Below are 105,401 nucleotides of genomic sequence, written 5' to 3'. Positions count from 1 at the left end.
TGCAAACAAAAATGCAACAAGATAAAATATTTATCATATCTTATTTTTGTCACTAAACAAACCCTAAAAGAAAGGAAAGCATATCAAAGACTGCAAAAGAGTTATCCTTCAACAAAATCCTATTTTGGAATTATTTATGATCTGTTTTAAGCACATTTAGACGAGTAAATGACTATTTTAATCCCTCAATAGAAAAAAAAATAAAAAGTTTTTCTTATGTCGAAGATCATAGATGTCTTTTAATCTATTAGGTTAGAAAGTAATTTTTCTCGCGGTGCATGATTATTACTTATTGAAGAGAATTTTATACATAGTGTGAGAATCGAATATGAATTTTTTCATTAAATGGTTATTTTCACTAATGTGAATGCAACGAGACCTACACCATTGCGGGTTGTTTTTAAAAATATAAATCCACAATTAAATTAGTCAAAATTTTAAAAAAAATTATATGAATTAAGTGATAATATTAACATATATTTAGAGATTGTAAATATTTATTATTCTGCAAGAATTGGGAGATCGTCATAAGTTTACTTATTTTTTCATTTTCTATTTTCACTTTTTAATTATAAAATTGTTACATCGTTTTTAATTTGTTTCATGTAAAAATCTTCGAAAACTGGCCGGAAACAAATTGAAAATAAAGTGGTAATTATGTAATTGAAAAGTAAACAGGTCATAAAAATTATTTGACACAAGTAAACACACGTCATAAAAATTATTTGACATAAATACTTTAAAGACCTTTGTAAAAGTAGTTGTTGTTGCTGAATAAATATTTTTAAAACAAAACAACTATTTATTTCCCAAACTAAATATAGAATCATTAAAATCTTAAGAAGAGGCATTCAAATTGTTAAAGTGCCATTCAAAATTCAAATTTAATTTACTCAAGTTTAAGGACGGAAAATAAAGATTTTTTTAATATTGACTTGGAAAAGAAAAAGATGGAAATTTTTATTTTTGGGTGGTAGCTAGCCTTTTGCATAGTTGATATTGACTGTGTGTTCTTCTTGAATATTTGCCAAGTTTTTCATGTACTACACATGTCAAGATACACGCCATGCTAGGGTGTACACATTCATGTTCGTTAGTTGGTGTGTCAATCCTGTTAATTATTCATTTAAAAAAAGTCAATTCATTGCCTAGAATCTATAGCAAATTCCACGTTAACCTTTAATGCCTATGGATTTATATTTATTTTTATCTTCTAGAATTATAAAGTTTGTTAGGAACAAAACAAAATTCAGATCTGTCTCGTTTCCCCGAAACCTGTGATTTGTTGCCACTTCCAAAAACCATCACATTTTGCTTGTCAAATGAATTTCCAAGTTTCTTTATTTTCTTATTCAATGCATATTTATCAAAGCTTCAAGCTTTCACCTTCATTGGTTGACAAAAACCAATTTTCTCAAAGACCCTTTTGAATATTTCCAGACTCAGGTATGTTATTTCAATCATTCACAACCCCATTAATTGGATATGATATGTTTGATTTATCCATTTGGTTTAAACATCATTTTGGTTTGTTGCAGTGCAGAAAAAGAATTCATTTTTGGCTTCTTCTTAATTCACAAAATTTAAGAGGAAAAAGATATATTCTAATATGTAAGAATTTCTGTTCAAAAGTTGTTTCTTTTTATATCTTCAATGGATATGCCATTGCAATTTGCAACCTCTTGGCCACCATTGACGTTTATTCATTTTGGTTTGCATATCCCATGTGCAAGCTGTAAATTTAATACGTGCAATGCATTGTATTTGCATGCAGAGAAGCAACTGACATATGGCTGGTCACAGATTGTAGCACCATATTTTCCTTTGGGTTTCAGATATTGGAGGCCCGTTGGGTTCCAAATATTAGAGGCCAGATATGTCTATACAACATGAAAATCCTGAGACAAAAGATGTAATATGTAAGAGTTTATAATCTTTTTTTAAACATCTTCTCCCCCTTCAAAAAATAAATATATAAATAAATAGAATGATAGATTTTGTGCACATGAAGATAATCATCGCTATCATAGAATTATTTCATTCAATTTCTCACCCCCGACCCCTAGCATGCTCCTTTTGTGAAAAATCTTCGATGATAGACCACTTGATGGGTGAGAAGGGATAATGCAAATGCCTTTCCTCTAAGGAATTGGAGAATGAATTTTAAGTAACTAGGGAACAATTGTCCTACTTCCTAGGAATTTCTGGCTAAATCTTTTGGTTTCTTATTATGATTTCTGAGGATATAGTAGATACTTAAGATGTTGTGCTTTGTACCATGTCATGATATCAAAGGTGAAATATTGATGATAGTTAAATGATCCTTGGTTTTAGTTAAGCATCACACAAAAAATTCTCCTAGAACACGAACTAGTATATGCAAAACATGGAGTAAGATTATAGTTCAGGTTTAAGACTCCATAATAGAAATGAGTCATCAACAATTCAAAATTATTTTTGTTTTTTATGCTCTCACAGAAGGTTGTGTGTGATGTATCATCTATTTTATATCTTTCGTTTTTTAATGAGTCCCAAAGCATCTTGAGAGTGGTCATTATCTTTACAATCAAATGTGCTCATCTTCATTTGGAGAGCAATTAGCAATTTAGCGAGGAAGTTAAAAAAGAATGGCATTATAAAATTTCAAAAATGTATTCAAAGAACTTCATCAGAGTCATAATGCATGTCGAAATTTTTTAGTACTTTTCAGAAATCAATTTAGGACATAGCTACTCTATAGAAGAGGCAATAAATGTTGAGTGTAATTTTTACCTAAAGGCAACTGATAATTCAATGTCTTCCATATTACTATCAATATGCACTCTCCTCTATGATAATTATTTTTAGACATGATAAATAATAATATTAATCTATGAATCAAAGATTCCTCATAATTCTTTATTTCTTCTTAGAAAATTCATGTCAACCATATTGTGCTAGCTACTGTATTTGGCATTAGGGATTGAATAAATTTGTATTCCTTATAGAATGTAATACCATAAATTACATTATATATTAATAAAGGATTAATGTTCCTGGAATATATATGTGACTATGTTGTATAATACTGAAAGAAAATTATTTATAAGTGCAACATGTATAGATAGTTTGTCTACATGTAGGATTCAACTTTAGTTATTAACCTCATATGCCTCGTTACTTGATTAATTTTAGCTTATATCTTATTCCTTTTCATCATTTTTACCAATTACTAGGTCCACAGAAAAGGATAGCAGATCTTATGCATCACGCTGGAAACAAGTTTTGCGCTGATTGTGGAACACCAGAGCCAAGATGGGTGTATGTATTTGCCTGAATTTTTACAGGAATTTAGTTTGTTTGGCTTGTTTATCTTTCATGATTATATACATCATCATCAATTCAATCATGAACTAAATGTTATTTTAATGTCTTACCAAAAGAATTTTTTCTTGCATTTTCTAAGATAAACATGCTTTAAGGTTATTTAAACTTGACTAAACTAGCAACAACAATTTTAACTTGTTTTGTCTTTACATGTGATTCTTATCTCGGTGACTTAAGTTTTCAAATTCAAGCTAAGGGATAAGATTTTATTGGGTAAATATACAAACCATAGGTTTTGTAGACCATGGCTATCATTGGTACTAATGAGTGTATATAACAAATTAATCAAGTCTAAAATCACATTTATATATTCTTTAAAATCTCCAGATTCTAGTGGAGAAAGGCATAAATTTAATGTTAATAATTATTAAGGCAACATATTTTCAAATTAAAATCATGTTGAAAGAATTATATATGGTGGATTTACAAACTAGGAACAATGATTAATACAAAAATTAGAATATATATAAAAAGAACAATTTGTGCAAAATTGCTCAAATTTTTTTAAGATATGGAATGTTGTATTCAGAGTTCATTGAGAAGTTAGTCATATCTTAAAATTAATAGCTGATATTACTCGCACTTGTTTAGATGTGATAAATTTGTTCAACATCAGGTCTTCAAGTCTTGGAGTATTTATTTGCATCAAGTGTTCTGGCATACATAGAAGTCTAGGAGTCCACATATCAAAGGTATATTTCTAGCAAATTTTTTCTGATAATTTGTTAGTGAAATTATCATTTGATTAGATTCATTTATTATGCTTCTGGGAAAAATAAGAAGGTTGTTGGATTTCACAACGAACCGATATACACACACAAACATACATATTTGCAGAAAATAACTATATGCTTGCATTAAAAGAATTATGTTAAAATTACATATGCACTATTTCCACTCTCTCAGAAACATGTGTGTGTTCAGAGGACAGATTACTGTACTCTCTTATTTTATAATGTGCTCTAGTATATCTTGTGTATCAAACCTTCTTAAATTACAACTAGTGGCATACCTTTTTATATGTGCTCATCAATAATCATTAGCAAATAGAAAAATATTAATCTTACATCACATGACATAATATTAAGAAAAATACTTGCTAGATTGAAAAAGGTCACAAATTAAGATTGCTAATACTCAAAGCGAGTTCCATGTAAAACTACAACTTTATCTAATTAATAAATCAATGTCATCTTAAACTACTGTCAACAAGAAATAGACAAAATGAAATAAACTTTGGTAGCTTAGAATTAAATTAAACAGAAAGTCAGTGTGAATATATATTGCATATTCTTAAGAATCTTTAATCAAAATCAGTTATTAGAGTCAGTTTTAGTAAACTTCTCAACAAATACGTAAAAAGAAAACAAAAAGAATTAAAGTGGTAAAATAAATCAATTTTCTCTCATAAATTAAAAATAACTTATGCATCTCAACTTAAAAAAATTAGACCAGAAAGCTCTAGAAAGACTTGAGATACATAAGTTAGTTTTAACTTATGAGAGAAATTTAATTTATTTCTTTATTAATTTATCTTCTTTTATAAATATTTATTGAAAAGTTTATCCAAACTTGATCTTAATCACTCATATGGAAGCACTCCATGTTTGACTTTATCTTATTTTAATGTGATGGGAGGGGAATATTGAACCCCTTGTCCCCATTTCATGAGCCACCATTCACCAAGTTATTTGTGCATTAATAACTGGCACACTGAACAAAGAAATTCTAACACAATTTGAAGCTATTGTAGGTTCTATCACTGAAGCTAGATGAATGGACAGATGAACAAGTTGATGCATTAGCAAAGTTGGGTGGCAATACATTATTAAATAAGAAGTACGAAGCTTGCCTTCCAAGTAACATAAGAAAACCAAAACCACATTCATCCATTGAGGAGCGCTCTGAATTTATTCGGTAACTATAAGGAAACAAAATGTCTTTTTTTGTGTGGAGGAATTTACATTATTCTGATTTGGAAATATACTATTTGATTTCTCAGGAGAAAATATGAGATGCAGCAATTTGTCGACTGTGATGACAATTTGTCATGCCCCATTATCCCATCTCAAGGAAGAAGCATATCACTTGCTCTTGCTCAGAGTAGCACTTCATACTACAATTCTTTTATGGACAAGAAACCATCTGAAAAACAACAAAGCAAACATCGTATTGGGAACGCATTCCGAAACAGCTGGGGAAGAAAAGATTCTGAGCACAAGGCTGCAAAGAAGAGTACCTCTTTGGTAATTTTTTCTTTGATTGATGTCAGTTCTATTAGTCATCTGTTAAATGAACAGAAACATTACTTTTGGAGTCAGTTAATGCAACAAAGTGGGCTACATACTAAATTCTTTTGTTGTTCCTTGATCCCTTTTTCTCTATTTTTAGCCAAAAAGGGTGAGAGAATGAGTTTTAGTAATGACTTGCACGAAACTCTTATTGAATGAGTTTCATGCTCTATATTCTGGACAATATTTGTAAGTATAGTAGGGCCTTTGCCTTTTAATGTTATATTTTAGTCAGATGATTACTAAAACAATATTTAGAAAGGAGCATAAGCAGACAATTCATATCTAGCTTTAGTATAACTTTGTAGCTTTCCCTTATTCTTAATACAGGTTTCTATGTGATTATAAAATTTTGTATGTTTATTGAGGCAAATGAATAGAAAAATTGTTAGAGATAAGGATAATTCACCATCTATCATGTTCAACTAGGTGAGCACGGATGAAAAAGAAAGGAGAAAGATAAATTGAATAGCAACATGCTTTGTTGAAAAGAAGAACCTAAATTTGTTTGCTATTATTAAAATTTCTAAGAACAAAACATTATGTATATGATACATTTTATGATAAAACACTTTTTATCCCCGAATTATGTTTGTTAGTCTGTCGTGTGATAAAATGCACAACCTATACAAGATTCAGTTTTCATGAATTGCAACATTCAGCTTTTTATCACCTATTTTACTTATGCGCTTCTGACTTTAGAGTCATATTAAGAAGCAGATGAGAATCAAAGCATAACTATAATGTCAAACATATTTTTCTGTACCTTATTCTGAATATAGAAAGGGAAATAATAGTTATTAAATGTTGAATTTTTTATTTTCTGTACACTAAATCTTGTTGCTTCCATTTACTGTTATAGGCAGGTATGGTTGAATTTGTTGGGCTGATTAAGGTTAATGTGGTTAAAGGCACTCACCTAGCCATTCGAGATGTAATGACTAGTGACCCTTATGTCATCCTTTCTTTGGGTCACCAAGTGAGCATCTTCATCTATGACCTACTTTAAAATATAGATGGAATGAGAAAAAAATGCGACACTTAATATGAAACACTTTTTGTATTTGTTGTTGCAGTCAGTAAAAACACGTGTCATAAAGAGCAATTTGAATCCGGTTTGGAATGAGAGCCTAATGCTATCAATTCCAGAGAACATTCCTCCTCTAAAAGTGGTAAGTTCAACTTTTTTCTTCATTTTTTGTTAATCATTAATGGTTGGTATTGGTCTTATGGTATCATAGTAATACTTGTACTTAGTGAGAAAGTGACAATTTCATGAATGCAGAATAATATATTTTGAGACTTCAAATACAGTTATTTTGTAATTGATCATTTCAGTTGTTGCAACACTAATGTTCATTCATTGTCATTTCCCCTCGAACTAGGCATAAGGCTTTAGATTTATAAGATTAACTTGTTAAACTATAATGTTATGTAGAAAAGAGGTTCTTCATCTTTCCTTTGTTTGCAATTTATATTAAAGAAAAATTAGCTAAATATTTCTTCATGATAATTTTCATCCCTTCTTTAACATTCTTAAAGCTGGGTAAATAACATGCATATCATGACACCATTATTACCTGTTTTATCTTTGGGAATTCTATATGCCTTCCTTTTCTCCTCAGAAAATGCTGCTAATGTCTAGTAGCATTGTACTTATCTTGTCATTATTTATGCATTACATTTACATGAAAATCACTTCTATTTTATTTATATTGTTGGTAATATTGCATTAAACCATTTTCTGTGTCAGCCAAGTTTGATTGATTAGGTTTGTTGGGATGTTTATGTGCAGCTTGTGTATGACAAGGATACATTTTCAACTGATGATTTTATGGGGGAGGCTGAAATAGACATTCAACCTCTAGTTATTGCCGCAAAGGCCTACGAGAAATCGAATATTAATGAGTCCATGCAACTTGGGAAATTTGTAGCAAGCAACGACAACACCCTTGTTAGAGATGGTATCATATCTCTTGATGAAGGGAAAATCAAACAGGAAATCTCAGTTAGGCTACAAAATATTGAGAGGGGTGAGTTGGAGCTTGAGCTTGAGTGTGTTCCCCTTACTCAATAGCTGGATAAATGTTAAGAATCAGAACTCAATTGAAATCACATTTTGGAGAAATCACATTTTGGAGCACAAATCATAGGAATTTGTATGTGTAGATAGTCCTGTCTCATTCTCTCTTGTACATTATTCCATGACTTTGATGGGATTACTTCACTATCCAAGTTTCTAACTTTTTTTCCTGAGTACTGGTATCTTAAGAACCTCATGAAGAATAATATCTTAAGAATTTGGTCTTTAAGTCTAATGAAGTCATGTGATCCATCTCCTAGTGAGATAAAGTTTTTGTTGTTGTACTTGTATCTTAAGGAGTTACCTTAATTTGTTAATAATGTTTTATTCTGACAACATTGACAACTCATTAAAACTTTTGCTATCAAATGATGTCTTTTGATCCATGTAGTCTACCTTTTTAAGGTAAATAATATCTCTGAAAAATGTGTTCTTTAACCAAATTGAATAAGGATTTTCATGGAAAGGTGGAGGAGGTCTTTAAACGACCTTGGTCAATTTTGGAAAACTGAAATCTATCCAGCAATTTCTCAGTATTTCCTTCTAAGACTTCATAAGGTTATAGACAGATAATTGAATACATAAATTATTCAAAGCCTTGTTTGTTTAGACTCCAAAACTTCAATTCAAATGGTTAGGATTGAAATAGACCTTCAATTCAAGTGCATAGTCTTCCATACTTTTATCAAACAAGGATTGAACACGAATAATAATGACTTTTGACCATAAAACTTTATCACCTAATAATTAATGGGTTTGTCCAACTTGACGGGATTTCGGAGTTATTTCAAATATTCTTTTTATAAATACAAAGATTTTTTTTTATTTAGTTATTTCAAAATACTACTTTCATTCCTTTCTTAGTGTCGTTGTGACACATGAATTAAAAAATATAATTACCATTTTGTTTTAGTTAAAATTGTTATCTGATTTCTTATTATACTCTTTATTTAACTTATTGAATAATTTCTGTCCTTTAGTATTTTTTTTCATTTCCTTTCCTCTGATTTCAAAATAAAAAAGTAAAATAATTAAAATTCAAGTGAAGGTTAAAGTACAATTGATAAAAAATAATAACTAATAATCAAGGGAAAAATTGTTATCAATGCGAATGTTTGACAGCAAAATACAGCTTTCATGAGATGAGAGGGGAACTACGAAATATGTTCCATCTCCATTAATGAAACGTTCTAGGGTGGTCAAATTCATTAGGTTGTCCACCCATGGACCCCAAATTTTACAATGAAAAGTGTCACTTGTTACACTTTTGAAAGAACAGATTAGATGTAAGATGATTATAATACCTCCATCAATATAAGGGATTTTTGTGTTGTGTTTGGTGTACTTTCCCTACTGTCACACATTTCCCTTTTATTATGTCACACGGTGAAGTTGCAACCCAACTAGATGGTTCAACATCTACTCTCCCCCTTTAGGATCCAACAATTCCGATTATTTTCCGTTTTTTAATATAGAATAATATTTTTAATACTTTAATAAATACTATTATCGATATAATAATAAATAAATAACAAATTTGAAAATAATATATTTGATTTAAAATATTAGTTAATTCAATAGTATATTTGCATTATTTATTCTTTATTTTTTAAAATTTATCTTATTTCAATTAAAATGGCATTAACAAGTTAATTCATGGGTTTCACACCCATTTTTCGGTGTACAATAAAACCTTATACTTTGTGTCTAAACTTTTATCCCACTACTTGAATTTATAGATCATATATGTGCAAACATGTTCTAAACCAAGTTTGTAGTTTTATGTCTGACTAATGAAATCGACATGTAAACACAATGAAGTGAATATTGAGGTATTTAAAGGGTAAAACAATGTGATATTCAGAGATACTTTTGCAAATTATTACCTTATTCCGGTTGAATCCAGTATAGATAACATGATTTTAATTATGATAAATCATTAGCAATAGAGACAAATTCAGAACTTTGTTAAAGGGGGCTAAAAAAATCTTTTGATGATGCATATTATACAATAATTAAAAAAAAATCTAAATTTTTAGCAGAAAACATACTCAAAAGTAGTAGAAAATAGGTATGGAGTAAAAGGTGTATTGTTTACTAATTTGTATAATGATGTCATTTTGGTTATATATATAAAAAGAGAGAGAAAGACATTCATTTAATTGATATAATTGTCAAAAAATAAAATAAAAATATAATCTCATATAATTACGCAATTCTTATTATTACACTATGTAGAATCAATTAGAATTTTTTATAATTAAGTAATCACGTTAATATGAATATATGTGTAAACAAAAACTGTAAAATTAATCATCTGAGAGGTTTCAAGAAGTTATGGAGAGAAAATAACTCACAAAAAATCTACATGATTCCTTCTTATTCTTTAATAAGGGAAAAATCAAATTTATATAAAAGTGGGAAGGTAAGTTACTAATAGCTATCTGCCTATCATACTAAGAATAAAGAAAAACAACATACTTGAATTAGAATGAAGCTATGCAAAGCTTATTTAAGAATGATAAAGACCTTAACTCTGAGTATCTCAACAATCAGAATGATTCAGAAAGAGTCAGAATGCATCATTGGGATAATATCAGAAAACTAAAGTCTAAGGGTTATTCTCTTATAATATTAATAATAGATAACAAAATCTATAAATAAATTAATGATAATATAAAGTTAAATTTATAAAATCATCACTCTTTTTTATCTACTTATTGCATTTTTTTATATATAAAATAATTAGGACAACTATTATTTTAGGACAGAGACAAAAATCAATAACAAGTCGCAAATAATGAGCTTCAACACAATACATGGCTGGTGTAGAAGATTTACATATCATTGTAGCAACCCTTTGCTCCAATGCTGTACAAATTCGTTGCTACTTATAGGAACTACATGGATCGGCCTTTTTGCTCCCTTTGGGCCCAATATTTTTGGACCACTAAGGGTACCGAATCTGCTTCCTTTTGGTCCAACATTATGACACCAACAACGAATTGTCATCCAAATGAGATCTTCTTCTATGATAGGGCAAAAAGGTCATTTCCACAAAAAGCAAAATCATGGCACACTATTCACACATTCATAGCAAATTTCGTATGAGCCTTATCTTTTTTCACATCTAGACTGTCAGTGTTTCTCTAATTCACAACAATTCATATCGAACGATTGTAAAATTTTGGTGCACCGGTGGACGACCTGAATCAAATGTCCATGCTAGAATTTGCCTCCATACATTGAGTATTCACGGTTGCAAATTGAAAGTGTTTGACTTATGACACTTGTTTTGAGAGAGTTGCGGCAAATTTGACTGTTTTAAAAACTTAAATATATTTTAAAATGTTTCACGAAAATAATAAGATAAAGCACACTTTTAATCTTTTATATTTCAATTATATTCTTTTATAATTTGTAAAGTTTAATTTAGTGTATTTTTAAACTGAGTTCAAATGATTTTTTTTTTATTTTGGGGCATGATTCTTCTAACTTTTTTTACTAATCTAACACGTGAAATTTGTCCATTATATTTATTTAAATGAATACTTTGAAACATAACTAATATTCAAACAAAAAAGAATCATAAATATGATGAAAATCATGTGAATAACGAGTTTCAAAAATAATTAGAAAAGAATTTAATATTAGATTTTTTAATTTTCTAATTTTTCATTGGATTCATTTTTTATTTCTAATTGGATTTATTTTTCACAGAATTTTCATCATGTTTATGAACTTTTTAAGTTTAATATCAGCTGAATTATGTAATTGTGATTATGTGAATTTAATGAGACAAATTTTATATATTGAATTAATAAAAGAGTTCAAATCATGTTCCAAAATAAAAAAAATACCATGATTTCGAAATAACTACTTTGTCTCACTTAAAAAATATAAAGGATTAAATTAATTTTTTTAAAAGATAAGAAAACAAACTAAATATAAAAACATATAAACAACTAAAAATATATTTTAACCAAAATAATATAAAAAGTATAGTTATACACGAAATGCAAACACACACTACTATGCTCATTTACGAAAATTATTATCATTCTACTATAACATTTGCTAACTTAAGCGTTGAAATAAATTCACCGGGATCAACCTAGTGATGAGATTGGAGCATGTGAGTAAAAACTTAGATTCAATTTTTATCATCGCCATTGTAGATAAAAAAAAATCTTAAGCTTTTGAATTATTTAGTTAATTACACGTTAAAATATAATTTTCTTCGTCTAAATTGAAGTTACCTGCGGTAGCTTTTGCATTTTAGAAGTGATTCAGTGTGTGAAAAATATTTCCGAACACACTACCATAAAGCTTTGATCAAGACAACGTGAGCCATCTGTAATAAGCTTAGACTGGTCCAAGTCTAATGTATGATGAATTTAAAGTTTAGTGTAAATTTGACAAATTTTGAAGTAGTAAAAATATTTTGCTCAATAAAATAACAAAAGAAGTTGTAAATCTCATCAAGTGCACCACTGCACATTTATCGTGCAAAAAATAATATATATATTTATTGAATAATTGATTTATTATCTTTAATAAATTTTTCCTTTTCAATCATATTTTTATATTTATAAAACTTCAACTCAAGATCTTTTAGGAGATCAACTCTAATATTATTGAGTATCAACGACTTATTATTTGTTTGTAGTTCGTTGAATAACTAATGCATAGGGTTTTCCTTTTACCTTGTCTTTGTCTTAAAGAATGGATAGTTTCGCGTTCACTCCAACTTGCACGATATAGTACTACTTGTTTTCTCTTTGTTAAACATGCAAGTTTTGACCCCAAAAAAATGCAAGCAAACATGAGAATCCATTCCCATATATCTTTCTCTGACAGTTGCCGAAAGTTAAGGTCATATTCAATACGAGGGACTAATTGGATTTCTACGATAGGGGTGCCTTGAAAAAGAAGACAAAGCCATCAAATTTGTTAGGTGGGCAAGATCCCAATTCAATTGTTGCGTATGGAATATGAATTGATTGAATATTCAAATAAACCAGGTTAAATGCATTGTAGGTTATTAAACTCTTTAGAAATTTAGAAAAAAAGGGTTGGGATTTAACATAAGAGATTAAGAGATTAAATGCTCACAACAAAGTGAAGATTGAATCCTCTCACTAAAGCCATCTTCAATGGTGTATCTATCATGATATTTATCCATTGGAAGAAAATTCTAAATAGGATCAGGTGCCACACGTGCTAAAGACCATTTAGTTGGTTATCTTATCACATCAAAACAAACTTCTATAAAAAAAAATTTAAAAATTACAATCAAGTTTTTAATATCTTTATTTTTTTCAATTAGACATTTTTATCATTCTATCTTCTTTTAGATAATTTTCATGCATTGCTCCTAGCAACTAACTAAAGCATTTATCTCTCCATCGTCTTAAACAACACTCTTACGAGAATATTTAATCCTCTTAAACACTAATCACTTTTAATTCACATTCTTTTATGTTTATTTCTAAATTAAAGTTTCATATATTTTTTTTAAATTATCAATAGTTAAAAATAACTTTATATTACAAATTAAATTATTCATTATAAATTAAACTAATATATTTAACAATATTTATTTTATTCTAAATTTTTATATAAATTAAACTTTTATCTTATACAATACTAAGCTAATAGCAAATTATAAAAACTCATTTAAAAATCTCTAAATAGTTTAACGACCTACAATTTAATTTACCCAATAAATAAATATTTACCTCTAGGTTATAGAAGTAATTGAGACCAATTTTAAGTGTTTACACCTCTCTCCCCTTAAGAGCAAGTACGAGGTAAATAACATTCACACTGGAAACTCAAAATCCCATCTAACATAGTATATTACTAATTATTTTGGTCTTCAATCTACTGTATCAACTATGCAGTAGTTGCCACATCCAGCCTCTTCATATTAATAGTATTATCATGGATATAGGAAAACAACCTCGTACCAACTACCAACATCAAACATGAAAAGGAAAATAAAACCTATGAAACATCGAGAAACATCAAGAGGGTGCCAAAATGTTCCATCAGAATTTATAATTTGAGGGGAAGAAATCGATAAGGTGACAGTACCCACAATGCAGAATCTTCATTAGCATGTATCAAAGCCACGAATATTACATGGAATTACCTGTTCTCACTCTACTTCTTAAGGGTATGGGAAAGAATAATCAATAATGTTCTTTAATTTTCGGTTTTCCCTTCTTTCTTTGGCTCTGTCTTCAAAATTCCATGAAGTCTAATTACATCTACACATATGAAGATGATGATAACCATTTCAATCCAAAAGTTTATAAAGAAAATACCAACATTTTCTGAAACAAAGAGTAATGCACTCGACTTTAGTAACATTCTTTGTCGATATCCTATCAGTTTCATCACCAGTTAAAATTCTGCATTGGATTAGAGGTTAAGGTGTTGGAAAACAACAGCACATTCAACACAACATGGCATACTATGATGATGTTCTCAAAGCAGCACAGTCAATACCAAAACCCCATGAATGATATTTTTTATATTATTGGCACATTTGCACATGTCCTATGCCCATCCATACATGGAGATAATCAAGATTCAAGACACAAAGCCTGAGAACTAAAATAAGAATTACAATAACCAGGAATCATTATAAAATCAATGGCCATTGTTTGCTAATCCTTATGATTGATAACAGGAGTATATGTTTCAATTTCCCCGAAGAGAAACACAATTCTCACAGATACATGCCATTTTCACATTTTTGACATGCTGCATTCAAACAATTCAGAACTTATGTGCCATCAAAAATTTAGTAAACACAAGAAGAAATATGTGATGACAAATAGAAACTCTCAATATAAACTGTAATGGTCAATATTTGCAAATCCCTTTGATAATAATACTAAATATTTACATTGTTTCGAGAAGAAACACTCCTCGGTATTGTGAATGAACTTCAACAGCCATCATCATACTCAAATCCATCTGGTATTTTTTTTGTGTAGAAGATAATAATCACACTCTTGAACAAAATGCAGTTCAAGGAGCTGAAAAAACAAACCATCAGCTCATAACACAAAATAAAAGAAGAAAAAACACCCAATAAACAAAAAATTCAAAGAGTGTTTTGAATCACCACATAACCTTTAACCAAACTCATTCCATCCAAGCACCTTCACCTTCCTTCAAATCAAATAACCACACCTAAACTTGTGCATCCTATATATGTAAAAACAACTTCCAAAAAAACGTACACGCCGTTCTTCACATGCTTTCATGTCGTCCTCCAATCAAAATTGGAGTTTAATTCCGATAACCCACTTTGATCTTCAATGCAAACCTCTATTACACACAAGAAACCCCAATTCTGAGCTTCACTACGGTAATCCATGTTGATCTTCAATGCAAGCATTCACACCACACGTGAAAATCCGACTCTGATTGTCCAACAGTACCAAAAAAAAAGAAAGTAAAATTGGAGTGTTTCACATCAGTAATATAAACTATCCGCACTTGAAACTCCAACTCTGACCGGACAACAACACCAGAATCATGTAAGGAACCGCATATATGTTTCATGCAACAAAAAAAAACAACTACACACACCAAGGTTTCAAATTTTTCTTCTTTTTTTATTTTGTTTGCGAACTTCAAGAACAACAATTAGGACACCGAATCAAGCCATTCTCATTGCACTCCAAACACCTCTTCAACACCCCTTCATCCTCATCAAACACCTTCCTACTCCCACTGCAGTTCCCACACGGCACAAACCTCACATCACCACAACTCTCACAAACGAACCCACCCTTCGTTCTGGGCAACCCTTCCAGAACCTTCTCCAGCTCCCCCACCTCCCACATGTGCTTGATGACGTCAGCACCCCCCACGTGCCGCCCCCTTATAAAAACCTGCGGAAGCGCCACGTGTCCCTTCTTTTTGTTGTTGTTGTTGTTATTCTCTCCAAACAACACGCTCATCAACTCCTTACGGTAATTTGCGTCCATCGAAATGTCGCGCTCGTCAACCCAAACCCTAAATCCCCGAAATATCATCCGAACCGCGTAGCAATCTTCGTAGGTTCTTCGAATTCCACGCAAGCTAGTGAAATACAACACGATCCGATCCTCGGTTCCAGGTAATCGAATCGCCGGCGAGGAATCGATTGATTTCGCCGGCGAATCGAGCGATTTTACCGAGGGATCCGAGTTTTCGATCGATTTCGAGGGTTTGAGTTTTTGATGTTCAGAAGAGGAAGATTTTGCGGATTCGAAGAAGCTGCAAAGGCGCTTGACGACGCTGCCGCCGCTGCCGCCGCCGCCGCCGCCGCGCGAAGATTCGACGAGCTTCGTGACAGAACGGTCCAGCTGCAGCGGTTTTTCGTTGCGGAGCGTCGTGAGGGAACGGTTGAAGAAGGAGAACCTCGACGACGTCGTGTTGGCGCCGTTGTTGTTGTTGTTTCCGAATTCAGCCATCGACCCTGTTTTTTTCGTAACAAAAAGGTTTAAGTTTTCGTCTTTTCGAGCTTCATCATGGGAATTTAAAACAGGTAAATGATTATAATTAATAATTAATAACAAGAAACATTTTTTGATGATGAATGTTGTGATGGATATGATGATACCTAAAGAGAGAGAGAGAAGATGAAGGCGGTGAGGGGCGGTGGTTGTGTTGTTTTGTGGCGGTTGTCGTTTTGAGGAGAGTGTTTGCGTTTTGCTGTTGGCTAGTCGTTTGGGTTGTGCTGTGTTGTGTGTTTTTGTTTTGTTTTCTGCGTTTCGGTTTTGACAGAGAGAAAGAGAGAAAAGCTTGACAAATTTGTTTCTGGGGAGGAGAGAGAAAGAGAGATTTTGTTTTCGTTGCTTTTTTTTTTTGGTTTGAAATTTAGAGAGAGAGAATCCAAGTTAAGAAGGCAAGAATTTGTACTTTTGTATAAGGAAAATAAAAAAATTAGCTGAACAAAAGAAAAAGAAACTGTGTTTTTATTTATTCTATGTTTCTATTGTAGATATAGTGAGAGAATCAACGAGTGCTTTTTGAGTAATCGTGAGACAGGTGCCAAAAGTTGGTATGGTGCTTAATTTACCTGACGTGTTAGGTATGGTAAGAAAACTAACTAAAGAGACATTTAATATAGTAATATTAAATGTTCATTATTAATTAATTAAATTAATATAAATCCTCATTTTCATCATTAAAATATTATTTCTTCTTCTAAATGGATTCTAAAATAGGGAAGTTATATAAATAATTTCTAAGTATTAAAAACGATACTGGTAATAAGTAAACTTTCAAACTTCAAATATTGAAAAAAAAAATTCAAAAAAAATATTGAAAAAATTATTAAATTGATCTCTAAAAGTTAGTAAAAATACCAACTCTTTTTTTTAAGAAAGTAAAAATATCAACTTAGATATTAAATTAGTAATTAAATGATAATATAAAATAAATACATAAATTTTGATCAAGTTCATAAAAATCAAACTCTGATAAGGATTCAAGAATTTTATTGATGAATAATCTTAAATATTTTTATAAGCTTTAAGTAAGTCTTAAAGTATATATGATTCTATTTTTTAAGTTATAAATCCAACTTACTTGAATTTTATTTGTAAAAAAAGAAAAATAGTGAATTTTTTTTTAATGTAGTAAAAATTAAGAAAAGAAACGATAAGGCAACAATAAATAATTAAATATAGAGTATGGGCATAGGGATAACCATAATAGCATAGGCGATAATATTGGACTTTTTAGATTTCTTTGTGGGGGTGGCAAACAAGGCAACATTAGAACGTAACCGACTTTTCTAGTGTCCCGTTCGTATCATGGAATGGAATATGTATTGGGGAGTGTACCTCACACTCTTTTTGAATCAAAGCACGCGCTTAGGCTTTTTCTTTGTCACCACCACACAAGCCATATTCAGCCATATTCTTCATAAGGTTACAATGATTTAACTTTATGCAATTAATTAATTAATATTGCTAAAGGGGATTCGATTTTTTACATGACTAATACTCTAATACCATAATTTGTTTTATGACACAAATGATTATAAAAAATAATTTTATTTTTTTATTGATAAATATTAATGATCAATTTATCAATTTTTATTAGTTTCAAACTCACGCCTAGTGTTACTACCAGATCACTACTCCTAGCTATATCATCTATGTACTAAACTAACAGACAGGTAATGTTTCGAGATTAAGTCAGAGTATGCTTAAAAACTATTTTGGTGGTGTGCATCAGCTTGTGCAGAATATGATTGATTTAGAATTAGGCAGAACTCACGATCCTCTTTTTTTTTCCTCTCTTTATTGATAAGTCAATTTTATATCCCAAAAACTAATTATGTTAGAATCAAGAAAAAAATTATAAGAAAGTCGGGTAAAATTATTATAAATGATATAATTTTCTTTCAATATTGGGCATATGATTGATTGCACCAATAATATTGGGCATATTATTATTTGTGTAATTAAATATTTGAAAATACTTACAAAAATAGTTTTAAAATTATTTTCAACTTATTTTATTAAGTCTTTCATGATAATTTATGAAAACAATTTACAACTTGTATAAAATACTCCTAAAACTATATCTGTTTTTATTTTTTTGAGAGGAAAAACTATTTACTCAAATATACCTTCCATTCGTCTTAAAGCATACCTTTCGCGAAGGGATAATTGCGCTGATCATCCTTGCAAAATTAGGATTTGCTACTAATGAGACTTGCACGTGTATCCAGGATTGTCCTCAGCATCTGCTTCTTCCTTTACTTGCTGTTTCCTTTCCCCCATGATAAAAAAAAAAAAAAAGTTTAATTAAACTATTTAATCAAATATACCATCCATTATAATTAGGCAAATGTCCTTAGTTTATTAATTAAAGAATCAAAAGAAAATTTTTATTTATTTAAATATGTAAAATTATATCGTTGATGACTACTTTTTATGTTCTCTTATTATTTATATAATAAATATTTTTTCACTTTACAGCAGCTACTTAACCAATGCACATCAAGTCCCGCCCCATATAATTAAACATACATTTTAAACAGATTAAATTGTAATTTTAATTCTTTTAATTTGATAAATTCACGATTTTAATTTTCCTATGGAACATTTGATCCCCCAATTTAAAATTTGATAATTTTGATCCTTTCATTAAATTATTTCTGGTAACTATTAATTTGTAAACGTTGATCATGTAATCAGTAGTAATCATAACTAATAGAGTTATTAATTTAATTATAAATTTATTAAAAACAAAAAAAAAAAACATCATCTTCTTCTATAACATTTTTTATGCTTATGAAGCAAGAACAAACAAAAAGTTTAACGATTGCAAGATGAAAGAATATAGTTCCATCAGCAAGCGTGAACTCCATAACTGAAGAACATTCATCAAGAAGAATCCACAAACACAAACTCATTCTCTTCCCACATGCATGGTTTAATTAGTTAGCCATCTATTACCTTCTTACTTAGTTTAAAATATTTTAAAAAATGCTTAAGGTAACTTTGAAAGTGGAGTTCTACAATTTTCTTATAATTTTAACAAATATCTTGTAATTTAATAATTTTTAAAATAAAATTATATATATTAACATATATTTAATTTTCAGTTATTTATTTATTTTGTATGTTATATATAACTCTGTTTCCTTCCCTTCTAAAATTGTATTTTAGCCATAGGGTGCTTTTTGTGAGAGCATAAAGAAAAAGATTAGAAACATACTTTTTAATTAACACACTTATTATTGGTTGAAAAAAGAGAAATTAAGTATTTTTTTAAACTTCGAGCACATGTGAGTGTAATGTTCTTTTCTTTTTCAGTGCAAACAGAGCTGATGCATTTTGACTTAGAGATTTTTTTTTAATATAATTTTATACAACATAAATTATGGATTGGAAACAATAAAAGAAGAAGAGTCAAAACACTATCCCTCTTGGGAGTTAGATGTGATTAAGAAGACTAGACGAAACTCACTAGGTTGGTTAGAGGTTGTTTTAATTATAACATAATCATCAATTATCATATTTGTGACAAAATAAAATTTTAGCAATCTTCTCCTTGTAAACAATCATATAGTTGTATAAGTTTTAGACTTCAAGGATTTTATGGTGTTGAATTTTCAAACTTTATATCTACTTTTTTTTTAAATATTATTTTATGTTTTAGTACTTGATAAAATTAAGTTTCATTATTTAGAATAAAATCTACACGATGATATTTTTATATCTAAAAAGAGAGTTCAAATGCAGTTTATGTTGACATAAATTTTATAAAAACTAAAAAGTTTAGTTTTTTATATATTTTCATTATAAATATTTTTTATACGTTCAACTAATCACAAATTATTTTAAATATATTTTTAAAAATAATTATTATGAAAGTTAAAAATTTACTTTTATGATAGTTTATAATTAGATAAGAATGTGAATGTATATATTCTAATTAAATTAAAATCCTAATGTTTATTAACTATATAATATTATGACAAAAATGATTAGTTGAGAGGGGAACCATATGGCTATGATGGCTCAAGCACAACTAAATCTATTTCATAATAAACACATTATCTGAGCTTGTCACCAGCCACACCACACGTGTGAGTAAAGGACAGAAGAATTGAAGAAAAAGTTCAGATTTCTAAAAGCATGCTATGAACTGTCAGTGCCAGTGGTGCGATTTCATTTCATCTGGTGGGATTTCATTTCACTTGGTGGGGTTTAAACAATGAAAGTGCCTGTTAGAAAATCTAAAAAGAATCTTAATTAGGATGATCTAATAAGTGTAGTGCCCTATTTCTGAGAGAGGAGTATCACAATTTTATTTTATTTTTAAACAAAGGTGTATCACACATACTCATCACTATGTACCATGCAGTAGTTTCAGAAATTAATTTCCAAGGATTATATTTATATTTACATTTTATATATAAGTCAAGATATGGTGACGAATCTCAATATATTAAACATATATAGTACGTATTTTGATTAATAAACATAATATTGAAATACAAACATTTTCACATCAAAATAAACAAAACCTGCATGTGTGTGTTGAAAAAAGATTGGTTAATATCTAAATTAAAGAGTGTAAATACTTAAAGAGATAAAAAGAGAAGAAAGATGATTAATATGATTGATAATGGGTGTGACTATTGTTTCATTTGTTTGGATGGCAAGAGAATCGTTACTCTCTCTCTCTCCTAATGCATGTATATATGGTGTGTTGACTATATGCATGTGTTAAGCATTCTGTAGGCTAAAAGTAACACTCACATAATACACAAAGATTCATATTGCGAAAGAGGTTTCTCTCTTGACAACAAGAGATATGAGACATTTGTCACGATAACTTTTAAATGGAAAATCAATCATAGAAGGAATTTGCTTTAGAATCATTATTAGTTTCATTGGCTTCACCTTTATTTATTTGTGGTTATGTTGTATTAATTGCACAAACATTATGAGTTTGGCTAAAGTGTCATATATATTGTTATAAGTTGATGCCAGTTGTACGCTAGACATTATTGGATGAAATGGGCTTGGTTTAATGAAATTATGATGCCTCCCTTTCATCGCCAAAAGGAAAAGGGAAACCATAGCAGCAAATTTCAGACCATAAATGGTAACTTACCATGTGGTTGGATAGCATTTTGTAGGGTCTTTCTTGTATCAGAAGCTTTAGACTGGTCAAGATGCTCATCACATTTTTGCTTAAGTTGAAAGCAAAATCTCAATATATAGAGGAACAATTCTTTTGAATATTTGGAACAAGAGAGGGAAGACAAAAAGCAGGAAACATATTGAATACTTTCTAACCAACAATAATAAGCCAAATAGGTATTTTTGTATAGGGTGTGCAATTCTTGCACTTCAACTTTTCAGCAACGTTGAAACTTGCACAGGGTGTGCGAAGTTCCTAGGACTTACAACAAGCTTCTATTGCCTTCGCAAGACCTCCTAAGATATAGACTTCAACTCAAATGACCATGGCTCCAAACTTGAATAAAGTTTCTACAATCACAAGAAAATAATTCATAGATCAAACATAAAAGGATATAATCTAAAAATTCTAACTAAAAAAAGATTTTATTAAATACTCAACTAAAATTTACGCAGACAAAACTCAAAAGCATGAAAGATATAACATAAATTCCCTTAAACTACTATAAAATGTAGGTATACAAGATAATTAAGATGATTCCTATCTGAGTTTGAATCAGATTAATTAAGACAAATATACAAGGTATCTCTTTTGTAAAAAACTTGAAGAGAATTGAAAGGGCACTTTAAATATTCTAATAGAAAACAACGAGCATGTTTATAGTTGTTCAAAATCAATTTTATGTTTTCTAAAGTTTTTTTTGTCTCCTAAAGTACCTTTGAAATTCCTGTTTTGTAAAAATTCGCCCATTGAGCACTTGGACAAAACACTCGAGCAAAAAGAAAAAAAAATGGTAAAACATTCCCACCAAGTTTTTAACATACTTATTTTGGAAATAATATTAAGACCTTTATAGATTTTGGATGAGAAGATGATCAATTGGTACTACAAAATTATTTTAGAAAAAAATAAAGCATAAGTTTACAAGAACATATCATGATAATTTGATAAATCATTCATCTTATCATAGTTATAATGTTGAAAAATGAGTAGATAATAATTTTCAAGTACATGATAAAACAAGAACTAGAAGAAAATCAAAGTCATTTAAATTCACTTTTCATTGCCTATTAAACTAACATGCTATATCACTTTTCATTGTATAAGAGAATTAACCATAAAAGATCATTGTCAATTATTGCGTAGAAAAAACGAATCGATATACAATAATTTTACTTTTACGACAATTAAATTATGTAATAACCAAAAATTAATAAATTGTCTTTTTTGGTCTTTTGCTTATGAAAGTGTTTAGATTTGATTTAGTACGATAAAAAAAATCTTCATAAATAAATATTCATAAATGAGGTCCAAAACAGATGATTTATTTTGAAATGTTTAGGTTTGATTTAGTAGTGTTATTTATTTAGGGGGTTAGAATGGTAGATTTATTATGGCTTTGTCTTGCTAGGATTGTAGTGTGGAATATACTTCAAAGTGATAAAATTGAATTTAATGACATTAAATTCCATTCAAATAGTATAAAAGTTAATTTATACACCATAAATCTGTCACAATTTTAGTAAATATACAAGGTATCTCATTTGTAAAAAACTTGAAGAAAATTGAAGGCACTTTAAATATTTACAATAGAAAACAACGAACGTTAAAAAAGAAATACGTTATCATCACATTGGAAGGAATTTCAATGTTAAAATAGGTTGGCAATTAATCAATATTTGTAAATAAAAACATATTTATAATGTTACCAACTATCGTCTAGTGAGATATAAAATTTCTTTTTTTTTTAACTCTTCCAACTGTCTTGAGTACTTGTCAAGGTGTCAAAAAATACTCAACAAAAACTAATAAGAATCCTAACGTGCAAAATCTTAATTTCAAAGATTAATTGATTTATTTGGTACTTTGTTGCAATGAAAGCGTGATCACAAACCATTCAAGACAAATAATTATGATATATAAAGGTTCCTCGAGTAGCAGTAAATAAGAATCTATAGGAAATGAGGTATTAATTTTTTATAGTTGTCAAAATCAATTTTATGGTTTCTAAAATTTTTGTTTATCTCATAAAGTACCTTTGAAATTTCTGTCTCGTAAAAATATGTCTCTTGTGAACTTGAACGTAACACTTGAGGAAAAAGGAAAAAATTAAAATGGTAAAACATCCCCACCAATTTTTTTCTTAAGTTTTTAAAATACTTATTTTGAAAATAATATTATGACCTTATTAGATTTTGGATGAGAAGTTGATCAATTAGTGGTACAAAATTGTTTTAGAAAAAAAATAAGTGACGAGAGCATGCCATGAATTTGATAAATCATTCATTCTTGTCACGATTATAATGTCCAAAATGAGTAGATAATAATTTTCAAGTTAAGGATAAAACAAGAACTAGAAGAAATTCAAAGTCATTTAAATTCAGTTTTCATTGCCTATTAAATTGACATTATTTTAACAACCTTATTAAGTTAATATTCACACCATAAGTTATCGTATCATATAGGTAGTAAATAAGGATTTCTCCTATCCCACTTAAAAGATAATTCTCAATTACTGCATAGTAAAAACCAATCGACATACAATAATTGTATCTTTACGACAATTAAATTATGTAATAACCAAAAATAAATTTCTCTTTTTGTATTTGATTTATGAAAATGTATAAGATGTTGTCCTTGACCTTTATAGTAATATCGTATGCATAAGGTCTGTTATATATGGAAATGTAAATCTTCATAAATGAGGTATCAAAGCAAAAGATTTAGTTTTTTAGTGATTAAAACCAAATATTACGTTATCTATAGGAAAAAAGCATATTTGACCCTAAATATAAATAGAATACATGATCAAGCATTTATGTTAAACTATAAAAATAATAATATGGTAGTTAAAGTTCATAAAAACAGTAGAATACATGGAAAGCGGCAAGGCCGTGAATATCTTGACTTAAAAAACATTTTAAAATATAAAATTTCGAATTTTGTTAACATAATTTAAAAAATCAGTTTACAAAAAATATTTTAAAACAAAAAAATTAAAATGCAAGATAACACATATTAATTCAGTCAAATATATTAGGCTAAAAACCAACATTGGTCGCCCTATTTTATTCAATCTATAATTTTAGTCTTTTATTTTTAAAATAGAGATATTAAGTTCTCCAAATTTAAATAAATTAATAATTTTGCTTCAATATTTAATTTTTCAAATATTTTTGTTCAGTTGAGTCTTTATCTTAATATATTCATTTAAGGTATCATCAACAAATGATTTTGTTAATTACAATTAAATAAAAAAAATTAATGTGAGTAAAATTGAAGATTAAAAAAAACCAGGAGACAAAATATCTCTTTTATAATAGGATATCCAACACTGCATGTTGGAAAAAAATATGGGGACCAAAGTTTTATTTTAGTCAATATATATATTTCAAATAATAATTTAGACAAATATTTGATTAACTTGAACCACTAGGTTGATGCTATATATTAAGGTTATCTGATAGTGAGTTAAATTCTCATCAACACTATTACTAGATTGTCATTCACATTCTAGCAACTCCAATGACTTCAATGGGTGGAATACAAGAGAATGAAGATGAAAAACTAATTCTCTCCCTTCCCAAAGAGAAACCATGGGCACAACCTTATGATCTTTATCTATTCCAAAATTTTTGGTGCCCAGGAATTCATATTCAAGCAGTAAACCGTTTTCAAAAATACTTTGAAGCAGTAAAAGATAGCGATGTTGTGGTTGCTAGCTTTCCAAAATCAGGCACTATATGGATAAAAGCCCTTACTTTTTCCATTGCCAACCACCATCGTTTTTCCCCCTTAGAGAATCATCCATTACTCACTACAAATCCTCATGAACTTGTGCCTTTCCTTGAATTTTCATTTGGTGGTAATATTCAAGACCAAATTCTTCACCTATCCAACATGACTGAGCCAAGAATTTTTGGTACGCATACTCCATTCACTTCATTACCCAAATCAATCAAGGAGTCTAATTGCAAGCTAGTTTATATTTGTAGGGATCCCTTTGACAATTTTGTTTCTGCATGGAATTACTTTAATAAGGTTAAGCCAATGTCTCTTCCTGCATTGACAATGGAAGAAGCTTTTGAAAAGTATTGCAATGGGATAATGGATTATGGTCCATGGTGGAGTCATATGTTAGGTTATTGGAATGAGAGCATAGCCAACCCAAACAAAGTTTTGTTCTTGAAGTATGAGGATCTCAAAGAGGACACACACTTCCATGTCAAAAGAATTGCAAAGTTCTTGGGTTGTCCTTTCACTCAAGAAGAAGAGAGTAATGGAGTAATTCAAAGCATAATCAAGCTATGTAGTTTTGAGAATATGAAGAGTTTGGAAGTGAATAAGTCAGGAAAAATAGGCAGAGGAAACATTGAGAAAAAAGACTTTTTCCGCAAGGGAGAGAAAGGAGATTGGGTAAACTATTTTACCCCTTCTATGCAAGAAAAGTTATCAGCAATTGTGGAAGAAAAATTAAGTGGATCAGGTCTATCATTTAAAAAGTGTTTTTAGAATTTGCAAGTTGGTGATGAGCTCATGAGTGGTCTAGCATTCAGTTGTAATGTGTGCTACATATGTTATTTTTGCTTTTCCTTTTGTTAAATAAATCCAAGGTGCCATTCTAGAGACTTAGAGGCTACCTTTAGTGTAATAATCCACGTTCAATTGAATGGAAAATATGCATTAATGGTTCTATTCCTCCTTGGTCTCCAAGCCCATTTAAATGATTATTTACTTATTTAGTAGAATTTTATGATAATTTCATATTCATCATTTGCAAACTTGATTTTTATACGAGGTTTAGAATTGCAAAGCAATATGTTATAATTAATTTAGTAATAAAAAATTAATAACAATATCAGTTTCATGTTTAAACACTAGCATTAAAATGGATGGGGTCTGGTCATTTTAAATAAACATGTTGTGATATTTTATATGTTCAATTAAGTCCGGCATTCACCTGTGAAAAAGAAAAATTATGCTTCTAAAAAATTCTTCCAAATTTTATGCTCAATATGAATTGAGATTTTTTTATTTAATTTTCTTTTAATTTAAAAATCACTGTATTTTTTACTTTTCTATCTTTAAATTTTGTATACAAAATTATAAAATTAACTTATTATCAGTATATCTATATAAATCTTTTGAACATACAATAAAAAATTAAAATAAAAAGATTTTCAAAATATATTCCCGTATGTAACATATAGTGCTCGTGCGTTTTCTCTTTTTCCTTTTTTCTTGTATGTTTCTTTTTATTTGTTTTCACTAGTTTGACATCAAAATGTTTAAGAATATTGTTATCTCAATAACTATGCGCAATGCTTGGATATTTGAATTTCAGAAGGAATTCATGATTTTCAAAGCAAATATTACTGGTATAATTTTTTATGTTTTAATTCTCATTTTATTATTTATTTTAAATTTATTATTTTAAAATTTAGTTTATAAAAAAGAAAAAAATCAAATGTATGTTTACATAATAATAATAATAATAATAATAATATAGTAAAATATTTAAAATAAATTTATTTCAAATATTAATTTTGTCAATAAATAATTAAAACATTAATTTTGTAAAATACTAATTTCAAACATTTAATTTAGTCAAATATTGATTTAAAAATTTGAATTTAATCAATTTTTCATTTAACGATTAATTTAGTCAAACATTAATTTCAAATATTAATGTAGTTAAATATAAATAAAAATATTTTTTTGTAACCATCGTAATTAGGTCATGTATTGCTACAATTTCTATAACGCTTGATTAAGTGTTTTAATTAGATTGCAAGTGTAATTAAATTTAATTGAAGTATCGTAGTTAATTACTTAATTAATCATGAGGTGATGCTTTGTGAGGTTCCTATATCTGATTATGATTACATATGTGAAAACTTTGTTTTAGGTGTGAATAGTAAGTTTTAGAGTGGTTGGATCGAGACGAACGAGGCTTGGGTAATACAGATGGTGTGAGTGAGTTTAGGAAGTGAAAGGGGTATAATTAGAAGGAAGTGAGAGAATCATAAACCTTTCACAAACCTTTGTAAATTTGAACCATACTAAAAAAATGCCCTCATTTCACCCTTACCGTCTTCTCCAAGACCACCCTCTAGTGGAGAGTTTGAGACCCCGAATTCCTTTGCTCAAGGGACCTTGTAACGGTGTTTTATTTAAGTTTAAGGGCTAGCTCATTGGTAAGGAATCCTTCTTTTTTCCTTCTCATCTTTCATTTTTGTTTTCCCTTCATGAGCATTTTGGAAGTTCATAAAAATTTTCATTTCCATGGTTTTGATGTGGTTTCTGTAGATTTTGGGGTTTAGGTGGTATAGATGGTGTGGAGTTACTAGTGAAGTTGAAGAAAGCTTCCTTCTTGAACCCAAAGTTCCTTATTTTTCTTCTTCATCTTTACAAAGTCATCTTTTGGATTATGAATAGGTAAGGGAAGCTTTACCATTTTTCTATGCTTATGTTATTATGGTTTGATTTTAATGTTGCTTGAAAATGAATCATGTTTTTTAAATGAAAGTTTAAGCATTTGAGGTTTTGAGTTTTGAAATTGGGATTTTGGATTATTTGATGAATATTGGTGAAAGTTCCTACTGGTAAAAAAAGTTTTGACGTTGTTCATGTATTGTAATTGATAGAAAAGGATTTGGATTTTTTTTGGGATGATTTGGAAGCCATGAGAGACAATTCTTTAGAATTTCAAAATTCTACAAAATTCGCGTCCACTAACAAGTTTTGCGCCCACTAACTAGTTTCCCGTCTACTTGAAACCAACCATGAGTGAGATGTGTTGGGTTAGCTAGGAATCTAGAAGTGGGGTTTGAATAGATTCTTTTTAAATATATTACCACTTCATTTTTTAATTCAATTAAAACATCCCATCTTGATTAATCAATGTTTTCTCAAAATATTGTTTCCAAAATATTATCACAATCAAGAAAACAATGAAAATAAGATCATATGAAAAACTAAGTTCTATGACCTTTTTTTTTAACATTAATTTCATTACCAAGATGAATCATAAAACTAAGGGTTTTAGAGAAAGAGAATCACACAAGAGTTTATATTGGTTCAGTCCATACATGATCTACATCCAATTGTTCAAAGACCCCTCAGAACTTACACAATTATAGAATTAAGTACAAACACTATACACATACAATACCCTAGATTTTACTTTTTCTTTAAACCCTACAAGAGAGAGAACATGAGTTTAAACCCTATCATCTCAAAACTCTAGGTAACCCTAACAAAGAACTAGAAACTAAAAAAGAATTTTAGAATAAGAACGAATGCACCTGAATGTGTAGATCTTAATATCTTCAGGCTCTTGTCATAAAATTATCAAGTCATGATGGACAAATGAATGGATCTTTGGTTAGTTTCAATCTCCATAAGAAATACGGTCAACCTTTAGATGACTTTCTTGAAATATTTTCTCAAAGATAAATCATATCAAGAGTCTCTAATGAAAAGAAGACAAGATGGCATTTATAAATTTTGATAGTTAAAACATATCTAATAGATTATGAAAAATGATAATTTATTAATACATTAGAATTTTCTTTGTTATGCATTTCCAAAAAATGAGTAATTGATTATAAGAAAAGGTAATTGATCAATTCATTTTAGACAAAGAGCTTCTAATGCTTTTGTGCTTTCTAGAATATTGATTGTCTGTTAGGGTAATTGATTATTTCACCACACACAAAACTCCTTAAGTTTCTAGAAGCAAGGTAATTGATTATCTCATGCAGCAATTGATTATCCTAAGCTACAAAGTCTTCCTTCTTCTGAAACTAACTTTCATAATCGATTACTAAGTTAGGAAATTGATTAATTTGATAGTGTTGCCAATATTTCAAGTAGAAGTAAGATAGTATGCTTTTACTTTGAAAACTTAAAGATCAATCCATTAGTATCACATTTGATCCTTACTAAGCATGTAAAAAGACCTAAACCATACCACACCTACATGCCAGGTCTAAAACAATAAATACAAACACCACATCTATTAAACATGTTTGGCATTGTAAAATTATCCAACCAAAACTAAAAAGCTAAGGGCTTTTGGCTTTGATCCAACAAGATGGTGGGTATGGATGTGTCGTACTTAAAACTCTCAAGGAATCTAAGTGCGGTTGTTGATGTGAGTAGGCACATAAATTGAGGGTATTTGGTGGGCTCTCAACCTGGTGTTATAGGTTGGTAGTGGTGGCTAATAGAAATGGGCCTATAAAATGGATGGGTGGACGGATCCCTAGATAGGTTAAGGTCTTTGCAAGCCTTACCGAGGTAAGTCACTATGCATGCTCATCAATTTTCGATAAGACCATACTTCATTCGTAGGGTTGATTCAAGTTTTCCCGAATGATCAAGGTGTGACTATGTTAAGGAATGTACTTGAGTTAATTGGTCATGTAGTATATTTCTCTATGGAGTAGAGTCTCTTGTTGGGGTTTATGATTGGTGTACATGATGAAGATGATTGATGGACTTACGATGATGATGCTTGATGGTTGATGTGTGATGGTGATTCTTGAATTGTTTCATGATGATTGAGTATGAGACGACTTACTTATATGTGTTGAATGTTATTTGTTTTATTTACAATCTAATACCATGAATTAAAGATGATAGAGCTTATATAATGTTAATTATTGAGGTTTTGAATTGTGCTAAGTATGCTTGTTTTTGTAAGTTTACACTTGCATGTGACATATGTGTTTGTGATTGTGATGATCTTAAACTTTGTGTTCGTGAGAACAAATAATTAGAAGGTGGATCATTTCCTTGGATGCATCGTGGATGGGCATGCTTGGATGTGAAGATGTGATCCTTCTTGTGTTCTTCTTTGTTAGTTTTATGTATATTTTGGCTGGCTCAAAGTTTAGGTAATTTATCTTTACAAAGTTGTTTTGGCTTATATGTAGATTTTGAGGAGATTTGAGTTACTATGATGTTGTGTGTGTGTATGTATCTACGCGCACACACACACATATCATGTGATGTTTTATTCTGGAGTTGTGCATTTTACCCTTTGGGCCTCTAAAAGACGAAAAGTTTATAAGTACTTTCATAATCAAATTAATTGAAGAATTTTAAATGAATTAAAATAAAGTTTTTCGCAACGGGTCATTACAAGTGATCGGACTCCTTGTTTAGACTCTAATATATATTCAGAAGCTTTAATCTATTGGGTTAACTAAGAGATTAATGCTCGGACATAGTTATACTTCAATTTTTCATCCCTCTCTAAGGATGAGATGCATTAATTGGGAATTAGACTCAAATTCTCCCCCCATAAACTTAGTATGTGTTGTTAAATGAGTCACACCCATTGATCAAATATGAATTTAAATATATTTTAATACAGTATTAAATTTTATCCTTAATTATTAATTTAAATAAATTAATTAAAACTTATGCAAATATTATTTTACTAAATGAGGAGATATAAGGTTAGTCTAGTAGTAAAGGGAGAAGGGAAGGGGGGAGCCGTCACGGGTTCAAATCCCGTTACTAACAAAAACTAGCAATACTAACAACTAACATTTGTTAATTGAAAATATTTTTTTTACTAAATAGTCAAAGTCATTCTTCTTAAACATTTTGATAAAAAAAAATACATTATTAACAATTTATTCAAACTCAATTAATGTCTATTAATGCACACTATTGATATTTTATTTTTTATTCAAAAATGTATCATAGGCTGCAGAATGTATTTTCAAATATACCCCCACCTACATAGATAAATAGATAGATAGATAAAGATAAATTAAATTACATCTGTATAACTTTGACCAATTATTACACCTTTTAAAAACTTTTAATTGAATAATATTTTCTTAAAAACTTCCGTTGAATTGAAAGTTCATTTCACTTAGATTATATATACAAAATTTCATATTAATCCAAATTATTTGTTACCTCATGCATACAAATTAAAATTTTCGTAATATAAAAATTTCAAAAAATACTAAAATATAGATCATTTCATTGTTTGATTACCTTCTTATTATTGTTCAATCTTGACAAAATTTCTCACAAATAATTTTGACAATGTGTTGATATAATTCAATAGTTTTATCGATAAAAATCACATTCTATATTAAGTTATAAAATGATATAATAACTATTTAAGTTACACCGGTGTAATTTAATTCTTTACACACACGCACACACACTTATTGATATTCCATTCATTTAATTATTATTTTTCACTCAATCACACATATTAATATTTTTTTCCATTCAAAAATTCATCAAAGGCTACAAAATGTATTTTCAAATATACGACCACTAGCTTTCTTTTTATATATATATAAATATTAGTCACACCCATTCATCTTATATAAATTCAAATATATATTAAATTCTCTTTAATTATGACTTTAAATAAATAAGTAAAAATTAATGCAAATATTATTTTATTCAATGGGTCAAAGTTATTCTTCTTAAAGATCTTGATAAAAAGAAATATATTATTATTATTATTTAAACTCAATTAATGGTTATTAATGAAAATATTTTGATATTTTTTAATTCAATTACTTTTAACCACTCAATTAATATCTATTAATACACACAAATTGATATTTTTTTCATCGAAGGCTGCAAAATATATTTCCAAATAGATCCTCACTTACTTCTTTTTATACATTAAAAGAAGATAGAGATACGAGATCCAAACTTGCATATTGACTTCACCAATAAAAAAAAACTTGCATACTGGACCAAATACATCAAAGTTTTATTTTAGTCAATACATATTTCAAATATTAATTTAGTCAAATACTAATTTCAAATATTAATTTATGAGAATATTAATTGAGTCAATTATTAATTTAAACATTAAATGAGTCAAATATTTATTAAAAAGTAATAATTTCAACAAATATTTTATTAACTTGAACCACTGGGTTGATGTTATATATTAAGGTTATCTGGTGGTGAGCTAAATTCTCATCAACACTAATACTAGATTGTCATTCACATTCTAGCTACTCCAATGGCTTCAATGGGTGGGATACAAGAAAATGAAGATGAAAAACTAATTCTCTCCCTTCCCAAAGAGAAACCTTGGGCACAACCCTATGATCTTTATCTATTCCAAAATTTTTGGTGCCCGGGAATTCATATTCAAGCAGTAAATCGTTTTCAAAAATACTTTGAAGCAGTAAAAGATAGCGATGTTGTGGTTGCTAGCTTTCCAAAATCAGGCACTATATGGATAAAAGCCCTTACTTTTTCCATTGCCAACCACCATCGTTTCCCCTCTTTAGAGAACCATCCATTACTCACTACAAATCCTCATGAACTTGTGCCTTTCCTTGAATTTTCATTTGGTGGTAATATTCAAGACCAAATTCTTCACCTATCCAACATGACTGAGCCAAGAATTTTTGGTACGCATACTCCATTCACTTCATTACCCAAGTCAATCAAGGAGTCTAATTGCAAGCTAGTTTATATTTGTAGGGATCCCTTTGACAATTTTGTTTCTGCATGGAATTACTTTAATAAGGTTAAGCCAATGTCTCTTCCTGCATTGACAATGGAAGAAGCTTTTGAAAAGTATTGCAATGGGATAATGGATTATGGTCCATGGTGGAGTCATATGTTAGGTTATTGGAATGAGAGCATAGCCAACCCAAACAAAGTTTTGTTTTTGAAGTATGAGGATCTCAAAGAGGACACAAACTTCCATGTCAAAAGAATTGCAGAGTTCTTGGGTTGTCCTTTCACTCAAAAAGAGGAGAGTAGTGGAGTAATTCAAAGCATAATCAAGCTCTGTAGTTTTGAGAATATGAAGGATTTGGAAGTGAATAAGTCAGGAAAAATAGGGAGAGGAGGCATTGAGAAAAAAGACTTTTTCCGCAAGGGAGAGAAAGGAGATTGGGTAAACTACTTTACCCCTTCTATGCAAGAAAAGTTATCTGCAATCGTGGAAGAAAAATTAAGTGGATCAGGTCTATCATTTAAAAAGTGTTCTTAAAATTGCTTGCTAGTCGATGATCAACTCATCCCCAATGACCAAACATATAGCTGTGATTTGTGCTACCTATGTTATTGTTGTTTTTTTTTTCTTAAATAAATTCAAGGTGCCATTCTAGAGATATGGGGCTACCTTTAGTGTAATAATCCACATTCAATCGAATGAAAAATATGTGTTAATGGTTCTATTCATCCTGGTCTCCAAGTTAATTTAAATGATTATTACTTATTTAGTAGAATTTTATGATAATATATTCTTCTTTTGCAAACTTGATTCTTTATATGACATTTAAATTGCAAAGCAATATGTTATAATTATTTTTAGTAATAAAAAATTAATAACAATATCACTTTCATATTTAAACCTAGCATTAAAATGGACGGTGTCTGGTCTCATAAGTGAATATAATATAATTAGAGATTTGAAATAAACATATTTTTTTGGAACAATTTAAACACGCTGTGATATTGACTTAATATGGTCAATTAACTTTAAAAATATTTTGAAATCAATTTGGTCACTGGTAATCGATTACATGAAACTGGTAATCGATTACTAGAGAATAAATACTCTGCTAACTTAGAAAATTTTAAACAAACTCTTTTGTAAAATAAAATTGTGCTATGTTTGAATTTTTTGAAAAAAATACTTCCAAGTCTTGACTGTTGTTTTTCGATTTCTTCTATTGAATCTTGATCTTGTTTATTTTTTAATCTTAATTGTTCTAGACTTAATTCTTGAAGCCCGATTCTTTAAAACTTATTTAACTCTTGATTCTTTCGCATCAACAAAATAGTTTTGAAAGTCATTACTTCCACACAATAAATTAGCAGTTAAAATCATTTTTTTTTTTATTTTTCATTTTAAATTTCTTCTTATTTGAAACATCATATATATATATATATATATATATATATATATATATTTATTTATTTTGGAAACAATATTTTTTAAATGGTAAAACATTCCAACCATTTTTTTTCTAAAGTTTTTAAAATAATTATTTTGAAAACAATATTAAGACTTTAATAAGATTTTGGATGAGGAGTTGATTAATTAATACAAAATTGTTTTGAAAAAAAAATGTAAGTAACAAGAACATGCCATGAATTTGATAAATTATTCAATTTTTCCACGAATATAATGTCTAAGAATGAAGACATAATAATTTTTTGAGTAAATGATAAAACAAGAACTTAAAGAAATTCAAAAGTCATTTAAATTCACTTTTCGTTGCCCATTAAATTTACATTCTTTTATCAACCTTGTTAAACTAGTTCTCACTATAAGTTATCATATAAGTAGTAATTAGTAAATAAGAATATCCCCTATCAAACTTAAAAGAATCACATGGAATATGAATTTAAGATAAAAAGTTTTAAGAATGGACACAGGTCCAAGTCTCTTCTCACTTTCACCCTTCTTTTATTTCTTTAAACCGAATACAGGCTAAATGTTCAAGTTCTAAACAGATGATTTGAGTAAAACGCCGTCGTTCCTTGTTTCGTTCCCTCCTCTCTTTCCCGCTCCGCACACTCTTCTCTTTGTTCTTCCCCAATCCCCAACCACATTTTGGGGTTTAGGGTTTTCCTCTCTCCTCTGCAATATCCAATTTCTCCCTTTCTCCCCCACTCTCTCCGCAATCCAGTGACAATGATGTACAATGATCCTCAGCAGCAGCAGCAGCAGCACCAGTACCAGCAACAACAGCAGCAGCAGCATTTCCACCACCAGCCGCCGGGTCCGGAGTTCCACCGCGGACCGCTGCCGCCGTCGCTTCCTCCGCCGGTGATGCGGCAAGGCTCCGCCTCGTCGACGAACCTCGCCCCTGAATTTCATCATCCCGGCCCCGGAGGACCCCCGCCTCCCCATTACGACGGTTCGGTTTCGCTTCCTCTTCCTCCAATTGCTTCTCATTCTTGTCATTATGATTGTTGACGAATGAAGGGAATTTAAACGTGAACGCGTTCGCTGTGGTTTTGATTTCTTGTATTGGTGGTATTGGGTGTGTGTGTGTGTGTTTGGATGGGGAGAGAGTTTCTAGAGAAGTAGAGTTTTTTTTTTCGAGGGAGAGAGTTTTTAGAGAGAGGGAACTTTGAGAGTCTTTAGAGAGAGAAATAGTTTTGAGAGAGGGAGAGAGTTTTTAGAGAGATAGAGTTTCTAGAGGATAGAGTTTTTAGAGAGGGAGATATTTTTTTTAAAGTGTAAATAAATAAGTGTTAGATTGGTTAAATAATGCATGCCTTGGAGTGTCTCAATGCTCTTTTTCTATTGTTTGTTTTCTGGATGATATTGTCGTAGTTGGCGAGTGGAATGAAGGAGGAGTTGATTGTGAACTTGAGTTGTGGACAGGAACTTTGGGGTTAAAGGGTTTTGGGTTAACTAGATGTAAGATGGAGTGTGTGGATGTGAGTTTGGTATGACTCGAGTTAACATTGTTTTAGAGGTGGTGCTTATGAGTCCGGTGATTAAGGGAATGTATTGCATATGATTTGAGCTGGATGGGTGAAACTGAGAAATGCTTTAGGTGTAATATGTGATAATGTGTGTACAGAGCACAAAAGAGAGTTGTAACAGACAAATTATATGACTGTTATGCATGATGGCGGGAGGGAAATCTTTGGCAGTAAAGTAGTTACAAGACTAGAAGACAAGTGCAGCAGTGATGAGAAATTGAGCATGCTGAGGTGGTCGATTCACTGGAGAGAAAGATTAGAGGTGTGTTTGTATTCTGTTCGACCACGTTGTTGAACGTGAATCCAATGTGAGAGGAGGATTCATGTTCAATGTGCCTCGGGAAGTTCAATTTGCATAAAATGAACAATTAAATTGGGAACAAATGTGTTAGGGAGAAAGTTGGGTGGCACTTGCTGAGGAGGGACTGATATAAACTTGCCTAAGGTACATGTGAGGAGTTAAACAACTAAGGTTTTAGTTCCAACTTTTGAAAGCTCTGGAATCTTCTGAAGATGCTACTTGTGGAATGTTTGCCATAATTTGATTTACGTGGTTTCAATAAGAATCACTCTTTGTAACCATGTTTTCTTTTGATGGAATGAGTCATTTGTTTCTCTGAGGTTCCATATATGTATACTTCCGTTGAGTACTTGAGTGATTATGTTGTTCCTTCCCGATGAATAATTTTTCTTTTATTTTTTTCTTTAATGAAAACTGTGTTCTTTATTGCTTGTAGGAGATGATGATTGAGGTGTTAGAAAAATGTCTATCCTTGTTTTGTTTTAATTAGTTCAAGGCATTAAATTTATATATCTTGTGGAAATTTTGGGATTAGGTTTTTGGTGACCATTCTAATTTAACAGTGAATGGTTTTTGCAGCTCACAGTGATATTCATGGTGCAAAAAGAATACGGAAGCTTACTCAAAGGAAAGCGGTTGATTATACAAGCACAGTTGTGCGTTATATGCAGGTAATGATTTTTGCTTAGTAAAACACTTGTAGATTGTAAAACTTTTTGACTTGAAAATTTCCATTTATGGTTATTTCTATTGAAAATTTATGGGTAATCTGAATCTGCCATCAGATTCGTATGTCGCAGCGGGATTCAAGGGATAGGACAGTACTGCAACCCACGTCGGCAGCAGCAATTGATGTCAGTAAGCTTCGGTTGATTTTGTACACTTTTATTTGTTTTTAGTTTGTATACTCTTTCCCTTTATTCAAGTAAATTAACTTAATAAATTTTAAGGATTTTCTTATTGTAATTATCTATTTGTATCCTTAGATCATAACCTTATGCTACTTTTCATGCAGATGTTGCCAGCAGTTGGCTATCCAGACAATCCATCCACAAGCTTTGCTGCTAAATTTGTTCATACATCTCTAAATAAAAATCGTTGCCCAATTAATCGTGTTCTTGTAAGTTAGATTGAAATGTTGTGATTGGCATGATGTAATATATGTTTTGCAGATTATCAGTTACAGATGTATCAGCTCTATGTTTTTCTGCTGCATCCAGACATTTCGGAACAGAAGCTGCTTGCTTCTCATTTAAATTGATTTTGTCATTTTAGGGTTCTAGGGTAGTTTGATTTACAATGTTTTCAACTATGTATATCAATGATAAAATTTGCTGTCAATTATTTTCAAATGTTTATGTATGAGACAAAATAGGTATTCAGTTAACTTATACGCTAAATTGGATTGAATAGCAAAGAATTTTGTTTGGTTAATTTTGCTTAATTAGTAAAACAAGTCGATTACATATGTGGTTCCCGTTCAATTCAATAGTTGCCATTGACATATTGGATATTGCCTTTTGGTTCTCTGACTGTCTTGTTATATAAAAATGGTTTACCTTTACAATTGCATGATTTAGGCTGTTATTACAGATTGCTGCCTGCCTGCTTCTTTTAGCAAATTGTTTGATTGCTTTATTCACAACATAATCTGACATATCAGTTGTGTTATTTTATTGAATTTTTTTTGTTGTGAGATTTTTGCACACAATGCTTTATTATATTGGGTTGCAGCTAGACACATTTGTTTCTATAATATCTTTCAATTAGTTTAAAAAGATACTAATTATGCATTTTTAATTTTTTGAATGTGCCACTGGATTGGATTTGACTTGTGATGCTGCATCACTGTTTAATTTTCAAAAATAGTGGACTCCAACAGGCCGGCGACTTATTACCGGTTCACAGACTGGGGAATTCACTCTTTGGAATGGACAATCTTTTAATTTTGAAATGATTCTTCAGGTACACGACTTTAATTATTGTCTTAACATTATTATTGTAGTCATCAGTAGTTAAAAATACAAATCAAAGGTGGATTTTGAAACACATGCAGGCACATGATCAAGCAATCAGATCCATGGTCTGGAGTCATAATGACAACTGGATGGTCTCTGGTGATGATGGAGGCGCAATAAAGTAGATACATATTTTAATATATTTGTGTGGTTTCTTATAAACTTTATATTGCATATATTTATTTATGCAGATTTTGGTGGTTAAATGCACATATGTAATTAAAAGTATTTGTATGTGTTGCATTTTTTTAGGTATTGGCAGAACAACATGAACAATGTTAAAGCCAACAAATCTGCTCATAAAGAATCAGTCCGTGACTTAAGGTATATGTTTTATTTGTAAAAAATAAATTGTAACATGCTGAAGGGGAAAGGTTCTGTAACTCTTTTATAAACAGTTTCTGTAGGACAGATTTGAAGTTCTGCTCGTGCTCTGATGATACCACAGTTAAAGTTTGGGATTTTGCACGCTGTCAAGAAGAGTGTTCATTAACCGGTAATGTGCTTTGGATGGACCATATCTGAAAATTAGTCTTGTCCGTGTCCTGAAAACTGAATCTTAAATAGTATTGTGTTTAATATATTTATTGGGGTCTTAATACCAACAATATTTTGTTAACCTTTGCTTTATTTTAAGCTTCCTAATTGGTTATTACAGATTGCATTACTTATGGACTTGAAATTGGATTCTCTTTATATTAAATAACCTTTTGTGTTTCTAGATGTTGGGTTGTTGATGGTAGAGGAATTGAAAGTTTTAGAAATAGATAATCTATTTAATTTTGAGAGTTATTCATGGCATCGGTTGACTCTACCAGTTTGTTCTGGCATGCTGCTAAATTATTCTCATTCTCATTAATTTCAATCTCATCTTATTTGTTGTGCTGTGAATAAGTTCTTGTGGATGACTATTTTGATGGGAAGGCTTGTCTACTGCTGTGGGTTGAATGCCATCAAATTGACCATTTTCCTGTTTTAGGGTTGGTAGTAATGATTTAGTTGATTTATTTGGATCAACAGCTTGGTTCATGTGTGTGATTGACCTGTGGGGTTGATGTTTGTTTTCTCTCCCTTTTTTTCTTATAAGATTTGTTATTTGATTGGATTCATCTGATGACCTGTGGAGTCAAGCATTTTGATAGGCTCATAATACCAGTATATAGAAGGAGGGGGAGAAGAGGGGCTGTGGGAATAGAAGAGGGTATAAATGGACCTAAGAAAGAAGGCCCACTTGTGCATGAAAGAAGGAAAAACCAGGTGGGCCAGCTGAGGGGGGAAAGAAAGAGAGGGAGAGCTTAACAGAATGGACTGGTGGCAGCATTGGAATGGAGATGGGGATGAGAGAATCATGGAAAAGGAGGAGAGGGAGAATGGTTATTTGGAGGAGGGAGTAACTGAAGAGGGGTACTAGACAAATCATGAGTAAAAAACTATTTGGCTAGGCTGAATTGAGAATCTGATTCTTCCTCAGTCTCTAGTGTCTTATTTTCCATCTTGCTATTCCATTGTTGTAGTTTTCTTTATTCTTCTCCTATATTTTACATTTTACATTTTACATTGTAACAGAGGTTACCCCACTGATTTAGCTATAATTCAGTATCAATAATACTTCAGGTTTATCATTCCAATTATGGTTCCTATCACATTTTAGACCTGGTTACCTTGCTTGATGTTTCAGCATTAAGGCCCGTTTGTCATTTTTAACTGTGTTATCATAATGATTGAAGAATGCTGGTGCCTTTCTTTTTTGTGTCACGACTCACAAAGGGTCATTGATGAGGGATTGTTATTTTTAAATTTCAATTTCTAACAATTTTTTATATAACTGGAACATGATATATATTTAAATAAAGATAATGACTGAATTTTTATTTTAAATACTACACAATGGGTTGGATTACTGATTACTGAAAAAGAACACTTTGTTCTGTAATCTGTTAGAATTCTTTTTTTTTTAATCATATGTGAAATACCAGTATGGTCATTAATGTCCAACACTAACTGCATGGGTAAACTTTCAAAGTTCCTAATAAAATAGGGTCAACCTATCATTTGTACTTATTCTTGTGCCTGTTCTAAATACTTAGATTATCGTGCAAAGGTTGTTTTGCATCTTTGAATTTTCCTAGATTCAACGATTATTCCTCTAGAATTTTATTTTTCCATTACTTTTATTTTAAAACCAATCAAACTTATGTGATTACCCAATTAGTTCCTGGATTTAGGTTTTTGAAGTCTTAGAATCTATATTATGTGCATATACTTTATTTTTTGTCTGTTTATGAGACATTAACTTAGATTTATGATTGTGGCATTTGAACTCAGCCAGGCCATGGTTGGGATGTGAAGAGTGTTGACTGGCATCCTACAAAATCTCTATTAGTATCAGGTAGATGTTTTAAACATGCCTTTTATGAATTTTCTTGAGCTTGTGAAATTCAATAATGTGATTACATATCCTTATTTGATTTTCACAATGCAGGTGGGAAGGACAATCTAGTGAAGCTTTGGGATGCTAAAACAGGGAGAGAGCTTTGTTCATTGTGAGTGTAAATATCTGCTGATATCTACTGTTTCATGTGTTTGTTTGTGCTTATAGTTTTATACTTGTGTCATGCAGTCATGGCCACAAAAACACTGTGCTGTGTGTCAAATGGAATCAAAATGGCAACTGGGTGCTAACAGCTTCAAAGGATCAAATAATAAAGGTTGGTAAACAATCTTCATTATTCAAATTGGTGGATCCTTAATAGTGATTTGCCTGTTTTTACTATTTTGGATTATTATCTAAACCTTTGAGGATTGAGTTGTATTTTATCTGCTAATAAATCTTTCTGTGTCATTTTTCCATGTAGCACTTCCCTTTGATTTATTTCTTCTTTGACACTTTCTGTTTTTTGCTCATCATTCCCCATTTTTTTTTCTTTTACTTTATCCTGCTTTGTTATTTCTTTTTCCCTTTTGGCCTAATTATATACAGGTGAAGATAAAAATAACAAAAGAGTGATTTTGAGTGAATATTTTTGAGTGCACAATTCATACTCAGCTAAATGATAGAGTTATTTAATTAGTACAGAATACAGTTCACAAGAAGGGTAATTAAACAGTTAAACTGTCTCGATTCCTAAATTACAATGAACTAAAGCTAATTGCCAAGTGAGGTAGTAATTAAGTTGTTTATAAATTGTAAGTCCAACATATACGTTTCCCAATTCTGAGTACTAATATTCATATGTACCTTGTATTTTCAGCTTTATGACATAAGAGCAATGAAGGAACTTGAATCGTTCCGTGGGCATCGCAAGGATGTTACTAGTAAGTAACATGTCTTTCTCTTGGAATCAGAATGGAAGGATAGTTCATTGATATTAGTGTTGTAACATACCGTTGAGAATTCTCCACCTAGCGTCCACCCGTTACACATGGTTTAACCACACGTGTAAATATGATTAACTTTGTCTTGCAAGTAGTTTAGAGTAAATGAATGTGATTGTATACAATTATTGATTTGCACTTGTGATTCTAATGGTTAAATATACCTTACTAGTGGTTAACTGCGGTGGTTAGATTCTGGGTGGATGTTTTCAGTGGGATGTTTATAATTTTTCTTGAAATTAATATATCCTGCAACAAATTATATGATGGATGCTCAGAGGTATATGATGATAAAAACAGCATGCATCACCATAAACTTTTCAGCCAAAACAACATAACAGTGACTTTGAAACTTTGCTTTGAAAAGTCATTTTTACTTCTGGTATAGCATATAGGAAAAAGTTCATTGTTACATGTATGCATTTTCTTAAATTTTCGAAAATCTGTGTTTTGTAGCTGATATTAGATTAATAAATCTGGAATTTTGATATATTACTTGGCAATGAAATGGAATGCTATCAGGTTATAGTAAGACTGAAGTTGGGCCTGAATGAATTATTTGACATACAATTTACTTGATTCTGCTTTAAGTTATGAATCAAATTTCGATTGAAATGATGATTTTAATTGGTGGAAAATGACCTCCAATTCAATTCACATTGGTGTGGCCTGGATATTTAGTGTAGTTAATAATCTTATCAAAAGGCTGAGTTATTTAGTTAAAGCATTATGTGTTCGTTATTTTATTAAGATTATGACGTCATTCTCCTGAACTTAGTAACTGTTTCGTCGGCTACCATCTTTCCTTCATATATGGCTTGACTCTGCCTAACCTTGTTAGTGATAGACCGACAGTTACCATGGTAAAATTGCTGTCAACAAAAGCATCTTTTTGAGAACTTGAACTAAGAATTGGTTAACGATGAAGCACTTTAGTCTTGACTGCGGATTACATTTTTATCCATCGTAGGAGCACTTTGTGGTCACCTTTTCTGTGCTACTTTGTTTGCAGCAGCCCCTCGAATTTGAAATCAGTTCTCTGTCTGTATTATCCCTAAGCAAGAAACTCATACAGTTCCTTATTATGGTGTTTATAATATTCTCAGTGGCACTAGCACAAGGTCATGCTATGCATGCATGAACAAAGTTACTTAATTTGTTGCTTACATAGTTAAGTTTTGATTGTTTACTGGGTGGTGTAGTGTTACCATGACTGTAGGGTATGAGTATTTTCTTTAATGCTTCTGCAACTTTGATAAAATGGAAAATAATTTTTCTGACTTTTGACACTTTTGTTAGCTTTGGCATGGCATCCATTCCATGAAGAGTACTTTGTCAGTGGGAGTTACGATGGTTCCATCTTCCATTGGCTTGTTGGGTAAATTTGTTTTCTCATTTGCTTTCTTCCTTCTCTGTCTGCAGTTCATACTTAAGATTATTTTATACAACATTCCTGTTTTTATCAGTTTTCTTATGAAGTTTCTTATATTTGTTATTTATGAAGTCAATTGGACTCGGGGTTTGTTTTGGGGAACAACTTCGTTAAGCACTTATTAAATAAGTACTTATCATGTAAGCACTTTTGTGTTAGTTTTTATAATTGAAGAGAAAATAAGGTTAAATTATTTTTGTAAAAGTTTTAAGCTTTTTTCATAAGTTATTCTGGAGAGTTTATTGGAATAAGTGGAAAACAGGTTATGGATGTATGATAAGCTCCCTCAAACACTTATTTAAGTGCTTATATCATAAGAGAAATCCAAATAAGTTGTAAATATAATGGATCCTCAATCTTTGTCCAAATACAACTTTTCAAATTAAATTTAAATAGGTACAAACTATCAATGACTGTGTCATAGAATTAAAATATGTTGAGATTTGCACCATTAAAAATCTCTGCTGAATATGAGCTAATGCTTGACAGATTGGGATGAGGTAGAAAATATCAGCTAATTTTTATTTCTAGTTGTGGTACCAGTGAGTTGAATTTTCACTATTTTATTACAGTTTCTGAAATAGTTGGTTGTTTTCTGTTTTTTGTCTATGTTTGTATTTATCGAGAGAGATTGCTTAGGTAGGTAGGTCCATAACAGTTCCTCTAGGTAAAACAGGCGTTGTCTGTTCAATCCCCCCCAAAATTTGGATTGTAGGTTTCTGATTATTACATTTAATTTGTATACAGGCATGAAACTCCACAAATTGAAATTTCCAATGCTCATGATAATAATGTGTGGGACCTTGCATGGCATCCTATTGGCTACCTTCTGTGCAGGTGAACTTTATCTTGCTCTCTGCTATAGCATCTTATGATACATAATGGATTTCTTTCTGTCTCTTAGCTTCTTGGATGCCCAATGTTCTAAAGCTAGTGTAATAGTGTTCCATTTCCACATACCTGTCTTTCTGTTAATACTAAATCATGTAACTGTTTACTTTTCAAATGTTTTCCAGATCCAAAATACTATATTCTGAAGGAATTTGAAAAGAAACTCCGATGGCCATAAGATTTTTCCAGTATATGGATAGAGAACTGAATTTTCATATCCTTTTAAATCTTTTGGTTTTAATGTTAATTATGTTATACAATTTCTGTACCCAAAATAGTGACATCTTAGTTGCAGTGTTGTTAAATGGTGGTGCCATGGCAGATTTTTTGCTGACCCTCGGGCAATTTTTGATGGGAGACCCGCTATGGCTGTGCCATAGGCCGCAATGGCATGTGTATATGGCATAATTTTGGCCTTCTGCCATAGTTCTTAGTTCTTACAATCACATATTTTGCAGCTATGTAAAAAATCCCAAAATCATTTTTGGTAGACATTTTGTAATCCTCTAATTGATCTGTTGATATCTAAAGAAGGTAATTACTAATAACTAACTCTAACTTACTGAAGTATCCTATTTTCTTGTGCAGTGGCAGCAGTGATCATACAACAAAGTTTTGGTGCAGAAATAGGCCAGGAGACCCTGCTCGTGATAGATTTAACACTGGCATGCAAGGTTATTTGATTTCCTTATAGGCAAATTAAGCAGCATATTATTTCATGACTTCTTCAAAATTAAATCATTTACCTTTTTGATGTCAATTTTCATTTAATTATTGGACTATATTGTTTGACGGGCTCATATTGTTTTCGTCTTCAACATTTCATAATAAAGTGAATCCTTATAAATGCACTCTGTTAGTGTTGAACATTTGCTTTAAACTTGAGGTAGAGGTTGCAATATTTGAAGGCCTTTTGTTGTAGGATGAATATAATTGTGGGTGGTAATTCTTATAGTTAGAAACACTGCCTGTTATGAAAGATAACTGATGAAACATCATTAGTTTGAATTTGTTCATCTGTCAGGATATGCTGAGCAAAGTCCTGTTGCTGGTCGGACAGGTGGTAATTTTCCAATAGCTGAAGGCCCAACAACTCCAGGACCATTTGCCCCTGGGTTGACTCGAAATGAGGGTACCATTCCAGGTGTTGGAGTTGCAATGCCCTTATCTATTCCTTCTCTTGACATGCCTCAAGGGGAGCAGAAGCAGCCCCATCCTGTTTCAATGGGTGCTCCTCCTCTTCCCCCAGGTCCACATCCCTCCCTAATTAATGCCAACCAACAGCAACCATACCAACAGAATCCTCAGCAGATGCCACAACATCAACACCAGGCTCTACCACAGCAGATGGGTTCTTTGCCTATGCCTCCAAATATGCAACAACTACAGCACCCTTCCCATTCACCCTTCCCAAATATGCCTCGCCCTCCACCCCAAATGCCTATTGGCATGCCAGGATCTATACCAGGGATTTCATCAGTGCCTACATCACATCCAATGCCAATGCCAGGTCCAATGGTACAAATTCTTTGGAACTTTTCTCTTATTCCGATTTTTCCTACAAAATATGGTAAAGTTATGTGGATTTATCTTCTTCCTGAAGTAATAGATTGTTTGAGTGTTGTATTAGTGGTAGCTGTTGGGGGCTGGATCTTTAATGTTTTTGTTGATCTTTCATTAGCATGATAAAATGTATCTTTTCTTAATATCTGAGGGATGTAATTGGAAATTTTGTGGACAAGAGTTGGAAAACGTTTGTACACTTCTAAGAAGCTCAAATTCCCCCTTTTTTTGTGATTATTGGGGCCCGTTTGGTTTGAGAAATCATTTTTTGTTTTCATTTGTTTCATAAATAATTACAAATGTGCTATCTTTTATACACCTTTTTCTTGTTTTAGAAGATATGTATCGAAAATAGTGGAAACTTAGGAAGCCCAGATACATAGTATGATGTGATACAAATGTGTGGATAAAGAAAATTTTAAAAAGTCAAGATACAACACGTCCAACATTCGTTTACAACACACATGCACAATATTTGTTTTCAAATTACCAATTACTCATTAGTACATAAACATATCAATAGTCAATGATGATCATAATATACAAAATTGATAGTAGTAAGCATAGTTACATATCTTCCCCCCATCCATCTCAGGATATGATCTTTTCTGCTATGAACATGTCACAAAATATACAATTTCCCTGCCCCAGTTGAAGTTAGAATATCACAAAAAAACCTTTTTAACAATAAATATGACAATAAAAAACTGCAGAATGAAGTTATATCCTGAGCTGTATCTTAGCTAAAAACTAAAATGGAGTTGTATTGGGTAATTTATTTTGAAAAATATATATAAAAAAATAATGGATACTTTTTGGGTATGCATCAGGATGTATTGGATCCTTATCAGTGTTGGATATGTGTTGGACAGCGACAATTTTGCATTTGGAGTATTTGGGCTTCATAGGTGTAAACAAGAGTATTGTTGCTTTCATTGTTTTCTGTACAAATCTTTGAAAACAGAGAACATAGGAAAAGCAATATGGCATAGAAAATGTTTTCTTAACCAAATTAGGGCCTTATGTTTTCCTGCCTGCCTTAGCCCATTAATTTGAGCTTATGATATTACCACTAGCTTTTCTGTAAAATAAAAATAGAATTTTTTTTATCATACTCTAATAGAAGATATGCATTCTCTTTGCACAATTAGGACACAGAAGCCATCTTTCTGCACTTGGTGTCTCATGTTCTGTGTGTGCACTGGAATAATTATATTTTGTCACATTTAGTCCACTCTGTAACGAGTTAAGAATTTCTAGTTATTTGGAGGGCTTTTGTGTTATAAGGAAATATGATTAAATGATTTAATCAGTGGAGAATAATATTTATGGATGCTAGCTGGTACACATCATTCTTTGAGGAAGACTACTACAATAAGAAATCAAACCATTTCAGTAATTGTACTCTAATCTAATAGATTAGGGTGGATTCTATAATAAAGTTTGATGTACATTTAACAGAACCATTTTGAATTTTTTTCCTTCAGGGGATGCAAGGGGCGATGAATCAGATGGGTTCTCCAATGCCACAAGGTCCTTATGTAGGCATGAATCAAATGCATTCAGGATCCTTGCCTACAAGTGGAGGGCCACCTCTTGGTGGTTTTCCAGGAAACTTGCCTAATATGCAAGGGCCATCAAATGCTAATTATCCTCAAGGTGCTTCATTTAACAGACCTCAGGGTGGCCAAATGCCTCTGATGCAAGGGTATAATCCTTACCAGGTGGGATAATATGCTTCTGCTTCATGAACCACTTAAAAATTGAAACTTCTTTTGTTTTCTTATCTTTTTCCTTTATCATAAATTATGTGGTTACTTGAGTTGTGTTTTGATAGCTATTAAGCAGTGCACATGTCAAAGTATAAATTATTTCTATGTTTGCATCGCAACAATAATGACTTCCCTCTCCCCAAACACCTTTGGAACCATTTCTTACTTTCTCGTTTCATTTATTTCACTAATAAGAGATGTTGTTTGATGCATAGCTGAGTAGAGTGCATAAGTATATGCATTTATTTTCTACTCCCCTTGTCCACTTGATAATAGAATTTATTCAAGATCTGTCATTGAGAAATCCATTTCTTTTCATTTCTCTCTGGTCCATTGAGTAATAAATATTTATACATAATCAAGTGCCAAAAAATGCCTGTCGACCAAGACTGTTAGCCTTGATGATCTTATGCAATATCTTTGATAGTCAATTACTTGAAAATTTCACTTGATCATTGGATCAAAAAGGGTCTGAATATGTGGGAGGAGCTAGTCTTATGTCTTGAGGATTAATTAATTTGTTTTGGGAAGTGGACTGTCCAATTCTGAATGGAAATTAATTCTTATGTTTTTGTTTTTTGCAGTCTGGTAATCAATCTGGGATGCCTCCAAACGCACAACCATAGAATAGGAAATTGCTTTCTTCCTTAATAGCTGTAATTTTATCTCTTTTGATTTCGGTCTCTTTCTGAAATTCATGTATTGATCTGCTGCTTGAAGTTCAACCTAAAGAAATTGTTTCTCTTTTCTTCATTTCAATTTTGTACTTTCCCCCTTTTGTTGTGAATGATTTCATATTTTAGTTAAGGTTTACAGATAGGTTGGCTAGACGTAATTTACATTCTACACATTTGTTTGACTATTATATGTTATATTAACGGCATTTTAAATTTATTTTAAATTCTCATTATTAGTTAGTTTTTTTTTTCAATTCCCTATCAATTTTTCTAATTTTCTTATTTCATATTTTCCTGCTTAATCTAAATTAAGTTTTCTTTGATAAGGTTCAGAGTTTTGATATGGCCAACTTGTTTAAACTTACAAAAAGGTGATTTAAGAAAAAAATGTTTTGTTTAAGAAGCAAATAAGATTTGTTTCTTCAAAAAGTAGAATTTTTTAAAAATAATTTACACAATTACATCAAAATAGTAAAAGAAATATTTTTAAAAAGGGGCTAAAGAAAGGGAATATTATTATATTTAATTGGAAAAAGCACCTATTGACCAAACAAACTATACTTAAACAACTTATTAGTATTATGTTTTATTTTGTTACCTGTACAAAGCACGGTGATAATCAATATAATTATTCTTATTCATAGATTATATTAATAAATAGAACAATGTGATAAAGTAATCAAATTTTATTAAATATAACTATGTAAATGTATGTATGCTTGAAGAAATACTAAAGGTTAAGCAAACAGATTGTTTTAAGACTAATTTAAGGTCAAACAAACAAGATAAAAAAAGATAAGATCTTAGTTTATTTTGTTAAAAGAATCTCACACTAGTTGATAAGTTTTGGCCTCAACAATTATTTTCAACAATTCAAAGGTGCCGGTAATCGATTATTAGGTATTGTGATGGATTACCAGAAACAGATTACAAAAGAGCTTTTAAAAAAGGATTTTGAAATTTAAAATTTAAATCTTGTAATTGATTATCAAGTGTCTATAGTCGATTACCAATAATGACACTTTGGAAAATACTTTGAAAAGTCATGACCCTTCAAAATATAACTGTGTCATCGATTATCATAAACTTATAATCGATTACCAGTGAGAAAATTTCAGAAAAATATTTTGAAAAGACAGATCTCTTCAAATTATTTTAAAAAGGTACAATGATCCTATATATATATGTTTGACTTCGAAGAGAGAATTTTTTTTAAGAGAACTTAATTGTCAAATGCTCTCTAAACAACTATTGGCCAAACACTTGTAAATCTATTGAAAATTCTTTCAGGAACTTCAATTTGTATCATCTACTCTAAAGGAGAGAAATTTTTCTATTCATCTTATAAACTCAGTTGTAATCAAGAAACTGTTTGTCTCTAGGCTTTTGAAAATCTTGAACATAAGGGTGAGAGATCCCAAGGTGTGTGTTCAAAGTCTATAAAGTGATAGTGGAAAATCTCAAGTGGATTGCTTGAGGATTAGACGTAGGCACGAGAAGTGACTGGAATCAGTATAAATCGAGTTTGTAATTCTCTCTTCCCTTATCTCATTTATTTTATTATAATTTATTTTATCTTGCGCATTTAAAAGAATATTATTAAATTGATTATTTCTTCTTTTTCTACATTCTGAGCCTATCATATATCATTTAAAAAGGGGATTAAAATTTGTTAGTGAAAATCTTTTTAAACTTAATTCATCCCTCTCGAGTTATTGAGGCTACTTGGCCAAAAAACTATACAAATATTTTTATAAAAAAACAAAACTATACAAATATTTTATAGTAACAAGGTTTTAGGTTTATAAATTAAAATGTAAAGAAATCGCTTGCATAAATTAAATTGATTCAGCAAACCTTTTCTGAATTCATTCCTTATTTCTTACTAGTATAATACCCTTGGCAAAATTTGTTTCCAGAATAATAATGTTTTCATATTGTTTGGGGGAATTTTAATTACTCCAATTGAACCTTTTAGGTCACATTCAGTGAGTGGCAATAACCTCTAGTAAGTGGTGAAACTCGCAAATATACAAAGGCTTTCTGTTCTACTCAACAAGTGTATCAGATATAGAAGCTAGAAAATTTATGTAGCCAGCATTATAAAAGATTATACATAATTAATTCATAAAATCTCTAAAAAAATAGAAGTATTTTTTTAAACTTACAAATAGAAGTATTAAAAACAATTTATATAATAGTTTGTATTATTGGTTAAAAATTATAAAAAATTATGAATGAGATTAATTAAATAAGAAATTATAATTACAAAATATTCTAATTTTTAATAAATTTTAGCTAATACTAAAAACACATTTCAAAATGTGTTATAAAATTATTAATAATTTTTTTGGCAACAAAATAACATGCATAGTCCAAATAAGAATTTGGTAAGAAAAAAAAGTCCAAATAAAAATCATTCTTGTTTTTTTCTTCTATTGAGCGAATCTTTTCAGGCTTTTGAGTCCACTCGCGTGTCCGAGATAATGGTTACCCAGCGGGTCAAAGTCAGGTTCCACGCAGTTCACGCTACACTTATACAATCCAATGGCTGCAATTTTCTTATTCTTATATTTTTAAGGTGGGATGGGAATGCAATTATAAGGGTATGAGTAATGTTTGGTTACTTTCATGATGTTACGCGTATTTGACACAATTTTTTTTTTTTAAATTGATGTATATCTAATATTTTTAGACTCTATCCTAATTTGATTTTTTTTTTCACTTTTACATCTCTTTTACTCCTTTAAGTTGAGTTATTTTCATAGGGTTAATTTATCTATTTGGTTGAAATATATTTTAAGATCGATATCTATTTAATTCATATAATTTGAAAGTATTTTTTTCTATATAATTTATATTTTAATTTTATTTTAGTTTCAATAGTTTAAATATAATTTTTTAATCTTTAATTTTAATTTTTTTTAGTTTGCATGATTTTTTTAGTTCTTATAATTTATATTTTAATTATTTTTTTAATTTTTATTTAAAAAAATATAAAAATAATGAGTTATAAAATAATTATAAATTATCATTGAGAATTAAAATATAAAATATAAAATATAAAAACTAAAAAAACTATTTTTTAATTATAGGAAAAAAGGAATTAAAATATAAATAATCAACATTAAAAAAATTACTTTCAAACTACATAATTAAAATAAAAATATAAATGATAAAAAATAAAAAAAATTAAAATATAAAGGATAAGAAATAAAAATTCAAGAGACCGAAAAAGTACCAATTGCGGAAATATAGAGATTTAATTAAACCTTTCTCCCCACATATTTAGGTTTTCTTTTAAGTCTTTCTTCTGAGTCACTAAGAAGCTGCACTTGCTAAAGTTTGATACTTGCTTCTTTTTTCTTTCCTAGGTGTGAAGCTTTGGAGGAAGAAAATTCAACTCAATGAGGCACTGCTGAAGAAGAGGTTCAACCATCATGCTGCTGTGGCTCATGATGCAGATCAGAAACCCCACATGTGCGATGCTGTGATGGATCTCTTGCATGAGATTCACTCTCCAGTCTCCAAAATGCAAGCTGGATGCCAGATCTCAAACCAGTGCTAGCAAGGTATGGGATTTCTTCAATTCATGTGAAAGTTCCATTTGGCAAGGAAATTGAATCTAGTCCTTGACAACCTACGATATCTTGTTGCAAGCAAAAAAAAGGTATACTAGGTTTGAAGGGAGCTAGTGGTTCAGGTGTTAGAGACAATGACAAAGAAATCATCTTTATTTGGTTGATAACTGGGATTTTTGAATGGTGGGTATGGATGGGATGTGTGAGATCTTACTTGCCCGATATTTGTACAATGAACCAAGGATGGAAGGTGAATCTGATGTCAAGGTTTGTGTCAGTTTTATATGAGTTTGATGTTTTAAGGGTGACAAGAGTGATTCTTGAGGGAATTACTAGATCAACTTATGTTACAACAGTAGTTGAAGCCGCAGGATAAACAACTCTTGAAAACTCCTATCATTCCATTAGTCCATGCAGGAAGAGATCATTTGCTACTGGAATGAGAAAGTGCATTGAAAATCAATATTTGAGAATTTTTGAGAGAGGATAGCAATATTGTCCTTGCTTTAAGTTATCACCACCTTTCTTCTCATCTCAAAAGATGTTTTGCTTACTGTGCCTTATTCACAAAAGATTTGTGTTTGTAAAGGAGCTTTTAATCTTGCTGTGGATGGCTGAAAATTTTATACAATACTCTCTTGAGAGTATTTAGAAGATCAATTATCTCAGTATGTTTTTAAAAACCAATCAGTCAAAGGCATGTGTTTAGTCATACCTTCTCAATGATTTGGCAAAATATGTTTGTGGGGACTTTTGTTTCATGTTGGAAGCTGAAGAAACACAAAAATAGATATGGAGTTTCTAAAAGGTTTCAGGTTTTATATAGGCCAGGAAATTACTTATGTTTCTATCACTAAGTATGGGTCCTTTGGTATATATGGATTTTGGCATTTGTCACGCTCATTGATATATGGTTGTCCCCCAAGTTTAAGTTCTTACATGCCTTATCTTTGGCGGGTTATTGGAATGTGACTGAGTATCCTGACGTGAAAGTTAATCTTAATGTTGAAATGATTTGGCAGGAGCATGCTTATAAGTCATAACCACACGTGTACAATTTGTTTATTTGGAGCTGTCCTAAATTTGTATCATTTCCCAAAAGGAAGACTGTGTGCACCAGGCCTAATTGTATGCACACCCTCCTCCTTCCTTCTCTTAGTTGTCCACAACTGGAGTCACTCTCTAATGCCATCAAATGGGAAGTTTTGCAAACTCCTCTTAATTACGAGACTCGAGGAAGCAAAGTTCTCTTCACTACATGCAGTAAGAGAGTTGCTTCAACCATGCAGTCAAATAAAGCGAGTCAACTAGAGCAATTACATGAAGAACATTGCTAGAAATATGAATTTTGGTTCTTGTCTCTCACGTTGATGTGTATGACTTGTTCTCCATGGGACTGTGGGTATTGATTGCCGTGTTTTATGTTCTACTTTTTCATTTGTATCATTGGAATTCTATAATTGAAAGAGTGGGAATATAAAAATGTGAAGGGTGTTGTTTTCTTTTGTTTAATAAGACAGCTTCTATACAGAATTATCCTAAGCTAAAAAAGCACTTGCCAGTTAAGAATTATCCTAAGCTTCTAGACAGCTTCTACAATTGCCAACAGCTTGTGGCTTCTGTTTCAAAGGCTCAAGCTATTGACTTCACCAAATTGTAGGGTTCAGTTAGATTTATAGGGTCCAGTTAGAGATATAGTTTGTAGGATATTAGTTATTTGTTGTTGATAGTTAGTTACTAATTGGATGATGCCTATAAATGGCTTCATGTAGACTTGATGTAATAACTTTTACTCATTCAATCAAATAGCAATTTGACTTTAGTCTCAACTCTCTTATGAACCATGTTGATGTATACTGTAGATAAAATACCTTGCATTTGTAGCTTTATGAAATAAGGGTAATGAAGGAGCATTGGAGATGGTCTCCTACTGATTCCAACCTTAGAATTAAACACTATCATCGATATTTTGGTGATGTAATAATGCTTTAAATTCCAATGAAAACACTGAGCTATCAGTTTCTCCTGTGATAAGAAAGGAAGACAAGTTTTCAAATTATCCTGTTATGTTTATAAAATCTCTGGATTTGCATGTATTTTTTAAGGTCAAAAAAGAATTTTTCACAGTCCCGAAACCATTGAACTTACTCTAATGTGAAAATAAGAAAAACAATGGAAAAGAATTTGACCTTGAAATGTGTGAAAACCCAGGCTATCATCTTCATAAGATAAGTGCAAATATAGGATCTCTCTTTGAATTTCCCATATTGTTCTTGTTTTGTTTTGTTTTTTGTTTTTTTTTCTCTATCTAAATTGTGATACTAGCTGGAGCTTTGAATCTAAGCAGAAAATAGGTGTTTTCTATTGTCAGATTATCACTTTCTTGGGAACTATTTTTAAAAAAAAAATATTAACAACACACTTTCAGTATATTCTTTTAAACATATTTTCTCTTAGAGAGAGTATTAGAAATAATGTCACATTTCTCTTATTTCAGAATGGATAGCATGTGTAAGTTATTTTACCTTCGTCTTTCATACTAGCTAGAGCTTTGATCATGAAAGAAACAATATGATATTGAAAAAAGGTTGAGATACATTTACCTGTAGAAAAGTATTTTTACCTGGGAACTCTTAAATTAAGAAAAGGTTGGAAGAAGAAGGGTTACGATTGGATTCTGTTTCCCATAAAGGTATTTTTTTGTTGTTGCTAATTTTAGTAAATGAATATAGCTCGTTAAGCTTGGAACGAGAGATTGATCTTCATGGCAACTTGGGCATTAAAAATGTAGATTTGTGTTTAAGTTATACTAGTAACCCATTTTCGTTTTAGAAAAAAGTAGTAAAGTTAACCATTTAAAATTTGAGAAAAAATAAACATGGCAATTTAATTTTTTTTAATAGAATAATAATGTTTTGATTAGAAGTGTTAGTCCTCCAGCATAAAAAAGTTAAGAAACATGCATTGATCATGTTTGGTTTTGGGGCGATAACGTGCCTAGTTGTCAAGAACTGGCCTAAAATTTTCGTAATAAGAAAAATGTAGGCTTTATGTGTCCGCTTAATTTTCATGGTTTAAACATTTAGTCTTTATAGTTTAATTATTTAAATTTTCTCACTAAAATTTAATAGAATAAATAATAAAAACACAGCAGAAAATGTTTCATATAAGTTTTTCTGTACTAATCTATATAAATTAATGATACATCACATCTTTATCACATTTCTATTATTGGATGACGTTTTTATTGAGGAACTTAATTTGAAAAATTAAAATAATTAAATGCTGGCAATTAAAATTGTAAAAACTTAATTTGAACAACCAAAATAACGCATAAACTAAAATAGAGATTAAAAGTGCATGTTAATAAAAAATGCAATTTTATCTTAATTTGATTTTTTTTATACAAAGATGACATTAAATTTAGAATCTAAAACTTTATACAGATTACTCAAACTCCTCTATTACAAGATCAATTCTAGCTTGTTATCTTAATTTAAAAGCTGAATTGTAATAATGTTCATAAAAAAACTTTATAATCAACATATAATAAAAAAAGCATTATTCCAACATTTTTGAAGCCTTTAAATAACAAATAAATGTGTCAACACATAATATATGCACACCATCCACAAAATTGTCTAAAAATATGCACAAAATCTTGTTCTGGACTTTTTTCGAGGAAGAAAACTACGAGACGCTGCTGCAGATGTTGAACATCAAGCAAGTGTCCACCAATGCTGTGGTTGATGAAGCAGAACAAAATCAGAAATCGATATCTGAAAGCTTGGCTAGATGATGTCAAAGATGCTGTGTTTGAAGCAGAGGACCTCTTGGACGAAATAGACATCAAAGTCAACAAACGTGGTGTAAGGGGGTGTTGCCTATCACCATTACAACTATGACTTCATTAATAGATGAAATCAGAATCTAGAATACACAGAAATTTACATACTAATGCTGCTTTACAAGTAAATATTTCAAGAGCATTCATTTTCAATGGCAAAATAAACACAGACAGCATCAAAGCGAAAAAGAAAAATAATGAAATAACCATGGTTATACGAGGGTGGAGCTCTTGGTGCAGGTTTTTCTGTTATTTCAACACTGATTTTGTAACGCTGTGTATCTTAAATGAAAGACTAATGATAAGTGTTTCTTCAAGATATGAGAGTAACAGTAGTTAGATCAAGTACTATTGTAAAAACCACCAGCAGAATTGTCTTCGTAGGCAAGATAGACCTTGTTTCCTTTCTCATCAGGGGTATACTGTTATGTGAGTATGAAGATTGCAATGAGCAGCCAGCCCAATGTTAAGTCAATATAAATTAGAAAAAACTATACACACACATAAGAAATTAAAATTTCATACAAGGAAAATATATTAAAAAAAATCGAGAAACAAAATTCAGAGCATTACACAAAACAAATGAATAAAAATATTTATATATGGTTGTGAAAATATTTGTAGTAAAAGGAAATCACCAAACTCCTATCAACCAAGCTCAACCCAGTACTTAAAACACACAAAAGATGAATATAATTATTTTTATTATTACATTATCACTTTATCATACATTCATTTTTTTAAAAAAATATATCCATAATTGAAAGCAATGGGGTACGAAGTTTTTATATCCATAATTGAAAGCAAGCATTGAACCTATTCACCATTGCAATACATCTCACCTTTTTCTAAGATGAAAATATTCAAACACTCAGAAATGAAATGATATGTTGCCCATTCCTGGAACCCGTATTCATAGAAATAAAATAATTAATAACCAACAGAGAATTTGACCATGACAACTCCTGTAAGGAACTCCTATCAGTTACCACTCTGATGTTGTGCCTCCCCACAACAATCTCTAGTCTCCTCTAAGGCTCTTGGCCCCATCTTCTACCCAAGCCCTGGTCATGGCAAAGGCTGTGTTTGACCTCTAGTTCATATTGTAAATGAGCAATTTCCTTCTTTTTAACTTCTGTTTGTTCCCAAAGCTTGCATATCCTCTCCTTACATGATATTCTATTTTGTTATTCAAAAGGTTCAGTACATAATCCTCAACCCCAGACCTTAATCTTGAGAACACTTCCATGTATGATTCAATAGTTTCTCAGCCCAACTCACATCTTCAGCCACTTGGATTAGTCACTCTTAAATATTTTGAGTATAACACTTAAAGAACAACATGAGGTGAACACTAAAGAGAAGCCATAAGCATAGACCTCCTCTACAATGTAACAAAGGATGGTTTACGAATTCCATCTTTAAGAATTCTTTCATATAGTTTATACATGTACTTGCCAGCTAAAACCCCAAAATTGAAAGAGCATAAAAGATAGAACAACAAATAATAAAATAATTACCTAAATATCACTTCTTATAAATCAAAAGTATAACTACAATCAGTACTTCTACTTTTCTTGGAGATAATGTTCTTCCATTTATCCTTGAGATCAACAGGAGTACGAGTCTCATCAAATACACGACAGCCAAATTCCAAAATTTTCCTCCAAGGGATATTCTGATTTTCTGTGGAGAACTTTGATACTCCTTCCTGAAATGTGAGAACCAAAGCTATAATTGAGAAATAAAAGCCTTGTGCGGCTATAATATCTTAGATGAATATTGTATAATACACCTCGTCCAACGGAAAAAGCTCCTTAATTGATTATATATGTTTTACAACTTTAAAGTCCATAATAACTTATGAGAACATAAAATGTTTACCAGGATGTTGGAAACTGTCCAAACTCCAAACAAATCATAAATACACAGGACATTATAAAAAGAAAATAATAAAATAATAGATTTTTCATTGTTCTGTCCATAACAAAACCCATATGCCATTCATATCAATCAGGAAGTAGAGATGTTAAATTGGATTTAATGCAAAAGATAGTCATAACCCAACAGCATCTTATGATGAACGTTGCACCAAAATGCTGGAAACACAACCACAAAAAGAAGCATGGAAGTTACCTCAACATTCTAGTCTACATATAAGTGTTTAGCAATGATACCTGGGTTGGTTGTAATGTTATGAAGACATAATTAAATCACAATTATTTAGAGCATGGAATTCAAGGACTATTTATTAAGTTAATATCACATTTAATCATAGAAGTATTTTAGTAATTTTTGAATTTCCAAGTTAGAATGATCAGATTTGTGAATTATAGGAGCATATTGCTGTCTCTTAGGTTTTGTGATGCCAATCGTGCAACCAAACCCTTGGTCTTATCTTTCTTCTTCTCTCATCTTCATCTTCATTTATATCTTTAACTTTTCTATGCTACTCTGGTCTGTTTTCTTGTGCAGATATAATTAAAACTTCCATCCCACTCCCACCATAGCCCTGGTTGAATTTTAGCTACACCTATCAAATCACATACCTTAACTTCACAGGCAATGTTCACAGTACACGCACAGCAAGCAACAAGACACTAATATCCCCTATCTTTTTGTTCATTTCTCCTGTACCTTCCAAAACATCAAATGGACTTTCAATTCACCTATTTTGTACCATTATTTTACCCAAGAAAATTCAAATTCTTTAGATGGCTTAGATCACCCCTCTTTTTATTACATTGATGAACAGCCAAAGTAAAACCATTCTTCAAGATTGTTGGGTAGATATGCAAATTAGGGTTCTCCTTTCAGTCGCAACCCCACTGCCTACGATATAATGTTCTTGGTTTAATCATGGAATGCAGAGATGTCTACTTCTCACAAATTCAGACCCATATACTTAAACAAAGGTACATTATATGTTTTTCAACTATGATTATGTATTTGAAATCAAAACTTTTGTTTGAAGTTTTAACCCATTTGACATTGTTAGAGCTTGATATAAATAATTCAGTATGTTCTAGGAAAATATGATATTTTATGAAACTTATACCTTGAGAACTTTTTCTTCTTCTGCTGTCCAAAGTAATCTCTTACGCTTTGCAGCCAGTGAACTCTGCTTCATTCTGCAATTGAGAAACAATACACTATAAGATTGAATTGACCCCTTTAATTAGCTTCGGAGAAAACAAGTCTCCTTCTCACATGAAAAAAATTAAATTTCAATGAATCAAAATAAAACACTCATTCAATTATGCATCCAAGGTTTTAAACTGCTGCAGATGAGGACTGTATTGGCCATAGTAGCCAATGACAGTAACTGTAACACAGAACCACTACTGCAATTTAAACCTCAATAGTACCAGAGTTTCAAAACCGCAATTGCAGCTACAACATTGCGGTCAAGGTTTTAAAATTTCAGTCTGGGTTGCAGTTTCGCCACATCAAATGCAGCCACAGTTGAGGTCATGTTACGGTCGCAAACACCCCAAAAACCCTTGACATTGTGGACAAAATCATGGTCGTGGACCGTTATTTAAAATCTTGATTGTGGTTTTGGAGACCAAAATCCTCATCACAGCCATCGGCTGCAATTGCCCACAATTTTCGTAATCACAGCCAGCTGGCAACTAGACAGATGATTCGATTTCAACAAATGACTCACTCACTATCACGGGAAACCTCACCTCTGTGGTTGCTGCCCCAAACTCGTAGTTTTGAAGCTGGTAACTTCCTCCTCGTTGGCAACTTTCCCTCTAGTCTTATAATGCTTATTCTTATGCTCTTGTTGTAACGACAAAGATTTCCTTGCGGAAGTAACCTTCTTCTTCTTATCCTTCCTTTTCTTCATCGATACAGCCACAGAATCCGAATCATAGGTCTCACTCACAGAACTACTCATCACAGCCACCTTTCCCTCCTCATCTTTCTTCTCTTCAGATTGTCCTTCTGTTTCCGTTTGCGTTTCCTCCACGAGTTTTTCACTGTCCCGAACCTTACCCTCATCTTTCTTCTCTTCAGGTTGCGCTTCTGCTCCTGTTTCTGTTTCCATTTCCTCCACATGTTCTTCACTATCCCGAACCTTACCCTCCTCTTTATTCTCTTCACACTGAACTTCTGTTTCTGTTTCTGTTTCCACCACGAGTTCTTCACTATCATCTTGAAACTTATCCTCCTCAGCTTTATTCTCTTGAGATTGTGCTTCTGTCACTGTTTTTCTTTCTCTTTCTTCCACGAGTTCTTCATTATCCCGAACCTTTCCCTCCTTTTCTTTATTCCCTTCTGGTTCTGTCTCAGTTTCTTCCCTATCATGAACCTGATTCACACGTGCCTCTCCCTCCTCATCTTTATTATCTTTAGACTGTGCTTGTGTTCCTGTTTCCTCCATGAGTTCTTCACTATCCTGAACAACCAGATCCACATGTGCAGCCGCACGTGCGTGGTCGTGATTGTCCAGAAAGCGTGACAAGTCTCCCTTGGCTTCCAGGGCCTTCTCCCTGAGGCGTCGACACGTGTCAACGGCGCGCTTGTACCAGCAGTAGGGGCAGCAGAAGTTACCGGAACCGTCAAATTTAGGTCCGGTGGCGAGGCAGGTGGCATGGACAGCGACGGGGCAGCCCCTTCCGCTGCAAATCAAAAGTCCATCCTCCTTGGCCTCCTCGCCTTTGTTATTGCAGTGAATGCAGATGGTATCATACGCATCCTTTCACAAAATTGAATCGGTTAAGGTAACGAAAAAAAGGAAGAAAGAAATGGAAAGAAGAGAAGAGGGAGAGATACCCAAAGAATGGGAATGGCGGAGAGGGAAGAAGGACTCAGAGTTGTTGCAGATGCCGCACGCCTACGTTTGCCCCTGCTCTTTCTTCTCATTCTTCTTCCTCAAACTCATACATACTACACCACCACCAGAAATTATCAGCTCATTCGGCTTTATTACTGCTTTTAGTTTTTAGGTAAAATTGCAAATTTATTTCCTTTATTTGTGTTAGAATTTACAATTACTTTAACTGTATCACATTTTTATTGGATATCAGTTTGATGAAACTGAGATATGTGACAATTAAAGTTTAATAAAAATAGGTCAGATAATTATTAAAGTTAAAATATTAGTATAGATTATTTTGTTATGTATTTTTTTGTTTTGGTGAGACAAGTTATTTAAATCTCTTGTTTTTCAAAATCAAAGTTGAATGATTAGCATAGATTATTTTGTTATGTATTTTTTTAGATTTTGTAATATATTAAAAAATAGTAATTTTGATGTGAAATAATTTAATAATTTATTTTTAAGATTCAATCTTTTGAATATTATCTAAGTGTTTAATGGAAGAAATAATTTTTGATCAGATTTTATTTGTTTTTTAATCAAATTTTAGATTAATCATGATTTTTTTTAAGATGAACCAGAATGTTAAAAAAAAAATCAAAAATTAAAAAGTTAATTTATATTTATTTAAAATCTTAAAAATTACTTTATTTCATAAAAGTAGTAGATTTTATAAAAAAATTAAAATAATTTCTCATTTTAATTTAGAAATTTATTAAAATTAATTTTAACTTTTTTTTTTGTTGTTGATACTAAATATCCAAATGCTTTGTCAATAACTAATATTTGTTTAAAAAAAACTTTGACGGGTCATCCCACGTTTTTCGATTCACAAGTTCATTCGAATCCGCAAGACTTTAGAGAATCAAATGTATTGGCACTCATACTATATATTCTTGATAAATAGTTTTTAATTTTTAATTGCTAATTATTAAAAAAAAAAAAACTAAAATAACCAGATGAAAAACAATAACAATCTAGACTGATAACTTTTACGACAAAAGCTACATCAAACGGCCATTACCATTACCTGGGTTTTACCTTAACAACAGACGCTATCGTCAAGAGTCTGCAAAAAATTTAGTTTCTGTCGTTCTGAATTCCAGTGTGTCATTATTTATCTACCCGTTCTTCAATTCAAATTATCTCTCTGCTTTGAATCGTTCACTAAACACAGGTTATCTTCAAATTTCTCAGTTTCGTTGTTTGCTTGGCTAGTGATAGTAGCTGATTGATGTAATGAATGCAATGCAAGAATTCTTAGGCTACTGTTGATTCCTTTGTGTTGAGATTTAAATGTTGAATAAGATGCATACCTGGTGTTTGATGAACGTTCTGAGAGATAAATGAGATGACGTATGTTTGATGCGTGGTATAGTATGCGTATACTTCTATTACTACCCTTCCATGCATAATTATTAGCTTTTCATTCCCACTCCCACGCATTCTCTTTTCCATGTGAGTGAACTACACCATGCAATTTCAGGGGCTGTTATCCACATCGTTGATTAAGGAAAAAGCTTATGCAAGTATGCAACTATATTCCTATTAGACATACTTTGGACTTCCATTACCATCGACTTGAGATAAAAGTATTATCATATTTGGACTGGGAAGACTTTCCAGATGTGACCTATCGGAAGCACATAAATCAATATCTTGCTTTTTTTGTATGCTAATGCTTAATACTAATTAATTACTCTTACAAAACTGCAAATGTGGTTCATCCCAAGTTTGATGGCCTTCTATTTTTAAATTCAAATAAAATGGAATCATGTGCAGTTATAGTACAACTATCACTAGACATATATAGCCGGGCATTGCATTATTCTTACCATATTTTACATGTGTATAACCATGACTATGTTTTATTTTGCTGTGTGACAGTGTCATTTGTTCCTTAACTGAGCTGAATAATGTCATATGATTTATGTAGCTGACTTCACCTAGTGGATTAAGGCTTTTGTTGTTATAGTTGTTGTTATGTCAGTGTCATTTGGTTGGCAACTGAGAAAGTATCTAAGATTACCATATTTTTGGGCTGATGCTTTTGGAAAGTTAACACCAAGCTGTATCAAAATAAGCTAAATAGCTATGAGTTGTTCATCTTAGTTCATTTTCAGGCATGATTTTTCATTTTTGTTTGAAAGATAACGATTTAAAAGCTATGTTTACAAATAGTAAAAATGAATTAACAGAATCCAAACGACCATCAACTAGGACATAATTTTTTTTTACTAATTTCAGAGTTCATTAGAATATTATAAACATAGGCTAATTTAATTCTTTCTTATTGGGTAATATTTTAATGAGACATTCCACTTCTTCAGGGTTATCAAGGAATGTGAGAAAGCAACACATGAGCAAGAAAAACAAATTGAAGAAAGCAAAACGTAGCACCAAAGGATGGTTGTGAAATGAAAATGATGGGCCTTATTGATCATATTATTCATAGACATGGTTTTGATTGGGAATCATAACCAATTTGTTGATAGTCTGTGTGCATTTGTGGTCAAGGGTCACTGGGGCGATCTGTCAAAGGTGAAGAATGTTTCTGCTCTCACTTCCTCTACCATTCACCAGGTACTATTGCAGCTCTCACTCTATGGTTATGGGCTCTCTTATTCCTTCCCATTCTTCAAATGGCTTGACTCCATCCCACATTATAGCCATTCCTTGCAATGTTCATGGGCCATGATTCACATCCTTACCGAACATAAGCATTTCAAAACTGCACAACACATGCTTGAAAAAATTGCTCACAAGGATTTTCTTTCATCCCCTTCAGTTTTGACCACTTTGGTGAGGACTCATGACAACCAGGAAGTTAATTCTCAAGTGCTGAGCTGGCTTGTCATACATTATGCCAAGTCAAAGATGACACAGGATGCAATTCAAGTTTTTGAGCAGATGAGGTTGCATGAAGTCAAACCTCATTTGCATGCTTGTACTGTTCTTTTGAATTCCTTGTTGAAGGATGGGGTTACTCACATGGTGTGGAAAATTTACAAGAAAATGGTTCAAGTTGGGGTTGTTCCCAATACATACATTTACAATTGTTTATTCCATGCTTGTTCAAAAGCAGGAGATGTGGAAAGGGCAGAACAGTTATTAAATGAGATGGATGTAAAGGGTTTGCTTCCTGATATCTTCACATACAATACTTTGATATCGTTATATTGCAAGAAAGGTATGCATTATGAGGCTTTATCCATCCAGAACAGAATGGAAAGAGAGGGGATAAACCTTGATATTGTTAGTTATAACTCTCTTATTTATCGATTTTGCAAAGAAGGCAGGATGAGAGAAGCTATGAGGATGTTTAGTGAAATAAAAAATGCAACTCCCAATCATGTGACATATACTACATTGATTGATGGTTATTGTAAAACAAATGAACTGGAAGAAGCTTTGAAAATGCGTGAAATGATGGAGGCTAAGGGATTGTACCCTGGAGTTGTTACTTTTAATTCAATTTTGCGCAAGCTGTGCCAAGATGGCAGGATAAGGGATGCAAACAAACTCTTGAATGAGATGAGTGAAAGGAAAATTCAAGCTGACAATATCACATGCAACACACTAATTAATGCTTACTGCAAGATTGGAGATTTGAAATCAGCTTTGAAATTTAAGAACAAGCTGTTAGAAGCTGGTCTAAAACCTGATCCATTTACATATAAGGCACTGATTCATGGGTTCTGCAAGACGAATGAACTAGAAAGGGCAAAGGAGTTAATGTTCAGCATGCTTGATGCTGGATTTACCCCCAGTTATTGCACATACTCATGGATTGTAGATGGCTACAATAAGAAAGACAATATGGATGCAGTTTTAGCACTTCCAGATGAGTTTCTGAGTAGAGGTCTTTGTCTTGATGTTTCAGTATACAGGGCATTGATAAGAAGGTCATGCAAGGTAGAAAGGGTTGAATGTGCTGAAAGGTTATTCAATCATATGGAAGGAAAGGGTATATCAGGTGAAAGTGTTATCTACACCAGTCTTGCATATGCTTATTGGAAAGCGGGGAATGTACGAGCTGCCTCAAGTATGCTAGAAGAGATGGCTAGGAGAAGGTTGATGATCACAGTCAAACTTTATAGATGCTTTAGCACTTCTGATGCTCATGAAAACAAAGTGTCACAGTTCTTCTGGAATCATGTGGTCGATAGGGGTCTGATGTCAAGAAATACAATGTATAAAATACAGCAGAAGCTGATATGATGATAATAATGCTTATGAAAGAACCCTCACATCTTGAATATTCTTTCTAGACTTGTTTGCAAGGGCCAATGCATTGCTTCTGGTTATCAGTGTCTTCCTTCATGTTTTCACTTTCCATTAGAATTTGGAAAATCATCGAGATTTGGGAAAATATATGATAGGGACCTTTTACAAACCTTACATGTTAACTATCATAAATCATCTTGTTTTAAAACCTATTTATGCATCATTTTGTTTATAAAAGTTATGACTCTTTACAGTATGTGACTGTGAACAATCACTGCAGTTTTTCTTCTAAAAAGGTTATATCATAGAAGAACTTCACTGTGTTCTCCCTCCCTGCATTTTCAGCATATTGGGATGAAAACGCATCTTCTATGCAGCTAAGTCGTCATGATCAAGCAGGTATTTTCCTTTTGGTTTGGATAATTATGGGACTTCAATTTTTTCTTACTATGATAATGCATGTTGTGTCAATAATTTCTATACTTAATGCTTATCTTATGAACTACAATATTGATAGTTTCCTTCTCTGTTTTTTATTGTTGGGATGGGGGGAGGGAGAGAGAAAGGGTACAAAGAAGACACGGAAATTAGAGTAGCTTGTCAATCTCTCTACATATCCAGTGAAAGATAAGTTTAGATATTTCCTCTTTAAAGTCTGAGTGTTCCACTCCAAACAAACAAACCAAAATTTTCATAGATATGATGCTGCTATCAAAATTTGCCATCCTAGATCACGGCTAAATAAATTCATGAAAGAAATTGGTCCACGTTTAAGGGCACTCCCAAGATTCGCCTAACATGTTAGAAATCCTACTCCATCTGTAAGTGGATTAATTGTGTCATAAACATAAATGTGCAGTTATTTCTTAGTCGGAGAGCCACTCGGCACACACATCAAGATAATTTTTTATGACACAAAATCTAGTAATCTACAATAGTTCATTAGTATTAAGTCTCTATCATACAGGAAAACTTTAGCACGGACTTTGGATTTACATAAGAGTCTTTTCAAGAAGGAATCACTTTCCCTTTGTGTGCTGGGAATTCAGGCAAGGGGAGAATGTGAGGACGCCATTAGTTAGTACCATATAAAGTGGAAGGACTGATGATCGTCTTTTGGACTCCTAATGGTCTAACAAGTGCTATCGGAGTTGATGATTTGAATTGATTGGACAATTATTCGAGAAATGGTGGTTAATGAGCAGTAGTACAAGCAGGTCACCCAGCCCAGTGATGACTGCGGAGCAGTAAGTAACACATGAATTGGCTCTTGGAAAAAGTAAGCTTGGTACATGGCCTGATCCAAGTGACAACTGGTAAAACACTAACATAGTGGTCAAGATGTGGCTTAGTCTAGTGAAGAGTGTTAACACTTGGTAGATATGTTACAATTTACAAAGAGAGACTGTAGTACTTAGGAAAGGTCCTTGCTGTTTAATATTCAGAAAAGATTTATACAAAGGTTGTGGGTTAAAACATAGTGTTGGGCCCGCTTATGTAATTTCTCGATATGTACATTAAAACATATCTCCTCAAGTGTTTGGACTAAAGCTGGTAGCATAAAACTAGGGAATGAATAAGAAATGGACGAATGACTTACTAGGAACCTTTCTTCATGTTTTCAATTCATATTGTTGCTTTGGTCTAGTCCATTTATTCAGCTATGCTATATGGTAGTGAATGTTGGGCTTTAAAGGGACAAGGAGACGAGGGAAACCAAAAAGGACATCGGAGGAAATCATTAAGGGAGATCTCAGACTTATTAATATTTTTGAAACTTTGGTTTTTAACCATGTCTAATGACATCGAGTAATCCATGTAGCTGACTTCACCCAGTAGGAAATGGCTTTGTTGTTGTTGGTTCAGTCCATTTGTTATAGGTTGGCTTCTCTATTTGTTACTGGTGGGGAAAAACAATTGAAAATTACATGCAAACAGGGAAGAGTTAATGAGGCAATACAAGATAACAACAGAATAGCACACTCCCACTTTGTCTGTGATCTTGCAACATCACATGCTGTATTGACAACGACAAATGAAGCTAATGAGATGTTTGTTTGAATGTGATTGTGGCAAACATCAAGCACTTTGGTTTCAATGCACATAGACATTGTTTCAATATGTGGACAATATTTATAGATTAGACATTTTTGTCAGGTTTACCAGCAGGAATTTCAACGAGTTGTGAAGGTTACATTGGCTTGAGCATCATACAATTTTCGCATCCTAAAATGCTGTGGAACGTGGTTGATTGTTCAATATCAAGCAGCATCCAGTACGATATGGACTTCAGAGGTGAGACAAACACACGTTCCAAATCAAGACATAGTGCTTTTTGGAATTTCAACTTGAAAGAGTTTGCATCAACAGTATGCCATTTGTGCCCAAGTTCAATGTATCTCACGGTGTTGCATACTTGCATCATCTATTTGATTGTGATGTAACAAAAGCGTGATATAATTGTCAACAGTAAACACTATTTTGAAAATTTTCTTTTGAATATTGTTGCTTTTTAGATTCAATGATTACAACTGTGCAAGTTTTTTTGTCTTAATATGCTTATTATGAATATCGTTCATAAAAACAAAAATGATTCCTAGTTTTATTTTATGTTTTATGTTTTATGTTAGAAATTACCTCTAGTAATGGCCACCTCAGATTAGAGGGACGCCTTGGGGGATACATAACGGCAGCTTAAGCAAAATTAGCATAATTTCAATAAATGAAATATTATCAATAAAGGAAGATGTTAGAGACTATCATGATATGGTGTTTAGAAATAACCTTGTTTTTTAAGCAAGATGTCATGGATTTGATTTTAAGATCTGAGTATATGAAAAAAAATATTTGTTCAGAGATACAAATTTCTTCAATGGATTTTAGACTTTAAGATATTAATTTTTGACTCATGGTTGAGAAGTACTTCCGGTTTATCCCCCAAAAGAAAAAGATGTTAGAGAGCCTAAATTTCTTTTCTCAAAGTAAATAACATTAAGGCTAAACCTCCATTAAATCCCACTTCCATTGCATCTTATCATCATTTTCTAGGTCTTTAGTTTTTGAATGATTGTTTGATTATTTGGTATTCTACATAAGTTCATGTTTAGTAAAAATAATTGATAAACTAATTTATGTTATTGAAAGATAGAAAACTAGTTTTTAACTAAAGCTACGTCAGGTTATTGAATTAGAAACATTTAATTAGTTGTTGAATTAGTTAATAAACATAAAATTATAAAAAAATAGATAATAATATGATTTGTTTCTATTTTTATTTTTTGGATAGAAATATATTTTTAGATAATCATAGTTTATTAAAGGGAACAGTAAATGAAGAATTTTATTAAAATATTAAAAATAAAAATGAAAAAGTTATAATAAGATTTAAGTTCAAATAGTATGCAGAAAAATGCTATTAGCTAGTTAGGTAAGTTTCTTTACAAATTAGTTAAATAAGTCATAAACCAAATAAAATGACTTGTTTTAACGTTTTTATTTAGCTGTGACTCTCACTCTCCTGCTTCGATTGAACCACGTCCTTCTACTACTCATTACTTAACATTTAAAATAAAGTCAAGCATGCCACCTTTTTTTTTTTTTGTTTTGAGGTTCAACGATGCCACTTTCTTTTTATCATCATGTTTCAATAAAGAAATTTCTTTACTTACCCATCGATCACCTCCCTTCTATTTTATTTTTTTTGGTACACAAAGTTCCGTCATTTTTATTTGAAATGGTAAAACAATATTAAAAAAGATGATATTTGTTTTTCAAGAAATTGAAGCACGAGGTTTTTTTCTTCTTCTTATATCACTATCAATATTTGGTTATATTCTAAAAACAACATAACACCATCATTTTTTTATATTTAAGAAATTCTCCTTCAAAAGAAAACCAATCAATTTCTCCAAAAAGTTTAAGAACTATAAATTCCTCGAACACAAAATATTATTCTCCCAATTTCTCACTTTATCTATTATCTATCATATGTAGAAGAAAAAAAAATGAAATTACAAAGTTAAATTTGCTAATCTCTTATTTTTAAGTTACGTTTGTAAAATCTAAATTTTCTTCACTTCTTTAGTAACTCTTTTGGTTGTAGTAATATATCACCGCACTATAAGCATTTATTCATTTTTTTTTTTTTTACTTCACTTGGAGTCTAACTTTCACTTCACACTCTTAATATTTTTTTAACTATTTGGTTTACCCTCTAACCTTTTTTTGTTAATTGCAATTTTCTGTGTGGGATTTAATTCTTGTAGTTGTAATTAAGAGTGTACTTGACATGATTTATATCTTTGGCTAGCTAATAACTTATAACTGGTCGCTTATTATTTTCTTACCATATAGTATATCCCTAGCAAAATAATACAATATCACTTTTACCTATCCTTTCTTCACATTATGTTCAAAATCTCTTTTCACCTCCCCATAAAAAAAGGCCTCTTTGCGTTGTCATCATAGAGCTTAGTGATTTAAGTCAATGTCTATTTCATAGAAGTCTTCCCTATATTATATGCATTTAATTTGCACTTGACTTCTCATCCATCTCCTCCCGATTAGCATTGTTTTAAAGATATATTTTTCATTCCATATTTTGGAAACTTTGATTTACTCTATAATCTCAAATTAGCATTGTTTGATTGTTCTCTTTAAAAAGATAAATTATTTAGATTTTTTTATTATTATTGTAAAGTGATGCTTCTTTTCTTCCATGAATTTATTATTTTGCACTAATGTTCGATATTTTTTACGGTTTTGTGGTAACCAACAAATCTCTTATTTTATTACGTAAATACATATAGCGGAATATTTATTTTTTATTTTATTTTATTATGTAAAAAATAATGATGTATGAATGATACAGTAAAAATAAAATACTGTAAAAATTATTAAAGCATTTTTAATGGTGATATTGTTCCTTGTTTGAGTTGTTTCGGTTACCACCAACCAAAGAAAATAAGAACTCATTACAAAAAAAATAAAATAAAATACAGAACTGCTAAAAGATCTGCATTTTAAAGGTTTTTTTTACCATTACAATGCTTTTTTTTCTTTTTCTTTTCTTGTTACAATTTACAGTGTGTTTAGCAATCTGGATTATAATAAAAAAAGGGAAATAGATTTTTTTAAGTAAAACAAAAATTTAGAATTCTGATCCTAATAGCTAGATTTATTTTCATGATTTTTGTTTTCTTATTTTATCTCTATTGATTAACTTAAATATAAAACAACTATTATAAATAATTTAATACCTTTTTACATAGTTTTATAATAAAGAAAATGAATCAATCCAAATCAAATAAATTATCTCTCTACCAAAAAAAAATCAAATAAATTATTTTTATCTAACATATCCAAACACAAAACTTATTTAGAACAATGAATTATAACAACAGTCGATTATATCTATAATTAATTATAAAATTATCCAATCCAAACTAGACTTTAATTTTAAACATACTGGAGGAACTCTAATTAAACAAAAAAAAAAACCCATAAAAGTTAAGCTAGGAAGAAAGTTGGAGAGTCTGCTTGAGGGTAAACTGATAAAGGACACAATGGAAATTAAAAAAAAAATGTCAAAATGAATTGTTATTTGTTGGCCAAAATTGAATGAAATTCTTTCTCAGGCTATTTACATCAATGACTTATACCCTTTAACCCTTTTGCATGATTATTGACTGCCTAAATTTTTACTACCAAGCCAGTGAGAGAGAAGAGGAAAATGTTATAGGCACTACCCTATGTTTCATCAAATTTTAATTTGAAACCAATTTTAACTGCTACATTTTATCCTGGTTTTATTTGGGGAGTGGATTTCCTCCATGTCCTTCCTTTTGTTATTGAAGGGCTGGTCTTGCTCTTCCTTAGGTCTTGATTTCATCAAGTGAGGTTTCAGCTTGTTCACATCTGCCTGTTGAACTGGTTTCAGAAAGAATTCTTCTGCACCCTCTTCCAAGCATCTGATACAAATAAAATAAAATAAAGATATGTTAGTCAAATATAAATTTTAGCAATGTGATGGTCCCTAATATATATTTGAAATTTGGAAGAATAAAAAAGTCATGTTAATCAAATATGAAATTTAGCCATGTGATGACCCCCTGATATGTGAATTTTTTAATTAAAAAAGGGCATGTTAGTCAAATATGAAATTTAGCCATGTGATGCCCCCCTAATATGTGAATTTGAAATTTACAAAATAATTAGGTTGGTGTTGGATTGGGGTTATAGGATTCAATTCCCTCACCGGTTGATCCTTGATGGTACATTCTCTGAGGACATAATCACAACTGGTATGTTTTTAAGAGATTTAGATTCCTGCAAATTAAAGAACTTAATATTATTTTTCAACATCATCAAGCAGAAGAATATACAGGTTGTCAAAGATATATCATGATGGCCATGAGCAAATTTGATTTGAGATTTGTTATATTGGATATTTGGGAAATATGCCAACTCAGATGTCAGAAGGGATTTTTTTTTTTTTATTTTAAAAAAAAGTTGTCTGAAAATTCATGATTTTTATTTAAGAAATAAAATCATATCCTTTCAAATTGTTTTTAAAGCAAAATCACATCCATAGTGCATAATTTGACCAAGTTCTGTGATGCATTCATATGGTATGGTAGAATTCAACGAAATTGAAGCTAGATTAGTTAAACAAAAAAATGATACAAGCTTCATAATAAGTTTTGGTATATATCCTCCAAAAAGCCTACCTTGATTTTTCTCAGCAGATCATAGCCAGTCATTCCTGGCATGCAGTAATCTGTTATAATCAAGTTTACATCTACATCCTGCATGAACAATTGAACCCATGATTAATACAAACTTGTCTAAAAAAAATGTTTTAGGCCATATGTGTAAGTAATTAATTAGTTAGAGAATTGGACCTGATGAATTTCTGATGCAACAGTAGTGTCAAAAGTCCGCAACTCATCTTCAACCAAACCAAGAAATTTTAAGGCCTTAGTGGCAGAGTCCAGTGTAGTAACTATGATTTAAAAAAATATTCACAAGAATCAAACATCAGTTATCAAATTCCTTACCCCAAATCCCACCTTCAGAAAAAATAGCATAAATGATTATACAAACAACATGCTCATATCATATGTTTCTTCCATCACATGACAATATCAAGGTTTTAAATTAAGATCACGGCCACAGTTTCGCCGCGTTCTTTGATATTGCAGGAAATTGCACATAAATGTGGTTGATGCAATCATATTTGCAGTCACAGAGACACGTTGCAACCGAAATCACGGTCAACGACCATTTTTCAAAACCTTGGTAGTATAGCAATAAAAGTGCACATTAAAAGAGATAAAAACAAATAGTGGACAAAAAAAGTACCATGAAAGGAAGAGGTTTTTAGGAGCCTCTCAATCAGCATTCTGTCAATAATACTGTCATCAACAGCCAAAACATGGAACTGAGCCTCCACAGTCATAGCCATAATAACTTGGAAGATATAATTATGTGCTAGCTAGCCACAACAGAAGGAGAAAATTGGATGAAAGAATAGAACAAGGAAGAGGAATAGAGATGAATAATAATGTAATGTAATGTGATGGAATGAGAGTGTGACATTTTAAATGGGAACCCATCATGGTCAAGAAGATACATAATCCTCATAGGAAATCTGACAGTTTGGAAAGTGATATCCCACAGATTTCATCAAGAATCTCAAGGATCTTCTAGGTTGATTTTTGAATTGAACAAGTAGCAAAGGAGGTGGTGGAATTTTACCAAATTTAAAAAATTGGACTTGTTCATTATTATTTTGTTTGACTCTTTTGCCAATGATAAGCAACTGTTGGGGTGAGTTGGTTTGTTATAATAATTAATACTTCTATTTTCATTCCATTTGCCTTTTCATAAGACCTAAATGGCATTGTTTAGAGACAAAATAAAAAATAAAAAAATCTTTATACCATTCATGCATGTGCATGACTTGCTTAGTGATTTGCACTTAACCCCATTTACTAGAAATACTAGCTAGTATTATAATTTCCTATTGACTTGTTTGTGCTTTAACATATTTTAAAGGACAATTTGGAACCTTGGACCAAAACCATACATTATTTTTCAAGGGAAAACCAATCCTCGAAACATACCTCAATCTTATTTTACTTTTCTATAATATTTGTCTTGTTTTTAATTCATATATCATTCCTTGTTTGTGTAATACTTTAAATATCTTACTCTTTTTGTGGTTACTCGTCATACGTACTTTAAAATCTTTTTTAAATGGAAGGAATACACAATACGATAAGGTTAACTTTTTTGGACATTTTCTTTACTCATAAAACTTAAATGAGGTGGAAAACTAGACATGTACTTGAACCGACGTACCTATAAGAACAGTTGAATATTTCGAGTGAGAAAATTTAACCAAAGATTGTAAACTTTAATTATAATCAAGGTTTTAAAGAATAGTTTACGCAATTTCGTATACGACCACAATTACAGCCACATTAACTATCATTTATATATAATTTCTCAAATATCAAGAGTAACAACGAATCGCAATTACAATAGCAATTTAAAAGTTTGAATATAACAACTTCACTAAATTATTTATTATTTATACGTAATTTTTCGCATTATCAAGAGTCACAACAAATCGCGATTACAATTACAATTTAAAACTTTGAATATAAAAAAACTTCACTAAATTATTTACTATTTGCATGTAATTTCTCGTAATATCAAGAGTCGCAATGAATCTCGATTATAATTACAATTTAAAATTTTGAATATAACAACTTCACTAAATTATTCTTTTTTTTAAATTTAAATTATGCTTAGTCTCCGATCATTACCATAGTATTTTATGTGGGTCAAAATCAACGTTAGTTCTTCCATTAAAATGTCATTGACTTTCCAATCTGTTTCCCCATTTTTTTTATTCTCTTCAGGGGTCAATATTAATATGAAAAATATATAATTGAAACAAGATCAGCGTGGCAGCATGTGATTTATTTAAATAATTAATATAAGATATTTCTCATTGATTTTTTGCTGCACATAATCTGACAGCAACACTGGGGAAAAACTTTGTTATCTGGAATGATTTTCCATCCTAATATTGTGATTGGAGTGCGATTCGTTTTTCTATTTTTTATGAGAATCAGAAAGTAAAGTAAATGAGAGATGACATGTTATATAAAAAATATCAGTAAAAAAATGTTATATATAAAAAATATGAGATGATATGCTATATCTTCAGCAGATAGAAGAAAAGGACTCGGGAATCGATTTGGGGCAACTATAATTATCTCGTAAGTTCCAGGAGTATTATAAAAGAATTAATTATATTTTTTATCCTCAATTTTTTTTTATAAATTTTACTTTTAACAAATTAATTTGTCACATTTCAATCTTAACTTTTTAAAAAAATTACAAATTTTATTTTTTTTTCATTGAGTTGACGTGACAGTATAAAATTAGAGGTAAAAATTGTCAAAAAAAACAATTATTTTAGTCTATCATAACGCTCAAAAGACAAAACCAATTACGAGTCAATCAGATTACACAATTCTTAAATATGCATACTTAGATGTGTTAGCCTGGAAGAGAAAACGATAAAAGTGATGAAAAAAAGTGTATAAACAAAAAACAATGAAGTAAATTAGAGGATAAATTAAGTATACAACAAAAACCTATATGTTATCCCACAACATTAAAACCATTAATTAGGAGAGGGTTTATTAAAGAGCAGAGATACACGTATCAATGCACCGTATCGTCATACACCCTTAAGATATTTGAAAAAACATTTTCTATTTTTTATTAATATATTAAGTAATAAAATAATATACTTTATGTCAATGAGATTCATAAAAAATTATAATTTTTAATAAATTTTAATTAATAATAAAAATATGTTTAAAAAAGTATTTTCAAAAATATGTTAATATTTCTCATTAAATAAAATTCAACTCTTCAAGGAAAGTACAGGGCAAGTGCACATTCAGAGCAAAAATGCACTTGCCCATTTCTCTTAAAACGTTTTATTCTTTTATTAATTAGGCAGTATTACGTATTTATAATGAAAATACTGAGAGTTAGCAAACAACTTAAGTCCCCTTTCTTCGTTGTTTCATTTGTGGTTCAGCCATAGGTAATTGTAGAAATCTTAAGTGTCATGGAACTAAAATTAGTCTGTGACTTCAATAATGACACTATTTTTTTTTGTACAGATATTGACACTAATTTAACAGCTATTTACTACACATTACAAAAGATAAAATAACCTCAAAAGCATTAAACGTGAGCAATACAAATAGGTGGATTTTGTTCTTGATTGGACCATGTAAGCCCAATCCACAGAGCTGATTAACCTTGACCTAGAATACAAGTTAACTCAAAGTCCCATAAATTGAGCTGAAGTTCGTAGGAGATGTCTCAATGAATTGCAGGGTGAATTAAACATATCTTATAACAGAAAACCATACATACCTCAGTTAAGAATAAATTGATAACATAAAACTCTTAAAATAGGTAAAAACTTTCAAATACGGTCATAAAGCCTTCACAATTCACTTCAGTTTAGAGATGCGAAAATAACTAATCTAACTCAACCTACTCTTGAAAAAAAGGGGTTGAGTTGAATTCATTTTGAGATTGAGTTTAAAATCTCAATTCAATGACCTAACCTGAGAGGACTTGACTGGGTTAGATTGACTTGTAAAATTTTAAAAAATATATAAAAGTTATTAAAAATTATTATTAGTTTATCTCTCCTTAAAATATTATATATATATATATATATATATATATATATATATATATATATATATATATATAATCATCTAAGCAAAACCATAAATTTACAACCACAAGAATGTTATTTTACTAAACCTCGAGACAAATGTTCTCCATAAGCAATATTTCAAATTAAATAAATATAGTGCAAAATAGCATGAAATCCATAACAACTAAAAAAGACAATTATGTTCAACAAAATATTTAACCAAATAATGAATAAAATAATTTAACGATTTATTTTTAATCCGACGGACCAATCCAACTCAACCCGTCTCTTCACTCATTAGTTTGGTGGATTATAAAAGTTGGGTTATATGAATTAAAAGTTAAATTTAAATGAGTTCACTAATTAGATGCAATTCATTTTCCCATCCTATACTTCAGTCCACCACAGCATGTCCTTATAGATATGTCACTATGCATTTATGACATCTTACTGTCATTCCGCTGAAACCTTCAGTAACTGCTCGCCACCAATATTTGCTATGCCTGAAAAGAAGACCACCTTGTGAGAAAATCTCGAACCTTGGTCGGAGGCCACATGGAATATCTCCAACAAGTGTTCACATTCATGAGATTCATTATCACTTTGGCTGGCAGAGGAAGTGGTCACCATATATATGTGAAGCAAAAATTGACTTACATTTTCAAACTTTATATGTAAACCTTCACACTTAAACCAAACACTTGAAGAAGTTGGATTTTGGACTCATCTCATTATTCTCTATGCTTTTTATTGTTTCATTTTATATAATTTTTCATTATTCTACTTCTAAATTAAACAAATTTGATCAACATAATCTAATATCATCAAGATTGATTCTGGGATTTTATGGACTCAGAAGGTAAGAATAAATATGGACTCTTTTATATTTAAGTATTTAAAATATAAATATATTATATAAAAAATAGACAGTAGTTTCATTAAAAAAGTATATATTTTTTTACGTTATACAAATAATATAACTTCAATAATCTCAAAAAGATATATAATATTTTTTATTTGATTTGTTTTTATGTTATCATCTATTATTAATATATTTTCAATAAAATTACATAACATAAATATCTATATACAAGATTGGCATGACAAGATGATAAGTTGGGAATAGATTTAACATGATGAGTTCAAATATAAGAGATAGATTTATATTTTCTAAACTCATCTTCATCCCAATTGAGTTTTATCATATTTGAATAAACTTGCAATGAACCAATCATATTTTTTATAATTTTAATTTACATATATTTTTAAAATATTAATTTCATATTTATAATTTAATTCAATTTTATATTTTGTCTCTAAAAAATCCTTGACTCACATGTGAACTAAATATAATTTAATGTTTTATAAGATAAACAATAATTTAAAACTTTTTTCCTATAATAATTAGGATTTAGGAGGATGCATTGTACAATGAAAAAGATTAAAAAACTATTCTCCGTGCAAACATTAGTGTAGTGACATGTGCCCAACACAGATGGTGACACTTTTGTCCATGTGCTTCTGTAAGGTGGAGAAAGCTGTGTTACTTTAGGAAAACGAAGAAATAAAATATTGTGCAATCAGAGACATGTGCGTGATGCATCGAGGAAGTTGCACGTGCCAATTTGGTTCGCCGCACGTGAGCAGATCCACGTGGGACTCACTATATCGAGGGATTCTACTGTTGCTTACTTTTTTTTTTCAAGTTTCTTGTCAGACAAATATGTCAAAGGATCTGGGAATAATAAAAAGGATCTATCTCTCACAATACAGCAAAATCAAATTTAGAATAAATTGAAATATTATTTAACACTCATACATTGATATTATGAAATAATATCATTTAATTATAAATTATTATCAATATAATTTTTAAAGTATTTATTATGAAAGTAAATAATCTTTATCATATATAATTAATTATGATTAGATGATAATATAATTATTTTGTACTGTAAACTTTTATTCTCTATTAAAATAATACATCTTGAAGTTTCAAAAGATTGTACAAATTAAATCTTTTTAATTTTCTGCACTTATATTAATCTTCTTGATATTCTTTACACATTATATTAAGAGGAATGTTAACATACTCTTTTTAACACCCTCCCAAAAAACTCTCTTAATGATTGATAAATTGATTGGATATCATTTTTTTTAAAATTTTGCTTCTTATTTAATATGAATAAAAAAATATTAAATGAGAAATAAAATCTATCAAAAATAATATTTTTTAATAAATTCTAATCAACCATAGAAAGAGAATATCAAAAGAAAGAATGATTAACATTTCTCATATAAAGAATAAAAAGGAAGATTTTATATAATTTAGCAAAATTTCAAGAATATTAGTGTAATTTATTCTAAATTTTAAACTCTCAAAAATAAAATTTTATATGTAGTATTTAGCATAGGAGTAATCAAATGAGTAAATTTGACCACCAAATACTTAGATCACTTAATATAAGATTATTTCAGTTTAACTAAAAGTTTCAACATAAGGTTATGAGTATATAATTATGTTAAATATTTAGATGAATATTATTGCTAATGAATAATACATGTTATCTAAAAAAATGGATTAATTTATCCCCTTGCCTTCAACTTGCTACATAATTCACTTAGTCAATTTTAACACATTAGATAAGTTGACCCGCACTACAAAAAGGCTAACATCAATAATAAAATAATTTACATAAATTTCTTTAAAAATTCGTTAGTAAAATTTTTGTAACATCAATATTAGTGACAAGAAAGCAATTTTCATTACTAAATTTTGCTACAATTGCATTAATTTCTTTTAGTGCTAACAAGTTCAACCCGCTTTGTCAATTCTAATTTTAAACAATATTGATTTTCTAAAAAGATAATTGTGGAGAGAAAATAAAAACAATTATAAATACTAATTTAATTCTTTAAAATTTGAAAATGTCCTTTTAATCTAAAAATATATTAAGGGATTGTTATTTTAATTCATGAAGTTACTAAATAATGGTTAAGATTTCTAAAAAAAATAGTTATTTAATAACTTTAAATATAACATGACAATTTTTATAATTTCAGAAATTATTGGACCAAGTTGAGCAAGTCATTGTAGAGAGTTTATTCTTCCTCAGAATAAATATGACCTCAAAAAAAAACCCGTGAGGCATTTATGATTGTTGCCGCTACTGTCACTATTGATTTAAGCCTCTGTTTGACTTTGAGTGTCTCTGCAATTACACCAACCGTTCCTCACTACCCTTTTTCTTGCCGAAAGGAAGGAAGAACCACGGTTCACGGTAATAAATTCTTCAAAATTCTGCGAGAGAAGATATGGTATGCACAATATATGGTTGACAGGGAAGAAAATAAGAATAATCATGTATTTATCTTCTATTTTTGATAATTATGTTATTCATGTAAATTATTTACTGATTTTATTGATAGCTAACTTCAATAAAAAAAAAAAGTTATTTACATAACCTACTTAAAGAATTTGAGTTTAGTTTTAGTTGAAGTAATGACTTGTTGATAAATTTATAAATTTTTTGATAATATAAACATTTGGGACTAGTTGTTTAAAATTATAAAGATATTATTTTAATTTCTAAAATTATTAAATGGCAGCCATTTTAATTTATGAAGTTATTTATAAATGACAGTCTCTTTTAAAATAATAGTCATTTAATAACTTCAGATATTGAAATGATGGTTTTTATAATTTCATAAATGATTTAAATTAAAAAAATGTTTATAATTTGAAGAACTATTGTGATATATATCATACCCTTTTTTATGCTTTTAGCTAGCTGCACATAGATAAAATCGTAAAAAGCTGTGGGAACAAAGTTGGCGTGTCTCTTTGCTCGATTATCACTTACTTTTGCCCGTTAAAGATGCTCCTACTAGGGACGCTTTAAATTTAGCTGTGTCAAATTTGATTCCTTTATATTTTAGAGACTATTTTTTATGATTATGAATTGAAATAAAAAAAATTAACAACTTAGGTTGTCATAAAATATATGAATTCGTAAAATAAAAAGAGCTTTTAACAATAAAAGTTTGGTTAAAAAGGAATATAAGATTGATTTAATAATAAAAGAAGAAGGAAAGGAAAAAAAATCACATATTCAAATCCTTCCATTAATAAAAATTAATAATACTCAGCAGTCCAAACCCTTACTTTAGGCCCCCAAAGATTAATATTCCTTATAATTAATATTTTATATAACTTTTAATGTATGATATTCTAGTGTAGCGAACCAATTTTCATATAGGACGAGTGATGCTGCAAATCTGCAATATTAGCATCAGTGATGCTCTAAATCTACAGTTTTGAATCCAAAATTTATCACTCATTATATAGTGGGCCTCTTTTTTTTATTGTTTTATGTCATTTAAAAAATTAATTACTCATTAATTACATTATACATTAAAGGGTTTTTTTTTATAATTGGGTACATTAAAAAAATTATTTGTTTTAAAAAGGCGTCACCTTCAAGATTAGCTTTAAGCCTAGAAATATATTGAGCCGGCCTTCATGATATCAATAATTAATATTTCTCGATAAATTTTTTTTTTCAAAATATGTAATGAAAGGAGTTGTGATTAAAAAATAGAAGAAAAAAATAATTTTAACAGAGATTACGTAAAAAAAAATTAACAGAGTTCATAGCGGGTAATAATTTATAGTTTTCGCAAAAACCTACACATATAGGTTCATTTGTGAAATTTAATATGACATTATGGATAAAAAAAATAATAATGAGACAATCAACCAGAATTAGTAAAATAGTTAGTGAGAAAGGCTTGAAAAAGGCCATTATGTGAAAATGCTTCTTAATCGAAACACTATTTGTAATCTGTGAGTTTGGAGATATTTAATGTTACCTCTTAAAAGTAAATATTAAGATTAAGTATACTATTTAGGTAGTGGGAGTTTGAATTTATATTACTCTAGATTGTTTCCCGTTAATGTGATTTGGCAATGTAATACTAAACAGTCGTCTATTTGTTGTCATTTTAGATCAAGTTATTTAAGTTATATATGCAAAAGTAAAGCTCTTAGAAGAAGGACGTTATATCTAGTACCGAGGTTAAAGTAGTCCAATTTCAATACACATTTGGACTAGAACAAAAAGACATTTATTATACGTTGAATTGAGTTGCTTAAATGTATTTTGACTATGTAATTCCAAACATATCAATTGTCTATTTGTTGTTGTTTTATAATCTTACAACAAACTCACTAATAAGCATAGCTCTTAAAGGAATATCTAATACTAATATTATTAATGTAGGTTGATTATGTGGTTCCAAACACATTAGTTGTTTGTTTGTTGTCTTCTTAAATCAAATACACTGATGGATATAATTCTTAGAGGAAGAATGTTATATTTAATACTAATATTATTAACGTACCTTAATAACAAGATTGCAAACGCACTCATGGGTGTTACTCTTAAAAGAAAAACATTATTTAAAAATTATTGTTATGTAAGATTTTGAGTTAATTAATATACAATTTGATTTTTCAAAAATGGCAATTTGTATTTTATATTTTCATGAAAATGCAAGTCTATAAAAATTGGTTTCCCAAAATACAATTTGTTTGTGAGAAAGGCTTGAAAAAGGCCATTATGTGAAATGCTTCTTAATAGTGACACTATTTGTATTTTGTGAGTTTGGAGATGCAAAAGCTTCTCGTACTGATATTTCATAATAAAAATTTAAAATTAAACTCGGGTTGGTTATACCTTTACTTTTTTTTGACAAAGCCTATACCTTTACCTACTCTAACAAGTTTAGCTGAGATATCCTTTCTCCTAACTCAAATATATTATTTAATGTTACCTCTTAAAGTAAATATTAAGATTAAATATGCTATACTTAAGAAAAAACACGTGTTACTATATGCTACTTTAGATTGTTTCCACGTCAATGTGACCTAGTGAGGTAATACTAAACATATTGGTTGTCTATTTGTTATCATCTTTGATCAAGCATTTATTTAAGTTAGGCAAAAGTAAAACTCTTAGAAGAAGAACGTAATATATAGTACTAAGGTTAAAGTAGTCCAATTTTAATACACATTTGGACGAGAAAAAAAACACACACATTTACTATACATTGAATTGAGTTGCTTAGATGTACCTTGATTCATAGTTCCAAACACACTGAATTATCTATTTGTTGTTGTTTTATAATCTTACAACAAACTCACTAACAAGCATAACTTTTAAAGGAAGAACATTATATCTAGTACCAATGTTATTAGGGTACCTTGATGATTTGGTTCCAAACACATCAGTTGTTTATTTGTTGTCGTCTTAAATCAAATATATTGATAAGCATAGTTCTTAAGGTAGAACGTTATATCTAATGCTAATGTTATTAATGTATCTTGATGACATGATTTATTGATGATGTAATTCCAAATACACTGATTGTTTATTTGTTGCTGTCTTAAATAAAATATATTGATATCTATAACTCTTAAAGGAAAAATCTTATATATAGTACAAATATTATTAACATACCTTGATGATTACTTGGTTTCAAACACATGCACCTATTGGTGTAACTCTTAAAAGAAGAACGCTATATCTAATACTAATAACAAAGTAGTTCAATTTTGCAATATACTTCATTTTTAAAATTATTGTTATGTAGGTTATTTAGTAAACTAATATGCAATTTGTTTTCAAAAGTAGCAATTTGTATTTTCCCAGTTCTTCAAAATGTAAGTCCATATAAATTGGTTTCCCAAATTAAATACCATTTGTTAACGCATTAGTCCTACCAAGTTGTCAACTTATAACAATCACAAACGGTCATTTTCATAATTAAATTATATATTAGCTCTTATGATATTAAACAATGCTTAAGAAAGCCTTTAAATATTTCTATAGCTTTAACTAAATATAACTAGGTTTAACTATTACCCGAGTGTGATCATTTACTGAATCCCCTCATATTGAAATCCAAGATGCAACTATGATTACTATTTATTGGAATTACAATGTTAATCTGTACTTAACTCTCATCTTGGACTTGGTATGTTTGGCATTAGCTATAGCAAAAGCCAAACATTTTTTCCCCTCACACTCCAGGTTTGTATTTCTTGTGGCCAGAACCCTGTTGGTCACTACTAGTTAGATGACCCTCATCAACTTTTTTGTACACATAAGCAATGGCAAGCCACACATAAACACACAAATTAACAGCACTCAACCCTGCCAAGACCCAATAGAAGTAATCAAGGTGTGCCCTATTGAGGTTGTTTCCAAGCCATTTCTCACCATCACCAGCTCTTGATGTGACAGCCTCCACAACAATTATAACAATGTTGCCAACAAAGCTTCCAACCCCAACAATGCTTATGTATGCTGCAGCCCCCAAACTCCTAAGTGACTCAGGCATTTGGTCATAGAACAACTCTTGTAGCCCCACAATTGTGAATGCATCAGAGATCCCAGTGATCATGTACTGAGGAAGCAGCCACCAAATGCTGATTGGTAACACTGCTTTTGGGTCATCAATTAGGCCAAACTCTTTTGCAACACCAACCCTTTTGTCCTCCACAAGTGCTGACACAACCATGTTAAGGATTGACAAAAAAAGTCCAACACCAATTCTTTGTAGCACTGTTATCCCAGTGGGTTTACCTGTGATTTTTCTTGCTAGTGGAACAAAGACACGGTCATAGAATGGAACAGCAAAGAGGATTGTGACTCCAACTAGGCCTTGGAGTGATGCTGGAGGGACTTGGAAATGTGGCCCTATGGAACGTTCCATTGTGGCACCTTGCTTGATAAAAAATGTGTGCACTTGAGATTGTACAACAGTGAACATTAAGCAACTTAGCCATATTGGAATCAAACGAAGGACAAGCTTCACTTCCTCAACTTGTGTCAATGAACATAGCCTCCAAGGGTCTCTTGTCTTGCTTTCTGCATCAATTTCATCTATGATTGCTGCTTTGTCCAAAAACCTGTTGTTGCAATTAAATTTAATTCCATTCAATTTTTACTTTTTTTTAGGAATGATGTGATAATAGAAAGTGTCAACTTTGAAGCAACAAAAACACAGGAAAAATTAAAGAGAGTCTAGTAGTTCCACAATGAATCGTTGTTGGTATCAACTCAAAACCATAGACCCAACCCTACAAGTGTGGCCCCCATGAGTTTTGATGTTTCAGAGTTGACTCCATTGTACTACCTAGCTAGAAAAATTCTCCATTTGGATTACCAGTAAGTGTTGTGGGAATAATTCTTGTATGAGTGGTACAACTAATAAGATACTTAGAATATATTAAATAATGATAAAAGTCTATGATTTTTAGGTAGCGGTAAAGTCTACGTTAAAGCCTTATGTTGAAACATATGTTCTGGTTATTTTAATATTATTCTATCTATGCATTTTGATTAGTTTGTTTATAAATATTATATGCATATAACATTTTTTATATATCGTGTTAATAACTTAACTTATTAACACGATATATAAAAAATGTTATATGCATATAATAACATGTATCATGTAAGTGTGAAAAAGGATTCCACTTTTCTAAAATGGGAATAGTGTATTTCAGATAATAAAGTATATTACTGACCATCATTGCAACTATCTTAAATTTATTATATACATATACATACATATATATATATATATATATATATATATATATATATATATATATATATATATAATGCTTATCATAATTTCCACCGTTAATTTTTTTTTTATCAATATAGTTACATGTGCGTTATCTTCTAAAGCACACCTTTTCAATTCAGAAGAGCAGAATTTTTGGAAAACCCCTCCTAATTCTTTTTAAGAAGATAGTTGACTTTGATTATATACATATTCATCATAATATTTATTCTCCTTCTCTAACAAAAAAAAAGTTTAACTTATTTGGTCAATGTCTTTATCATCAAACTAAAAGGCATATTCTAAATATAACAACACTATTCAACAAACTTTGCTCTTCCCACCACAACTCCAACATCATTCCCTCCACTTCAACTTAATCATAAACCACATGGAGAAAATATTTCATTCACCCAAAAAAATGATTCATCCATTGTTTTAAAATGGATATGACATAGTAAATTAAAGTATAGCTTCTTTATTTTTTTTAATAACTTCATGATGGGAAGAAAAAATATGGAGAGTTCTAGTAGTTAGTTAGAAAGAGTGTGGCACCCACCTATATTGATGAGTATGGAGGAGAGTGTGGATTTTGGGTTGAACATGGAGATGATGATGGGGCTCATGATGCTCCTCATCCTCGTCATGGAAAAAGTTGTAGTGGCCGTGCGTGGCCTGCACGCGCCACTTGCGCCACGCCGCAACGAAGACTTGGGCCAACCTGGTGAATGGGCTCCCTGCAGGGCCTTCCTTTCTGTACCTTTTGATTCCCAACAAGAAGAGTGCCAATGCCAAAGCCAACACCCCTGCCAGCACTCCCAACCCCACTCCCCACCCAACATTGTCCTGTTTGTTTCAATTTTCATTCAAATCCACACATTAACATCATCAAATTACAATTATTTCATTGGCTTAACTGGCTCTTCATCAAAACATGATCAAGGAACAGGAGTCAATCCATAATTATCAAAGTCAAAACATGATCGGTCAATTATATATTCTTACCTCTATGACATCATAAGTTATGGGGTTAGTTATTATTAAATCATGCATGTGGGGTTATGATAAACATAGAGTTTTGGTGTTATGCGATATTTTTGGTATTTACATTTATTTGGTCCATACAGTTATTATAAAATGAGGTTAGTGTAAAAAAATTATATTGTTAATGAATTAGAAATTATTTTTTAAATGACTATTAAGGTAATTATTATAAAAATTAATAAATTTATTATACATGTTGATATGCGATTAGATGATAGTATAAAAAATATTTACACTATCAATACATTTTAATTAAACTCTATAGAATATATTTATAACATTTTAATCATGTTTTGTCAAATAATTAAAAAGATTAATTATCAATAGGGGAAGTGCCTCTTTAGATTTTTTTAAAAAAATTTAACAATAAAAGAGAGAAAGAGAAGAAGTTCAATAAAAAAAAAAGGGGAGAATACGTAATTAAAGGAGAAAACTTCAGTTATGACATGAAAAGAGTGGGATCAATTATCATATGTAGTTGAGGAATACATGCGTGTAAAAAATAAAGACTAAGAAAATCCTATTGCTATTATATATGGTTATAGATAACCATGACTTTCTAAAGAAATCGTTAATAGTAGTGTAAACTCAATTTTTGTCCATATATAACCTAACTTTCCTAGTAAAATATAGAAGACAACGTCCACTCTTCTCACCTTTTTACAGTGAACAATACGTTTCACTTTACTTGTCCAAGGGTGATGCATATAAATGGAAAAGACTTCTATGAGGAATATGTTCCTATGTTAGTGAAACTTGATATTCTAATAAAGAAATGTGTGTGATCCATAAATTATCCTTGTATGTTTATCCACTATAGTACTATTCCATTTGTTTTGGCCTTACACACGCACACAGAAAACAAATAAATTTTATATTGCTTCTCTCATTTTACAAGTCCCACCTACCTTGCAAACCATCCATTTATAAGAGAAACATTATTTAATATCAACTCGCATATCATATTTTATATTATATCGGTGGCGATCTTTTGATTAATTAACTACTTTCTTATTATTCACTTCATAAGATAACAGTGGATACTGACAAATAAAAAAAATATTTTACAATACTTTAAAATCCAATCATGGTTTTCTCCCCAGAAGCAAATCTAGAGATTCAATCATATATAGACTTAAAAAAATAGATGAACAAATAAAAAATAATTTCATTATAATAAAACAAGAGAGCTTAAAGTGTTAAGAAAACATTTTATTCTAAATAATTAATTATAGTTTTGTGTTGTTAAATCTGAAGACTTCTATTAATCCATCTAATCGACCTAATTTAATAACGTAAGTCTTAAATATTGATTACATTTGTAAAGTATTAATTACAATTGTTTTGGATGAAAAAGAAGGAATGAAAAGCCATTACATACAACTTGACTAATGATTCCTAAAAATGAAACATAGAAGAGATGTGCTAAACGTGCATATTATCAAATACAAGTAAAGAAGTTACTCAAACAAACAAATTAACAATTGAGGAAATCCAACTTTTGTCATTCGCAGATTTTCGAAAGACTGTATGACAACAATTTGATTCTCAAATGATTCTTTTCAATCAAAATATTTCAAAAGTTACCGTGTATTGGAATCAAATTCACGTCATACGATAATAAAATGTAACATTTTTTATGAGCAAAAGCTTAAGATAATAATCAAAAGATAGCTTTATATATTACTGACTTTATTATTTTTTATCATGAATTTTACTTACCTTTTGAGTTTTTAATTAATAGATAATATCTAGCTCGTAGCTACTGTACAACTACAAGAACTTCTCATACAAAAAATACTATTAATTAGTATTTACACAATTCTGTAAAAAAAATTAATATTTAGACAATCAATTTGATGCTAGCTTTTTAATTATCATGAATAATGAAATAATTAAACTAATTTTTTTAATACGTCAGATTAGTCTTTAAAATTATTAAAATGTCATTTTAATCTCTAAAATTACTAGAAAGTAGTCATTGTAATCTCCAAACATGATCAAATATATAGCCTCTAAAATTATAAATAAGTTAAAATGGTCAATATTTAACAATTTCATATATTGCACAAATTAAAACTTTAGTCTTAAGAATTTGATGAATTTACCTGAAGATATATGACAACAAAGACAGAAGCAGTTGAGCCAGCCACAATCCCCAAGTACCACCAGTTGAAGAATGAGCTCTTGGCATCCTTCTCCTCCGGTGTGTCCTCGTCGAATTGATCGGCGGCAAAGGTCTGAACACAGGGTTTGTGACCTCCGTCGCCGATGGCAAGAACATAAAGTGCCAAGAAAAAGAGGAGTTTGTGTTTGAATGCCGTCACTGAAAGTGTCAAGAAAACCATGCCCTGTAGCATACATGTTCATGTGACGTGAGGATATGATATTCTTTTTCCATCAACAACGGCTAAAACTATGTATTAAATTAATTCACAGTGCATGCATGCTGCTGACTTGTATAATGTGGACAATCACAGGAAATATGCAAATCTTGTACGGAATATTGGAATCATAATTCAAGCATTTGAGAGTGATCCGTGGAAGTGGAAAGTACCCACAACAAGAAATACCCCACATAAAAGTTAACATCTCAATAATTAAGTGTTAAGATTTTGAATCATGAACAGTGTGTTTTGCAAGCTATGTATGTTTACTACCTTATAATAATTTATCTAATTCGTCAGTTTTCATATCTTGTCCAAGTAATTATTACATAAACTAACAACTTTTAATTAGTATGTAATTCATGATGAGTGATACTAATTAAATTTTAAATTAATTTATAAGTTTCTTAGATGAAAATATATGACAAAACTTAATATTACTAATTTATAGTATTTTTTAAACTTTACTAAAAAAATAAAAGTAAAAAAGTAACTGATTTTATTAGGATTGAAACCACAGAAAAAATTATGGATAGGTGGGGGAGGGGGGGTTGTGATGGAAAAGTTTTTTAGTCTTTGATTTGATGCGTTGATTTTTCAGTTCAAAATATTGAAAATCTCGCATGAGTCTTTCTATCTGTTTAGCATCATGTAAGGTTGATGGGATAAGAAAAGATAAACATCACTTACATCAGGAATCAAGTATCTCCTAAGTTTAGTAGTCTTTATATCCTGACTTGTTATATACTTAAATTATCTTTTTTTACTTAAATTGATTTGTATTAATTACTTTTAAAATTATTCAATAGGCAATGAATTTTGTGTTCGAAAGAAAACAGCCATGATGTAAATATACTAAAAAAGTTGTCATGTTATGATATTTTTATCATACTTGCATTTATTACATTAACCGTTTTTTTATTATGAAAAAAAAAACCTATATAAATATTAATAAATTCCTTGTATGTAGTATGAACTATTGACTATTTCACAGAGCAAAAAATATTGACTATAAATAAATTAAATAGCAGTTACTCACAAAACAAAAACTTTTAGGTGCTATAATATTTTAAATAATACATATTTAAATTTTGTTTAAAAAATATTAAAAACTAATTATTTTAGTAACTAAAAAATCTCTTTGATATAAATGAATATTGGGTGGGGCTTTTAACTTGTTAACCAATTTGTATAATCAACTTAAAATTTGTAGGTTATATCCCAAAATTGTATACTTGCCCCATTTCAAAACTATCATGGTACTTTCTTTGTTAAAGAGTTTTGTTAAGGATTGGGATTATCTTCAACCTTTTCTCTCTTCTCGTTGCAGGTGTAGTAAATGGAAAGAGACCCAACAATTGTGTTGTTCATTATCTTCAAAATACTACTACTACTACTAGGTAAGGTATGAATAAATATACTTTTGTCTTATTCGTTTTTTTAAGGTAATGCACACTTCTTTAGAAAATTACTAATCCACAGTTCAATTCAAAAAATATTTTTTTGTTAAAAATATATTTATTAAGAAATCCATTTAAATTAAAATACTAATAAATAAATCATTAAATACTCATTTGTATCTTATCATTCCTTTTTTCTAAGGTAATGCACACTTCTTTTAAAAAAAATTAGTATTATTTACACAAATTTTAATTAATATTAATAACAAAACAAATCTTAGACCAAAATATGTTTATTAAAAGAATTAGAATGTAACTATAGATTCATTTAAAGATTAACTATATATTTGTGAATAAAAACATTACTAAAACGAAAGCTTAATACTTTTCTTAGTTTCTAAAATAACAAATATTTTGAAACAAACTAAAAAATTAAAACAAACATATACTGTTGTCTGCGATAATAAAATAACGCGGTTACGAGATTCCGCTAAAATAAAAAGACATAGTAAATAATTAAATCCGATATTTATTATGGTTCCTGAACAATGTGGGACCATATACGTAACACGAAAAAACTTGGAAAAAGACAAGGTTGTTCATCCGAAGAACAGTGAGCACATAAATTAGATTCCACCCAATCAGCAAGAATCAAGAAGAGAAGAGAAGAGAAGAGAAGAGACACGACAATATTTTACCCAAACGAATTAAACTTGTAACAGTGGAAAAAAAAACAAATAAATAAATTAACTTTTACTACTTACCGCAAAATAAATGACTGAGGACAAGAGTATGGTGTTGAAGCGACCCAGATAGGAATCAGCTATGAAGCCACCAAGCAAAGGGAAGAGAGAGGAGGCACCAACCCATGTGTTCACATCTTTGGCTGCTTGTGTGATTGGTTCATTCAAAACATTAGTGAGATATTGGATGAGATTACTTGCCAACCCTTGATAAGCAAATCTCTCAGCAAATTCCACAACTGCCCATAACCAAAAAAAACATAATCATCACATCACAGGCATATACATGATGAAATCAAGATCAAACTTGTGATGATGCAAAAGACTGAAAAAAGAGAGAGAAAAATAATTATGGGTTACGTCTATGGAATTAATGTGTGTTTGGATTGTCGTTTGAGAGTCACAAGAGACGAAGAAGTAACATCATTGATATGGAATTGAAATCTCTACACACCCTTAATTTATACAAAATCAAGTAAATCAAGATTTGAATTTTCATTAGAGATATTCATATTTAGTGTCTGAGTGTCTCGATCAGGATAGAAAAATTATGTGGGGATTAAAAAAAAAGGAAAGAAAGGGGAAATGGGTGATGGAGAGAAGAGATAGAGAGGTTTTGACTTGGACTCACATATGATGAAGATGGCAGCATTCCAACCACCCTTTAAGTTTGTGGGGTGATGGAGGATGAGGGAATTTCTCTTGGTGTTGCTACTACTACCATCAGCCATGGTGAGAAGTTGAAATTTTTTTGAGGTGAGTTTGGAGAATGTTGTTGGGAATCAGGTTTGGGGAGGCTCCATGGGGAGAATTGGTGCTTTATATAGGCTGAATTTTGAGACTGTGTTGTTGTTGGGGTTGTGGGTGTGAGTGAACACAAGCACTCAACTTTAGTGTATGGGGATTTGGAATTGGTTGGAACCTTTTTTTCTACCTCTGCATCACTCTAGTTTGGCTTTTCTTGACCAAAAATGAGCGTTAATGAAAATTGGTTACTTTTTATGCACCGTTTATTAGTATATTTTTTGGGGATATATATTTAACTAAGTAAGCATCACACACTTCATGCCAGAGTGTCATCATACTGTGCTCTTTAATGCAGAGGTCAGCAAAATTTATGCAAAGTCTCCTTCAGGTGCAGACGGTGCTAGTGTTAATTTGGCATGGTTAAAGATTAATTTCTCTTTTTACTCAGGTTAAAGATTTATTTTTTTTTACGCTTCAGAAACATAAGAAACAGACAAACGAAAAAGGAAAACTGAAACCAAATAACTCAGGTTAAAGATTAGTTCTGACGTATGTAGATTTAAAAAATTAAATCTAAGATATTGTGAGAACTGTTATGGTTTATATTGAGATCATTTTAATATATTTTTTTATGAGATTCTTTAACTTATGGTTAGTAGAAGAGAAGGCGAAAAGAAAGAAAACATGCCTTATGATTTTTTTTTTTTATTATTTGAGAGAAAATCGAAGGTAAATAAAAGAAAAGGTTGGCTTCTAAAAATAAAATTTTAGAATTTTTATTTTTCTTTTCTTTTCAATTCAAATTTTAAAATTTTCTTTCATCCAATTAAACGGATCATTTGTGTGTTAGCAAATGACAATTAAATATTATCTTAAAATACATCAATGATATAATTTGATAATACTTCCACTAAAAAACAAGTGTACATGAGCAAGTGTACATGAGCAATGCTTGTCAAATATGCTAACACATTTAATAAATTACTACTATAATTATATATTAGTGTAAAATATATTATTGGTGTAACTTGCTAACACATTTATATTAAAAAAAATTGTATGTTAACAAATCTTTATATATATATATATATATATATATATATATATATATATATATATAATATTTTTTTAAAAATATTTTTTACATAAAATATACCCAAATTTTTAATTAAAGTTATAATTAATAAAACTACAAGAAACACACTAAAGGGGGTTGGATAATGTGTATATCAAAGATAATTTTTATTTTGCAATAACAGGAATAATAAGGGTAATAAAGAGACAAACATTGATTGTCCACTGTAGACTACGTAACAAATAAACATTTCTTAAAACAGTTTTTTAAATAAGCACGTGATGGTATAAAGTGGTGTTAGAAAAAGTAATAAGAACACTTTGATAAAACAATACCAAGAGAATTAGAAACATTTGATTTATATTGGTTCAATTCGCTCAACCTGAACTATGTCCAGTTCTCATTTATTCACTAAAAAAAGATTTCACTAATCAATAACTGATTACATCACTTTCGATATCTTCTTAGACTCCCCTTAAATCTAAGAATCCAAATATTTTTTAACAATAAGTCGCTCATGACTTTCACAAACACATGTTTGATTGAATACAAGTATTCTTAATACACACAGAGTGAATATACAATTAAGTACAAATATAACCTACTTTGTTTTTTAAAGAATAATAACAATGTAGAATATGTGGTGTTTATATTACAGTTTCGCCTCTTACGCTCTTGTTTTTTCTTTTTCTCGTTTTTCATTTGTTGTTTCATTGAGAGAGACTTTCTTTGATAGACTTTAGTAAGATATTTGTTGCTGAATTTGTGTTGTTATCTTGAAAGGATCGTTGTCTCACATACAAGAATTTATCAACGTGTCAAGCTCTAAATGGCAAGGATTTATAAGATCCTCGAAGATCTTTTAGTCTCTTCTATGTTGTCATTTTCTTGAATTTAAATGTTAGTTATTCAAATATAGTAGAAACAAATGGAATTTGAATAAAATATTAAATGTACACTTCCTTTTTTTTGTGATACTCAATCCTTGAGACTGGACTTACAAATTTATCTTATTACAACATGTTATGTTATTATGCACAAGAGTGAACACTCACTGAATATAGCGTGTTGAACGCTAAGTTGAAATAGAGCATACTCTCTATAGTTGTGAACAATATTCCTTTAACAAAATAATTTTGTCCACTTATAAAAAATTAATTAGAATATCAATAATTTATACTTATGTTATACATCAAAATCTTAGATGAATAAGATGCATGGTCGTTCAGACCTAACAATTAATATCAAGTAATTAATACACTAAAAATACAAAAAAATTTATTATTTTAAGCATTTAAAAATATTTAATAGACTGCATTAAACGTTTTTTAAGTGGCGACTTTAAGTTTTTTATTTACTAGTGTTTTAGCTTATAGATTGTATATGGTAAATATGTATTTTTATTTAATTAAATTTTTTAATTAATTAATAATTTTATTGGGCATATAAATTATATTATAATTATAATTTGTAGTAAATAAGTATCTTTAAATATATAAATTATATTTTAGATTCACAATCAATTATTTAAATTATGATATGAAATTATTTTTAACTATTTCTAATTTCTTTTAGAAAAACTATTAAAACTCAACTTATATATAGAGATTAAAAGATTAATGAATGAAAGAGAAACCTTCCCTCACCCCAAAATCAATTTGAGAAAAAACTTTTCATGAAGAGAGACCACGAAGGAATTTTTTTAAAATTCAATAACTATTAAAAGGAAATTTAAATTTAGGGACACAAATAAAAGTGACCTAAAATTTAAATAAAAAAATATATTTAAGTTTTTATAATAAATTATAAAGAAAAATCTGACAGAAACATATGCTCACTTGATAAATATTAAAAATTATATTATAACATGTATTAAATAATTGATATAATATTTATATATTCTATTGTATATTGTATTATTCTAAAAAAATTAAAAAAACATTTATTTAACTTAATTTTAAAAATTTTATTAATAGAATATTTTTATTTTATATGTCAAAGTTTTTTTTTTGTAAAAATATATAAGATAATGTATTGAAAAAAATCTCAATATATATAGAAGGGATCCACTTACTCTAGGAGTTAGTCTTCCATCCTCACCATTGATTTTCTTGAAATTTAATGGTTGTAGTAAGTAACTAGTTTTAACCATTAAATTTTAAGAAAATAAATGGTGAGAATAAGAAATAAATTTTATTTTTTATATTTCAATCAGTTGAATTATTATTTTATGTTACTTTAAATGAATACATTATGTTATGGGTTTTTCATTTTTACCAAAAAAAAACTATGTGAAGGTGATGATTGAACCAATTTTGAGAATTTTCTAAAATAGGTGACCAATATCACCAATAAAAAAAATTAAAAAGGAACTAAAATTATAATTTAACTTAAAATTTATTAACAATGATTCAACATTGAAATAAAGTTTTTTTCCACTAATTTTTCTCTTCATATTCATATATATTCCCCCCCTAAGTATATATGTTTTAGATAGCTTTATGTTTGGATAAAACTTTGCTTTAGATAAGACATATTCAAAATATTTAATGTCTATGTCTAATTTATTTACTTCAAGATAGTAAGATAGCACTTGATCGCCATAAGTGACACCAACACAACGCAAGTGTTAGGTGATTGGTTGAAGAGGAGAAAATGGTGAGCTCTGCTAGGGTTTCTAGAAAAGAGGCTACTAGTCCTATGTTAGAGGAGGATGATCTTATTCTCCCCTCTCTTATATGTCATTTTGATGAGAATAGCCTTATGATCAGAGATTTAAAGAAGGGCAAATGAAGTACAAGAGCATTCTGGAAGCGAATGCTCCAATCAAGGTTAATTAAAACACGGACAAGATGCTCTAATAAATTACCTTTCTTCCAAGTGAAAGTTGGACCCTAGAACCCTGCATCATCAATAAGCTCAGTTTCTGATATCCTTTCCTGAAAATCATGAGCACCTCTCCATGAAGGATTATCAGAATCTTCACTACGGTCTTGGTTTTGGAGAATAGTATTGAAATATCCAATAACCGACCAAGGGCCTCTAACAGATCAGCTATCTCCACCAAAGATCCCTATAAAGCTTTGAGATGTTGGAAGTTAGGACTTCCATACACTACAGTAAGCAACCAACTAGCTTGCTTTTTCCATCTAAGCTTTAAGTGAACAAATTGAAAATCACTCTGAAGGATTTCAACCTTCCACATTTCAGAATTCCATAGACACCAAATTCCTCTAGATTGACCCCTCCCATCCTGGATGAAATAACTATCAAATCCTAGCCAAGGAATAATTCGGTTTGCTGAAACTCTAGAAGCATGAGTCTCTTACAAAAACATTAAGGAAGTGTCATATTCCTTATAAATATATATCCTTAATAAGACCTCCAAATCCACGAGAGCATTCTCCCCGGCAATTCCAAGCCAAGACATTCATCAATAACATCATGAAGATGTTGTGGCCTTCAAAAGGCCAATGTTCACATTGTTTTCTTTGACCACTACTGAGTCAACCACAATATTTTCAACAATTTGATCATCCATAGTTACCTCCTTTTGCTTCTGATGATGAACAAACTCTATGGCATCCTCATCCATGTGCACCTCAACCATAGGCACTTCGTTGCTACCATTTGAATCATGAAATTTTAAAAGGTTCAAGCTTTACTCATACGGGCTTGCTACGCTTTTCTTTTCAATTTTCACTTGAGGCAAAAACATTTGGAACCAACTCCTTACCCATGTGCTCTTTGTGTTTTATCATAGGTTGGTTTTTCTTTTTGAAGCTTGACTTCCCCCCAATTCGCAGGTCACCACCTCCTTTATTATGTTGTGGATTTTGCCCCCCCTTGAGTGTTTCGTACACGAATCATTTGTTAGGCCACTTTAGGATCACTTTGGGCCACGTGTGTTGGGTGTTTAGAAGCTCCCAATCCCTTCTTTGTTGATTCCTTAGCACCATTCTTTGCATGCAATGATGAACTTCCCCCCACGACTAGTTGAAGGAAAACCTTTTGGACGGTTACCATTATTAACATAATCATCAGATTTTGGAGGCTTATCAATGACTGCCAGTGCTTCAAATCTGGTCTCAATATCTTCTCCCAATTTAGAGAAATTTCCTTCTTTAGTAACCAAATTACCATTAATAACTTTCTCTTTATTTTCCACCTCAATATTCTCTTTATTAATAACTTTTTCTTCCTGTTATTGCACTGGACAATCATCCATTTGCCATAACGAATATTCTCCTCATTAACATCAGTATTTAACTGTTTCGTGATTATAGCCTCGAATATATTCAAGGGGCTTTTCCAAATCCAATTCAACACAAATACGAGCAAATTTCCCTCTCGAATGAATATATGTTAGTCTATCCACTTTCAGGAATTTTCCTAGACTCATGCCAATCCTCTGAAGGAAGACTTCGTTATAGAGTTCTATAAGAAGTCTTTGAATTTTGACCCACACCACTACTTTTTTTGTTATCTCTGCATGCATGAGGAAAAAAGGTCTCCAACGTTGAACAATCAGGTAGTGATCAGCAACCATCCAAGGATCTTCAAAGAGAGCAAAACTGTGATCCTCCTTATTACTAAACACCACTTGATAAAAACCTTCACGGAGATCAATAATCTGAACTGTGCCACTTCTAGACCAAGTTCGATTCTAGGGTTCAAAAACTAACCCTCTTGTTTAAAACATTAACAGCTAATGTGTTCAACCAAGGGGAAGCCCATCTCAATAATTCGACATCAGATAACGAAATGATTGGCCCGTCAAAATGTTTATCACCATTTCTCTGCACCTAGCTCCTTTGGCACCTCTTCCATAACACCATTAACAACAACGCCCTCCATTGAACTTTCAGTTGTCGTGATTCCTCCCCCTCTAGGTTTAAGGAGTTGATCTGCATATGATAAAGGTCCTCCTTCCTTAATGTCTTGTGTATTTGGGGCCTGATGTGGGCTAAGCTTATGGCTTTGTTGGGAAATTTGACTTGTATATTCTCATCTCTAGTTATAATATATCTATTGTTTAATTAAGTAGGGAAAAAAATACTAAAATACAATTTTAGTCCTCTTGTTTTTTTAAATATGTAATTTTAGTTTTTTATTTTTTAATTAAGATATTTTATTTTTTAAAAATTCACAATTTTAATTTTTGTGATCAATTTCAGATGTTGACGATATACTTTTTATATTTTTTAATAAATTAAGTTTATCAGTAATTAAATAATTAAAAAATTAATCACATGACTAATAAATAAACATGTATCAATTAACGTTAAAAGAATACATAAACTAATGTTTAAAATTGTTCACATAAAGACTAAAATCGTGAATATTTTAAAAATGAAAGATAAAATATTTCAATTAAAAAAAGAGGAATGAAAATTACATTTTTTTTAATGAGAGATAAAATATTTCAATTAAAAAAATACGAAACTAAAATAAAAAATTTGGGAAATTAGGACAATGAAATTTGCATTTTAGCCTAGAAAGTGTGATTTTTCAAACGAAAAGCAAAATAAAATAAAAGAGATGTAATGTTGAGGACAATATGGACCTTGTATTATTTTTTTTACTTAGAGTTATATACACAATTTTTTTTTCTATGGACGAGAGAACACAAAATTGGGAGATTTATCAATCCAAGTATATTTCTTTCTTTTTTTATTTCTACCCCAACCAACCAAAGACTAAATGTAAATGATCGTTTAGCTTGAAATAAAAAAAGAATTTCCTATAAACACTATAAAAGGGGTTGTTAGAAAGCGCGAAAAATAAGTTTCCAAAAGTTTGAATATTTATTTGTCTCCTTAAAACCCAATTTGGATAGGAAATGAAAAGGGAAGAAAATTAATAAAAAAAATAAAAATATGGATAAATTGTAAGTGGAAATATGTGTTATTTGGATTGATAGAAATAGGGAAAAAAATAGTTTACTTTCAATTTTTTGGTTAGATTAAAAAATGGCAAAAGAATGGACAATATAAGAAATAATTAACAAGTTTACCTTTTTCACAACAATACTTACTCATACTCAAAAACAACAATTTTTTAATTATTTTCCATGTTGGTAGCTTACACACACTCACGCACACATAAAATTTAAAGGTGTGTGCAATATATCAGATTTATGCATATTAATCCAGTGTGGGAATATATGTATATGGTTTATATGAAACTATCAAGGTCTAATTAATAATGTCAAAGATCCTTTGTACTCAGTATTATATCTCTTTTATTTTATTATGGTTGATTCATGAAAGGATCCAACTCAATAATTGTCTCATTTCTATAATTTAAAGATAATAAATTAAACAACACTTTACGATCCAGATGCAATAGTGAGTTAGAATTTATTTGGATGAATTATTTAATTTTGAGCTAAAAAGATATCTTTTCATTTATCTTGGGGATAATAAATATACTTAGTTGTTACATAATTGAACTATAGTTGACTAATAAGTGTCTTTTCATTTACCTTGGGATAATAACTGTATTCAATTGTTACATATTAAACAAGCTTATTAATTTGGGTTGATTATGATCTTTTCATTTGTTTTGTTAATATAATGTGCTATTACACAGGGAATTTAATATGTCTAATTAATTACCTATGTCAACACTTACACTGTATATAAGCAAAGCCCTTTGTATCCATAACCAAGTTGAAGTTGAATGAAATTGAGTTTTCTGAGTTCAAAATATTAAGAGTTATCTCTTTGGTTCTTAATTTATAAAGCTTTTAGGACTTATCAAGGTTTGATCAACCATGTGACATCTCCAATACCTAGGATCATTATTTCTTGTACTCAAGTATTCAAGTGGATCATCAAACCTGATTATTAGCTTTGGGGTGAGTATAATTCAAGTGACTTGTGTGTTCAAAGGTTCTAAACCTTCCATGGTTCACATCAATGCTCTTCTATCGTGTTTGCATACTTTTTTGTTGGAAGTTAGGATTCTAGTGATACCCGCCATATATTATAAAAATATAATTGATTCTTGAATGAGCACTACCTTGCAATCTAGACATTAAAGACAATTACTAAAGTGGATGATTATGAATGGATGATATTGCACCTACATATGTAGTGTAGGGCCGAAAATAAGTCAAACTATGAGAGATTTTGATCGACCTTAGATTGATCTGAATTAAAAAGATAAAATGTAAATTTAACTTATATATCTATTGTAAGTTTTTTTTTTTAAGTTTGACCTGCATAAAAATTTCATCTAATCTATAAGTATGTTAATAGGTTGATAGATCTATTAATCAAAGTAGGCCTATTATTAATAATTATATTTTTATATTATTATGTTTTACATACAACTATAATATATATATATATATATATATATATATATATATATATTATAATATTATAATATAATTATATTGTATAAGTATATAAATAGGTTATCAAGTTTAAAAAATTTAAGTCTGACCATTCGAGTTGCTTCGATCCTTATGGTGTTATATATGCAGGCCAAAATATAAACCTTTGACAAATCATCTCACCTATTTCAATTGTTAATGTGTTATGATCAGGTGACAATAATCTAAGATAGATGTAGGAAAAAATATGGTTTCTATCTCTGTCTATTAATTCACAAATCAGGTGAAGCATATTATATTAAGGGGGTAGGGTTCGAATATTGTCGAGAACAACTCTAAACAATTGAGAGGATGATCTGCATGGAAAATATATTTTTTTATCGACAAATATTTAACTTATTAATTTTTATTAGTAAAAAAAATCGAACATAGATAATGTTTTTTTTCTTCTTCTTATCACTCAATTATCCTTATATCTCTGATGCATGAAAAACATACATGAAATTTGAGTATAAAAATAAAAGTGAGTTGATTTTAACCCAAGCCAAAATGTAATTTAACATTTTATATTTAACATACCAGTATGGAGGGAGGTTAATTCCTTATGGAGTCAGCCATGGAAATTGGAGAACTTTCCTATCCATTTTACCCAGAAACAAATGATATTAGAAAACTTTATTCACTTTTCTTCCAAACCTCCCAATTTTATTCCTCCCCATTTCATCATAAACAAACAAAATGTAAATGAAGTATAATGTAAGTCCAACTCTAAGGTCAAGCAATAAGACCCTTGCCTTTAACTTTTAAGTATCGTTATCTCATATGGCTATAATTTTATAAATGAAATTGTATTAACATATTTTAATAAACTTTTACTAATTACTAATATTCTCACTTACAATACGTTATATTAAACGGAAACAAAATATCATCATTGATAAAATAAAATAAAGAAAGGTCATTCAAGCACGTGGGATAGTACTGATATTTTTTTTTGTAAATATTAAAATATTTTAAATATTTGATTGTAAATTAAATTCAAGTATTTACGATGAACAAATTAAATCGATGTAAATTAAAGGTGATTTTTTAAGAGTTTTATATTTTTTATAATTAAGTCAAATTTGAAGAATATGATACTGAATTAACGAATAAAAATCTGTGAAAATCTCAATAAAATTAAGGGTACATTTGATTCTGTGAAATAGTCATATTAATTTGTCTGTATTATACAATAGTGATTATTCCTTGCTTTGTTCTTTGAAAAGACCGAATGACAATTCTATTTTATTTGGGTCCTGATTACCCAAAGACAAGCAAAACATGAATATTTCTTCTTTATAAGATGAGAATTGTCACTCTTTTCGCAATCAAATGAGTTGGTGCTTATTCCGCTTTTCTTGCAGATTTTCATTTAATTTAATTTCAATTTTATCATTGTGTATCAAATGTAGATAACATAAGAATAGAATAAAATAGATTATATGAATGAGATAATCAAGTGATGGAGCAGAAACGATCATTTATTAACTCCATTCAATTCCAAGATATTTATACATCCTAATTATTTCTTTGTAATCGATCCCTAGTGCCAAGTATGCCTTTCCAAACAGATTAATTTCTAAAGAAATTAATGTTAAAATTAAAACACAATATATTTTTATTATTTGTCTTTTTTAGAAAAAGGATAAATGATATATGTATTGATAGTGATTAAAAATAGTATGTGTAAGGACTAAAAGATGATGTTTTTAAGAATTATTATTTTCATTATTTGTAAATATAAGAACGAACTGAGTAATTAAATTTAATTTCTTTTAATATGAATTTATAACTTGTTGGTTATTAACATGTACCCCTTAAAAGTTATAATCGTTTACACACGGAACCTTGGTACTACATTACACCTCCAAGCACAATCCTTTTTAACTAGAGAAAAAAACTCACATTTAAGCAAATTATTGACTTGGTGATGCTTCTGTATATAATTTCATGGCAGAGATAGAGGAAAAGAAACTTTTGTGGCCATGTGGCAATGGGTGGTGTTTGGTAATGTAGACGGTACGATTAGACATGACAAGAAAATTTGTATCTATGGTACTCATCCGAATCTGTCTCGACTTTGACGGGTAATATTCGAGTTGATCGGGTATAGTTTTGGGTTCGAGTTTTTCCTGATAACCAAAAGTCGGGTACGGATACGAGTATGAGATTATTACATCCGCCCTGACCCCAAAACTGGACCCGTCCCGCCACTTAAAATTTTTAGAATTTTTGCATAATTTAATCAAAAGGCCTAGAATTTTTATTACTAGTTAATTTTATTTTAGAATTTTTACATAATTTAATATTTTTTTCTTAATGATTTTTGTAGACACATGCGCTATAATAAATTTATTGATATATAAGTAGTTAAAAATAAATGTTTAACAATCAATTTATTTTTTCTAAAATCAATTTTTTAATATTTTCTTTAAAAAATTCTTTTTTTTAATTTGAATCAGGTACGGGACGGGATCGAGGATACCCGATATCCAACGGATACGGGGATGGGATGATAAATTTTAACCTGTCGAATATCTGGTCGGGTATGAGGATATGTTGAGAATTCGGGATCGAAGATTGTGGAGACAATACTCATCCCCAACCCGTCCCATTGTCATGTCTAGGTACGATGGGTGGGGTTAATACTTGTTATTGATAACTTATTCAAGGGTACAACACAGGCACATATATATAGAGTTCGTGATGGGGTGGAGGAATCTACTACATAGAGACATAAATCTGGTGGCTGGTTATTAGCTACAAGGATAATTTTGAAGTGCAATGTGTCTAAAGTGGGTGGTATTGACTTATGAGGTTTGATGAAAATTGGTTCAGTGTGAATGGCCATTCATGGATTGGATAACATAGCTATATCTTCGTGATTAGGGTTTGTATTTTGACATGAATACATGGTAATTTTTGGAGGTCTTGGGTGACTTAAAGGATTATCACTTGGTGTTTCTAGGTAATGAATTTTGGGTGGTCAGGTAGTTAATTTCTTGGATGTGTGTCTAATTCAAGGTTGAAGTGAATTGTGTTATATAAGGGACGGAATACTCTAATCATAAGTTGAATGAATCAAACTCTTGACCTAATAAAGGTTGAAAAATGAATCAAATTACTAAGCAGATTGATCAATAATAATAATAGAAGGTAAGATGTTGAGTGTTAAATTATTCGACAAAGTTTGATTCAGGATTAAGCCACAAATTTTTTGAGCTAACTTGTTATAGTGTGCATTACAAATTGGATTGAATAGCCCATGCATGTTGCCCCCTCTATCGACTAGTGCATTGATGATAAACAAATTTCAATTGATTAATCCCTCCCTTTTCATTCTAGTTTTTTTTTTTTTCCATTATCCGTTGTATTTACTATTTACATAGGGAGTTTATTATCCTCTTCTTGTAAGGCTTTACATAGTCAGTTAAAAACAACTTCTATTAAAAATTAATGAAATGAAAATATACAAGGATATATAGCAATACAATCTTTAATACTTTCTTTTACCATACTAATAACTCTCTTATTGATGAAAAATTATGTGGATTAATTCCACTATTTTGGAAATAAGACCCAACAAATACATTTATAGAATGAGATTCTCATATTTAATGAAACCTGCACAATTTTTCTTTTAACAAGAGAGTAGGTCAAAAAGAGAGTGTTAAAAAATGTATTACGAGCATTTCAGAAGAAAAAAAATATTATAGAAGAAGGACTAGTTAGCAAAATTTGTTTAAAAAATAAAAGACTAATTAAGTCCGTATATAAAACTTAATTTAAACTTGGTTAAATTATAGGGTAAAAGCTTTTAAATTTAATGTTAAATTTCGCTAAAAGCTTTATTAAAAACTTTTTTGAATTATCCCTATTAAAAATTCATAAAATCATAGAAGGGTATATAGAATAATATAACCTAGTTAAATGTTTGACAGAATTATGAACTAATTAATAACGTCTCAGTGTGCTTCTTAGGTTCCTTATAAGCAACTACCGGTGAAGCCTAAAGCCTTTGATCGATCCTTCCCTGCACTAATAATTCATAGTATGTTGGAACCGTTAGGCTTAATAATTTGTGATCTTGTAGGAGATAGATATGTAGTTTTCTGTGGCTATCATGTCATAGACCCTTTTTACTTGACATTACATTATCATTACTAGTTATAATGATATAGCCACCCTCTAAATTAGTAAAAGGTCAACATATATTTATTTAACCATCATTGACGTGCTAACTGTTTTTGTGAAGTAACTATTTAATATGTAATAAAAATGTGCTAATTTTAATAATATTTTCATTATTATTATTATTATTATTATTATTATTATTATTTTAAAATTCTAAACATCAATATTCTTTAGTACCACATGAAGGTTTTTATTTCTTCTAATGTATCTTAAGCTTGGTAATCTACATTTTATGCTGAGAAAAAAAATATATAGAAGGGATCCGGATAAGGATTAAGATTAATATGTTCATGTAATTTTTACATAGTTAGGTTTCGATCCTTATAATTATTTTAAATTTCAATTATTGTGTTTTTATTCATTTGGAAATTAGCCTAATCGTTAAAATACTAATTAATTTAATATTTTTACTTGTTCAGGATTTGCAGTAAAGGCCCAATGTAACAAGTTCAAGATGGTTCTAGCTGTTGAAATCCTTTATAAGATGAAGGTATCAATCCAAAGCTCGATATGATAATGTTTAAATAACTATAGGAGATAAAAAAAAATAGGAAGTGTAAAATAAATTGTAAGCTGAAATAACTTATGCATTTAAATTTTTTATTGAAAAGCTTTCTCATTTAACTTTTTCAAAAGTTGTGATGCATGTATAAGTTGATTTTTAACTTAAACGAGAGAAACTCAATATATTTTATTTTCTTTTCATAGAAATGTTTATAAGAAAATTTATCTAAACACGACCTATGCACACTACATAAATCATTGTACCACATGGTGCTCCCTATGTCCAAAAGTAAAGAATCTTTGCCAATTGTTCATACCCCTGTGCTAGAGTTTAAAAATATTTAATGCTTAGAAAGAGTCAATTCTTTGTTAGGATTACTTCATGATTATGTTTATATGATCTATTTACGATTTAGGTTTGTCTGAAAACAAAGTAAGAAAGATCTTTTGAGAGCTTTTTTATTTAAAAAAAAAAACTATTTTTAAAAGAGAAACTCTCAAAAGTTTTTTTAACTTTTATCCAAATAGACTTTTACTTGTATTCGAGGCTGTAAGGTACTGTTTGATCAAGTAGTTTTTTTTTTCTTCACCTTGAAAAAGGAAGTTGGGTCAAATACATTCATATAAAAGCTCTAAAAAAAAAAATAAGAAGCTTATTTTTTATAAAAGAAAAGGGAAAGACATAGCTTTAAAAAAAGAGCTAATTAATTATAGTAGTTATAAAAAGAGTTTTTAAGTTAAAACTATCAAACCAGTTCTATTTCATTTTTAAATCTTTGCTAACTTTAAATTAATTTTATTGTTTAAAAAATAAGATAACATACATAAAGTGTTAGTAATATTACCAGGTAGAATTTCTATCTAAAAATCTTTACTTTAATATAGGATTAAACATTATTTTCGTCTCTAAAAAAATAGGGTTATTTTGACTTTGGTCCTTTAAAACAAATTCTTTTGGTTTTAGTTTTTGTATAATTTGATATATTTTTTTAGTCTCTATTGATGAAATAATAGCAATGTTGACAGGATAATGACATCATGTCATTATGGGATCTAACAAGATAGCTATATGTTTTTTTTTTAAGTAAAGTGTGCTTTTAAAATCTATTTTCAAAGCAGAGAAGATGATGAATTTAAAAAAAAAACAATTTATTATATATACAAAAATGATATGTGACTATCCTCTCAAACTTCTTAATTATATGATAAGTTATCATACTATAAATGTTACTTAACAACAAAGACTGAAACAAAAATATTAAATTTTACAAAAACTGAAATAAAAATTTAAAAGACCAAAATCATAATCAACCTACTTTTTTAGGAATAAAAATATATTCAATTATTTGTTGTATATATATTGAGCTACTCGTTAAAGTATCTTTGTAGCTACTCTCTCCTTCACCTCCTTGTTAATTATTCAACTTTCCATCATCAACCCCGTCAACCTAAAGCAAATTTAATTGGCCTTTGAACAGATCAAAAGCTTATCTAGATCACTACTCATAGTCTTCATTTATAGTCTTCGTGAACTTTTACTTTTTAAGGTATTAATTTGTGTTTTTTTCTGAAAATTTGGTCATTTTAATTTTTATTTATTAAATTATTAGTACTCAAAGGATCGAAATTCAAATGATTAAATATCAAGACCAAAATAAATAAATAAAATTAATGAAAGGATAATATTTTAAATAAAAGAAACTTTAAAGAAATGAACCTTATTTAAAGCAAGGGACAAGTGTTTTCAAAGATATCCTTACCTCGTTTCTATCTTTTTTTTTATTCCTAATTAAGAAGAAATCAAATTCAAATATTAAAAAAATTCAATAACTTACACACATTTCAATTAATTAAGCTAAACCTTCTTAATTTATATCCTCCTTATTTGATGAACTTATATTATTGGGACTTGTGATCAGAGTCATTTAGGTGTAAAATAATTAAGTTTCTCTCACATTATAATGAACTTCATATTGATTCTTATTATGTGTAAAAAAGATTGAGGCAACGACAATAAATATATCACATGTAATCTATGGTCTAATTTATGGTCAAAGACAAAAAAAAGTCACTTTAAAAAAATATTATAATTGAGATGATATTAATGAATG

The 105,401-nt window shown here is 30.2% G+C and overlaps 9 protein-coding genes and 1 long non-coding RNA gene across 17 annotated transcripts; 6 read left to right on the top strand and 4 right to left on the bottom strand.

Moving 5' to 3' along the window:
- Nucleotides 1–1,876: 1,876 nt before the first annotated feature.
- On the top strand, nucleotides 1,877–7,903 carry LOC114373267 (probable ADP-ribosylation factor GTPase-activating protein AGD11). The gene is made up of 8 exons (XM_028330769.1): nucleotides 1,877–1,919; nucleotides 3,216–3,300; nucleotides 3,983–4,058; nucleotides 5,120–5,283; nucleotides 5,369–5,612; nucleotides 6,520–6,636; nucleotides 6,734–6,829; nucleotides 7,453–7,903. The coding sequence occupies exons 1-8, from the start codon at nucleotides 1,877–1,879 to the stop codon at nucleotides 7,732–7,734; spliced, it is 1,107 nt and encodes a 368-aa protein (XP_028186570.1). The 3' UTR covers nucleotides 7,735–7,903.
- Nucleotides 7,904–14,576: 6,673 nt separating this feature from the next.
- On the bottom strand, nucleotides 14,577–16,706 carry LOC114376537 (uncharacterized protein At5g39865-like). 2 transcript variants are annotated; one of them, XM_028334703.1, is made up of 2 exons: nucleotides 16,370–16,706; nucleotides 14,577–16,270 (listed from the first exon to the last, which is right to left on the bottom strand). In XM_028334703.1, exon 2 carries the CDS (start codon nucleotides 16,218–16,220, stop codon nucleotides 15,396–15,398), a length of 825 nt encoding a protein of 274 aa, XP_028190504.1. In that variant the 5' UTR covers nucleotides 16,221–16,270; nucleotides 16,370–16,706; the 3' UTR covers nucleotides 14,577–15,395. The 2 variants fall into 2 exon arrangements, with proteins under 2 accessions (XP_028190504.1, XP_028190503.1); XM_028334702.1 differs by having other exon boundaries at nucleotides 14,577–16,225; nucleotides 16,370–16,703.
- Nucleotides 16,707–24,918: 8,212 nt separating this feature from the next.
- Nucleotides 24,919–26,076, top strand: LOC114373814 (cytosolic sulfotransferase 15-like). The gene has a single exon (XM_028331356.1). It carries the CDS (start codon nucleotides 24,949–24,951, stop codon nucleotides 25,933–25,935), a length of 987 nt encoding a protein of 328 aa, XP_028187157.1. The 5' UTR covers nucleotides 24,919–24,948; the 3' UTR covers nucleotides 25,936–26,076.
- Nucleotides 26,077–32,408: 6,332 nt separating this feature from the next.
- On the top strand, nucleotides 32,409–33,624 carry LOC114375969 (cytosolic sulfotransferase 15-like). Its single transcript, XM_028333848.1, has one exon. The coding sequence runs from the start codon at nucleotides 32,447–32,449 to the stop codon at nucleotides 33,431–33,433; it is 987 nt and encodes a 328-aa protein (XP_028189649.1). The 5' UTR covers nucleotides 32,409–32,446; the 3' UTR covers nucleotides 33,434–33,624.
- Nucleotides 33,625–34,838: 1,214 nt separating this feature from the next.
- Nucleotides 34,839–48,076, top strand: LOC114377003 (flowering time control protein FY-like). Of its 3 annotated transcripts, none has more exons than XM_028335365.1 (18): nucleotides 34,839–35,312; nucleotides 36,770–36,861; nucleotides 36,976–37,044; nucleotides 37,206–37,310; nucleotides 38,060–38,155; nucleotides 38,247–38,329; nucleotides 38,461–38,532; nucleotides 38,607–38,704; nucleotides 40,538–40,597; nucleotides 40,691–40,751; nucleotides 40,829–40,916; nucleotides 41,460–41,523; nucleotides 42,883–42,961; nucleotides 43,763–43,852; nucleotides 44,495–44,580; nucleotides 44,967–45,424; nucleotides 46,957–47,193; nucleotides 47,826–48,076. In XM_028335365.1, exons 1-18 carry the CDS (start codon nucleotides 35,087–35,089, stop codon nucleotides 47,865–47,867), a joined length of 2,106 nt encoding a protein of 701 aa, XP_028191166.1. In that variant the 5' UTR covers nucleotides 34,839–35,086; the 3' UTR covers nucleotides 47,868–48,076. The 3 variants fall into 3 exon arrangements, with proteins under 3 accessions (XP_028191166.1, XP_028191165.1, XP_028191167.1); XM_028335364.1 differs by having other exon boundaries at nucleotides 34,840–35,312; nucleotides 44,931–45,424; XM_028335366.1 differs by having other exon boundaries at nucleotides 35,175–35,312; nucleotides 36,976–37,048; nucleotides 44,931–45,424.
- Nucleotides 48,077–51,196: 3,120 nt separating this feature from the next.
- On the top strand, nucleotides 51,197–53,328 carry LOC114377386. Its single transcript, XR_003659070.1, has 2 exons — nucleotides 51,197–51,490; nucleotides 52,522–53,328. It is a non-coding gene; the product is annotated as an uncharacterized LOC114377386 (long non-coding RNA).
- A 1,741-nt stretch (nucleotides 53,329–55,069) lies between these two features.
- LOC114376830 (troponin T, cardiac muscle-like) lies at nucleotides 55,070–60,279 on the bottom strand. Of its 2 annotated transcripts, XM_028335124.1 has the most exons (5): nucleotides 60,132–60,279; nucleotides 59,039–60,054; nucleotides 58,405–58,477; nucleotides 56,867–57,057; nucleotides 55,070–55,383 (listed from the first exon to the last, which is right to left on the bottom strand). In XM_028335124.1, exons 1-4 carry the CDS (start codon nucleotides 60,219–60,221, stop codon nucleotides 56,881–56,883), a joined length of 1,356 nt encoding a protein of 451 aa, XP_028190925.1. In that variant the 5' UTR covers nucleotides 60,222–60,279; the 3' UTR covers nucleotides 55,070–55,383; nucleotides 56,867–56,880. The 2 variants fall into 2 exon arrangements, with proteins under 2 accessions (XP_028190925.1, XP_028190924.1); XM_028335123.1 differs by lacking the exon at nucleotides 55,070–55,383 and having other exon boundaries at nucleotides 56,695–57,057.
- An 833-nt stretch (nucleotides 60,280–61,112) lies between these two features.
- LOC114373561 (pentatricopeptide repeat-containing protein At5g38730-like) lies at nucleotides 61,113–66,943 on the top strand. 4 transcript variants are annotated; one of them, XM_028331041.1, is made up of 4 exons: nucleotides 61,113–61,354; nucleotides 62,508–64,250; nucleotides 64,750–64,803; nucleotides 66,562–66,943. In XM_028331041.1, exons 2-3 carry the CDS (start codon nucleotides 62,635–62,637, stop codon nucleotides 64,760–64,762), a joined length of 1,629 nt encoding a protein of 542 aa, XP_028186842.1. In that variant the 5' UTR covers nucleotides 61,113–61,354; nucleotides 62,508–62,634; the 3' UTR covers nucleotides 64,763–64,803; nucleotides 66,562–66,943. The 4 variants fall into 4 exon arrangements, 2 of the variants coding, with proteins under 2 accessions (XP_028186842.1, XP_028186841.1); XM_028331040.1 differs by having other exon boundaries at nucleotides 62,508–64,370; XR_003658421.1 differs by having other exon boundaries at nucleotides 61,114–61,354; nucleotides 62,508–64,803.
- Nucleotides 66,944–69,942: 2,999 nt separating this feature from the next.
- LOC114373563 (two-component response regulator ORR9-like) lies at nucleotides 69,943–72,127 on the bottom strand. The gene is made up of 5 exons (XM_028331042.1): nucleotides 71,767–72,127; nucleotides 71,307–71,407; nucleotides 71,133–71,210; nucleotides 70,661–70,731; nucleotides 69,943–70,373 (listed from the first exon to the last, which is right to left on the bottom strand). Exons 1-5 carry the CDS (start codon nucleotides 71,867–71,869, stop codon nucleotides 70,187–70,189), a joined length of 540 nt encoding a protein of 179 aa, XP_028186843.1. The 5' UTR covers nucleotides 71,870–72,127; the 3' UTR covers nucleotides 69,943–70,186.
- Nucleotides 72,128–82,107: 9,980 nt separating this feature from the next.
- Nucleotides 82,108–90,390, bottom strand: LOC114376400 (protein NRT1/ PTR FAMILY 5.4-like). The gene is made up of 5 exons (XM_028334499.1): nucleotides 90,015–90,390; nucleotides 89,405–89,622; nucleotides 86,962–87,204; nucleotides 84,369–84,655; nucleotides 82,108–83,147 (listed from the first exon to the last, which is right to left on the bottom strand). The coding sequence occupies exons 1-5, from the start codon at nucleotides 90,112–90,114 to the stop codon at nucleotides 82,256–82,258; spliced, it is 1,740 nt and encodes a 579-aa protein (XP_028190300.1). The 5' UTR covers nucleotides 90,115–90,390; the 3' UTR covers nucleotides 82,108–82,255.
- Nucleotides 90,391–105,401: the final 15,011 nt, after the last annotated feature.

Source organism: Glycine soja, chromosome 11 (assembly GCF_004193775.1).
Source record: "Glycine soja cultivar W05 chromosome 11, ASM419377v2, whole genome shotgun sequence".
NCBI classification, from domain to species: domain Eukaryota; kingdom Viridiplantae; phylum Streptophyta; class Magnoliopsida; order Fabales; family Fabaceae; genus Glycine; species Glycine soja.
The sequence above is the reverse complement of the archived record's forward strand: the minus strand, read 5'-3'. Positions and strand labels throughout refer to the sequence as shown.

What these genes read in the sequence shown, in the direction of transcription:
- LOC114376400 (XM_028334499.1), bottom strand. Translation starts at nt 90,114, where the DNA reads ATGGCTGATGGTAGTAGTAGCAACACCAAGAGAAATTCCCTCATCCTC. An exon ending in TGCTGCCATCTTCATCATAT is followed by an intron (nt 89,623 to 90,014) that starts GTGAGTCCAAGT and finishes GGTTATGGGCAG; the next exon opens with TTGTGGAATTTGCTGAGAGA. An exon ending in CCTCAGTCATTTATTTTGCG is followed by an intron (nt 87,205 to 89,404) that starts GTAAGTAGTAAA and finishes TGTATGCTACAG; the next exon opens with GGCATGGTTTTCTTGACACT.
- LOC114376537 (XM_028334703.1), bottom strand. Translation starts at nt 16,220, where the DNA reads ATGGCTGAATTCGGAAACAACAACAACAACGGCGCCAACACGACGTCG.
- LOC114373561 (XM_028331040.1), top strand. Translation starts at nt 62,635, where the DNA reads ATGGTTTTGATTGGGAATCATAACCAATTTGTTGATAGTCTGTGTGCA.
- LOC114373814 (XM_028331356.1), top strand. Translation starts at nt 24,949, where the DNA reads ATGACTTCAATGGGTGGAATACAAGAGAATGAAGATGAAAAACTAATT.
- LOC114373563 (XM_028331042.1), bottom strand. Translation starts at nt 71,869, where the DNA reads ATGGCTATGACTGTGGAGGCTCAGTTCCATGTTTTGGCTGTTGATGAC. An exon ending in TTGCATCAGAAATTCATCAG is followed by an intron (nt 71,211 to 71,306) that starts GTCCAATTCTCT and finishes TTGTTCATGCAG; the next exon opens with GATGTAGATGTAAACTTGAT. An exon ending in ATCTGCTGAGAAAAATCAAG is followed by an intron (nt 70,732 to 71,132) that starts GTAGGCTTTTTG and finishes TTTAATTTGCAG; the next exon opens with GAATCTAAATCTCTTAAAAA.
- LOC114373267 (XM_028330769.1), top strand. Translation starts at nt 1,877, where the DNA reads ATGTCTATACAACATGAAAATCCTGAGACAAAAGATGTAATAT. An exon ending in CAAAGAAGAGTACCTCTTTG is followed by an intron (nt 5,613 to 6,519) that starts GTAATTTTTTCT and finishes TTACTGTTATAG; the next exon opens with GCAGGTATGGTTGAATTTGT. An exon ending in TCCTTTCTTTGGGTCACCAA is followed by an intron (nt 6,637 to 6,733) that starts GTGAGCATCTTC and finishes TTGTTGTTGCAG; the next exon opens with TCAGTAAAAACACGTGTCAT.
- LOC114376830 (XM_028335124.1), bottom strand. Translation starts at nt 60,221, where the DNA reads ATGAGAAGAAAGAGCAGGGGCAAACGTAGGCGTGCGGCATCTGCAACA. An exon ending in TTGGGGCAGCAACCACAGAG is followed by an intron (nt 58,478 to 59,038) that starts GTGAGGTTTCCC and finishes TCTCAATTGCAG; the next exon opens with AATGAAGCAGAGTTCACTGG. An exon ending in AAGAAGAAAAAGTTCTCAAG is followed by an intron (nt 57,058 to 58,404) that starts GTATAAGTTTCA and finishes CTCACATTTCAG; the next exon opens with GAAGGAGTATCAAAGTTCTC.
- LOC114375969 (XM_028333848.1), top strand. Translation starts at nt 32,447, where the DNA reads ATGGCTTCAATGGGTGGGATACAAGAAAATGAAGATGAAAAACTAATT.
- LOC114377003 (XM_028335364.1), top strand. Translation starts at nt 35,087, where the DNA reads ATGATGTACAATGATCCTCAGCAGCAGCAGCAGCAGCACCAGTACCAG. An exon ending in AGAAGAGTGTTCATTAACCG is followed by an intron (nt 38,705 to 40,537) that starts GTAATGTGCTTT and finishes GAACTCAGCCAG; the next exon opens with GCCATGGTTGGGATGTGAAG. An exon ending in GCATCGCAAGGATGTTACTA is followed by an intron (nt 41,524 to 42,882) that starts GTAAGTAACATG and finishes CACTTTTGTTAG; the next exon opens with CTTTGGCATGGCATCCATTC.